This window comes from Rhipicephalus microplus, chromosome X (assembly GCF_043290135.1).
Source record: "Rhipicephalus microplus isolate Deutch F79 chromosome X, USDA_Rmic, whole genome shotgun sequence".
In the NCBI taxonomy this organism is placed as follows: Eukaryota; Metazoa; Arthropoda; class Arachnida; order Ixodida; family Ixodidae; genus Rhipicephalus; species Rhipicephalus microplus.
This window is the reverse complement of record NC_134710.1, coordinates 165,063,969-165,177,518: the sequence shown is the minus strand read 5'-3', so window position 1 is coordinate 165,177,518 and position 113,550 is coordinate 165,063,969. Positions and strand designations below refer to the sequence as shown.

At 45.3% G+C, this 113,550-nt stretch overlaps 1 protein-coding gene across 1 annotated transcript; it reads right to left on the bottom strand.

Moving 5' to 3' along the window:
• Positions 1 to 34,085: 34,085 nt before the first annotated feature.
• CngB (Cyclic nucleotide-gated ion channel subunit B) lies at positions 34,086 to 112,140 on the bottom strand. Its single transcript, XM_075878139.1, has 19 exons — positions 112,003 to 112,140; positions 82,428 to 82,551; positions 81,214 to 81,306; positions 76,923 to 77,157; positions 67,476 to 67,603; positions 66,440 to 66,613; positions 65,653 to 65,861; positions 64,683 to 64,733; positions 62,077 to 62,163; positions 61,904 to 61,968; positions 61,289 to 61,414; positions 57,579 to 57,880; positions 51,951 to 52,048; positions 51,776 to 51,859; positions 51,547 to 51,665; positions 50,849 to 50,995; positions 43,695 to 43,830; positions 39,642 to 39,927; positions 34,086 to 38,427 (listed from the first exon to the last, which is right to left on the bottom strand). The coding sequence occupies exons 1-19, from the start codon at positions 112,042 to 112,044 to the stop codon at positions 38,021 to 38,023; spliced, it is 2,913 nt and encodes a 970-aa protein (XP_075734254.1). The 5' UTR covers positions 112,045 to 112,140; the 3' UTR covers positions 34,086 to 38,020.
• Positions 112,141 to 113,550: the final 1,410 nt, after the last annotated feature.

The window sequence follows — 113,550 nt, the reverse complement described above, 5'->3', positions numbered from 1 at the left end:
CCACCATATGACTATGAGAGACGCCGTAGTGGAGGGCTCCGGAAATATCGACCACCTGGGGTTCTTTAACGTGCACCCAAATCTGAGCACACGGGCCTACAACATTTCCGCCTCCATCGGAAATGCAGCCGCCGCAGCCTGGATTTGATCCCGCGACCTGTGGGTCAGCAGCCGAGTACCTTAGCCACTAGACCACCGCGGCGGGGCGAAACTGCTTGCACGTCCTGTTGTTTTAGAATAAATACTTACAAGCTATCTGAGCTCTCTGTTATTTTAAGCTTTATTTCTAGTACTCTGGACAGTGGCGTAGCCAACGGTTGGCACACCTGGTCCGTGCCCTTCTCTCCTCCCAGTTTTTCTTCTTTTTCCCATGACATACAGCGCACAAAATGACGCTTGATCACATCTGCCTGCCCAACCTCCACTACAGAACATGGTGGTGTCACCCTCCCCCAGAAAAAAAGTTTCTGCCAACGCCTTTGACTCTGAGCCATTTTCCATGTTTTTTCCTACTTATCTGAACAATCCTTCTTATTTAGCTTCTTTGATTGCTATTTGTTCCGGGCAAAGACTTTTTAATGGTTTTCTAAGAATAGAGTTAGCCTGGCTGAAGTTCAGCTTTTGTGCGACTTTCTGCAACCATCGACAGGACATGCCAGGAGAGTTACCGTGCTGTCCGCGCGGGATCTTGACGTCAGTGAGATTTTATCAGAAATGTTTCAAGGTACGTTGCTTCACTCCACGTGACCATCGCCGCCAAAAGTAGCTGCGCGCCGACTGGATGAGGTCAGCTGACGCAATTCACTTGAAGGGTGAAACTTCGAGAACCTCAACGATGTAAGAGGAATGTTTTTTCTTCTGCTGTTTCACCGCAGGATAACTTGCAATTCCTCGGAGATGCTGTTTTAGATTATATTGTTTTAAGCAGAACGTCAAACCAATAGACGTGTTAAGTTTGCCGCTTAATATTACTAGACTAGTTCCCGAAGAACAGCGTTCGCACTGCATATCAGAGTGCGTTGCTATAGTATCAAGGAATCTATTCCTTTCATGCAGAAGCGAATCGATGCTCTGTCTGTAAACGCCTCAAATTTGCATGGAACGATTCCAAGGCACTCAATATTACATTTCGAAATGCAAAATGAAGGAATGTGCTGGTTTCTATGAGCTCGAGTAATTAATGTTCATTAGCACAAAATAAATATCTAATTGATCTGCTATAATTCACCTTCAACCCTTGCATAAAAAGAATAAAGTGTTAGGCCCGAAATGCACGCACAGTTCGTTTTTGTGTTCTATTCATTACAAAAAAAAAAAAAAACTGGTTACTGTGGTTCCGGAACGCGCCACGCTGAACGATCGTCAAACACTGTAGTGCCTCCAGCAAAGTAATCATGTGCAGCAATATTGTTATGAAAGACGGGCGACGCCAACACGGACCCGAACGCGCCACTGCTCCGATCTCCGCCGACACGGTCACCAGCCGTGTGGTAGCGTAGGTTTTTCAGCTCGCGACTGCTTCTGCACATAGCTGAGAGACAAGCGGACGAGACGACGGTGAGTTAAGCAATGTTTATGTACAGCATAGATGCAGAGGCGTTACGAATTCGGCACTGAGGCTGACAGCTTAGGGACTCGAAGAGCCGAGCTCTCTTCTCTGACACATAGGTCTACTGCTGGCGACGCGCCGCAGGGCTGTTTTTAAGGCACCGAGTGCATCCTTTGAGTAACCAAATGTACAACCAGAAGCGCCGCTGGCCGTGAGGTCAGAATCCTTCAATGGAGCTCGCTGCTGGGCCGCGTCATTCTCATCAAATCCGGAGCCGCTGCGCGTGGTTGCAGCCAAGGGACGAGTGACGTCGCCACGCATTGCGTAAGACTCGCCAGACTCGAAGGCGCCGATTGCTGCGACGGGCTCATGGGCTGAGGGGGCTCGCTGTGCGTTGCGCGACAGACCGGCGCCGCCGCGTGATGACGCTGTTGAGTTGTTCGCGTCAGGCGGGCTCGCGTGCTGGCCTTGACACGGATTGCCTTTTTCAGAGGCATGGACGTTCGGTGTGGACTAGCAGGCGTAACAATATGCAGCGCAATGAAGTTCCGTGACATCTGGTTGTCCACTCCGGAAACCTGCATGAATGGGCACATTGAGTTGTAAGCAACAAGAAAAAAAAAAAAAAAACCGGCTGGCGCGTGACTTTTTCAGAGGTATGGACGTTCGGTGAGAACTAGCAGGCGTAACAGCACCCCCACCACGAGACAATGCGCCTGAAAACGAGCTGCTTCCACGTGGCTCGGATGACAGGCGCGCTTGTTCGCCAGGTCCCTCCAGGTTCGCCTCCAGGGCCATGGGGAGAATGCAGCTCCAGACTCCGTTCCGTGAACACATCCCATTCTGGAGGACGGATCCCAGCTCCACTGGCTTGTCACCCCAACTTGCCGGCCAGCTTCGCTCGTCTCTTCTGACGATTTTTTTGGTCTCAGCACTTGTCGACGGTTCTGCAACTTGTCAAGAACGGTTCGGCAACAGACAACACACGACACAAGCAAGTGCCCTCGGTCACCAGACAGAACACCAGACAAAGTATAGTACAACATATACCTAGCTACGTGTCTATCGGAATTTCGTTCCCCCTACATCAAGAGGCACATGTGGGACACAAGACTCTTAAAATGAGAACTCAAATTTTTACACGCACAACAACGTAACGAAATAGAATACAACATAAAGTTGACCCCTTGAGATCACTGTGGACGAGAGCGTTCAGCTAAGGCCGTGATGAGGACAAAATTTTGCCCCGAATCGCCAACGAGAAACCGAAAGGTGGAGAAGGTACTAACTAAACGCTCGGCTCAATGCGTTTGCATTAGCGTTTAGCTTTCCTTTTTTGAAGCGAACGTCAAAGTTGTGCTGTTGGAGTATCATGCTCCACCTCAGTAACCAGCCGCATTTAGGCGACATATTATTTAACCAGGTTAGAGGACAGTGGTCCGTTTCGACCACACACGTCGAACCGGAGACATAACAGGCTAGCTTTTTAACGGCCCACACGTGGCAAGCGCATTCCTTTTCAGAGATACTGTATGCCTGTTCCCTGCTGCTGAGTTTTCGACTTAAATACAAAACTGGCCTTTCGTTACCAGCACTGTCTTCCTGACACAATATAGCTCTCATTCCGCGATCACTCGCGTCGCATTGAATCACAAATCTTTTAGAGAAATCGGGCGCCATGAGAACAGGGTTTTCGCTTAGGTCCTGTTTCAGCTGGCAAAACGAATTCTCCTTTTTTGAGTCCCATACTACTTTAACCGCCTCGGACTTTCGAAGGGTGTCAGTTAGATGGCTGGCTATGCTAGGGTAGTTTTGCACGTAATGCTGATAGTATCCAGCTAGGCCCAAGAATGCCCTTATCTCAGATTTTGTGATTGGTCGTGGATAGTTCACGACCGCGGCTGCCTTAATTTCTAAAGATCTACGCCGGCCACGCCCCACAACGTGTCCCAGGTAAGGCACCTCGCTGCACCTTAGGTGTCATTTAGCAGGTTTCACGGAAGACCAGCTTCTTTCAACCTGACCAGCACGACTCCTAAATGCTCGACGTGTTCTTGCAGCTGTTTGAAAAGATGGCGACATCGTCAAGATACGCAGAGCAAACTCAGAGAGGCCGTTAGGAACGCGGTCCATTAAGCGTGAAAAACAAAGGGGCGCATTTTGCAATCCAAAACTCAGCTTAAGTGGACGATACGTCCCAAATGGAGAAACGAATGCGGCATAGCGGCTAGCACGCTCCGTAAGGGGGACTTGCCAATACCCTCGCACGAGGTCTAACGTGGAAATATAGCTGGGCTGTGACACAGTTTTTACTCTCTTTTCTAGGTTTGGTATCGGGTAAGTTTGGTCTCGAGTTATGGCGTTAAGACGCCGATAATCGATGCATTGCCTCGGATCTTTTCCTGGCACTTGAACCAATATTAGAGGGGATGTATAGTCACTCTCGCCTGGTACTATTACTCCCAACTCCAGCATTTTATCAATCTCATCTTTCATGATCTGCTTTTGCGCAGGGGAACAACGATACGGCTTGCTACGGATTGGCTCCTCACAAGTTAGCTCGATATCGTGTTCAATCACCGTCGTGTTTCCGGGATGGTCCGAAAACGCGTCTTCATACTCGGAAACAGTCCTTCTAAGGTCCTCCTCTGGACTTCACTTAACTCAGGCTCTATAGGTTCAACTGCTCCAAGATTACCTCCGATCCCCTTTCGATTACATAACTATATAGAGAACTCAAAATTTCTGCTCCCTTTTCCTCTGAAGCATTCAACAGCAGATTTACGATCACTTGGCGTTGAACGTATGGTTTCATCAAGTCACTGTGGTACGTTTTGTTCGGCCGCCTTCCTAATTTCACTTCATAATTGGTACCAGAAAGCTTCGATAATACTTTGGCGGGCCCTTCCCAATGAACCTCAAGCTTGTTCTTTTTGGACGGCCGCCGCAGCATTACCTGACTACCTACTTCAAAAGCGCGCTTCTTCACCGATTTGTCGTTGTTCTCCTTCGACAACACTTGTGCAGCCTTCATGTGGCTTCCCACAAGATCTTTCGTCTTTCCAAGCCTCTGAAGGAGGTCTAGAACATACGCAACTACATTAGGGTCCTCACCGAATCCCTCCCAGGACTCGCGTAGCATTCACAATGGTGTTCTCAAACCCTTGCCATACACAAGCTCTGCAGGGCTAAAACCAGTGCTCTCATGAGGAGCTGATTTCAAAGCGAACATAGCGGGAGGAATACACGCGTCCCAATCGCATTTGTGCTCGTAGCAAAGAGCTCTCAGTATACGTTTCAGAACGGAATGCATACGCTCTACCGGATTAGATTGCGGGTGGTGGATCGAGCTGTGCACTACTTTTATTCCACATTTATCCAAAAAGCTAGAGGTAAGGTAGCTGGTGAAGACACTACCATTGTCGCATTGGACTTCAGAAGAAAATCCGACGCGTGCGAATATAGATAGCAGTGCATCCATGACACGAGTAGAATTGAGCTCCTTAAGGGGTATCGCTTCGGAAATTTTGTGGCTACACAGAGGGCCGTCAAGATGTACCGACAACCTTGCCTTGACTCTGGCAATGGCCCGACGATATCAATTACTAGGCGCTGAAAAGGTTTTGTGATAATTGGCACAAGCTTCATGGGTGCCTTCCACTTGTCCGTGGATTTCCCCGCTCTCTGACAAGTGTCGCATGAGCGTACAAAGTCTTCGATATCCTTCCAGCATTTCGGCCAATAAAACTCAACGGAAACTCTAGCCTTGGTATTTTTTATGCCAAGATGCCCTGCCAACGCGTTTTTATGCGACAGTTCCAATAGTTGGCGACGATACTTTTGTGGCACCAAGAGTTGCTCATACTGGCGACCTTGCGCATTTGTGTAGCTCCTTTACAGGAGCCCTGCTTTCTCAAAAAAGGAAACATTCTTTTTCTTTTTTCCCAAGTTTACGCTTTCCATTAGCGCTTTATTCGAGAGGTCCTCACGCTGCTCTCCAATGAGCGTTTCTCGATCAACCCTCGACAGCTCACTCCAACTTTCCACTACAGGCGAGAGCGTTGCACCCCTCTCGCTCTGACTCAATGGCGCATGTCGTCTCCTCCACCTATGGAGACCTCGACAGTCGCTTCGGCGACGGGCCGCTCGAGTGACTGATCAAATGACTCACACGGAGGATTTCCGGTCTGAGGTTGCGTCAACTCGCTGCCAAGGTCACACAGACCAGAAGCTTTCTCACTTGGTGCATCGCCAGATTAAACAAGATCAAGTTCCTGCGAAAGCTTCCGCGCCAGCGATCGCGTGAGGGCCATGTATGCTAAGTTGGAGAAGAATGATTTACCCTGCTCTTTGAGAAGCTGTTCTGAGTTATTAGAAAATAGATAAGGAAAACGATCGGGAAACGCGGCAGACACAGCCGCTTCGGTGCGAAGCTTATCGAACGGGCCTTGAATGACAACCGTAGTGATTGGTAAGCAAGCACTCTGCTCCTCGGCGACTTGTCTGATCCGCGCGCATTCTCCTGTAAAGTCACCCGGAGACACCAACGAAGGATGGACAACGTCCATGGTTGCTGCTGAGTCTCGAAGTGCTCGACACGTTTTCCCATTTACACTAATTTCTTGGAGATACGGCTCCGACAACCGCATGTTCTTTTCTGATTTTCAGATTGTTGCGAAAGCAAACTGTTACTTACAGTTTATCGCGATGTGCCCTTGCTTTTTGCAGTTGTAGCAGGTTAGTGGCTTCCGTGATTCAAACGCCTGTGCGGTATCAGTGCGTTATTTAGGAACCGCACTCGATTTCCTCGCTTCCGTTTGCCCTTCTTGTACAGTGTCCTTCGTAAGAGACGGTCCTTCTAGAAATTACGGTGCGGAGCGGGTTTCCGGTGATCAGGTTTCTTTGAAAAGCCCTCTTTACTTTCATCCGTTTCAACGCGCACTACACTGCTATGCAACTTTCGGTGAGTATAATACTCCTCAGCTAACTCTGCTGCCTTGTTTAGCTGTACTTCACCAAGTTTGTACTGCAGCCAAGGCTTGACATCCTCCTCGATGCAGCGGTAGAATTGCTCCAATGCAATGCATTCCACCACTTTATCGCAATCGTCATAAACACTTTCGCCCTTGAGCCATTCAATTAAATCGGCTTTCAGACGAAACGCGAAGTCAACGTGTGACTCATTCCCCTTTTAACAAACCGGAACCTTTGCCAGAAATCCTCGGGTGACAACTTATAACGTCTCAAGAGCACTTCCTTAACCAAGTCATAGCTCTCAAACACTTCCCTCGACAAGCACGTTATCGCGTCGGACACTTCGCCGGGAAGAAGAGCTAATAGGTTCCGTGTCCAAAGAGACCGCTCCAAAGCATTTCGCTCACAGACGTGTTCAAACTTGACGGGATACTTCGCCATAACCTGGCCTACTACGAACGGTGGCAGTTGGTCCCGAATTCTATAACCGCTGACCTGAACTGTCGGAGAAGCTACGCTAGGCGCCTGCGAACACTGTAGGATTGCCAATTTTATTCGTTTCAACTCGAGGCGCTCCTGTCTCTCGGCCTCCTCACGCTCGCGACGTTCGCGCCTTTCAGCTTCTTCACGTTCGCGAACTTCTACTTCTCGCCTTTCAGACTCCTCGCGGCGTGCTTTGATATCCGCCCAGGCCTCATCGACTTCCTCAGCCGACACTCCTTCATCCTTCATGATCTCAAGGATCGCTTGCTTTCGTTTCGCACTGCCCAAAGTAATGCCGAGTTCCTCACAAATTTCGATGAGTTCCTTCACTTTAAGGTTCTACATCGTTCACACTAGCCTCTTGCTGTTTGGCCCTGTTAAGAATAGTATTTGCCGTACCCACTATGAGTCTACTAGCAAGACGCGCAAGCAATTTTTAACATTGCCGTGTTTACACCCTCCGCATTAACTTTGGTTTCAAAGTACTCTGATTTGGCTTGAAACGATCAAAGCTCACCCACCATGTGCTTCACACAGACCTTCTCTAAACTACTATAACCTGAGCTAGAGTAGTCTGCTGAACTGAGGGGAAAACATCAGGCACTCTCCGCATCGACGTCGCTGACGCCGGCCGATCCCGCAGCTGCCAACCACAGTTACGAAAAACGAGCGACGCCAACAGGGACCCGAAGGCGCCACTGCTCCGATCTCCGCCGACACGGTCACCAGCCGTTTGGTAGCGTAGGTTTCTCAGCTCGCGACTGCTTCTGCGCCGAGCTAGTAGACGAGCGGACGAGACAACGGTGAGTTAAGCAAGGTTTATGTACAGCATAGATACACAGGCATTACACATTTGGCACTGAGGCCGACAGCTTAGAGACTCGAAGAGCCAAGCTCTCTTCTTGGACACATAGGTCTACTGCTGGCGACGCGCCGCAGGGCTGTTTTTAAGGCACCGAGTGGATCCTTTGAGTAACCAAATGTACAACCAGAAGCGCCGCTGGCCGTGAGGTCAGAATCCTTCAATGGGGCTCGCTGCTGGGCCGCGTCATTCTCATCAAATCCGGAGCCGCTGCGCGTGGTTGCAGCCAAGAGACGAGTGACGTCGCCACGCATTGCGTAAGACTCGCCAGACTCGAAGGCGCCGATTGCTGCGACGGGCTCGTGGGCTGAGGCAGCTCCAAGTGCGTTGCGCGACATACCGGCGCCGCCGCGTGATGACGCCGTTGAGTTGTTCGCGTCAGGTGGGCTCACGTGCTGGCCTTGACACGGATTGCCTTTTTCAGAGGCATGGACGTTCGGTGTGGACTAGCAGGCGTAACAATATGCAGCGCAATGAAGTTCCGTGACATCTGGTAGTGCACTCCGGAAACCTGCATGAATGTTCACACTGAGTTGTAAGCAATAAGAAAAAAAAACCGGCTGTCGCGTGACTTGTCTCCGAGTTCGATGTGTACATTTGAACACACCGCCGCTATTTGCTTCTCAACTGTCCTGACCATATCCGGGCTTTGGTGACCATATCCAGGCTATTGGGCGTGGAAAATCTTAGGCCAGTAATTTCAGATAACTAAGGGAATTTCGTAATTATGCCGGACAGTATGTTCCCACAAAAAAAGTTAACAGCCACCACACACACACACACACACAAAATTTTAGGATGGTAGCATTTAAAACATTTGGGGCAACTTGCTGTCGACCTTTTGTTAAAATGTAAGTTAAACCTTGAGAGAATAGCTTGTAATGTAAACAAGGCAAAATCACTTACTTTAGAATTGTTCTTTTTTCAGCAAAAACACATGAGAACGAGATTCCTTTTCGAGCACTTGTTTCACAAAAAAGGCACCTCAAGTCGCTGTATCTAACTATTTGTGGAACTGCCTCTTTGAGTTTTTGAGACCCTTTTCGTATGCTTAATTTCCAGGCGCTAGTTCAGTTCCCTTCCTAAGACAACCCTGCCGGCTGTAACGTTTTTAAATTGATTTGGAAGATCTTTTCGCTTTTTGCCTCGTGAGAACTTGTTGAGATGACTGACTGTATATTAACGAACAATCGCACGAGACGCTTTTCACCGATAAATTAGGCGTTGTGAAGGGGGCTTTTTTTAGAAATTCTTTCTACATATTTAAAGTCGACGCTGGTAAATTGTAAGGAGGGCATTTATGGTATAAATCAGAATGATAAGTTCTAAGGCGGCTCCGTTTCTTAATGATTTATACCTTAGCAAGAAAGACAGACTTTTGGAAGGCGCCTTAGGCAATTTTATTAAGGTATTTTGTTATGAGGACGATTACTTGATTTTCATTGCGATAGCAATTATAAGGACACTCTCAGCTGGATTTCGCCACCAGCGTCTGCGTCGATGTCATGCACCGTATAGGTATACGTACCTTTATATATATATACGAAAACGCAAGAAAGAAAGAAATCTAGAAAAAATTACTTCGGCGCGCGGAATCGAACGTGGCACCTCCGCGTCGTTAATGCGAGAGGTTAACCACTGAGCCACCGACAGGTACCTACTTCAACATTCAAAGGGCAAGCTATTTATATCTACCACTTGCCGCTGTTGGTGGGCATCTCGGGGGAGAAGGACTATTGTGTTTTCAGCATTATCAGCGAGATGGCGCAATGAGCACGTGGCGGCTCGAGTTACTGTATATGCTACCTTTAGGTAGCAGGGTAGCGCCACTGTTTTCCGAGCGCCACTAGCTCCGCCTACAGGAGTTCAGCGCCCCTATTCGCCAAGCGCCATCACGTGGTCATAGGTGGTTCATTTGCACTGCGGAGAAGCCAACGCTACGCAGATTCCGGGCAAATCAAGTGGGGTTGACAACGGCTGTTGTCATTCTCACCGTGCTTCTTCGTTAATGTTGCCATGCTGCCTGTTGGTCATGAGAAATGCAGCAGCAAATGCATTCTGTGTTGAATTCTACTACGTAGAGCTCTTGCGATTCGATGCGGGTGCAGCGGGTGTTGCTCTAAAATCATTAGTGTTCCAACGGAAGGAATAAGCGCTTGATCATTGTCGTCGGCAGGATTTTTACTTGGGGGTGAAAACCATTGTTGCATTGCAGCTCAGGGAGAGTGAGAGCACTGGTCTAACTTGGTGAAGGCAAGTGCTGTTGTGGCTTGAGGAGGCTTTCCACTTCTCTGGCGACGCCCATGCGCTCGGCTTTTTTTTTAACCTGTCCACGGCACTGCAAACCTTGCTCTGTTTGTATTAACCACAGATGCAGTTGTGAATACGTTATACATGCAGAGTTGGGCAGCGTGTGTCAGCGGCATACGTCCGAATTTGTCTCGTAGTTAAAACGATAAAAATAAAGAAAGAATTTCAACTGGAACTATTTGAATCAGCAAGGTAATGCTGCGAGTGCATGAATAGAATGCAGCTTTGAAACCTTCAGCAAAAAGAATGTTGGACAGGACAGGGTTGTTGAACGACGATTCACATGAATTGTCGTGAGCCGCGATTGTAATACGAGCGTAATATGAGACGCACGCTTAACGCGGGCGTCGTACGGCCACTCTCGATCACTATCCAGCTCTATTCAGTTGAAGACTACACAGCTTTAACTGGTTAACTTACACAGTTAACGAATCAGCCCAACGCGATAAAAATATTCCATCCCTGGCTTGATAGCGATCAAGACTAAAAAATTATTTTATACAGGTTGTCACGGGTCCCGTTAATTAGAGAGGCGATCGCCGGGCCAATTCCAAGGACCGAAATATCGGCCCCACGAACTGTACCACGAAAGCGTGGACAATTTAGAAGTGGTCCTATTTGGCGCGCCAGCAGACACCAGCTGTGGCCCAAAGAATGAGTCAGAGCCGAGAGTTGATGAACAAACAAAATTATATTCCCAATTACGGCAGATCAAATCAATACACAAGTATGCACACTAGGCAATAGTTGAATACAAGATGTCACCAATCAAACAACGTACTACACAGTACAATCAGCTACACTCGAAACAACGGACACAGACAACAATACGCACTACAATGCAGTCGCATGCATCGAACAACCAAGACACTTGAAGGCTAAAGTGTTCGAAAAGTTATTCAGTCCAAAGACCTTGGAACAAAAGTTTGAATGATACTCTTCCGAGAATCACTCACTCGAAGTCCAGCGCTGTTGTCGTTCCGCTGCCCCCGAAGTTTCCCTTCCAGGAAACCTCGCGTCTTCAGTTGGCCGCTCTCCAAGCACCAAAATTCTTCGCCGGTAACACGTTGGCTTCCCCCGTGCAGCTGTTGCCACGCGTCTTTGCTCGCTGGTGGTAGACACACACTCTTGCCTGTAGCTCGAGTCTTCACCCCTCAGGTGGAAATCCTCTTCTTCTTCTCCTTTGTCACGGAAGACAAAAGGCTTCGCCCACAAGGCGGAACACCCTACGCACTCTGGCGTGAAATTCCTTCTCCTGCTTTGTCACTGAGGACAAAACTTTCGCCGACGACACGGCGGAACACCCTACGCACTCTGGCGCATACTTTCTTTTTCTCCTGCTTTGTCACTAAGGACAAAACCTCCACCGACAGACGCGGCGGAATAACCCCACGCACACTGGCGCTAACTTCCTTCTTCTCCTGATCTCCCATCTCTGCTGCTCGGTTAAATACCTTCCGCGCGAGATTCCAGAAAATTCTCATCATTTTGTCGGCGCGATGCGCAGCGAAGGCTGGGAGAAAGCGCGAGACGGTTCGACGGCCGTCCGCTACAGGCGACGCAACCCGTCATCACCACGCCCCTTTCCATCGAGAGCTTTCCAGGGTTTGCTCGGCCGCCGATGTGAGGAGGTTCGTTGGCGTACCTACGTTTCCGATAGGGGAGGGACGGCGCGCCCGAGGAGCCTTTGGATGTTTATTTCATTCTTTATCGTTGACTTCGAGGCGTCTCTCCAGCGCGCTGTCGCGAGAATGTGGCGGCGCGCCTTTTTGAGCGCTCGTTTTGTGACACTGCCCCCAACTTTAAGAATATTATCTCATAATATTTAAAACCACACAAACGAGTGCGAACAGTCCCCACACTCTCAAAGACTGTAACATAGTCCGTCGCTCATGACACGTCACATTCACAATAAATCAATCAATACAATTGTACATTGCAATTCAATCTCACAACATATAGAATATAGCCACAGCTACATGAGTACAACACTCCATCACATATTCTAAACAATACAAATATACAAAGTTCTGTCTTTACAACAATTGTACAATACTATGCATCACATCACCGTAACAAAATTTTTGGCTCACTCGACATACAGTTGTGACACAGGATAACAACAACATTAACACAACATATGGCACTCAGCCCTGCCAAACACAATCCGATTCCACCTCAGCACCTATCCTGCGTACTTCAAGCGGCGCTTGCGCCCTTTCTTGCGGTGCTCACTCGATCTCTTCTTGTTTTTCCTCGTTGTTTTCGGGTGAGCCCTTTTGAACGATGGTATCTGAGGCGGCGTCTCAGCCATCGTTGTCACTTCCGACACTGTTAACGGGTGATAACGTTCAACCGATCCTGTTCGGTTATCCACCCGCTTGTTCATGTCACGACATTGGGCCTGGCTGGCCGACTCTGTCACCTTTACATTGTCGGTCGGTTGAGGTCGTGCCGACGTAAGTCCAGCTGTCCAGCACGTGAACTCATTCAACACGATCAGCTCCTCATTCACTGTCTCTTGCACCGCGGCTTCACCTTGGGCTCGAGTGAGATCCGTCACGGGATGCTCCTTCACTGTATCTCGCGGTCGCTGGGTTGGCGAGGGCTCTATCTTAGGGTCTTCTCCCAAACGTTCTGGATCATTCGGCCCTCGCGCCCCGTCGATGTTTCCGATGACGAGGTCGTACAGGGGGGTCGTCATGCATAGAGCAGTAACCTTCCCGCTGAAATACGGGGTTTCAACCTCAATTTCTGCTTCGGGAAGCATCCGAGCCGTACTGTCAATTAGGCAAACTGGTTTTGTTTTGCCTGTTAACTCACTTTCCCATACCAAATTTCTCCGCACGATAACCGTGGAGCTACCGGTGTCTCTTAACACCATAATCTTCTTGCCCGCAACTTTTCCAGGCAGCGTTTGCATTCCCTTCGTAACACTGATTGGCTGTTTTGTCATTACAGCACCCACAATAGGAAGTTTCTCCCCATTTTTCAACTCTACGAATCCATCGGTAACGTTGTCATCAATGGTTTTTGGTGCCACTTGCACACAGGAAACCTGGTGAGCTTGACTCACTCCGTTACGACATGCGTCTGCTTTGTGCCCAGTCTGACCACACTTGAAACATTTTACGACCATAGGGCTCGTAAAGATCGTTCGACAGCTGTTCGCGCGATGACCCACTCGGTTACACAGATAACATAGTGGAACACTCTCTGGTGCACGCTTCTTTTGTTCGGGTGCCAAATTTTTCGAATCTTCGGGACACTTCTTTATGACTTTGGCCAAATTTGTGCCATCTTGCGTTTCCAAGAATTGGTCGGCCAATTAAAGCATGCCTTCAAGTCACTCAGCCTTCCTCTCTTTCAAGTACAGCGACAGGTTTGGGAGGCAACTAGTAAGAAATTGTTCTCTAATTAGGAGCTCTTTAAGCTCATCGTACTCCTGTGCTGTCCCTAAAAGTTCAATCCATCTGTCAAAATAATGGCAAAGTCGGGCGGCATACTGCGTAGCCGTCTCACCATCAGCTGGCTTTCCTGTCCGAAATCTGTCCCGGAAACCTTCCACAGTAAATCTAAATCGCTTCAGTAAAGCAGCTTTCACCTTTGCATAGTTGGCTGCATCGGTCGGCGTCAGCCTACCGTACACACTGAGCGCTTCGCCACTCAAGCAAGTACTCAAAGCAGTTGCCCATTGATGTTCCGGCCAATTCTGGCTCCTCGCGATCGTCTCAAATCTGTGAAGGTACGCGTCAAGGTCGTCCTTCCTTTCATCAAACGCCACGAGCAGCTTGCTTGGGTTCAAGCGGAAGCCATGTTCCTCCAGTGCACTGCTTTAAACTCTAGCTTGGACCGGAGTTTCACTTCGCTGTTGCAAACGGAGCCGCTCGAGTTCCATCTGGTGCTGCCGCTGCCATTCCCTTTCAGCCATCTCCGCTTCTCTTTCTTGATTAAGCTGTCGCTCCTTTGCCTCTCTTTCTTCTTTCGCCCTTTCAGCTGCCTGCTTTTCTCTCTGCAACCTCAACTTCAATTGTTGCTCTCTTTCTTCCTTGGCCCTCTCTGCTGCCAAACTCTCTCTTTCCACCGCCTCTTTCTCCTTCTGGCTTACCCACTTCCGTAGTTCGGCGCCAGAAAGACCCATCTTCTCACCATGAGCTACTAACTTTTCGAGATCCATTGCGTCTTGCAAATGAAGTCTTGCCGCGTGCAAAAAGTATCTGCCTAAATCAGTCTATCGGAGCACTCCCCTGCACTCGTTAACGAGAACACTGAGCAACACACAAAATCGTCGTTCCGATAGCAGTATCAACAACTCGAGGCTCTTTCTCACTACTTTGGACACACTGTGCACCAAAAAGGTCCTGTTGAGGACGCCCGATTAATTGTCACGGGTTCCGTTAATTAGGGAGGCGATCGCCGGGCTAATTCCAAGGACCGAAATATCGGCCCCCCGAAATTCACCACGAAAGCGTGGACAATTTAGAAGTGGTCCTATTTGGCGCGCCAGCAGACACCAACTGTGGCCCAAAGAACAAGTCAGAGCCGAGAGTTGATGAACAAACAAAATTATATTCCCAATTACGGCAGATCAAATCGATACACAAGTATGCACACTCGACAATAGTTGAATAAATTATGTCACCAATCAAACAACGTACTACACAGTACAATCAGCCACACTCGAAACAACGGACACAGACAACAATACGCACCACAATGCAGTCGCATGCATCGAACAACCAAGACACTTGAAGACTAAAGAGTTCGAAAACTTATTCAGTCCAAAGACCTTGGAACAAAAGTTTAATGATACTCTTCCGAGAATCACTCACTCGAAGTCCAGCGCTGTTGTCGTTCCGCTGCCCCCGAAGTTTCCCTTCCAGGAAACCTCGCGTCTTCAGTTGGCCGCTCTCCAAGCACCAAAATTCTTCGCCGGTAACACGTCGGCTTCCCCCGTGCAGCTGTTGCCACGTGTCTTTGCTCGCTAGTGGTAGACACACACTCTTGCCTGTAGCTCGAGTCTTCACCCCTCAGGTGGAAATCCTCTTCTTCTCCTCCTTTGTCACGGAAGACAAAAGGCTTCGCCCACAAGGCGGAACACCCTACGCACTCTGGCGTGAAATTCCTTCTCCTGCTTTGTCACTGAGGACAAAACCTTCGCCGACGACACGGCGGAACACCCTACGCACTCTGGCGCATACTATCTTTTTCTCCTGCTTTGTCACTAAGGACAAAACCTTCACCGACAGACGCGGCGGAATAACCCCACGCACACTGGCGCTAACTTCCTTCTTCTCCTGATCTCCCATCTCTGCTGCTCGGTTAAATACCTTTCGCGCGAGATTCCAGAAAATTCTCATCATTTTGTCGGCGCGATGCGCAGCGAAGGCTGGGGGAAAGCGCGAGACGGTTCGACGGCCGTCCGCGACAGGCGACGCAACCCGTCATCACCACGCCCCTTTCCATCGAGAACTTTCCAGGGCTTGCTTGGCCGCCGATGTGAGGAGGTTCGTCGGCGAACCTACGCTTCCGAGAGGGGATGGACGGCGCGCCCAGGGAGCCTTTGGATGTTTATTTTCTTCTTTATCGTTGACCTCGAGGCGTCTCTCCAGCGCGCTGTCGCGAGAATTGGGCGGCGCGCCTTTTTGAGCGCTCGTTTTGTGACATATGTAAATAGGAAAAACAGTGCAAAAGAAGCCGAAGCTAATGTGTGGCCTACTAAAGCTATACCGATGTACCACTGGTTAAATGAGCTGACGCAGGTATTTCATTATTACTTACCAAAATGGTAAACATAAAATCAAGGCTTCCAGGCGTGACCAGAGCAACTGAGTTTTTCTCGTACTTTCATAAAAAATGAAAAAAAAAACAAAAAATTTGGTTTCAAATCTGCATGTTACACCGGAAATGACGTCGAAAGACGATAGTCTTGCGTCTGGATAGACTGAACAAAACGTTTATTTCATATTTTGCGCAAGAAAATCGGTGAATGATATTCTGGAGGCGCTGCCTTAGAGTGCCTCGAGCGTGTAGCGGAGGCGAACGAGCGCATCGAGGTACGTTTGACACAAGCACCATCTGGCAGTTATCTTCGAAAACGAGAGTGCAGCCCGCGGAGAAAGATGCGCGTCAGTCTCGGAGGTGATAAGGTGTAGAACGCAAAGCGACGGGCAGGTGCCACTACCGTGACGTCATAGCAAAGCGTTGGAAACACCTTTCTGAGCATCGCATTGCACTGTCAGTGCAGTGCGATAAACGCTAATTTCTTTGAGTTACTTGTGTTTGCCTCTTCTAGTATAAAGGCAGACATACAAAACATCAAAGCGTTGTTGTGGCACCTCAGATATGTGCAATAATTGCATTTTAATCCACCATCGCACAGCTATGAACGCTAAACCTTGAGCAATATTGGTGTGCGCTGTGGATGGGGTTGGCCGTTTAGTGCCGTTTGAGGTATCGTTAGGGCGGACAAACAGACAAATGTACTGACAGACAGACAGACAGACAGGCCAAAATTTTTTCATTGAAGGTCCCCAAGAAAGACTATCGTCTTTAATCATCCGATCCTCGAATCCTGTAGTCCGATACCTCGAATGAGTACACGCTCCTCTTAAAATCTTTTAACTTGTGTAATGTCATAAATGAGCCAACGCGTATCACTGACACGTCATTTACTCTTATTTATCACGCCCTCTGCAATGTTGGCGATGATGTGCATGCTGGTGTGCTTCCTGTTCCGATTGCCGATCACTTGCCTATTTTTGTAACCCTTATAAATGAGCCTCTCAATACGAAACCTTCTAGGGGAGAATTAACTACAAAGATTGACTATAAGTTTCTACAAGACAAAATAAGTCAAGTCGATTACTGCGCTATGTATGACGAGGATGTAAATATAGAATACAGTAATTTCATATGCTCTCTCAAAAATGCTGTGCCACTAAGCACCACCACAACTAGTAGTAAGTACGCCAAGCCACTCTGCCCTTGGATGACACCTAGTATTCTAGAAATACTGAAACAAAAAGACCATTGGTATCACAAGTGGAAGCAACAGAGAACCAATGCCTACTACTTAAATCAATTCAAATGCTATAGGAATAAGTCAGTCACCCTAATGAGGAAACGAAAAAAAGAATACTATGCTAAGCTTATCGAAGAGGCTGGAGGCAACACTAAGCGAATTAGGGAAATAGCAAAATCCGCAGTTGGTCTTGACTCAGATAAACGTGTACAGCCTGACGATATAACTCAAGACACGGTGGATCGCTTTAAAAAGTATTTTGCAGATGTCGGGCGTGCTTTGGGTGTTCAGCTTCCTGACACTAGAGACCACACACGTCCCATTAGACCAGTTTCTGATAGTTTTGCCTTATTTGAGATAGAAATGTCCCATATCATGTCAATAGTGAAAAAAAAACTAGACGTCAATAAAGCGGCTGGGCTCGATGCTATTACAGTTAAATTATTAAAAAATAACATAGACATTCTGGCAGACCATTTGCTGCACATGTTTCAACACTGGCAAGACTGTGGTATATACCCAAATGAGCTTAAGTTGGGCAAAGTCGTCCCTGTATACAAAAATGGAGACCGATCAAGTGCATCAAATTACAGACAAATATCTGTGTTAAATGTAATTAATACAATTTTTGAAAAAATTCTATCAGTGCAGATAACATCATTTGCATCCAAACATAATATACTTTGCTCAAACCAGCATGGTTTTCGAGCACACAGATCTACACCTACTGCAGTTTTGGTATTAACCCAACAAGTTAACAAAGCCTTGAACAACAATAAGATAGCCGTCGTAGTTTTTTAGACATAAGAAAAGCTTTCGATTCCGTCAACCACAACATCATGTTAAGTAAGCTTCATTACTACAGTTTTTGAGGCAAAATTCACCAGCTTCTCAAATTATACCTATCGGACCGCCAGCAATGAGTAGTGATGAATGGTTACGAGTCCTTTACTCAATCAGTAGTTTCTGGGGTACCACAAGACTCAGTTATTGGACCCACTCTTTTTTCCCTGTACGTTAAAGATTTTCCCTCCATCCTACTATATTCAGAAGCTTTAATGTACGCAGACGATACGGCACTAATCTTTGTTGGTGACAGCTTGAGGGACATCGAAGATAAAATTAACGAAGAGTTACAGAGAGTACAAGTATGGTTTAAACGAAACCACCTAAATATCAACACAGAGAAAACTAAATACATGGTCTTTCACTCTAAGAAAAAAGAACTCCACTTTCCAGGTTTCAACTTGGTTTTAGATACGGCACTGCTACAGCCAGTAGCCTCGTTTAAGTACTTAGGGGTCATGTTTGACTCGGACATGAACTGGAAATCGCATAGAGAAAAGTCATGCTCCAAGCTAGCATATGGATGTCACACGCTACTAAAAGCCCGTGAATGTTTTGGCGCATCGATTTTGCGCATCCTATATTTTGCATTCGTGCACAGTCACTTGAGCTACTGTATAGCATCAAGGGGCAGTACATATAAAACTCATTTGAAATGTATTAGCCGCCTGCAAAAAGGGCATTCCGGATTATTACATACTCAAACAGGACGGATACTGCAAAACCACTGTTTCAAATGATGCGTGTACTTCCACTGGACTCTGTTCACGTGTCTAGTGTTGCTGATATAGTGCATGGAATAATAAAACGTGATGACCCATTCCCATTAAGCACCTTTACGTTACCCGCGCACTGTACAAGAGCTGCAGTGAATCACTGTTTTAATTTACCGGTAGCCAGAAATGCCTACGGTCGAAGGCTCATAGAATTTCACGGCGCTCTCATATGGAATGCGATACCGACTGATGTGAAAGAGGCTAGAAATTTTTCATTGGCTATGAAGCATGCACTTCATGCGAACTTTCTAAGTAATACGTCTGCATAGTCATTTAGGATTATTATTATTATTATTATTATTATTATTATTATTATTATTATTATTATTATTATTATTATTATTATTATTATTATTATTACTATTATTATTATTATTATTAATATTATTATTATTATTATTATTATTAATATTATTATTCTAGTGTTATTATTATTCTGTGCTATAAGTAGCTATGTTCTGCGCTATGTTTCTTTGTATAGTTCAATCATGTGTTTTTTGCTTTTTTTCTATTTTAAACATTGTATCCAGTTTGATGTCCTTTGTCGCTGTGTAACCGCTTGCGCAAGTATGTGGGTATGTCACACAATTGGTCCTTCTACTAGCCAGTTAGGCTATGGGACCAAAAAAGTGTTTGCGAAGTTTTTTGTTACATGGATGTGAAAGTTACAATAAAAAAATAAAGCAACGCTATAAGCGTGAGCACTGCTCCGGCGCGGGTGGGGAGTGGCTTTCCCGCAAGACATTTGAACCCAAGATGGCGTACTTTGGCGCAACTGTGCTACCTAAAGGTAGCATATACAGTAACTCTAGTGGCGGCTAATAGACTAGTGGCGGCTTTCATCTCGCGCGTTCTTCAGCCCGCGGAGAGGAGAGAGTAGGCGATCTTTCGCGCGCCCTCATCTCCCGGTGAGAAGGATCATACGTCTTGGCTGGCACTCGGCTTGCACTGGAACGATTCTGTTGTAGTTACGGGGCGAACAAACGTCCCTGAAATCGTTGCACAGCCTCTGTTTGCGAAAAGGGCGCGCTTTTCAGACACAGTGAAGTAACAACCGAACGCTTATTCGTGTTCATCTGTACCGGTGAGTACGTTTCGTGCGTCATTTGTGCCAGACAAACGTGGGGCACGTTTCGATCTGCTTGCCATTCTGCGCGTGACCTTCCCATTTGTTGCTATTGTGTTTATTTTTGTAGTGGTGAGGACTTGTAAATCATGGTAACTTCTGTGACTGACCGAAAAATTTGAAATAAATGGAGGAGTGCTGGATATTACTGAGAAATTGCCTCGGACAACTTCTAGGCGTTTCATTAATGTTTCAGAAGAACCACGTTTGCTGGCAGCATTCTCCAAGATCCCCAAAACTGCTGTTAAATTTCTTTTCGAAGCACACTAAGGTTGTAAAAAAAAACGGTATATCCATGGCTTGCCTCAAGTCGGCCCTCATGAAGTCGTGTTAGCAAAAAATGAGTGATAGCTACAGTGCACAGGCTACGCACAGGTTATCTACTTGATGCAGTGACCACTGCCGCTGAGCGTTAAAAAAAAGTCCATTATGTCAAGTCCGAGCATGGGTGAGAAAGCGATAGGAAGAAACGTATCGTAGGTATAGTGCACATTCATTGCGCATCTCACAGGCTTTAAAAAAGTATATATGGATTGGATACGGCGTTAAGGTTGTTTTTATGGCTGCCAATAAGCTAGGTAAAATTTGTCCCGTATATAGTGCAGGTAAAGAATGAACTAGTAAAAGACAAGAAGCGGACCAATATTTTTTTCTTAAAACACACCAACAAATTCACTGAATGCAGTACAAGTGCAGTTTATAAGGTCCCTTTCAGCTTTTACGCTGTACAGACGAGAGGCTGAATTGATCAGATATTTTGCAACATGGGAAATCGCTTTTGGAACATGTGAAATCGTTGTCCGCATATTCAGTTGTTATAGTATATAGGCGTTTGTGGTGTCCTGACTTCCTTTTTGTACCCGTGCTTGCGCGCCCCGTCTTTTTAGAATGGATACTTATCAATGAGCTCTACTCTCTGTTATTTTAAGCACTCGAGTAGACTTGGTAATGTACTTGATTTCATTTTATTACCTTAAAAGCCCAACATGGGCATTACATAAGGGGTGCGTTTACATATGTTCATTATAGAATAGTTGTAAATAACATGTGTATAAGCATTATTAAACACGGTATGAGTAATATGTGTACATGATTCTGTAATGTATACAAGCAGTCGGAATGATGAAAATGACATCCAGTAGTTTTTATTCTGCGAAATGATTGGATATTTTTCGTATGAATGTGGGTGCGCTGGTTAGGGCGGCAATTTCGTGGGGCAGGCTGTTCCAATCTATGGCTGTGCGAAAAAAAAAAAAGAACCTGAAAAAGTTGCAGTATGAGTACGGTGGCGGCCCACTTGGCTCATGTGCCGAGTTCGATGTGACGTTCGACCAGCGGGAACAATGTACGGTGGTTGATAAAGTGAACAATGATAGAACTTATGAAAAAGAGATAGGGATGATACACAGCGACGAGTAGCAAGTGTCGGTAGTCCTAATTCATTTCGCAAAGACGACACGCTCACATGATATGAATATTGAGAATGTATGAACCTTGTAGCACGGTTTTGTACAGATTCGAGAGCGTTGAATAAATATGTTTGGTGGGGGCTCCATACTGCGCATGCGTATTCGAGCTTAGGGCGGATTATGGTTTGGTAGGCTAGTAATTTTACATGATTTGGAGCTTGTTTTATGTGGCGTTTAATGAAACCAAGTGCCTTATTAGAAGATGAGATGACGTTAGTAATATGTGCGTTCCAAGACAAATCATTAGTTATGGTAAGACCAAGATATTTGTAAGAGGACGCAGTTTCTAATGGTATGTTATTGATTGCGTGTAAATAAGCCAGAGGGTTACGTCGGCGAGAGAAGGTCACAACTTTGCATTTATTTGGGTTTAGTGTCATTAGCCAGCAATCACACCATTGTTGCAGACGGTTAATATTTTCCTGAAGAGAATTTTGGTGAGATGTATTATTGATTGTTTTGTAAATGACACAATCATCCACAAACATGCGAATATTACAGGTTACATGAACAGGCAGATCGTTAATATATATTAAGAAGAGAAGAGGCCCGAGAACAAATCCTTGTGGAACTCCGGAAGTTACTTGCAGGGAATCAGATGAGCTGTTGTTAATAAAGACAAACTGTGAGCGGTTATGAAGGAATGCTTCAATCCATCGTAAGATGTCGGGGTGTACATTAGCCAAGGACAGTTTTAGTAGCAATCGTTGATGTGGTAACTTATCGAATCCTTTCGCGAAGTCTAAAAATATGGCGTCTGTCTGTAGGTTAGTATCTAGATTAGTGTGAAGATCATGTAGAAACGTTGCCAATTGGGTTTCGCAGGAAAAAACTTTCGGAAATCCATGCTGTGAAGGATGAAAGAAGTCATTCGAGTCTAAGAATTTGACATGTTCCGTGATTTTGCAGGGTACGCTTGTTAACAAGATGGGGCGATAGTTAAGTGGGGAGGTCTTATTTCCTGATTTGTAGATTGGAACAACCTTTCCCACCGTCCAATCATGGGGTATGTTGCCAGTGGAAAGTGACTGGGAGAACAATAGACACAAATAAACAGCACTGATATCTTTAGTATTTTTTAACACTTTTGAGTTTATGTTATCGACACCGGCTGAAGATGACAGTTTAAGATTGTCAATTAGGGACAAAATACCATCGACATGGAAATTTATCGCTGGCATGGCATTAGATGTGCTCGTAGCTGTAGAAGGAAACGGTAAGTTAGCTTCTTTGGAGAAGACTGACGCAAAAGCTGCATTGAAAATGTTAGCGCACTCCACATCATTGACCGTTTCACCGCTATCGTTAACTAGTGTGTTGCTGTTTATATCTCGAGGGTTAACCACCTGCCAGAATTTTCTTGGATTGTTGACCAGCATCTTGGGTAGATCTTCGCGAAAAGATGATTCTTTCGCCTCGCGGACAGCTGATAAATATGAGCGTTCCGCTGTGTAATATCTGTTCCATGCGCATCCGTTTGTGCTGCATTTTGCTGCTCGGTATAAACTTTTTTTTGTTATCCAGCTTTTTTAAAGAATTGGTGAACCATGGCTTTTCTGGCTGCGTTTGTAATGTTATTTTGTAATGAACCTGTCCACTAGGCTGTTTATTTTTTCTTTAAACCTTTGCCAATTTGTATGGATGGTCTGTTCATTAAAAGTTGTTTCAAATAAAGCCAAGAATTCACGCACGTTATCACGGAAAGCTTCGTAGTTCGCTTTGTTAAAAAGATGTATAGTTTTTTTTTAACTGTCAAGCGTGGAACTGCCACAAATTTGAAGGATGCATGAATAACCTTATGGTCACCAATCTTCTGGAGATAGGTGATCGACGACAATCTGTCAGGTTGATTTGTTAGTATTAATTCTAATACGTTAGCTGTATCTTGTGTAATGCGCGTTGGTTGGGATACAAGTTGAGCAAGATTAAAGTCAAGACAAACATCAAGAAAATGTTTCGCTTCTGTATGATTTACTAAGTGGGGAGCTAAATTGTGCCAATCGATATCTGGAATTGAAGTTTACAAAAAGGAGAAGGTCAGCCTTGGGGTGCTTAGATGTTATATCACAGAGTGCATTGTTTAGCTCAGCGGCAAAATCTTGGCTACAGCGAGGGGGTCTGTAGCAAACGCCGACAAGTACTGATTGTGGAGCGGCGCGACAATGAATGAAAAGTAGTTCCAAGTTGGACCTGTTGCTAAGAACGGAGCATGATAATTGCTGACTGACAACTATAAGGACGCCTCCTCCCCGTGCATCCGTACGATCAGCACGAAACACATTGAAATTAGGCAAATCAGCCAGAACACCAGAGTCTGAAATGTGGTTGCCAAGCCAAGTTTTGGTGAGAACTAACATGCTGCTTTTAGATGTTAGTACAAGGTTGGACACTTGTTCGCGTTTTGAAATGAAGCTGCGTATGTTAGTGAAGATTACTGAGATAGAAAAACGTGACTCGCCTGTTACTTTCGGACAACGGTTTATTTTTGTCTTGTTAAGTTTTTTCTATGCTTCTTTTACCGTCTGAGAAGTGTCGTCGTATATGTAGTGCTTTGGGCCCATAACTAGTGCATTAAAACACAGGGTATAGGGCGCAGATTTCTGTTTAGCGAAGGCAACAAGGTGTTTACGGGCGTTCCTAACCACTGGTGAAAAATCTTCGGCCGGCAACACTAAAGTCAGTGCCTTTGAAGTTACGCCCCTTCGAAAGGACAGCTTCTTTAGTTTTATGGGACACAAATTTAACTATAATTGGGCGCTTGCGATTACAGGAATGCCGACCAATTCTATGTGCCCGCTCTATTTCCTTAGGCTCAAGTCGCACACTGAGGTAGTCGGAGCAGTGATTTAAGATAATTTTTTCGGAATCCGATGAAGACTCTGATGCAGACGGATCTGGAATGCTGTAAAAACCAAATTATTTCGCCGTGACCGGTTCTCAGCATTGTCTACACGCGCTTCCAGTTTAGAGATCAGCTGCGCCGTACGTTCGCTGTCTGTCCGTATGGATTGCATGTCGGCTTGCAAGGATAAAACACTTTGATAATTACCCTCCAGGTCCGTCAGCCTCTTACTCAAAGTGTCCAGCATTGCGGTCGTAGCCACAGATTGATTTTTGAGATCTTGCATCTCAGCGATCATATTTGCCTGACCAGCGGAAAGCTTTTTCATTTAGGCAAGCAGAGCGGCATTATCTGGACCAGGATTACTTTCAATATCTCCAGCGAGCAAAAATAGAGATCTAATCACACAAAGACACTCAGAAGCAATGTAAAAGCAGCACTGTGGTCTCGGTATCTGCACGAAACAATAATTACTTGTTTTCCTAGCGAAAAGAGGATGTGGTTGACAGACCTGCATGATGAACAGGATCGGATTAGTGGACCGTATCGTGGCAATGCCACCGAGCCCACAGCGCGCGGTCGGTAGTCACTGTTCCTTTATATGCAGCTGGCTGGCTGTTGACGATGGTGGTAAGGTGAATGGCATCTCGTCGAGGATCCATGTTTGGACTTGTGGCGCCGATGAACGGGACGATTCATGACACAGCCGGTGCACGGGTGCGACAGTGCCAAAGAAGCGCTCGTCGATACCACGAGAAGAGGCAGCGACGTTCGCATGACGAAGGACGTCATAATCTGCATGATGAACAGGATCGGATCAGTGGACCGTATCGTGGCAATGCCACCGAGCTCCCGAGTAATCTTCGCGTCTTGAGGACTACCCAGTTTTTCGTCACCCTAAATCACAACATTGATGCGCGAAGTTAGAGTGTGGTTCGTTAACGTAGAAACTAAAGGACGTCATTTTCTGCCTCTCGTGGTGAAGACGTCGCTCAGCGCCTTTTGGGATGGGGAAGGGGAGCAAAAATGAAAGAAGGAAGTAGATAGTAGCATTGAAAGAAAGTATTGTGCCGCTGATTCGAGAAGGATTCCCAGGACTGGTGTCTTACCCCCGCATTCACAAACGCTACTTCACTCAAAGGCTCTCCTCGACTTGAAAAAGTCGATGGGAGCACATTCTCTTGGCACACCAAGTCACTGCAATTCGGCAATATTCTGCAGTGATTCTTGAGAAGCGCAGCGTCAATTTCAGTCGAGCAGTGGCGCAGTGCTCAACTCAGTCAAGTGAAGGACGGAATTCGAGTCGAGGAGCGTGTCTGAATACGGTGGTAAACCCCGTATTCACAAATGCTCCTTGACTCGACTTTCACCCTTCACTTGACAGACTTGAGCGCTGCGCCACAGCTCGGCTCAAAATGACCCTGCGCTACTCAAGAGTTGCAGCAGATGATTGCTGATATGCAGTGACTTGCTGTGCCTATAGAGACGGCGCTCCCATAGGCTTCCTCAAGTGAAGGTGAAGCGTTGAGTGAAGGGACGTTCTAGAATACGGGGGTTAGACTGCACGGGAAAGCGGAAGTACACTGTTGTCGCTGGTATCCAAGCAGGTGATAGCGGCTTGCCGGTGCATCGTTCAGCGGCTAGAGCAGGGCAAGAGCAAATGAAATGCTGCCGCGCTTCTCATCGCGCATCTGCGGCGCGGATGGTGAACAGCGACTGTTCAGGTTCAAGCCTGCAGCAGGCTAAAACATTTTCGTATTGCAAAAGTTTTGGCTAAAAACATTTGCCACGCACTGTTCTAACTCGACTCAGTGTGACTTGTGCACATTTAACTCGTGTACAAATATAAAAAAAGTTCTCAACCGGGAGAGAACAATCAACTCAAATAAAGAGAAAACGGCTTTGCTTTTATTCTTCGATCAACCGACCTTTCTTTGTAGTCACATTACTAGTCCACCTTGAAGTCTGTAGCGGGAGATCGCGCTGCCAGCTGTGGTCTCCCTCCTTTTTCTTGTTTCAGCGCTGGTCAACGAATACAACACTTATCTATCACAAATTGCTTCTCTTTTCAAGCGCTACTGGGATGTGCATGTTCGCGACGGGTACACGGGAAACGAATCTATCACATTGTGCTTGACATCAGCAAAAGGGTAGCTACTTGGGCTGATTGATATTGCATTTCTGAATATATATATATATATATATATATATATTGTGAAGAACAAAACGCATCGTTGGCAAGCAACATGGCCACCGCTTGGGTACTGGGTGCTGGGTTTCTCTCGCTTGGCTCGAGCTGATCATCGCCGGCATCTGCTTGACCATTGCTCTGTCCCGATCGTGGTTTCATCGTAGGGCCACCGTCAAAACAGTCGCCAATAAAAGCCTTTTCAATTGGTGGAGGGTGCTGACATTCCCCGTCGCCTGAACCTGGGTGCTGCCATTCGCCGTCGCCTAAACCTGGAGCTGCGCAACCGAACGCTACCTCCCATCATGGCCACCAACAACGCGCAACCTGGCTCTTCTACTCCATCCCCCAGCAACCCCGGCGTTCTTCGTTTGCGAGAGCCCAAGGTCTTTAGCGGAGCGGATGAGACCGACGTGGAAGACTGGTTCGCTAACTACAAACTGGTGAGCGCAAACAACAAGCGGGATGACGCGGACAAGTTGACTAACGTCATCTTTTACCTCACTGACGTGGCCGAAAGGTGGTATAACAACCACAAAAACGACATTACGACGTGGTTCATCTTCAAAATGTCGTTTGCTGACGTTTTCGGCCGACCCGCTGTCCGCAAGTCCAGAGCCGAACAACGCTTGCGGACTCGCGCACAGAAGCCATCTGAATCGTTCACTACTTACATCGAAGACATTATTGGTCTTTGCAACCGTGTGAACACCACCATGCCCGAGTCGGAGAAGATTCAGCACATCCTCAAAGGAATAAATGACGGCGCATTTCAGATGCTCCTGGTGCGCAATCCTGCCACCGTTGCGGAACTTGTGACTTTATGTCAAAGTTTCGACGAGTTGAGGAAGCAGCGCGCCCTGACTCTGCCCTTTTCCTCACACGCCGACTCACTATCCAGTCTTACTTCTGTTCCTGATTACTCACCTACCCTGCAAGAGATTAAAGACTTTGTGCGTGAAGAAGTAGCTCGGCAGCTGTCGTTGATTCCCTTCACGCAGCAGTCGCTCATCTGCCCTCACCACTCCGTGACGTTATTGCCGAAGAGGTAGCTGAGGCTGTTCCCGTCGCTGCCCACCAGCAGCCTGTGGGCATGCTTGTTCCCCATGCGCCGGCTATGCACCCCGTGGCCGCGCCTCTTACTTATGCCCAGGTAGTACGCAGCAGACACCGCCAGCAGCATTTGCCACCCATGTCTGCACTTGCTCCCCACTCTACCCCTCATTCGACACCTTCGGCCGCACCGCGAGTCAGCAATTCCTGGCGCACTGCTGACAATCGACCGATCTGCTACGCTTGCGATACTCCAGGACACGTGGCACGATATTGTCGTCGTCGCTTCCAATCCCAACACAACGCTACTTGGCCGTTACCGTATGACCCGCAGCCCACGCACCTATCTGCTCCCTATCCCTCACCGCAGTATGGCTACACTAACCTTCCCGAGTCTCAGTCACCCCAGCCCCCATCTACGACTCACTCTCCCCGCTCGCCGTCTCCTCTCAGGCGATCTCTGTCCCCAATGCGTCCCCGACCCGCTTCTTCCAACCAAGAAAACTGAACGCCACTGTTCCAGAGGCAAGAACTGCGCCGTCGTCGAAATGCCCAAGTCCTAGCACTTCACCTGCTAACGTCGTCACCATATCTGTCGATGGTGTTTCTACCTTTGCCCTCATCGACCCAGATGTTGCCGTTTCTGTTATAGCCGCCCAGCTCTGCTGCTCCCTACGCAAAGTGACCACGCCGCTCTCTGGACTATCACTTCGTACGGCTAGCGCATAACCAGTTCGACCTCTCGGCACCTGTACAGCCCGCATTTTCATCCAAGGCTCTATGTACATTGTCGAGTTCATCGTCCTTTCGGTGTGCTCGCATGACGTTATCCTCGAATGGGACTTCCTGTCACATCATTATGCCGTCATCGACTGCGCACGCGCTGAAGTTCAATTTTCGCACCTGTCTGACGAACCTTTGCACGAAACTCTTGAGCGGTCCCCAAAACTCGTCGTGCGTGAAGACACTGAAGTTCCGCCAGCCTCTCTTGCCACTGTCCCTGTTTGCTGCGATGACCATAACGATGCTACAGTAATGTTTACACCTTCCGCCATTTTCATGAGCCGCAGAGCCGTTTCCTTGCCTTTCGCTACACTTGACGTCACTGCTGGCCGAAGCAATATTTTCATCCACAACCCCCTTTCTGCACCGCTTACGCTACTTGCTGGCGAATGTCTCGGTCGAGTGTAGTACCTCGATTCCTCTTTATTCCTCAACATGCCAGACGACTCGTGCAGTAGCGCCTCGACCGAACTTCATGCCCTTTCCCCACTGGAATGCTCGTCAAGTGACACCTTCTCGAGTTCCATCGCCGACACCTTAAGTGCCCATGAACGCGCCGAGCTTCTTAATCTCCTCCAGCACTTCGCGAATTCATTCGTCGTTTCTCAGCCGCAATTGGGTCGAACTTCCGCAGTGCACCACTACATTCACACTGGTTCGCACCAGCCATTGCGTCAAAGACCGTACCATGTCTCTGCTGCAGAACGTCGCGTCATCAACGACCAGGTCGAAGAGATGCTATATACGCCGTTGCGTTATTCAAATAACGCACAGTCCTTGCATCTCCTGTCGTTCTAGTTCGAAAGAAGGATGGATTGATTCGATTTTGCGTCGACTACCGGCGATTAAACAAGGTTACGCGGAAAATTACCGCGCATCGACGACGCCATTGACAACCTCCAAGGAGCCGAATTCTTCTCCTCCTTAGGCTTACGATCTGGATACTGGCAGGTTCCTATGGCAGCAGCTGTTCGCCAGAAAACTGTGTCATTACACCAGATGGCCCGTACGAATTTACCGTAATGCCATTTGGGCTTTGTAAAGCTCCTGCCACGTTTGAACGACTCATGGACAACACACTGCGTGGACTGAAGTGGTCTGTGTGTCTATGCTACCTAGATGACATTGTCGTTTTCTCTCCCGATTTTCCTACACATCTGCTTCGGCTCCAACTGGTTCTGACGTGTTTAACCAACGCTGGGCTCCAACTAAACCTTAAAAAGTGCCGCTTCGCCGCACGAGAGCTGTCCATCTTAGGGCACATCGTGTCCAAGCATGGTGTTCTACCCGACCCTGCAAAACTGCGAGCAGTCGCTGAGTTCCCGAAACCTACTACACTGAAAGAATTACGCAGTTTTGTCGGACCATGCTCGTACTTCCGGCGCTTCGTGCGAAATTTTGCGTCGATCATGTCACCACTTACCAACCTCCTACGCGGTGACGCAGACGTTTCATCCTGGTGTCCTGACTGCGACGTCGCGTTTGCCACGCTCCATAGTCTGCTAACATCTCCTCCAATTCTTCGGCATTTCGACCCAAGAGCTGCAACGGAAGTTCACACAGACGCTAGTGGGGTTGGTCTTGGCGCCATCCTCGCCCAACGCAAGCCGGGCTACTCCGAATACGTCGTCGCTTATGCGAGTCACAGTCTCTCTGGATCGTCGACCACTGTGGTACCACGATCTCTCCGACGTCAAGCTGCTCATTTCGCCATTCGTGATCGGCTGCTACACCGACGCAACTACGCCCCTGAAGGTCGTAAGTGGCTCTTTGTTGTCCCGCGCAGCTTGCGATCACAAATCTGCGCCTCCTTTCACGACGATCCCCAATGTGGTCATGCCAGAGTTTTCAAAACTTACGAACGCATTCGCCATCGCTTCTACTGGCGCGGAATGTATAATTTTGTTCGAAAATTCGTTATGGGCTGCCCTGACTGTCAACGCCGCAAATCACCGCCTTTCCACTCGTCCGGTGCGCTTCAACCGCTTCCGTGCCCTGCCAAACCTTTTGATCGGATCGGAATCGATCTCTATGGCCCTCTACCGACAACATCAGATGAAAATCGGTGGATCATAGTCGCTGTGAACCATTTAACACGCTACGCTGAGACCACCGCCCTTCCAAGTGCCACTGCGCGGGACGTAGCATTCTTCATCCTTCATCGCTTCATACTACGACATGGTGCACCTCGAGAACTACTAAGTGACCGAGGTCGAGCCTTCCTATCAGAAGTTGTCACGTCTCTTCTTTCTGAATGCCATGTTGTTCATCGCAAGACCACGGCATACCACCCGCAGACTAACGGGCTCACGAAGAGGTTTTACGGCACCCTCGGCGATATGCTCGCGATGTATGTGACGTATGATCATACCAACTGGGATCACATTCTTCCATTCATAACGTTCGCATACAACACCGTGGCACAGTCTACCACTGGATTTTCACCTTTCTTTCTTCTTTATGGACGCGAACCATCCCACACCATCGACACTCTCCTTCCATACCGTCCTGACGCACACGAAGGCCGGAGTTCATCCCTTCTTCTGTGTGCTGAACCACGGCCGGGTTAGACTGCACCTGCGCGATGCGAATGCCCATCGGTGTCCGAAGCTGCCCGAAAAGCGGAAGAGTGCCGTGAACTCGCACGCACCTTTACGTCGCAAGAACAACAGCGCCCAAAAGAAAACGCTGACTCTTCACGAAGCCACAGCTATTCCCCGGGATCACTTGTGTGGCTGGCTGTTCCTTACCGAACCCCCGGCCTTCCCTCAAAACTCGTCCCGAAGTACGAGGGCCCTTACCCCGTTTTGGAGCAAACTTTGCTGATGAATTTTCTCATTGAGCCACTTTCCCCATCTGACGACATATGCGCCGGCGTGGACGTGACATCGTCCACGTCGCCCGCCTTAAGCCATATCATAGCCCTCTGCCTCCAGACTCTTAGGTCGCCAAAATGGCTCTTTTTCGGCGGGGGCAAATTGTGAAGAAAACGCATCGTTGGCAAGCAACATAACCACCGCTTGAGTACTGGGTGCTGGGCTTCTCTCGCTCGGCTCGTGCTGATCATCGCCGGCATCTGCTTGACCGTTGCTCTGTTCCGATCGTGGTTTCATCGTAGGGCCACCGTCGCAACAGTCGCCGATAAACTCCTTTTCAATATATATATATATATACTTTCTTAGTGCGCAGGCAACGTTTGAGAAGGAAGAAAGAGCAGAGAGATAAGACAGAGCGCAAACTTACAACCAATTTTATTGCACAGATGGCGGGAATATATATATATAGTTAAGAAGGCGAGGAGATCACACACAGAAGAGAGGACAAACGATGGCGCATCCTCCAGACCACCTTATTCTAATCTTATAATGTCAACTTAACTGAAAAAATACTTGTATTCATTATCCAACAGATTGACGGACGGCGCCCATACACACTCAGTTCCTGCTTTGCAGATCAAAAAAGCTCCATATAATTCACGTGCACTCTTGACCTTATATCTTGTCATTACTTGGCATTCATCAAACTTCGCGGTGGATGGAGGCGGAAATGTTGTAGGCCCGTGTGCTCTGCAGATTTCGGTGCACAATATAAAAAATCCCAGGTGGTCGAAATTTCCTGTGCCCTCCACTACGCGTCGTCTCTCATAATCGTATGGTGGTTTTGGGACGTTAAACCCTACATATCAATCAATAATATCAAAACTTTGGGGTGCACCTACAGTTCGCACAGTGACTTGCTGAGTGGCTTCCCACTGATCCGCGTATCAGATTTGCGTGCTCCCTAAGTCGATCGTTCAGACAGCGCCCCGTTTGACCGATGTAGTATCAACCACATGATAAGTAAATCAGATCACAATGCCTCTAATACACTCTAAAACATCTTTGCGTGCTTCGTATTGCACCCGACACTTAAAGATCCTTCGTAGTTAACTCTTTTACATAAAAGAGCTCAGCTTTTTTTTTTTTTTTTGGCGTGAAGACAACCGTTACCCCAGTTTTTTCAATGATTCTTTTTAAGCAGTGCAAAGCTTCGTGCGCATGAGAAATGGCAGACACTTTTGGTTTTGGCTCGCGCTGAGATGCGTGCCGTGCATTCTTGTCCTGCTTCAATGCATGCAGCAGCGATTATTCTATGCCCGAGAGCAGGTGATCAGGATAGCCTCCTTTCTTAAGTCTGTTAACTTGGTTGCCAAAACTGCAAAACTGCTCTGAACCTGGTGATGACAAGACCTAGACAATGATCCCATCATACATGCATTTTTACCATTTTTTTTCCGAAAACATGACTAATTTTTAGCTTATCGGTCGACGGCAAGTTTCCTGACAATAACAAATTTTGATTTTTAGACCTAGAGCTTCTGTTTGTGCCAGAACACGTGTGCTGGCAATACGCTCCTCGCCCTAAGAAAGCCCTGTTACCCTTTAGTTCAGCACACTCCAAGCTTGCTAAGCGAGGAATCGCCAAAGCAATGAAGGCATCATTGTCAAGGTCTTATCATCACCAGGTTCAGAGCAGTTTTGACAACCAATCAACAGACTTAAGAAAGCAGGCTATCCCGATCACCGTTTCTCGTGCATAGCAGAATCACTTCTGAATGCACTGAAGCAGGGCAAGAATGTACGGCACTTATCTCAGGACGAGCCAAAGTCGAAAGTGTCTGTCATTCCTGTTCACAAAGTTTCCCACTGGTTAAAAAGAATCATTGAAAAACTGGGGTTAAGGTTGTCTTCATGGCAAAAAACAAGCTGAGCTCTTTTTCTTGTAAAAGAGTTAACTACGAAGGATCTTTAAGTGTCGGGTGCAATACGAAGCACGCAAAGATGTTTGTAGAATGTATTATAGGCCTTGTGTATCTGATTTATTTGCTATGTGGTCAATACTACATCGGTCAGACGGGGCGCTGTCTGAACGATCGCCTTAGGGAGCAAGCAAATCTAATGCACGAATCAGTGGGCAGCCACTTGGCAAGACACTGTGCGGATTGTGGGTGTACCCTGAAGTTTAATGAATGCCAAGTAATTGCAAGATTTACAGGCGAGAGGACACGTGAAATATATGAAGCTTTTTTTTTTATCCGCAAAGCAGGAGCTGAGTGTGTAAGTGCGCCGTCCGCCAATCTGTTGGATAATGAATACAAGTATCTTTTCAGTTAAGTTGTCATTTCAAGATTAGAATAAGGTGGTCTGGAGCATGCGCCATTGTTTGTCCTTTCTTTTGTGTGTGATCTCTTCGCCCTCTTGATTATATATATATAGATATATATTCCCGCCATCTGTGCAATAAAATTGGTTGTAAGTGTGCGCTTTGTCCTATCTCTCTGCTCTTTCTTCCTTCTGAAACGTTCCCTGCGCACCAAGAAAGTATATTTCTTTCAAAAAAACTTGGCGTCAGATCACAGTAGTAAATTCCTTCGCGGCGTTTAACAGAAATCTCTACAAATATGTACGAATAAGTCTCGGTAATTGTATGTCGAACGCACAGCATCTAAAATTTCCACGAGTGCGTTGTGCGAAATAGGGTAACAAGAAAATAGAAAGCTTCGCCACGGTGGTCTAGTGGCTAAGGTACTCGGCTGCTCACACTCAGGTCACGGGATCGAATCCCGGCTGCGGCGGCTGCATTTCCGATGGAGGCGGAAATGTTGTAGGCCCGTGTGCTCAGATTTGGGTGCACGTTAAAGAACCCAAGGTGATCGAAATTTCTGGAGCGCTCCACTACGGCGTCTCTCATAGTCATGTAGTGGTTTTGGGACGTTAAAACCGCACATATCAATATCAAGAAAATAGAAAGACACCAACAGTGCAAATCGTAGAAAATTTATTAGAAGAGCTCATAAGGAATGGTAATGAACAGCGCTTATAAACTCTGTTAAGAATGACTGCTAGGTGAAGGTGGATGGATGATGCGGCTACTCATCAGTGAATGGCAAGGGTATAAAGATCAGGAGGTAGCTCTGTATCACGCTATACATCAGTAACGTTGCTTGCCGGGCGAGTAGGTTAATTGTAAGCGAAAGAGGAAACCAGCGATAAGATAACAAAGACGTTGAAGGAATCTTGCCTGGCTGTTCTTCATTGCCTTCGTTTTCGAATCATTGGCTTCCTCTTCAGTTTACGCTGTACATCATTCGTGGCCAGCTGCCATGCTCAGCACAACATGACAGCTATCGGGCCCGCTTAACGCACACTAGTAAGCAGTCTTTTCACAGAGGAGACTAGCACTGTTCGGCGTACTGTGAAGCAAACAGCGGCACACAGCTCTTGAAGGCATACAAATTTCATGATGCGTTTATGTTGCAGTCAAATCTGTGGTCACCGAGTGCGCGATAATCGGCGTCGAGCAGCACATGCGAATGTGTGGTGTGCGTTCATGTATTCCGATGGCGGTCCTTGATATCACGTGGCCGACGCAGGGCGGTGGGTGCGCAGTTCTAAAGCTGCACACATTCGTATGGCCGTGTAAGAGGTACGTTGCTGAAAAGACTATAAGTTGCATGTTTTTACTTTCAGGAAGAAACGGTGAAGGAAGTTGAACTAAATAGTACGTGTTTTAAGGAGCTTTTCATTATTAAAATTTTCGGACCTTATCCGCGCAAGCAAGACGTTTAACAGCAACAAGATAAGAAAAGCAAATGGACTGATAAGGTGAGACGTAGCACTCTTGTATTTTGCGAGATATGTAGTAATATCAACTGAAATGCTAGCGTGGAAATAACATATCGCAGAAGATAATGATTTCCTGTCGACTCGGCCGATTTGTAGAAACTACTCACTTATGTCCTGCACTTTATTTGACCTGCCTGTAAGTAATCTGTCATCGCAGGGGTGCTATGCTAGCTAAAAGCGTCCCTTCGATTTGAGTTTTTTTTTTTTTTGCGTGCGACTTTTGAGGCCCACCCAAGCAAGACGTCTGTCGAACAAATTTGCTGACCGCGCCGAGGACCTTGCCTCAACAAGAGACATCATGTGGCTCGCGGCACGAGCTCCCCTTGCGTGATGAGTGCACGGTTCTTCGTTTACGCATACGATAGCTGTCAAAGCGGCTCTGCATGGTGGAAGCTTATTCGTGCTAAAAGACTGGGCGTACAATTACGGATACAAGAGAGAAGGGAAGACACCACAGGCGCCGAACGGGAACGGGACATACCCAAATGCATTTTTTTTTCTAATAGCCCTTAATATTCACAGCAGGTAACACAAATATAATGAAGGTTTCTTGTTTTCACCCAGCCAATACCTTATTGTGGAAAAGGATAAAGTTATATTAGTGTAGTCTTGCATGAAACGAATTGTATGTTTCTTTTAATTAAGAGTAAACCTCGCACTTGTCGGCGATCATAGCATCTAAAGCTATAGCGCACCGAAGACGGGATGAAGGAGATGACACACAACTGCGTAAAACACAGACAGTGATGTGTACTTGTGTTCATGTGTCTTTCCCGCTGTCCCGTTTTGGATACCTTTAAGCTACACGAATTCAGGCAGCCTAGCAACCTTAGGGTACGCATATCTTTTGTGTGTGTGGCACGTCATGTCAGACAGCATAAAAATGAAAAGAATACCTCAGTTGACGCTTCTATTGTCCAGAAATTTTGCGCATCTGCTATATTGTTGCGTGATAGTGTTTGTACTTTGACTTCAACTGTTGTTTGACTTTTATTATTTGAAGCTTAGTTTTTAAATTAGCTTGGGGCGGTTTCATCGCGAATTTGTTAGTTTTTTTAGAATAATGTGGCTATTCAAAAGTCTTCATATTTCTAGTATGTGTAAGTATTGGAAATGAATTTCCGACTTTTACAGCTTGATTATGTTGGCGCATTTTGGTAAGTAAACAGATAGCCTCGCCTCTTTGGGTGTGGCGGTGTTTCCAAGCGTATGCTGGCCAACACCGCTTACAAACACTGAGGTTAAAGGGGTCGTGAAACGCTCGCTGTAAAGCGACAATGCGAAGCCACCGGCGTCCACACGCACTAACTAGGTGACGTCATCATGAGTAATTCTTCGCCTATCAAGAACGCGGAACTTTTTGGTACTTGCGTGCGTGCAACTGGGACACTAGTCAGCGTCTTTGTCATACGCAATCAGCGCTAACTTGAACTCTGACGTCATATTAAGCAGCGTCCTTGTGGGACGCGGATCGCGTATGGCAGACGCCGATGAGCACCTTTTGCGCGTGCTCGATATGCCATAGAGTTCCGCGTTCCTGGATAGGCAAAACTTTTATGCAGGTCCACTGGGGCTGATGATACAGTTAGCGCATGCGGCTGCCGATGGTGCCGCATTGTCGTTGTAAAGCGACCGTTTCACGACCCCTTTAATACAATTCTGCTACAATAGGGTGAAAACTTCCTTCGCCAATTCACGGAATGTTGTTTCATATTTATAGAACCGGTCACTTCATTTGGAACGATGAATTTATTGTGTTACCTCCTGTGTTGCCAGCAGATCGAAACTAGTATACCAGCCTTTACACCGTCGGACTCGACTTTCTATATAGTAATTGCCTCGCCCACACACAAATCTGCCTGGACATATAACTGGCGTATTTTCGTGCAGTGTACTCCCCATAGTTGTGAGAACACATACAAAGTGTTTTGGCACATGGTAAGAACCTATAAAGAGTACATATACTGTAAAACTCTATGGTAAGTACTGTTCAGCTGCGTGCCTTCAGGCACGGAAATATATTGGAAACAGTGATGCAAGCCGCAGTGACGTACTATTAACACGCAAGTTACGTATAGAATTTTTTGTTCTCCAGTGGTGCACCCGTACTTATTAGTAACAAGGTTGAGTGAAGCTGCTGAATTTTCGGTGCAAGCACTAAATCAGTGTAAGCAACTGCGAAAGTGGGAATTGTGTCGACGTGATTCGTTAAGGTGCTTATTTTACTATTTACGCTACATACGAGGGAAAAGGCGCTGACCTTGCACTGCAAGTACTATGTGACTATTACGGGAAGCGGCCCTAAAATAATTATTTGGCTTTTGCATCGAAACGCAGCTAAAGCTGCTGTGGCGCCTCGATGAATGAACTGTACAGTGTAGAAACATGAATTTGACGTGCTCGTGAAGACCCCGCCGCATGAGTATGATGGCCCCACACGGTGTTCAAGTTGGAATATTATACATGGCTACTAATTGGTTAACTGGCTAATTTATTATCCCTCTCATTCAGTTACCTCGTGTGGAAGTACGTCTTGTCGCAAGTGTCTGCTTCAACGCTCAGGTACATCGGTCAAATACTCTGCCATTGCTTGCGTGGCTTCCTTCTCTAATGTATGCCTGGCAATAATGAACGTTCATCTTGATGTGCTCTTAAAATAGCTTTGCGATACATAAGTACCCACTTTACGAGGACGAAAGTCGGCGTGACGGCTCGAGAAGTCGCGTCACCATTGGCTCGTCGCTAAGCCTGTAGTCAGCTGCGAGTCACAGTGTATCTACCACGCATAGTGTGGGTGAAAACAAGACGGAGCATCCGACGTGATGTACCCGCTGCCCCGCCCTCCCCCCCCCCCCCCAAAAAAAAAAATCATCTGCTAGACGGGAATGCCTCTGTCTGGCAGATGATATAGTTTGACCACTGCACCTCCGTGTTATTTTTTAAAAGATAGCCCTCGGCATCGACGAAGTTCTCGACGCCACACTGCGGCTCACTTACTGAGCGAACCTTCTGATCCACGGGTCGCTCGAGTAACGCACGATAAAGTACCGAAGTTGTCGCGTGCGCCCCTCTAGCAAGGCGGTTCTTCGAACGTCCAGCTGGGTGACGAGCTGGACGGGAAGCCGGGTGATACGAGCTGAAATTCGTCTCTGTCGGAGAGCTCATTTGCCGAGAGCGACGCGGACCGGAGGCTTGCCCTTGATGATGGCGCCGAGTCACCGCTGTGGCGCTGCGGAGCCGCGGCCTCGTCGTTGCCGGCGGTTGCGGATCCTTCAGCGGCGGCGGCAAGATCGTGCGGCACCGGCGGTGTCAGCGGTGTCACTCGACTTCGCGCCGTTAGAGGTCGCCAGTGGCGGCGTACGGACTGCGGACTGTCAGTGCCCAGGCACCGACTCAGCAGCACTAGCGGCGAGGGCCGTGGCCGCCGCGTCAGTGGTGTAGGGCGTTCGGGCCGCCGTTCTTCTGGATGCCGCATGACTGCACAAACAAGCCACGAGAGAGCATGAATTACGGTGTGTCTGCGAAAGCTCGCGCGTATCTGGGAAATGTGCGGCGCCAAAACTCGCGGCGGTAGTAACAAGGAAATTACATGCGCATTCACAATGGACAAGAAATTGGTCGAGATAGAACTGCTGCTATCTCAAAACGACCAGGAGATCAAAGAGCGCAGTAAAAATAAAAAACAGTTCGTAGATAAATAAATAAATAAATAAATAAATAAATAAATAAATAAATAAATAAATAAATAAATAAATGAGCTGCAGATGTCCCCAATCTTTGCGATAACTTGTAACATCGTGCATATATACGCAATGCGCGTAGCTAATGTGGCACGGCCTCTCTCTTGTTGAAAACAGATTAAGCTTTGTTGTCTCATTACTTTATCAAAAACTACAATAGAACATCTACTGTGTTCATGTGAACGTTTTGCGAGCGAACGCAACTTGCTACGTGAAACGTTAGAGACACTATATACAGTAGACATTTTTCCGAAGAGAAGATACTTGGCTCATGGCTCTACGCGTCGCTGGCCAGCAAAGTGACGCGTGCATTGCTAAGTTTTCTAAAGACGACCGGACTACGCGACCGCTTATAAGCATGCAATGGACAAGGTCACATCTACACACACGTTGCCCTTCACTTCTCTCTCTCTTCTCCTTTAATCCCCTCACCCCTTCCGCCAGTGCAGGGTAGCAAACCGGACGTGCGTCTGGTTGACCTCCCTGCCTTTCATTTCTTGCCTTCCTCCTCCTCCTCAAGTGCAAAGTTCTTTTTTCGAAGCTGCAATGTATTTGTTCCGACGTACTACTTTCGCTAGATTTATATTTTGATTCCACGCACTGCTTGAAGAGCGAGCACGCTTACATGCAGGCTACAAGGCCCGCTCTAAACATTTGAATTTCTGGCCTTTCTTTATTAGTTCGTTCTAATCACACAACAAACGGGCGCACTTACTGGCAATAACTAGTGAGGACAACATGTGTAATATTACAACCACTAAAATACCTACGCAGATAATCACTAACCGTTGGCCACTTAACGGTAAGTGCAACGCTTGCCTTGACTGCACAAGCTCGGCATGCAATGGCACTGCGCTTGCTCAGTATTAGACAGCAACGCCACCCAGCGATTTCGCGAGGAGATGGCTACCTTGAAGAGAAGTGCAAGACGAGGCTGCCGAGGGCACTCACCTGCGGGCGAGCTCTTGCAGCGCGGTGGCACCGAGCGCGGTACGCGCAGTCCCGACGCCGAAGTGGCCCTCAGGGTGAGAGCGTTCTGCGTGACGTCGTGGTACGTGTCCACTCGCGTTTCCACGCCGTCTTCATCGCGGAAGCTCAGTGTCGTAGGCCGCCCCATGGCCTCGCTCGAGTGGCTGCTGCTGTCCGAGTCGCTGCCGCTTGTAGGCCGCCGGCTCGCGCGGCCGCCGAAAACGCGTCTTGCTAGGGCCGAGCCGGTTTTGGACTCCGGCCGCAGTACCTGCGCAACGTGCCACGCAAAATGAAGCTCGGTGTTGACACTTCTATGCACCACCCTAAAGAAAGATTCTGCAAGACAGTTATATTCGACATAAAGATAAATTGTGCAGCGCTGCACTCTTTACAGAAGACGGAACTGCAGAAATTAAGTGAACTAAGGTTACCGTCATGCGCATTCAACTCTGCAATACAACCAGGGTTCCACTTCCGATACTTTCATGTGCACTGCACGCACAAACACTAGCGTTTTTGCTGAGCAACTGTGTGTTCTGCAGACACGAGCGGAACGGCAGTACTTTTTTTTCTTCGGTAATATTTCCTATCTTCATTCATAATTGAGGTGTGACGCCTGCAAGGCTAGTGCTGGTGTTACTAATCACACCCACGTTGCGAAACGCCTAATCGCTGATGCCCAGATATTAAGCGTCTGGGGCAAGATACGTAGCGGTAGTGACACGGAATGTTGTATTCCGCCAAGATATTGCCCGTTCGATGAGCTTATTTGCAATGATAAACGTTGCGGCAAGTTTCGATGTGTCGCTCTTTCGGTGAAGCCGCACAATTTTCTAATGCCTGTTCCTCCTGATCCTTTCAACAGGATGTTATAGAAAAGTTATGTAGATTTGAAAATCATGGTTCATTGGTTTTCTAGATATTACTCGACATTGTTGCAGACAGACATGTCTTATGGCCCTGGGATAAACTGTATAATTGCCTGGTGAAGACATTCTCACTCAGGAATCGTATGACTTCTAGCTTACGATTCCATTTTTCGCTGTCGCTTGTACCGTCGATTCTCTGACGGTGTAGCGATAGCTCAAGCTCTGTAGTGTTTGTCAGTGCTAAAAGCACCCGGATATGTAAGCAACCAACAAAGAGTAAATTAGTCAGAACAGGGTCTCAAATACAGACACTTAATGCGCTACTCTGATATAAGGTGGTTGGGCAGCAGTACTTTTTTCCTTCTTCTTTAAGTTGATGTAATGTCGCCTTCTCGCCCGCACACGATGCTGCAGCCTGAATGCACCGCTATTACCGTTGCGCTATGATCTGAGCGTAAGCATGTTTGCCTAACATTTTCATACGAAATAATACAGACTCAATGGGCTCCGCCCCTGGCTTTTGCGCTTGTCCTACGGCCTTCTCCGTCTCGTATCGCGTTATTTTCGCACTCATTTGCGTAGTCATGAATTACTAGCTTGCACAACAGTCTATTATTTATTAATCTACCTGGTGCAGTGCTACTGTAGTCGGACAATGTCAGATGTGTCCCATGAACGCTTTGTGATTCCCATAATTATATAGCCAAGTTTTCTGTTAGCGTTTCTTTGCTAGTGTGGATACTATCAGTTGCTGAATGCACAAATGATGTCGAGTTGGCTTTTATTTCAGAGCACAATTTATAGATAGGATACTCAGGCAATTGAAATGATTTAATGATTGGTCTACTAAAGTTGTTGTTTTTCATTTCTTGGTTATAAATTAATAATTAGAAGACAAAATTAAAGCCAATGTTTTACTGACACGTTTAAAGACAAAAATCTAGCGCTGGTACGTCAGTGTGGCGTCAGGAAATTCATAGAAAATTTTACGGCATTAAGGCTGCATTTGTTCATTAATATTTCCCGAATCTTGCTCACTTATATCTATGGTTTTCTTTAGAATACACTGTAGTCCATGCTTACCAATAAAAATATTAAGCTTCAAAAAACACCATCAAAATTTATGACGTCAGAGTATCTTGCTCACTTATATCTATGGTTTTCTTTAGAATACACTGTAGTGCATGTTTACCAAGAAAACTATTAAGCCTCAGAAAACACCATCAAAATTTGTGACGTCAGAGTAAGCGGGTGCTCGAACGCCAAGGTGGCGTCGTCCAGGGCGTTTCATTCTTGCGTCTTTTTTGGCTGCCTAATAATAGTAATATAATATTTGACGGGATTTACCATTCCAAACCCCCGATATGGTTATGAGAGACGCCGTATAGTAGAGGTCTCCGCAAATTTCGACGACCTAGGGTTTTTTTACGCGCACATTATTCTAAGTACACGGGTTTCGACCATTTTTACCTCCATCAAAGATGAATCCAAAATGCGGCCGGCATTTGATTCCGAGACTTGCGAGTCAGAAGTAGAGAGCCATACCACTAGACCACCGTGGCGTGTAGCTTGATAGCCCCCCTCTCTCTTGTTTATACTTTTCTTACGTAGAAGAGCAATATAAATATACAACTCAAAAATGTTTTTCTTTAGTATCCTTTTGATTAAACGCGCAGTAAAGGTTGCTTAAATACCCGCCGCGGTGGTCTAGTGGCTGAGGTACTCGGCTGCTGACCCGCAGGTCGCGGGATCGAGTCCCGGCTGCGGCGGCTGCATTTCCGATGGAGGCGGAAATGTTGTAGGCCCGTGTGCTCAGATTTGGGGGTGCGTTAAAGAACCCCAGGTGGTCGAAATTTCCGGAGCCCTCCACTACGGCGTCTCTCATAGTCATATGGTGGTTTTGGGACGTTAAACCTCACATATCAATCAAGATTGCTTAGATAGGGGTAAAGTGCCCCAGATTGGCTGGCAGATAATCCAATAGGTGGGCCTATTTTTGATGTCCGCCGTGGTGGTTAAGGTGCTCGGCTGCTGAGCTGATGGTCACGGGTTCGATACCTGCCGCAGTGGTCGCATTTCGATCGAAGCAAAATGGTCAAGGACCATGAACTGTGCGATGTCGGTCCATATTGAAGAGCACTGGATGGTAGAAATTTCCAGAGCCCTCCACTGCTGCGTCTCTGATAATCATGTCGTGCTTTTAGGACGTCGAACCCAACATGTTATTTATTTTTGCAAGGTGTCTCATCATCTTTGGTGAGTCAGCTCTAAAGTACTGACGTCAAGTGGTGTCGCCTGAGATAACGATGCGCCTTTTGACAATGGCAGGCCCACATATATGAAAACGACGAGCAGCTGCAGCTTTTGATACTTTACACTTCCCCGTTGAAACAGGATTGCACACTGCGCTCTCATTTGTCTCCTCTAATCTTGATTGATTGATACGTGGGTTTGAACGTCCAAAACCATTGTAAGAGACGGCTTAGTAGAGGGCTCCGGAAATTTCGATCACCTAAGGTTCCTCAACGTGCATCCAAATCTGAGCACACGGGCCTACAGCATTTTCGCCTACATCGGAAATGCAGCCGCCGCAGCAGGGATTGGATCCCGTGACCTGCGGGTGTCTCTTCTAATCTTAACATTGGATTCCCTTTAATTAAGTTTAATTTTACGTTACTTTGCTCTTAAGTTTATTTTGCGCATATCTTCACGGACAGCACACGACACGATGCAAAGAAAAATGCTCTTTTAGAGAATTTACGTAGAATAAATTCAGTGGGTAGCCAAGGTCAGCGAAGATTAAGTTACGATTGCGAAGGTTGCACAATACTAAATTAGCGTGGATCACCCGTTCTTTTTTTCTTTTTTTTCATACGACGGCTTGAACGTACTATCAACGTCAAATGAAACCCGAGCAGCGGCAAGCCTTCGCGATGCTATAGTGCGCGCCGTCCACTATCACTACGCACAGGCACGCATATATATATGCGGAAAGCTGCCGAACAGGATGCGCGCGCCTGTCAATTGTGATAACTGGACGGCACGCACTACACTATCGCAAAAACTTGCCGCTGTCCGGATTTCATTTGACGCTGATAGTACGTTGAGCATGAAAAACCTTAGGGCATAAAGCGACGATGGCTACGCTTGATACACGGCAACCCACCTGCAACACCGTCTGCACCAACTTGGGTGTCTTGGGTCGGGCAGGAGGAGTCTTGATGATTGGTTCGACATGAATTCGCCGGGCTTTGTTCTCCAGCGTCTTCTCGTTGGATGCCTTGTTCTTCATCATCTGGCTTCTGCGAGTAGATAAATAGCAGACAGCGAAGGTGTTCGCGTTCGTTTTCTGCAACCAAAGCGTATAAGACCTCTTGTAGAAATGTTAGAACCATGCAGTTTTGACAAATTTGCTGAGCCAATTTCGCACACTTTGTTTCTTGTAAAAAGTCTTAGCGCTCCGCCGCGGTGGTCTAGTGGCTACTCGGCTGCTGACCCGCAGATCGCGGGATCGAATCCCGGCTGCGGCGGCTGCATTTCCGATGGAGGCGAAAATGCTGTAGGCCCGTGTGCTCAGATTTTGGCGCACGTTAAAGAACCCCAGGTGGTCAAAAATTTCCGGAGCCCTCCACTATATACGGCGCCTTTCATAATCATATGGTGGTTTGGGGACGTTAAACCCCACATATAAATCTATCAATCAATCAAAGGGCTTAGCGGCGAGGGCTTCTCCATCATCAATGATTGACACGTGTTATAAAAAATTAGAAAAACAAAGAATGAACCCCCCCCCCCCCCACCTTTTTTTTCCAGCGCAGCAGCCAAAGTAGTACTTTTGTGTACCACTCTCAAACTTCCTCGCCTCTTTTTTAGTGCGTGTGTTCGTGTTCGCAGCGGGTGTAGGTGTGTCACACATTCAGTATTGTATAATGCGCACTTGCACGTGCTGCGTTTTTGTCTAAATTGCTATCGGGCTATCTGCACATACATGCAAACTTTTTGAGCTATAAATAGACACATATTACGTTTAACAGCAGCTGTAGAAAAAACGCCTCTAAACACCTCTTAAATTAGCGGCAGCAAATATATATATATATATATATATATATATATATATATATATATATATATATATATATATATATATATATATATATATATATATATATATATATATATATATATATATATATTGTAGGCATTCATTAAGCACATCATCTATCTTTACACATATTCATCATCATGAGTTCTGTGCCTTGGGCGTGGTCGCTTCATCGTGTCTTCCGGGCCTAATAAAGGTTGCCTTTACTGTTACATCACAAGTGGTGGAGTGTGCTCTACGATCTTCCGTCCTCTCCCAGCCCGATCTGCCTCCTGGAGCTGCGCTCAGGTCGTCGTTTGTACCAGGTGTCCGGTAACATGCCTCAGGACGAGCCAACCGGCGCTTCTGCGTCTACCTCCACGGCCCCGGCTACCACGGCCTATCCATCGTGGATTATCACCGCGCACCAGCGTGAGCCGCCCACGTTCGCCGGACTTCGAGGTGAAGATGTGGAAGATTGGTTGGACCAGTTCAATCGAGCGAGTTCCACTAACAACTGGGATGATCCTACCAAGCTTCACCGTGTTTCTTTCTACCTCACGGGCATAGCGAAAACATGGTTTTTCAATCATGAAACGGACATTACGGACTGGACGCGTTTCAAGCAACAGCTTCGCCAAATTTTCGGCACCCCGGCGGTTCGTTCAGCTCTCGCGAAGAAGACACTGGATTCTCGCAAGCAACAATGCGGTGAGTCCTACACATCGTACATAGAGGATGTGCTTGCTCTCTGTCACCGTTTCAGCACGTCCATGTCTGAATCGGAGAGAGTTCGTCATCTACTAAAAGGGATAGGCACGGTCGCGTTCAATGCCTTGGTCATTCAGAACCCGACTACGGTCGCTGACGTTGTTGCCACGTGCCAACGCCTGGAAGAACTTGAATCCCAACGGTTACCGCCGGACAGCTCTGAAACCACTACCACGACTGATGCCTCATTGCGTGCCATGATCCGGGCGCTTATACGAGAAGAGCTACAATCTTTCGGCCTCTCAATGACACCGAGTCCACCTCCCCCCTCCAACAATGTTTTGCGGGATGTTATCAAAGAGGAGTTGGCGTCCATGACCAGGCCAGCGTTTGTAGACACTCCAGTACCTCGACTTCAACCGACGTACGCACAAGTCCTCGCTGGCTCACCACCCGTGGTACAACCGATGCCCGCACACTCGACGCCTGTCCCGCTGGCTTCGTTAACTCCGAGTGTGACTAGCCAGCCCTTTCACCCACCGATCTGTTATTACTGCGGCTATCGGGGCCACATTGCACGCGTCTGTCGGAAGCGTCAGCAGGACGAGCGTCGTGGACTCGACACCTACGGACGGGATGATGGGACAAGCTGGTACGCTTTCCAACGTCGTCCTTATGATCCGCCGCTACGCCGCTCACCGTCTCCAACTGCGACATCTGAGCCAACCAGTTCCTACCGCTCTACTAGACGCCGCTCACCCTCACCCCTCCGCCGTTCCACGTCTCCATTGCGACCTGTCTCGCAATTCACCAACCAACGCCCGGAAAACTAACCTCTGCAGCTTTTGGAGGAAAAGCTGCATCGAACGAAAAGACAGAAATTCCTCCAGTGCGTCCATATAATACGATAGCTGTTTTAATAGAAGGTGTGTACGTGGACGCTTTAATAGACACTGGTGCCTCTTTGTCTGTGATTGATCGTTCTTTGTGCTCACGTCTACGAAAAGTCACCACCCCTTATGATGGACCTACACTGCACGCTGCTCAAGGGGACGCCATTAGACCTGCCGCTATGTGCACCGCTCGTGTTTTCATCGCTGGTATTCTTCATTTTGTACAATTTGCTGTGCTGAATTCGTGTGCCCACCAAATTATATTAGGCTGGGATTTTCTGTCTACGGCGAACGCTTCCATCTGCTGTAAAGAAAATGTTGTTCATATGATGGAAACTGACTATGCCCTGTATGCGGATGACAAGCCCGTTCGCTTGCTCGCTGCTGAGGAGACCGAGCTACCACCTGGTCATCAGCGGATAGTTGCCATCACTTCTAATGTGATCGACTCTGGTGACGTGTTTGTCCAACCATCTGCACGCTGTCTCGCAAGAGGTATAGCCTTTGCTTCAGGTCTAGCGCGATTCCACAATGGCTCCGGACTTCTCTACGCTACAAACCAGACTTCTGAGAAAATTCTCATTCCTAAAGGCACCACAATGGCTTGCGTTTCTGAATCTCAACCTGTCTCTGTTGTCTCTCTCATGCCAGCGTGTTCTGACCTTCCTTCTATCGGACGTTCATCAAGCGTTTCTGTTCTTGCTGCGACTATTAGTCCAGAACTGACCTCTTCACAGACAGATGAGTTGCTTGCCTTGCTACAAAAGCATAGGAGATTGTTTGATGCCCATTCCTCATCTCTGGGACAGACGTCCATTATTAGGCATCGTATCCAGCCCGATGGCACTTCCATCGTACGCCGTTGACCATATCGCGTCTCTTCATCCGAGCGTGAAATCATTGAACAAAATGTAGCCGATATGCTGCAACGGAACATTATACGTCCCTCCGCGAGTCCTTGGTCATCCCCTGTTGTTTTAGTAAGGAAAAAAAATGGCTCCGTGCGGTTTTGCGTGGACTACAGAGCACTTAATAAGATTACCCACAAGGATGTTTACCCCATGCCGCGCATAGACGATGCTTTGGATTCACTGCAAGATGCTGAGTACTTTTCAAGCCTAGACCTGCGTTCAGGTTACTGGCAAATACCCATGCACGAGGATGACAAAGAAAAGACAGCGTTTTCAACACCAGATGGTCTGTATGAATTCAACGTCATGCCATTCGGCCTTTGCAATGCTCCAGCAACATTCGAGCGGATGATCGATACAGTTTTACGAGGCTTGAAGTGGAAGACTTGCTTGTGCTATTTAGACGATATCGTTATTTTCTCGTCAACCTTCCCTCAGCACTTGCAACGACTGGACGAAGTTCTTACGTACCTTGCAAACGCAGGCCTTCAGCTGAACACCAAGAAGTGCTGTTTTGCGAGCAAGACGATTAAAGTGTTAGGCCACATCGTAAGCAAGGACGGTATTCGTCCCGATCCTGACAAGATTTTCGCTGTCCAACACTTCCCGCGTCCTGAAAAAGCCAAAGATTTGCGCAGTTTCCTCGGCCTCGCTTCTTATTTTCGCCGATTCATTCGAGACTTCGCCTCAATAGCTTCACCATTGCACAAGTTGCTCGGATCAGGCGTCGCCTTTGTGTGGTCTCTTGAATGTGAAGCGGCGTTTGCCCAACTGAAGTGTGCACTCACATCCGAACCAGTCCTCTGCCATTTCGACGAAACCGCGCCTACGCTCCTGCATACAGACGCTAGTGGTCGAGGCATTGGTGGAATTCTTCTACAGCGAGACAAATCTTCACGTGAGAAAGTCGTCGCATACGCGAGCCGTGCACTGACCCCTGCTGAAAAGAATTATACCATCACCGAACAGGAGTGCCTAGCGGTCGTATGGTCGATACAAAAGTTTCGACCTTATCTCCACGGCCGCCACTTTACTGTGGTTACGGACCATCACGCCTTGTGCTGGCTCTCGACAATCAAGAACTTGTCCGGCCGCCTTGGTCGCTGGATTCTTCGATTACAAGAATACGACTTCACTATAACATACAAGTCGGGAAACAAGCATCAAGACGCCGACGCCCTTTCGCGTTGCCCGCTCTCTTCGGAGCCGCTTAACAAACCCGCCACTGCCGCACACGAGAAGCTTTCGGCCGTCTCTTCCCTACATGTTTCGTCATTAACAACTTTGGACCCAACTTCTCCAAGCGAGTGTGGTTTGTTCTTATCTCACCAACGTGCTGACCCTTACTGTCGCCGCATCATGGACCGTCTTGACGGGACTTGCCGGCCCCCTAACGCCCGTCTTCGCCGACAGCTGACGCAATTCAAGCTCAACAACCACGTCCTGTACCGTCATATCTACCACCCTGATGGTCAACGCTGGGTGCCCGTTCTACCTCGCTCTCTTCGGGCTCAAGTCCTCAAGACATATCACGACGACATGTCTGCTGGACACATGGGCTTCCAGAAAACGTATGACCGCATAAGATGTCACTACTACTGGCCGGGCTTGTCCACCTGTGTCGCGAAGTACGTTGCCTCATGCGCCCTTTGTCAGCTTCGCAAGCTACCTACATCAACTCGAAGTGGACAATTACAACCGCTCCCGTGTCCCCCGCAACCATTCGAGGTAGTTGGCATTGACCTGTATGGTCCGCTTCCTATAACTGTCATGGGCAATCGTTGGATAGTTACAGCTGTCGACCACCTGACCCGCTACGCCGAAACAGCTCCCGTGCCTTCTGCATCAGCTTCGGAAGTGGCCGACTTCATCCTTCGAGCAATAATCCTTCGACACGGAGCTCCTCGTGTAATCCTGAGCGACCGTGGAAGAGTATTTCTTTCAGCACTCGTCGAAGAAGTGCTCAAGGCAGCCGGCACTACACACAAAACAAGCTCCAGTTACCATCCTCAGACGAACGGCCTGACTGAGCGCTTCCATCGTACACTGTCAGACATGATTGCGATGTATATCGAACCCGACCACAGAAACTGGGACACCATTTTGCCATTTGTCACTTTTGCGTATAATACCTCTGTACAGCGCACAACCGGTTACTCGCCGTTCTACCTCGTCCATGGTCGCTTCCCCTCTTCTTTCCTCGATGTTTCGTTCTTCTCTGCGCCTGTCAAACCATGTTCATCTTCAAGTGAAGAATACGTGTCTCGTCTACTTCATTGCCGCCAGCTGGCTCGCGTCAACACTGAAGCCAAGCAACAGGATCGCAAGCTTGAATATGATGCCTCCCATCGTGCCGTGTCTTTCAGCCCTGGCGACGAAGTCCTCCTTCTTACACCCATTCGCACTCCCGGACTGTGCGAGAAGTTTCAATTACGTTTTATTGGCCCCTACACTGTCTTGGAGCAAACGTCTCCTGTGAATTATCGCGTGGCACCCGTTCTTCTTCCGACGGACCACCGCTACAGGGCAGCAGAAATAGTCCACGTATCCCGCATGAAGCCTTTCATACGGCGTTCATCTTCGCTTTAAAATGCGGCCAAGAACTGCGGTCAGGATGACCGCTTTCACGTGGGGGGGGGGGGAGTTAGTGTAGGCATTCATTAAGCACATCATCTATCTTTACACATATTCATCATCATGAGTGGTCGTTATCTTCTTCTGCTGTGGGGACTTGGCTTGTCTTAGTTCTGTGCCTTGGGCGTGGTCGCTTCATCGTGTCTTCCGGGCCTAATAAAGGTTGCCTTTACTGTTACATCACAATTTATATATATATATATATATATATATATATATGGTAAATATAAATAGCGCGAACTGACACTAGCACGTTTAAAGTCACATACAAACCAAATAAAGTGGCTGCATGGGGGGATGGCTGCCGTGGTAGCTCAGTGGTAGAGCATCGAACGCGTCATTCGAAGGTCGCAGGTTCGGTTCGTGCTCACGGCAAGTTATCTCTTCACCCACTTTTCTTTCTTCACATTTACATTACAATTCGGTCTTATAACTCCCCCTATACATTTTTGGCATTACTGTTTGTTAGATCTCAGTATTAATACTCTGCAAATGCTTAAATTGTTCATAAACTTATATATGTCAATTATACGAGTGTATACCGCGGAATTCATTGTATCCACATGCATCTTATGTCTGTTTTTGAGTTGTTTCATTGATATTGTTTAGTTGTGAATTTTGACGAGAGTGACCTCTAATTCTTAAAATGTGTTATGTAAACTTCTTATGCTATTTATGTTTGAATTTTGTGTTTACAATTTCAGGTTGCTTGAAACCAATGTATTGAATATATATATTGTTTAAGCTTGCACTGTCACGGACTGCGGAGGGACGAGGGCCTTTGTCAGGCTGTTCGCCTTTAGCCCTTTGCCCCTGCAGTGAGCTCTGTGTCTGGCTTACTGTAAATAAAATACTACTACTACTACTACTACTACTACTACTAATATTGTGTCGAAAACACGGGAAAACGAGCCATTAAGTATATACTTCTGTTTCATATATATATATATATATATATATATATATATATATATATATATATATATATATATATATATATATATATATATATATATATATATATATATATATATATATATATATATATATATATATAAGTGAAGAAACGCCCTGATTGCCTGAAACTCACTTAGCTTTGCGGCGAAGCATGGCCTCAACGTCCGGGTAGTAGTGCAGCACGTCGTTTAGGTCATCTTTGCTGAGCACGAAAAGGTTCGAGAAGCCCACCGAGAGCACATCCGCTGTGCGTCTGTTGAAACCAGGTAGCCCGAGAAGGCTGGGAACGGGAAAGAAGGCACAATTCCTGCCAAGGGCACTCGAGACCACGCAGAAAGAGCACTCACTTGCGCGTAACGTTCGACTGCGCATAATTATTTCATAAACTAGAACACGACGGGTTTGCTGCGTAGGGAAATATTACTGCTAAAATATCGAGGTTGACTGTTTTACTGAAACTCTTTTGGCACAGTAGTACTATTACTGGTGATGGTACTTCTGTGCTAAAATTGTAAAAGAACTGTCTGGTTTTTCCTAAGGTATAGGCTGCCCATTCAACCACCAGAACAGCGACCGCAACTGACCGTAGGCTATAGCGTGAAAATATAGACTGTTACATTACTCTTGCATTATTGAAGCCGGACTACAAAAAAAGAAAGATTGATGCCTATTCCACAGAATTTCACCTATTTGATGCGTCTCTCGCACTGACTTTAGGCTTTAAGCAAGAAGGCACTGTGGGATATAGCGATGCTTTCCCGACTCTTTTGTGGCGCAGCGCACACTGACACAATACCGAAGCATGCCGATTGAGCTCTGCTATTCTCGTACCTCACTTCTCCGAACACGCTGCCTTCAGTGAGCTTTGCAAGCACAACATTGTTGTTTTCTCCTCCGATGACGTGAATGACTCCTTTATTGACGATGTACATTTCCACACCGATTTCTCCCTGTTAATAATAAAAAAGAAGTAGTCGTTGAAATAAAGCTGTGCAAATAAATAAATAAAGAGGACGAGAGCATATCAGCACGAGGGGGCGGAGGGGATCCAAGGGCACACCTTTCGGCAGATGTAATCACCAGGAAGGAAGAGAACTGACTGCAATTTCAGCACTAGATCTCGCAGCATTGACCGCTCGCAATCCTGCGCAAGTTAGAAAAAAAAGAGAGACAACATATAAGGAAGTTTTCGGCTAAGGGCAACAGAAATTCTTCACTGGAACAGCCGCACAAACCTGGAAAAACTGAACCTTGGCCAGTGTGTTGTAGTGGACGCTTATGGCGATGTCGGTCTTCATTTTTCTAGGGAGCGTGGCCAAGATGGAGTTCTCGTCTGCGCTCAAAAGAGAACAGGGTGAAATGTTTTTAATTTATTGACTGCGTTTCACAACTTCAATGAGAACCCAAATTCGCAAAACCAGCGTCAAAAGTAAGACAAGAACTTGCCATGAAGAATTTAACTCTGAAAGAAGCAGTGCCTCTAACACCCGTCTTTTGTGGGCCAAGTCAGATGTCACCCTCAAAGCGTCTTTGAAACGGTTTTATTAAAATTACGCAAGCGCTCAGGCAAAAACATTACCAATATATTCGCAACGCAATATAAGTGAAACATCTAAGTGAAACAGTTTATGTGGAACAATATAAGTGAAAGCAATATAAGTGAAACAATTTATGGAGCTAAGCTTTTACTTAGCAGGTTTTTTTTTCTCTCGAACTCATTCGCCAAGCATATTGGTCTTTTGGAGGTCGTTCGTTCGCGATGGTCTACCAGCGCGTGGAGGATCACGCATGACACGCTCCCTTCTTACAAGGTTGAGCTCTACGCAATCAAGCACCGTAAAATATATGCTTGGAGATGGCATCTGACACTGACAATACCACTTTCCGATTTTATTTTGTTGCATATTTATCAAATCAAACTAGTTACGTCAATATCGTGATAAATTTGCGGCACGAAAGACGAGATTACATTAAGCTTGCGTTACATTTCAGTGCGCCCTGTAAGCTCCGAAGTTCTGCAAGGTGCACTTCTTCATTACAATTACAATTGTGGAGCCCGTGAGCACTGTTTGCCAATGTAAGTCAAGATACAGAGATGAGCTTTACATATAGCGTACTGAAAGCCTCACATTAAAAAAAGAAAAACGTGAACACGCCATATAATGATTGCTGCAGGCCCAAAAATCGGGGAATCTTAAGCTTCGCTCTTAAGAGTTGATCGCGATAGCAATCTCTTGTCCCTGCAGTGCATACTGAGTTCAAAATGGTTTGTGTCAGTGAAACTTTCGCATATGGCCGCATTCTGTGTAGGAGGTAGCATGCTTTAAACCACGAACAATTGTGCGCGTGATTTTTTTTTCGAACTTGCTATGCACCCACTACGTGGCCTTAACAGAAAAAGTGCAGTAACGTGTGTGACTATTGTAGTGGGTGGTGCGCTTTAAACTATGATGTCATGGTAATCGCATGTTTTGACGCCCGATAACAATGTACGCTTGGACCACGCATTATTACTGCGATATTACATGTTGCATTGTGAAGCATGTATACAGGACGACTGTCTTTGTAAAGCATTCAATTTACTTTACCTGCACTTCCGAGCAGAGAAAGTTATTTTCACCATATTTCCAAGCAGACGCGTGCCGATTTAGTAGAACACTTGCTTGCCACGCGCACATCTCGGGTTCGATCCTCACTGAGAGCCATAATTCTTACAGCGAAGGCTGTATATGACTAGGAGAAACGAAAAACTGCCCGGGCTGCAGTGGTGTCACGAGCAATGTCCATTGGCTGTCATATCAGTTACGTCATTCTCAGCGTCGTACCAAAACACGCGCGCCGTTGGCTGCGTTGTGAGTGACGTCGTCTGTCTTGTCGCAGTCATGGCGCCGAGCGCGCGCGCATCAGGTTCTCCCGAAACCTTCCTCATGGGTATGCCACGGACAACTCAAGGAGAGTGCTGACAGTTATAGCCCGCATTTGCCGTGCCGATGGTGCAGTCCTGGCACAAAAACAGGCCCAGGAGGCCGAGTGCCGGCAGCAACTATACGTACCGATGATCCGGCAACTTTCCAAGCTACGCTAAATCGTGAATGGGAATGCAAGCGGTGGTGGCTGATGGATTCGGCGAACCACGCCGCCGAGTTAGCTCGCGATGTCAAACGCTTGCAACAACGCCGCGCCAAACAATGAATGCGTGGTTCTTGAAAAAAGTAAAAAGGCCCCTAATTCTTTTCTGTCTATAGGCGGCACGCGGAACAAGTGGCGTTGCCGCCAAGGAGGTTTAAATATATCTTGCTGGAGTGGAGGCCGCCTATACATACCAATAGTGCGCAGTGAAGCCGTGGCGGCCATCTTGCCATAGGTAAGTTACGGTAGCTAAAGCGCGCTCACCGCTTCTTTCCACCGTGGTTTTTAACGTTTATGGAGGGTATTAACTGGTAAACTTTTAAGATTAAGAAGTCAAATGGAAACAAGAATACAGTCGACCTTATTCTGTTTCTCTAAGCGTTTTCCTTGCAAGCATGCACACCGACGAAGGGTATGTAACGCTGGTTTTTAAACAGAAGCCTACTCGTGAGAGCTGAGCTCATATTCTCGGCATTTATTTTCTCATTTATTTTCTTCTTCGTGTGACGGAATCTTATGCATAAGTAGATTTCGGCCACTTTTTTGCGTAGAATACAAAAAGTAGGTGTCCCATGCTTCACATGAGCAAAAGGTTATGCTCATCGAAAAAAAAATGATGTATGTATGAGAAAAAGCTGCAGTGAGCCTTTCCCCCCTCCCCCCCCAAACACACTCTCAGAAAATAGGCTTTTGATTCTTAATCTCTTTTATTTTAGCTTGAGGATAAAGCCTTACTCTTTTAGTGCACTACAATTTATCTGGGGTAGAATCTTCTTCCGGAGCTGTTTTAGCTCCCCTTTGGAAACACGAACCATTATTTTTTTTTGTGAGAGCTGCCATGTAGTCGATGCAACTTTCCCATCTTTAAGTTGAATACAAAGAACGGCGCGGGTAGCCCGCGGTTATGATCCCCCTCTTTGCAGATTGTTGCACGACAAACATTGCATAGTTCGAACACTGGTTTTAGATGCGGAGCATCTAATACTCGAGGCTTGTAGTGCGGCGCCGTCCGCAAGCTTCCTCCGCCTTCTTCCACCATCTGTGCATCCCTTCCTCCTCTACACACCACGCGCGCTTCACTCCTCCACCATCTGTGCACCCTTCCTCCTCTACACACCGCGTGCGCTTCTCCTCTTCACGAACATTCGCTAGCTGTATAATGTAGCGCGCATGCGCCGTCACGCTTCGAGAACATCGGCAGCTGACGCGCGCGCATGCGCCGTCGCGCTTCGAGAACATCGGCAGCTGACGCGCGCGCATGCGCCGTTGCGCTTCTCCCCCTTCTCGAACATTCGACAGCTGACAGTGCATGCGCCGTCGCGCTGTATATATACTCAAGGTCGGCGCTCGCTCGCTCAGTTGCCGCTCGTCGGTTGGTTTGTACGGCGCGTCGACGTCCAAGGTCGCGGTGAAATGAATTCCAACGAATCCACAAACACAATGATCGACGTCCCTTCGACCAGCGCCGCCCTTTCGCATACGTGCGTACGTGTTCACTCATTTAACACCCCCTCCTACAACCACGTTAACCAATTTAGCCATCGACCCAAGTAAGTCGCAATTTAACACCCCATTTCACAACCACGTTAACCAATTTAGCCATCGACCCAAGTAAGTCGCACTTTAACACCCCGTTATATGCTCCGCATCCTCCTCAGTGTTCCCCCGAGGGAAGCTGCGGGCAATTTTTTTGCTCGCTGCACTTCACATAACAAAATAAAAGGCACAATTGTAAGAAAAAGACAGGTCTCCATGTGTTGCCCAAATAATGTTAACTACCCTCGTGGTAGCGAGTTAAGTTTCTAATTAACGCAACTAAGAAGCAGGGGCCAGGGATTGGCACATGGGGCCCGTCCCCCACCTCTCCCCCATCCCTCTGTTTTCCCGAATTTTTTTCTTCGCCGTAGCATAGAGAGCGAAAAATGGTGATTTAAAGGAGGTGCCCCTCCCGAAAATAAAATCCCCCCCCCCCAAAAAAAAAAGAAATTTTTGGCTACGCAAAGTTTCTCACCGGACTAGTTGGTGAAAATGCACAATAGCTTGCAGTCCACTCACTTCTTCCGTGTCGTGCACTGTGAGCTATTCTGGCTACGCCACTGCCAGTAATCAAAAACGAAATGACGGAGACGCCTATTTAATTTCAGCGAATAGTCACCGGTGTGTTATTTTCCTACTCGCTTAGCAGTGGTATCAACAAGCACAAGGATGTGTACAATGGACATTGCAGGTGTTTTAAAAACGTATCTAGCCCAGTCGGTGAACTTAAGGGTTCCAGTCCAGTCCAGTTGTAACCATTCGACAAGTGTGTCTAACATATGTGATCACTGTATTTTTGGTACCCGTCATCCCATTATATAATTAAACAAATGTTCAACAGCACACCACGAAGTGCTTCGAACATTTTGGTCCTTAAGAAACCCGTTAGAAAAAAAAAAGAATGACCGTGAGATATGTGAATACAGCTTGAGAGCTATCGACATATGCATGTGTTCCGGCATACAGTTTTCATCAAGCTCGAAATATGATACTCACAACTGAAACATTACCCCAGAAAACCTTCTCGCTTGGCCTATATGTAAATTTAAGAAAGGCACGATGTATCCATTACAACGACCGGACGCTCTACAACACCGGCGAACATCTGGAACATCTGTGCGGCCGCAGCCGCTTGAGTTGCGGAAGGCGCGCCTTCTGCCTATGGCAAGACAACGACTGCGCCAACGGCGATGCCGACACCGGAATTTTTGCGAAACGAGCTCTTTATTGCTGTCGTGTTAAAACCAAGATATTATTATGAGAGACGCCGTAGTGGAGGGCTCTGGAACTAATCGGAAATGCGGCCGCCACGGCCAGGATTCGATCCCATGAGCTCCGGATTAGTAGTCGAGAACCATACCTACGAGACCGTTGTGGCGGGTACGTGAACAAAATAATTTCTCCGGTTCGGAAGAACACGCGCACTAGGCTGCATTACAAAAAAACAAAAAAAAAACTCTGGGCCGTAAAAGTAGAATCTCACATCGCGATATTCCCCCCACCTCCATCTACTGCTGCCAAACTGTACAACTGCTGTGTCGGTACGCCATTTCACCTATGATATTCTACATACACCCACTCCCGTACTCCCACTGCACGCTTAGGGGCGAAGCACCTGATGGCGTCACCCATTCTTCCCGTTATCGTTTTTAACCACCGGTGGCACATACCCGAGAGAGCGGTACTTAAAATGTCCGCTGGATGGCGGTACTTGTATACGATGAATACACGATAAAAATATGTGAGATGGCGGTACTTGGAGTGTTCACTAGATGGACGGACCAACGGACGCACGGTCGAACAGACAGACAGAGGGGTGGACGCATGGACGGATGGATGGATGGACGGACAGACAGACAGACAGACAGACAGACAGAGCCGCACATACAGCCGTACGCACATACAGCCGCACATACAGACGTACGGACGGGTGGATGGACAGACAGAAGAACGAACGGATAGACGGAAGAGCAGATGGACGGACAGATGGACGCACCGATGGTCACACGGATGGACGGACACAAGGACGGACGCATGGATGGACGAAAGCAAGAACGAATGGACGGACGGAAGCACGGACGGACTGACGAACGCTTCGTCTCACCGATCATCATTCACTCCGTGGATATGGTGAGATTTTTTCCTCCTCGCAAAAAGGTGGGTAGCCTATATTTCTCAGATAGGCGACTCTTTCTCACCTAGGGTCTTCTTCTGTGCCCAGGTGTGGTTTAGCCAAAGGCGAACACGTCTCTGTAGGTCGTCGGGCAGGCCAAGGCGGCGAAGGTGGCGCACGCAGGCGTCGACCGCCTGTCGACACTGGGTGCGGCCCTGCGTGGCTGTAGCCACAATGTCGCGTACCTGGCCGATCAGGAAGGCGAACAGGAAGACGCCCAGCAACCACGAGAGCGTCATGTACGCGTACTCAAGCTCGTTGCTAGGCTTCGCGTTCTTCCCGATCGACGTGGCCGTCTTGAAGGCGAAGTAAAAGCAGCGCACGTACCTGCGACAGGAACACGCACAGGGTCGGAACATTGCCACTCACGGCGGCTATGCACATCACAAACTTTCCACTTGACTTTGTCATGAGATTCACTACCGGTACGAACAATGACAGCACAAATCTAATCCGAAGGGATTCAACGTGATGTAGAGTTTGAAATTCTTTGTTTATAAAGTATCCATACGTGCAGTAACTAGTCGCTGCTTATTTAACATGCCGTGGCATAACTATTTGATAAAGTGCATGTTTTCGTTTTTTACAATAGGGGCTGGTGTTATTCGTAATATACTATTGTTTCCCTGATTTACAGCTAAGTAGTAGTAATGTCTTTTTAGTCTTTCGACTTCGACGTTATGTGTATTTAGGCATTACATACGACCATTCGTTAACCCCCCCCCCCCCCCCCGCGCAATAACAAGCACAACCATTCCCATTTTATTGAATGGTTAACTGCTAGAGAAATGCCTTTTCCTTAAAGGTCTTGCGTCAGCTGGTTTTCATCTCACGACTGAAACTCAAATGTCTTCACAAGATCTAATCATACCATCCTCTACTGCGTTCCCTTTTCTTTTGCGCTGCCAATTTTATTGTTTTCATAGATCGCCAGTTATCTGCTCCACGCATGGCGGCGAAATGCAAGAATAGTTGTGTGTGAGTTATGATAGGCGATCAAAAGCTCCAAGTGGCCAACTTTTTTATAGAGTACTCGAGCTCCTATGTTGGACCAGATATATTTTCCATCAGAAAAACCACTGGAGAAAGAGGCTAGAGATATGAACTAAACAACAAAGTGGAGAAGTAGGCAAGGCACATATATATATATATATATATATATATATATATATATATATATATATATATATATATATATATATATATATATATATATATATATATATATGCACGCTGAAGAGAAGCACACGTTAGCGTCCAACAGCGAGAGCTGCAAAAAACTATTCCGATAAAGCGCTAAAAAGAACGCTCTTATGATTGAAATTCAGCTTATGGGGGTTAATATAAGCAATTGACTAATTTTGCCTTCTGAAATCAGAATGAAATTGCACAATATGGAGTTTCATCGAAATAACTGCTACAGAGGCTGTTCACGCTTCGTGATTAAAGCACTTGTCTTGCGCTCAGTGCCCTCTCATTACACCACAAGTCTCTCAGGAAGCCCATATACGGCAAATATGTTACACCACAGTCTCAAGCCAGCCGCTACCTGAACATGACGCGCTCATTGCACACGTGTTGAGGCGTGCTCGGCATGATTTTAAAATGCCCGTCTAGCAGAAATACAATTCTGGCGTGTTACGTGGCGGGTGCAATTAACTCCAATGTGACTGCAAGCAATTCATGGCGGTGTTTTTGTCGACGATGCCGAGGATTGCATGCGATGCGACTACTATGACCATATATTCCCAGCGCCCACAACAGAACTGCTGATTTCGGTAAGCAAATTTTTGTTTTGCAGCCATTGTGCGTTTTTCCTTTTGTGTGCCCAGACAAATGTTGCCTCCCGTATACAAGATTTGGGTAATCTAGTCATTATTATGTATATTTTACGACGTTATTTTGTTAAAATTAGTGCTCAATTGCAATCGAGAAACTTATCATGCCACACATATTACTTGCTTTGCCTGCACGTGTCAGCTTAGCATCTTTTCGCAACGTTGTTAGGTAAGGAATGTTACGTACCATGTTCTGGCTGATGTGGTGATTGGCGGTGTAGTGTTTGCGCTAAAAGCGTAGTCCGTTCCAGCGCTTATCCAAGCCTCACTCAGGCACACGCGAATGAAAAGGCGGCTCTGCGTTCTCCCGGTGGTGTGGCCCCTCGCGCTCTCCTCGACCACCTTGTTCTCGTCATGTTATCGCGAGCGCAGTCAGAGAACAATGCTTAAATGTGTGGATAAGCATCAACCATATTCAAATACCATTAAAGACGCACTGATTTGTGCTCTAGTGTCAAATGGCGTGCGAAAAATAGACTTGGACGAATGCGGAATGTCTAGGAAATGGCTGAATTTAGTATATAACACTCTTTTTTTTATCTTTGATGATCCTAATTACAGCCTGCTCTACTGAGAAAAACGAAATTGCTGCACCGCATGTATACATGCACAAGGACCAAAATTGGGTACATGGAGGCAGCAAGGAAGAAATAATTCACCTGAAGAAACTGAACAGGGAGCGTTCCGTCGCCATATGCTTTCTCATATACTATCATATACCCGTCTGCTTTTTCGCAAACCCTGGATATGGTTTAACAACTTTTAAGACCTCAAGAACATAACCCACGTGGGCTTATTTTAAACCTATTGAAGTGTTTGCTTTTGAAGAAAAAAGTTTGATCACTACATATGCAATTGCTTGGTCAAACTTTATTGACAAAGATTATGTGAGCAGATGTTTGGAAATTCTCATATAAATATTTTTCCCCACAAAGCTTTTCAGTTGCGTATAGCTGAATCACTCTACATTTTTTTTGCATTTTGAATAAATTGCTTCATGTTTTTATTTCTCTCACTAATTTGTTTAGTTTGCTTTGCATCCGGACGAATGTCAGAGCCTATGCTCCTGAATGAACTGTTAAGATTTGTGTATGCCGAACAGTTTCACACATTTTCACAACAATTACCATGCGCACGCAGACTTTATAAACATTTATTGATTTAAAAGTTTGTTTACCACTAATCTAAAAAGCATGGTAAGCCGATACACTTGTCTTTCTTTCAGGACACTTCCGTTTTCCAGGTGAATGAAAGGATTGATTGATATGTAGGGTTTAACGTCCGAAAACCACCATATGATTATAAGAGACGCCGTAGTGGAGGGCTCCGGAAATTTCGACCACCTGGGATTCTTTAACGTGCACACAAATCTGAGCACACGGGCCTAGAACATATCCGCCTCCATCGAAAATGCAGCCACCGCAGCCGGGATTCGAGTCCGCGACCTGTGGGACAGCAGCTGAGTGCCTTAGCCACTAGACCAGCTATACGTGACCTAAATAATCAATCAATCAATCAATCAATCAATAAGTCAATCAATCAATCAATCAATTTAACCGATGTTAGCGTTTCGTGATTATGGCGCCTGTTTCATGCTCATAAACCACTCATAAACATTGCTGGTCGCGCCACCGGCGCAAATAATGCTGAAACAGCCACCAAACATTCAGAATATAGCCGGCGTTACACATCGGGGGTCGTATTTTGCAACAGTTCATTTCATTTTCCGTCCTTGTCGTTTTTCATCATCATCTCACCACATTATCGCCGGGCTCGGCCACTATATATAGGCTCGACGGATGATAAGTGACAAGTAAAGAAAGAATGTAAACAATATGAATTTTATGAATATTTTACATTACCTTGCACTAAGGCAAGGTGCATAAAGTTCACTCACGCGGTCTTGTTTCCGCCTTGAAAAACGAATTGATTGGAGCCGATGCCTTCATATTTGGAGATGGCATAGTAGGCGCATGTGTTGAGGTGGATCAGGTACATCATGTAAAGAAGAGTTCGCAACACCCTGAAATGATTTCAGAAAGCCTGTTACTCAATGAAAAACTTTTGTCATTAAAACAGCTCTTTTTTTTGGTTAAGATCTTGCTAACCCTATTTCAGCGGTTGTGCATGAGAAAAATATCGACGGTACTGCGGAGTTGGCCGATATTAAGATAAACGTAACAAATTATTTTTTAGATATTGCTCCCTCACTCAAATATCTATGCAATAATCGCACATGACAACATCGAAAGTTTGTGCATGTGGCAAGACCTAAAGTCACTCAATTTGTTCCGAAACTTTTTCCGGCCAAAAATATTTAAAACAAGTAGACAATCCAAACTTAAAGTGTGAAATTTAATACTATATAACTTAGCATTTTCTGTTATTGCTGACTAAAAATTACTAAGCAGTTTCACACCACCAGGATTGAGAACAAAAGTGACACGTCTGAAACAATGCCGGCACATCGCGTTATTGTGAGTATACTTTTGTGAATAAATTGAAAACTTGCCTAATGACATAAGGCGACTTGGCGAGAGCGTCGATGCGGTCGAAAAATTCCCAGAATGTCTGTATCTGCGTGAAAAAAAAAAGTGACATCTTGGTACGATCAGACTTTGCAAAATCGCCACACTACAGGTGAGCGGCGTTTTTAGCGCCTATGTAATGCTCACGGGTACTCGCCTTGAGCATACGAGGCAACCTGAGCAGCGGGTTGACACCGTAAAGGTAGTAAAGGATGTCTAAGGGTAGCAGGGCAGCTACGTCCATCTGCAAGAAGTTGCGTCGACAGAATATACTGGTGGTCCCAACTTGTTAGGCGAATGATCGAAAAAAAAAGGAGGGGGGGGGGCTACACAAAAGTTAGTCCGCAAGATGCACCTCTTTGTTTCACTTTTGTTTTACATATGCGCAAACTCTAATAGGTGCTTTGATAACTGTGCGAAATATTCGGCATATCCCACGTACCTTGGTAATCGGCATTATGCGAAGCATGCGGAGAGAAGGTGAATGTTTCTTTTTTTTATTATTGAGCGAGAGATTATGAGGTGGCGCTAAACGTATGTACACATCAACGCACACACACACGTTAAAAGCCACGTATGATATATATTAGAAGTTGTTTACAGTTGCGTAACGATGAAAACAACAACATAGATATTAGCAGCCCCTGGTGTTGCTAATATCTATATTATCTGATAATATAATATAACATAATATCTATTCATATAAGCTTACCGTTTCTGAGAAGCGGTAAGCTTATATGAAGCGCTGGTGTTTGCGCTGGTGCGCGCGAACGTGGTAGCCCTCGACACTGCTACACAAATCAACTTCAGCGGATTGTGCCTAACTACAATGTACATTAACCCGACTTAACGGCTGTACCGGAGGAGTACATATGTAATGCTTATAAAAGCGGATAGTCAGTACTGCAACCACAACTGACGTTACACTAACATTCGGGTATATTTACAAAGCATTTCCGAGACGGGGCGTGCCTCTGTGGTAGAATACTTCATTGCCACGCACAATGCTAGGGTTCGATTTCTGCTGGGACACTGACATTTATTGTTTGCATTCATCCAGTCAACGCTGCCTATGGCAGGTTTTCCTTTACGCCCAAGCGTTAAATTACCCATGTGTGTTCTCACCTTTCCTGGGTAGAAATGAAGCGTCAATCACCTGTGGCACATACCCGCATACCAGTGGCACATACCTGCTCGCGCGTATGTGCTACTATCTGGCGGAAAGTGTTTGACAACATACGCGATGGGATTGTGACATTATTCATGTCATGACCAGTGAGTTGTTTTCGACAAACCATCTCACCCCCCCCCCTCCCCATACTAATTTTCTTGTACCCCAAGTTAAGGAGGTGATCATGAGAGCACCCAAACGCTGGCGGCTAGCTAGCTAGCTAGCTAGCTAGATAGATAGATAGATAGATAGATAGATAGATAGATAGATAGATAGATAGATAGATAGATAGATAGATAGATAGATAGATAGATAGATAGATAGATAGATAGATAGATAGATAGATGTAAAAAGTGCTTGCAGTACGCAAAAAATGTTTTGCATTTAACATTGAATGATTGGTTTGCTATGCCACTAATTAGCGAGTTAGACACACAGCACAAAAGTGACAATATGCGTGAATAATATAAACGCAAAACGAACCCATGAAAGAAACCATTTCTTTTCTCATTACTACTAGGTTGAATGCCGTAGTATTGTCGATCGACAGAGGACGGCTAAAAAAAACTATTTAAAGGGGCCCTGCAACACTTTTCGAGTATGGTCAGAAAACGCTGCCGATCTGTAGTAGCGCCCAAAAACTTGCGAGCCAACTGTTATAGCGCTGCACAAGGCCTGGAATTCACAATACATTATCAAAGTCAGCTAAAAATTGCTTTTTCTCCCCTCGACAAACGACGGCAGACGCTCAAAAATCACACGTAGATTGCCCATCTGTCAGCCATTGGCTGATTTGAACATGGCGCGCTTGGTTGCTACAGAGATTGCCGTGAAAAGCCGTCACTTGTCCACGCGCGCGCGTGCGATCGCACTGAAAAGGCCGTGTATACGAAGAAAAAAAAATAAAAAAAGTGCTTAAGGTCACGAGGCGCGCATGACGTTGTTTTTTTTTTTCTCCTCCCATCCCTCCCTACTTAGCTTCCAGCGCTTTTGTCGGAACAAGAGAAGAGAGAAATCGATTGCAGCGTGTGACACATCGTTGCAACTCCGCTCGTAAAAGACGGATTCCTAAAATTTTTGCGGCGTTCAACTTGTGAAGCAGTACGCTTTTAGAGTGAATTAATTCCATGGTTACTAAAGAAGTGTTTCAGGGCCCCTTTAAATGAAGTAATGAAAAAAGAATAGAAAATTGGGCGAGTTGGTGTATATTCATATTAAAAGAAAAGCGGCGCACAAAAAGCGCTGTGCAGCGCTGTGTGTGGTTCTCTTCTTTGTCTCTGTCTTTTTGTACGCCGCTTTTCCTTTAAAATGACAAAAGACTGTTTCCACATTGTATGTTGAAACCAAGTTATTAAGTAACAATGAAACACGACGTGATGAAAAAATATATGGTTAATTCAAAGTGCACAGAGAGTGCGTCACATATGGACATGCAGCATTGAAGAAAGAAAGCATGCACACCACAAGTGGAAATGATGAGTCACATTGCTTGTACATTCAGCTCAACGGTAAACATTTCACTGCCGGCCAAGGAGATAGAAAAGTCTTAGGGGAGAGTACATATTATAGAACACTAAAATTTACGCCTTTACCTTAAATATAGGTTTGCGGAAGTAGTTCCGTCGGGTCTGTTTGGGATCTTCCTGCAAGAAAGAACAACAGGCGCATAAAGTGAATATCTGTGAGAGGTGTGATTGTCGCATGCAAAATACTTATCGATATACAAAACAATTACTTCGTTGGTTTTCCCCAAAGGATGAAATTGTCGTCTCGAAAACAGGGGCAAAAAAAAAAAAAAACTCACACGCGCCGCTATGAAAGAAAGCTTCGCCGTTGAAAGAGAAGCTGTGAATACGCACCATGCGGTAGGGTTAACTTTCGTTACCCGTTTCATTGTCTGATTGCGTTCTTTAGACCGCACCTGTGTACATATTCTCTTAGACGCATGCGCTATTTAACAAAACAGCAGTGAATATTGACAAATAAAGCTTCACTTAGCGAAAATTGTGACACTGGCTCCGTGTTGAGGATTTTGACTAAATTGATTTCCCAAAGTTTTTCTTGCTCACGATGAGGTGACACACATGTACAAACCACGGCTCAGAAAAAGAAGATAAATATAAATAGATAAGTGCTCGATTTCACTCGTGGGGAAAACACGGGCCTGCATGAATGGAACAACACTCACACACAAAATAATAATAATAATAATAATAATAATAATAATAATAATAATAATAATAATAATAATAATAATAATAATAATAATAATAATAATAATAATAATAGTAATAATAACTCACTCCTATGAGGTATTGGTACACTACATGTAGTGCGGATGGGCGTTAGCTCCTTTCTTTTCCTTTTCTTCTTTGCGAGTCACGGTGACGTCGAGAAATTTTCAAACCCCCGAAACCCTTCCCGCTTTTAACTCGAATTCAAGAATGTTGCCAGCCTCCCAACCTCTTGCCGTATAAGGACTGAAGTTGGGCGCGACATTGCGGACATCAGTAGAAAGGCAAACTATTCAGGTCAGGCAGCGAGACTTATTACTGGGCTTACCACCCACATGCCGGCAGAGTGGAACTTGATGCGCGACTTGAATAGTAATATGTCAAACAGGTACACCAGGTCGGAAAGGTAGTCACAGGCAAAGAAGCCGGCCTCGTCGACGTGCGATCCTTCCAGGAACACGGCGCGCAAGAAGATGGCCCAGCAGTTGTACAGGAAGCACACGCTCACTGCCAGTTGCCATGACACGTACAGCTTGCCTGCAACGCGAGGTTCACGGTTTTCTTCGGCCACCACTAGCTTTGACGAAACGCGTGCCTTTAAGCGCGGGTGTGATGGAATACGTTGCTCATTAAGAACTGTCACATTACGTATTCTTTATCGACGTTAGATTTCTCGTACTGGAGAATACGAATGCAGCTGAAGGTTACGTAAGAAATCATACAAAAACAAGCATTATAGCCCCGAGAAATGACTCTTCGTGAGCGGACGAGCGCAAAGATTGACAAAGTTTCCATAGATTCACATGCATACAGCGTCCCGTACTTCACAACGTCGACTGTTCTGTGAGAGGCGAGTACTCAACCAACCAGGTAATGAAAACTTTCGCTTCTCTGGCGCAGCTTCAAAGAGCCACGATGGCGAATCAACGAAAAAGTTTACAAAAGGCTGCTATATACTGCTCGAGTCAGACACTTGTTTTTGCAGAAAAGCTCTACAAAAATGCAAGAAATGTTTGTTGCGAATGTTACGAACGCATAGATTTCATCGCAAACAAGTTTCACTAATTCAAGACAGCGTCCCAAGATTGGGTCAGAAGCGTATTTAGCGTACTCACTTTGAGGGTCGATGGTTCTTGGAAAAGTAAAGGCCCTCCTGTGGAAGGAGCAGCAGCCTATCTTGATGATGCGTTCCGAATCAGCCTGACTATCGCCCGGCACGTCTTCAGCGAGTGCGAACGAATCCAACCGCAGCCGGCTCTCGTAGTCCTCCCGTTTCTCCGGCGGTGGGGCTGCGCGGCAAAGGTTAGCATTTCTTTAGGCGGCTACAGGAACGAGCGCACTTGCGAGTTGTGACTAAGCGAATGGCGCTGGCACATATCTCAACCTAAGGCAGCGTGGTACAGGAGCGCAGATGGTATATAGATGGTACATCATTAGTTAGAATGACACAGATAACGTTTTGGCTTATAGAGACGCTGTATCGCAATCGAATGCCTACGATGTGCCACTACGGGCGAGGTGACACGATAAGCCGAAGGCATCAAAATTGGTTACTCTATCTGCAGCTCTCCACGGAAGAATTGTTACAAAGTCGAAGCTGCGCGACTCGCTAAAAATGAAATTTCCTGCGTGTGATACGCGATGAGACACGCGATGAATTTTCACGCGATATTTCATGGAGGAGTGTTAAAAAAAACTGTGCTATCCTGCGTGTTACAAAAGGTAATATAGGTTGTCACAATATGTATCTTATTTTATGCTGCAAACAGCAGCTTGGCCTCATCAAGTCTTCCAAATCGTACATTCTTAAATACGCATAAGGAAACGAGGGTAGCGGGCCAAAATAATTTGAAAAAAAAAAGAACTTGTAGAAAAAAAAAAAAGACGCGTGTATACTACTAAATTTGGATATATGGTCACTGAAGAAAGAAAACAGAAAATGCGATCCCGAAAGTGCGCATCACTTATAGTTCTCTCCCGGTAAACTACGACGGGTTTACACTACACTCACTGAAATATTATAGTAAGCAGTGTTCGCCAGGGAGGTTGCACCCTTCAATTATGGCACTCAGTGATTGAGCCACGTCTATTTACTGTTCGCCACCGTTCGCGCACAGTACCAATAAAAACAACAGTGCATGGAAAGCTCACTTGGGCTGGGTGTCGGAGGCTCCGCGATGCGCTCCTTCACTCGTTGCGATCGATGAGAAAAGGCTCGCACCAGAGTCTGTATCCTCTCCGAGACGAACTCCGAGGCCGTCGTGTTTTCGGAGTCTGAGCTGTGAAGAGTCAAGAGCGTATAGGTGAAATAAATGACCCTGAACAATGACTGCTTTTACGGCCAAGCTTTTGGTGTTGCGTTTAAATGTGCTGTTAATGCGTTGTTAAAGGGTAATACATGAAAGCGTTTGCAAAAACTGCGTGCCCTGCATGCAAGCGCTCGCACGATGGCTATTCCGTGGTCTAGATTGGCTTAAGCAATAGCGGTAAAAAAAAAAAAACGCGTTCTCTTGACACTTACGACGATTACTCACTAGATTTCCATGACTTCTTTTTTATCTGCAGGATGTAAACGGTAACACATCAGGTGCTGTAAAAATGTAAATTAGAAGGTCGTCGAGAAGATTGGATAATCCGTACAACTCCAGAATACGCGGCCAGCAGACAGAATGGCACTCTCACGTAGAAAAAAAGCGAACATCATAGCGCGTGAAGAACGTTAGTTCTTAGATAGATGGATATGTGTGGTTTAACGTCCGAAAACCACCATATGATTATGAGAGACGCCACAGTGGAGGGCTCCGGAAATTTGGACCACCTGGGGCTCTTTAACGTGCACCAAATTAACGTGAGTTCTTGCAACCGTTACGTATCGGATTAAAGGGTGCCATTAAGTTTTCGGTGCACGCCCGATAAGTTGCTCTACAATTGGCACATGAGAAGTTCAAATGCTAGGGGCCATGCTTGCACACAGGTGTGGCTCCACCAAACAGGGTACTGCAACGCTGATCCAATTGCCCGAATAATTTACAGGCTACACTGCTCGTGAACTCGATTTTTTTCACCCGCTTCTTATCAGCGCCGGCATATTAGACTACGTGCAGCTGCGTAATAAAACGCCGGTTTAGCATTTTTTATTTGATTCATTTCTAAATGCAGGAAACTTTTGCTATATGAAACGTTGCTGCAGTGCTGTTACGATTTTGTAATTTATCCGAAAACATTAATTCGCGCTGCCTCCACCCCGACACATATGCAACACTTTGGTAAGTGCAGTAGTATGAGCAAAGAAAAATTTGAAAAAAATTTCACACCTGGTAAATGTGAAATGTTGTGAGAGCACTATTTGCAATTACATAACTTGACCGACACATGGCAAACAACGCTAGCATACGTTAACCACCAGTCTTCACATGAACGACATTATACAGCACTAGCCATTATTTAGCCGCCAATAACCAGCGTTACTATTTAATTAATTAGCACTTGCCGACAATGATCAGCGCTAACCACTGCTGGTATTATGCAAATATAGGCGGTAGGTAAGGTGCTCGTAGCATGTGAGTAAACACGATATGCCTTAAAACCCACCACCGTTCACTGCTCTTTCAAAATGGGAGGCAATTTATTTATCATTTATTTTCAACAGAAGGCTTGGAAACTGCTCCAGCATTTACCAGTGTTTATGAGTCTTGCAATATAAATCTGCCCGTACGTATCCTCGTGTGAGTGAGCTCTCATTATTTTCACTCCCATCATCAGTTTGTCACTTTGTATTTCAGGCAGCGCAGTAAGCTCAAATAGAACATGGCTGATTTCCATACTCTCTTGTCTTCACAGTTAATTTCTCTTTATGGTGTTTTCAATTGTGCCATGATTAGCTCCCAATAACGAGCAACAAAAAGCATCAATAAATAAAATGAAGCTGCATAGTGAAAATGAAAGAAAAAGCTTTTGTTGCTTCTCAGGTAGAGTGATTACTATATACTAATCAAATGATAGATCGGTTAAAACGCTGACTAGGGCTAATTACTTAATTTATTTTTGTCAATCTTTTTTTTTAGCAAGACTGTTTGCTTCTTCTTGATTCATCGCCCCGATTTTCGCTCTATTTTCTGCTGAACTATCCGAGCACCATTAATATTTAGGCACGCAATGCATGTTATAATTAATGATTTGATTGATCTGTAAGGTTAAACATCCCAAAACCACCATGTGATTATGAGAGACGCCGTAGTGGAGGGCTCCGGAAATTTCGACAACCTGGGGTTCTTTAACGTGCACCCAAATCTGAGCACACGGCCCTACAGCATTTTCGCCTCCATAAAAAATGCAGTCCCCGCAGTCGGGATTCCATCCCGCGACCTGCGGGTCAGCAAGCCGAGTACCTTAGCCACTAGACCATCGCGGCGGGGCTGCATCTTGTAATTAGGCGCGCAATGGGTAAACATCTGCATTTACCGTCCTTGTAAATGTGATAATGATTCTGCAGCAGGCCCTGAAGCTGTATTTTGTGCTGAAGTTTAAAAATGAAATTCTCATTTTTGTTGCTTTTGTATTCTGAACTTTCAGAATTTACATCTTAGATGATGAGGATTCAGATATACTGCACATTTGGTATTCTCCAGATGTTTGAATAAAAAAAAAACACGAAGCTGCAAGTAACGCTAACGCTATGTCGCGAAAAGCGATTGAGTGATCGTTTCGTCATAAAAAAATTCGAAACTGAATCACCCCTCACGAAGTGGTTCGGTGTCTTAACTCTTAAATTTGGTGGTTTTACGGGACAAACCGCAGTAAGCGACCCTGGATTAAGCCTTACCATGATTTCATTAAATTTAAGCTAACTCCAAGCAAACGCACGTTTTTATATTTCGCCCTCAGCGAAAACCGCGGCCGGGGGCCGGGATCAAAACCATGGTGGTCGAGCTCAGCTGGGTGATGTCATAGCCATTCGATACTCTAGGGCAACCAAGGAGGATAGTTTCTGCGTCATTTGATTGCACGTAGCGAGGTCACATATAGGTATTATAATAACACACACAGGGATGTTACATGGTCCAAAGGGCTGTACAGGGTATCACCGATCAAAACTTAGGAGAATCCGTAAATACAAATCTATACGCAAACACAAAAGCCCGCTCATTATGTGAGCGACCAAGTAGGCAATACGTTTCAACAACACGCAGTAATTATTATTGAAACGGTAACTTTCAAATGGTAACACCAATTGCAAATTTTTTTGGAGGTTTTATTGTAATTTGATTTAAATATGAAAAGAAAGAGAGTGAGAACGTCAGGATGAGACGTTAACGAGCACCACAGTAGCATGGTTGAAAATCAGGTCGCAAACGTTTTGTATTGGTTTTTGGCTTTGGAAATGCATAGCGTTGATAATTGGCTGGCTCTTCGTAATTTTAGGCAGGATTTTTTCGTCTAAATATAAAAAAACTGCACAGTACATTTAGAAAACACGGCAGAGCTGTTTACGAGAGACACTGTCCACATAACCTACTTTGCGCTAACCCACCACGTCAGTTCCTTGTGAATAGTATTCACTCGTTAATGTTTCATTTAGTTTAACTTTCAGAAATGGCAAATTTCCCCTTTTCGTTCCCGTCTTCGCGAGAAAAAAAAACTGCCCGCAGCTTCCCTCGGGGGAACACTGAGGAGGATGCGGACCATATAATTGGTTAACGGGGTGTTAAAGTGCGACTTACTTGGGTCGATGGCTAAATTGGTTAACGTGGTTGTGAAATGGGGTGTTAAATTGCGACTTACTTGGGTCGATGGCTAAATTGGTTAACGTGGTTGTAGGAGGGGGTGTTAAATGAGTGAACACGTACACACGTATGCGAAAGGGCGGCGCTGGTCGAAGGGACGTCGATCATTGTGTTTGTGGATTCGTTGGAATTCATTTCACCGCGACCTTGGACGTCGACGCGCCGTACAAACCAACCGACGAGCGGCAACTGAGCGAGCGAGCGCCGACCTTGAGTATATATACAGCACGACGGCGCATGCACTGTCAGCTGTTGAATGTTCTCGAAGCGCGACGCCACATGCGCGTCCACTGGAGAATCAGGAGAATTGTAGATGTCGAACGCGGTGTGTAGAGGAGGAAGGGTGCACAGATGGTGGAGGAGTGAAGCGCGCGCGGTGTGTAGAGGAGGAAGGGATGCACAGATGGTGGAAGAGTGGGCGACGGCGCGACGGCGCATGCGCGCGCGTCAGCTGTCGAATGTTCGAGAAGCGGTGCGGACGGCGCGGACGGCGCACTACAAGGCGCGAGTATAAGATGCTCCGCATCTAAAACGTGGACCAAGCGGCGAAATATGCAACTTTGCGATAGCAATTCTCCAGGAGCCTTTTCGTCATCGACGCCGCCATGAGGTTCTGTATAAGGTACAATGGTGGTAGCGTCAATTGTTTCATGTGCAAGTGAAAGAGTGCGAGGGCAGTGGACGATCACAGCTGAAGCGGTGACAATACGCCCTGACCGTCTTACGGTAATCGTAATTGCAGCGTAAGTGTGTCAAGACATCCTTTCAAGACCGTAGTACAATGAGCGTGTCCGCTCATCAAGGATGTGTCAGGTCTCACAATCTACGTAACGTCAAAAATCAGGATTAATAAAGCTGCCTTCGCATTCATGGCCGTTCTCTGTGCCGGCGAGCACGAAGACGGTCAGAAGACAAATGTCCTACTTGCAGACTCTAGCCATACTGAGAACATATGTGCATGCAGCGAATCGGGATGACGTGCCCTGTGCGAGTGATAATTCACTTCATAGCGATCGTATGAATCAGAACACACAATCCTCCACGTAGACCCTGGCTTCATTGTAGCCTGATTTAAATATAAGTGAAAAGCATAAAGGCTTTGTGTATTGAATGGACTCTCATCCACTTTGCATTTAACTAGCCTCATGGTCAGCTGTGATTGTAGAACGACCAAAGAATGGTCTCAAGTTAAATGTCCCGAGTTCGAATCCCACATCTGGGCGATTATTTATTTAACTTCGAAGCTTTTTGTTTGGCACACACGCCACTTGGGTTTTCTTACTATCGCTGCGCCGTAACCTTTTTTTTTTTCTGTCACAAGCTTTCCTCCCACGTGGGTCATTCCACAGAATCGGTTTTCGCAGACTCACAGTATCTGTTCTTTGCAAATTACAGCGAATGTGTAAATTTCGTATTTCTGCCCACGTGACTTTCAGTGTCTTTACCGCCGTCATATTTGGAACACAAAAAACTTCACGCGCAGCCGCAGCAAGTTTTGTACACACGGAAGTGGTGGCGGGCGAGAGAATAGAGCGAGTCTCTTGGGCCGGTGACGTTTGGCGGGGGGTCTGTCTTGGACGGCACCGGGGGCCGTCTGAGATGGGCCCACGTAGTGAGTCAGGCGTTAGCGACACCGCCTTGTTTGTCGTGTTGTGCGATATCTTGAATCTTAGTTTATTATCCTTCACCTCCTATGAGACACTTTGAAGTAAATGAGAAGGCATATTGCTGTCGCTCCTAATTTGGATCCTCCGAAGTGTCTGAGGGTAAGGACTGAACAAGTGTTTCCTTAGCGTAGCAGCTCGATACAATATGCGTACCTTTTGGCCTAAGATATACGCATCGGAGCGATATGAATACCCTAACCACTCCTCTATCGTGAAAGTAACAGCGTTTTCAAACCATTGGAGAGCTGATCATGGTGCAAAGCGACTATTTGTTTAGCACGCCAGTTTTTACATATCTTTCTTCGTAACAGTCACACCTTAGAACAAATACGTTCGCCTCCTATGAGACACTTTGAAGTAAATGAGAAGGCATATTGCTGTCGCTCCTAATTTGGATCCTCCGAAGTGTCTGAGGGTAAGGACTGAACAAGTGTCTCCTAGCGTAGCAGCTCGATACAATATGCGTACCTTTTGGCCTAAGATATACGCATCGGAGCGATATGAATACCCTAACCACTCCTCTATCGTGAAAGTAACAGCGTTTTCAAACCATTGGAGAGCTGATCATGGTGCAAAGTGACTATTTGTTTAGCACGCCAGTTTTTACATATCTTTCTTCGTAACAGTCACACCTTAGAACAAATACGTTCGCCTCCTATGAGACACTTTGAAGTAAATGAGAAGGCATATTGCTGTCGCTCCTAATTTGGATCCTCCGAAGTGTCTGAGGGTAAGGACTGAACAAGTGTCTCCTTAGCGTAGCAGCTCGATACAATATGCGTACCTTTTGGCCTAAGATATACGCATCGGAGCGATATGAATACCCTAACCACTCCTCTATCGTGAAAGTAACAGCGTTTTCAAACCATTGGAGAGCTGATCATGGTGCAAAGCGACTATTTGTTTAGCACGCCAGTTTTTACATATCTTTCTTCGTAACAGTCACACCTTAGAACAAATACGTTCGCCTCCTATGAGACACTTTGAAGTAAATGAGAAGGCATACTGCTGTCGCTCCTAATTTGGATCCTCCGAAGTGTCTGAGGGTAAGGACTGAACAAGTGTCTCCTATCGTAGCAGCTCGATACAATATGCGTACCTTTTGGCCTAAGATATACGCATCGGAGCGATATGAATACCCTAACCAACAAAGCGTTTTCAAACCATTGGAGAGCTGATCATGGTGCAAAGTGACTATTTGTTTAGCACGCCAGTTTTTACATATCTTTCTTCGTAACAGTCACACCTTAGAACAAATACGTTCGCCTCCTATGAGACACTTTGAAGTAAATGAGAAGGCATATTGCTGTCGCTCCTAATTTGGATCCTCCGAAGTGTCTGAGGGTAAGGACTGAACAAGTGTCTCCTTGCGTAGCAGCTCGATACAATATGCGTACCTTTTGGCCTAAGATATACGCATCGGAGCGATATGAATACCCTAACCAACAAAGCGTTTTCAAACCATTGGAGAGCTGATCATGGTGCAAAGTGACTATTTGTTTAGCACGCCAGTTTTTACATATCTTTCTTCGTAACAGTCACACCTTAGAACAAATACGTTCGCCTCCTATGAGACACTTTGAAGTAAATGAGAAGGCATATTGCTGTCGCTCCTAATTTGGATCCTCCGAAGTGTCTGAGGGTAAGGACTGAACAAGTGTCTCCTAGCGTAGCAGCTCGATACAATATTCGTACCTTTTGGCCTAAGATATACGCATCGGAGCGATATGAATACCCTAACCAACAAAGCGTTTTCAAACCATTGGAGAGCTGATCATGGTGCAAAGTGACTATTTGTTTAGCACGCCAGTTTTTACATATCTTTCTTCGTAACAGTCACACCTTAGAACAAATACGTTCGCCTCCTATGAGACACTTTGAAGTAAATGAGAAGGCATATTGCTGTCGCTCCTAATTTGGATCCTCCGAAGTGTCTGAGGGTAAGGACTGAACAAGTGTCTCCTAGCGTAGCAGCTCGATACAATATGCGTACCTTTTGGCCTAAGATATACGCATCGGAGCGATATGAATACCCTAACCACTCCTCTATCGTGAAAGTAACAGCGTTTTCAAACCATTGGAGAGCTGATCATGGTGCAAAGCGACTATTTGTTTAGCACGCCAGTTTTTACATATCTTTCTTCGTAACAGTCACACCTTAGAACAAATACGTTCGCCTCCTATGAGACACTTCGAAGTAAATGAGAAGGCATATTGCTGTCGCTCCTAATTTGGATCCTCCGAAGTGTCCGAGGGTAAGGACTGAACAAGTGTCTCCTAGCGTAGCAGCTCGATACAATATGCGTACATTTTGGCCTAAGATATACGCATCGGAGCGATATGAATACCCTAACCACTCCTCTATCGTGAAAGTAACAGCGTTTTCAAACCATTGGAGAGCTGATCATGGTGCAAAGCGACTATTTGTTTAGCACGCCAGTTTTTACATATCTTTCTTCGTAACAGTCACACCTTAGAACAAATACGTTCACCTCCTATGAGACACTTTGAAGTAAATGAGAAGGCATATTGCTGTCGCTTCTAATTTGGATCCTCCGAAGTGTCTGAGGGTAAGGACTGAACAAGTGTCTCCTAGCGTAGCAGCTCGATACAATATGCGTACCTTTTGGCCTAAGATATACGCATCGGAGCGATATGAATACCCTAACCACTCCTCTATCGTGAAAGTAACAGCGTTTTCAAACCATTGGAGAGCTGATCATGGTGCAAAGTGACTATTTGTTTAGCACGCCAGTTTTTACATATCTTTCTTCGTAACAGTCACACCTTAGAACAAATACGTTCGCCTCCTATGAGACACTTTGAAGTAAATGAGAAGGCATATTGCTGTCGCTCCTAATTTGGATCCTCCGAAGTGTCTGAGGGTATGGACTGAACAAGTGTCTCCTAGCGTAGCAGCTCGATACAATATGCGTACCTTTTGGCCTAAGATATACGCATCGGAGCGATATGAATACCCTAACCACTCCTCTATCGTGAAAGTAACAGCGTTTTCAAACCATTGGAGAGCTGATCATGGTGCAAAGTGACTATTTGTTTAGCACGCCAGTTTTTACATATCTTTCTTCGTAACAGTCACACCTTAGAACAAATACGTTCGCCTCCTATGAGACACTTTGAAGTAAATGAGAAGGCATATTGCTGTCGCTCCTAATTTGGATCCCCCGAAGTGTCTGAGGGTAAGGACTGAACAAGTGTCTCCTAGCGTAGCAGCTCGATACAATATGCGTACCTTTTGGCCTAAGATATACGCATCGGAGCGATATGAATACCCTAACCACTCCTCTATCGTGAAAGTAACAGCGTTTTCAAACCATTGGAGAGCTGATCATGGTGCAAAGTGACTATTTGTTTAGCACGCCAGTTTTTACATATCTTTCTTCGTAACAGTCACACCTTAGAACAAATACGTTCGCCTCCTATGAGACACTTTGAAGTAAATGAGAAGGCATATTGCTGTCGCTCCTAATTTGGATCCTCCAAACTGTCTGAGGGTATGGACTGAACAAGTGTCTCCTAGCGTAGCAGCTCGATACAATATGCGCACCTTTTGGCCTAAGATATACGCATCGGAGCGATATGAATACCCTAACCAACAAAGCGTTTTCAAACCATTGGAGAGCTGATCATGGTGCAAAGTGACTATTTGTTTAGCACGCCAGTTTTTACATATCTTTCTTCGTAACAGTTTCACCTTAGAACAAATACGTAGCGTCGTGTCATTGCACCTCTTGTGGCATTCGCTCGAGTTGTAAAAGCTGTAACATTTTCCTCGCAGGAGCACGATGCATCTGTCATCTCGCCAATGTCATCGTCAACGACAACCAGCCGCATTGAGCGTTTTGTCGCGCACACAATCGCATCATACACGCACTACTGCCCACCTTTTATAGATGTGTTTCGCAATCTGCCTTCCGGAAACGCATCAAGGAACACCAAGACAATGCTATACAGTCAGCAACATGCGCTATGACTTACATGATAATGATTCTCGCAGTTCATCAAATCCAAATCTTTTCAAATGGGAAGGGTAGGAAGGAAGACTGCAGCCCTTGCTACTGCGGTCTTTTTTCCTGCCGCCATCAAGGAGTATGAAACAACGCTTAAAAAATATGCATGCCACTCACATGATGGCCGTGTGGAAGGGCGTAAGGTCGGCGCCGATCCGCATCTGAATGCGCCCATCGGCGCCGCCGTCGCCGGCAGCCCTACGGGAGGAGGACGCAGCCACGGCCGACGACGTCGAAGGCGACGGCGTGCTGGACTTGGTTGAGGGCTTCTCCGGGGAACCTGCGGCCGTCGCTGCTGGCAAGCCACCGCGCTGGTCGGCCACGCAGCAGCAGCGTTCGTCTCGCCTGCGGGCTGCGGACACCAACCAGTTACCGAGACTTTTGTAACGCTTTACGCGATGGTGCGTTTGTTCTCAACGCAGGTAACAATTATCATATAGACTCTTTAGGTGAACTTCGAGCAGTCTTACCCAACAGAAGACGCCTACTTGCTCGACGAGTCACGCAGGTTGCAAGTGGCTCGCGTTCGCTCTCATCGTCCGCTATGTTCCCATCCATTGTGCCGAGAATATAGTCAGCGTTCAAACACAGCGCGGTGGTCAAAGAAAAGATACGGGACGCACCTGAAAGTTTTTAACCTCGAGACAGCTCACTTTCACGGCGTTTTTCAACAATATTCGCGCATTATGCACAAAATCTCGCAGCAGCCAATTGTGCCAGATTCCTCGCGAGTGTTCAAGGACGTAAGTTCAAGCTAATGCTCCATTTCATGCGGTTCCCTTTGAAGCCACGTACTGGGACACCCTTTGGACGAGGTAGCAGAAAAAACGATTCTCTGTTTTCTTTTCTCTAGCCTAGCGCTCGTTAATGGAAGCAATTCACTGAAATAAAAGCTGTTTTTCCGACCATTAGCGACAATATAACTGAAGATCACTAACCGCAGCACGTCGGCTCACATCCCAGGGCGAATTATCCGCAAGAAAGAACTTGCATGGAGTCTCAGTGAAGCATTTGAATGTTCCAGTGACAGCAAGCACAGAAAAAGGTAGTTTAGAGTGGAATTTGAATAATAGCGAAGTCGTTAGAAAGCACGAATACACGAAGCGTACTCTGGCACAGCTGGACAATGCGATATAAAGGCGACCGGGTCGTTGGTTTACGTGAACAACTAGGAAGCTCGTCGGCGGCCCAGCCGCAGTGCACGAGAGCGTGGGCGCGAGCCTCGATGCAGGTGAGGCTGCGCAGCGAACGCGAGACTACGTCGAGCAGCTGTCTGCCCGCATGCCTGCTGCAGCCGGGCGTTGCCGGGCGCGCGGCTCCTCAGGGCCCCGGCTCCACGGCCGCTGTCGCCACGCGTCCTGCAACATTGACGAGACCCGGTACAATATGAGCGCTGCCCATGGCTGATGCATGAAGTGATGAGAGCGGACACATTGCGATGCGCGCCTGTAAGGACAGCGGGACCACGCACGCCTCTCAAGCTGCCCATTATTATTTTTTCTTTCTGTTGCTCATACAGTGAGAAGACACTTTCCGATATTACGATGGCCAAGTGTCGTTTCATTACCCCGTTTCTCTAGTGGAAAAGTACGACACTGCACTCATGTTGCATATTTCTTGGTAGTCACAGTTGCATAACAATTATATTTCTCAACTGAAACTACCGGCAATTTTTTTCTTGGCATGAATATTTCCGGTTGATAGAACTCCATGAAGTTCAAGAGAACGTATTGGTCACTTTCTGGACGAGTGCTGCTGGAACACCGCCCCTTTATCACCCCGCATTCCGCAATGCAGCGAAGGCCTTGTGGACGTTTACTGCCTTGGTGAAGCCTTTTGAGAACGATGGGCTTTTGTGAACGCCTGCGACTTGTGGCGTAGTACCATACGCGTTAGCGAATTTATTGCCATACCTGACGTGCGTCGCCAAAGCGCTCTGAAATGATCGCAAGCATCCAGTCGAATGTGCTTGATGTCTATGCCAAACCGATGCTGCTACCCTATTCAACAGATCATTAAATTAAATTAGTTATACCTAACATTGCGAACATACAGATCTGCTTGCTTACTTGCGGTGATACGTCAAACAAACGAAATTCTCGATAACTAAAGTGTTCAGTCATTCCGAGAAGCAAGAGAAAAAACAGATGTGGGTACATAATATGATGTCAGATGCATAAAAATGTTAAAGAAACGCTCGCATCATGAACGATGCTTACGCTGCTCACAAGCCCACTTTGTGGCTCTGGCTTTCGACTCTTGCCGAGGTCGAGAAGCTTGTTTTAGAGTTCTTGTTTGCAGCGTGAACTCTACACAAAGAAAACAAGAATTAGGCGCGAAGAAGACACATACGCAGCGCTACTATCAGCGACAATGTTTACTTTTCCAGATCTGATACAACACCCCAAACGCAACAGTGAACAAGGATCACGTAATGCTAACAAAATACATGCGGCAGAAAGTCTCCAATAAAAACGCATCATAACAAATTATGACTGAAGAGAAACGGATTGTCAGCGTTTTCACAGAAAACTATTTTTTTAGTCGACAATTATACTAATGGCTTGCTTACACAGCTATCCCTAAGAGCATCGATACGCTCAGCTTCTACTATGAGGCGTTTGATTTCGTTCTTACGAGGACCAAAAATGATTGTCCTGGTATAGTCTGGCTTACAACCATACGACTAGGTGTGGAAGTGGCAGCTTCTTAATTTTGTTGTCGCGCTCTCTTAGCCTCACATTTACACACCTGTTAGTGTGTCCAACGAAGTATTTCCCACGGGACTGCGGGATGCGATAGATGACAAATTCCTTGCATTTTATAAATTTGTGCTGCATTCCACACTCTTTTTTTTCTCGTTAGAAGAATTAGTTTTCGAGCATAGGCTTCCTAGCTTATGGGGCATTGAAAATAACACCCTTATAATTTCTAGCAAGGCCACTCTATTGATATTATGAGACAGTTTATGTATTTAAGAGATAACGGCTGTGTTTCTGTAATCTGGGGTCACTGAAGAATTATTTTGTCCTTGTGCTAACTCGCACCGCAACCAAGTACTCTAGCCTGCCTTGGTGGCAGCATTTTGATGGAAGAAAATGCAAGGATACCAGTGTACTCCTATGAAGGAAGAAATGTTATGGGAGGTCAGACGGCAGATAGGTTAACCAGAAAAGCTTCCAATTTGCTACTCTACACTTGAGCATTGGCACAGGAAAATACATAGAAGGATATAAGAGAAACGAATCGCAGTGAATTCACTGAAGCGTGCGGAATCGCAGCCCAATCGAAATGCATTTGAACAAGCCCGTCATCCTCAAGAAGCTCAAAGTTGCCTTCGCTGTCATGTGTGCACACATGACAGCGAAGGCTGTCATGGATCTATCACCTACGACTTTCAGCTCTCCTGACCGTTTCGATAATCATGTCGATACCAAAATTACTATGCCGTAACATCACTGTATGACGAGCACAAGTGACTAGTAATAACATGAAAATCATGACATGTATGTCATGAATGTCATGATTTGCATTTCGTGCGCTTGCTCCTTATTCGGTGGTTTCGTTGACATGACTTTGCAAAATTGGTACGGTATGACATCACTGCATGGCAGACCCTCACGTGGAAATCATGACATGCATGCCATGTAAATCATGACTACACGCCACGTTCACGGTGCACTCGCGGTCATTTGGCAAGGTTCACATATACTAAATTTGGTATTATGGGACTTGAATAGATGACTAAGGTTTTTTACTGGTGCAAACATGATAACCACGACATGAGTATCATGTAAGAACATGACAACATACCACGCTCAAGAAGCGCTCGCGGCCATTTCACTAGCTCCACATATATCGAATTTAATATCACGTGACGTGAAGAGACACCAAAGGTAAATGACTCGTCCAAACATGATAATCATGACATGCGTGTCATGTAAAATTTGACCACACGCTACGCTCATAGCGCGCTCGCGGCCGTTTCACTAGCTTCACATATACCAAATTTGGTATCACGTGACGTGAACAGACGACGAAGATAAATGACACGTTGAAACATGATAATCATGACATGAATATCATGCACAGTATAATTTGTGGCCGCCTCGTAACGTTGTGCCGATTTTTTAAGTAACATGTTAACCTTCCTGATTTGTGCTTTGCATATCATCGATGCTCACTGTACGTGGGATCTGCCTTTTTTTTTTAAACCCTGATGTCAAACGATAGCCTTGTACACTTTCCTCTCAGGGTAGATTCACGGCTTTTTCATCTACTAGCTTATCTTTTCGCTTTGATTGCTACACAAGTCCAAAAAAATGCGCATGACACAGCGCCTATCCGCTCCTGCCGGCAAGTAATTTCCGGCTGTTGAACGGGTATGGCAACGGGTGGGGATGCTGACCTTTCGTTGAAGTGTTGTCGTTCACGGCTTTTACAGTGGGCAGCTCTTGCTGCGAATCTGCATTCCGTGTAATGACTGTCACCTTGCAGGGCTCTGCGCATATACACGGCGAAACATACATAATTATTGGTGAAGCGTTTAGCGTCGCGTGTCCGACTCTTTGTTACTTTTAACTACTCAGCTTTTAAGGAGCAAACATAGCCAATGTTTTCGACCAAATAAGTGGTCATGCTTACAAGCACATCTAACGTGAATCAGTTTAACGTGAACTGGCAACCCATAAATAGAGCGCATTCGGTTGTGCGCGGATATAGGTATGTAAACTGTGTTGCTAGAAATATTAGGACAGTTTGCATTTCAATCACGTGCGATTCCCTATAACTTCAAATCAGTGCACAACACACTTAGAGTAAAAAAAATACTTCTTGGTATTTCTTTAAAATTACTGCAGTTGCCGAATGCAATGCAGGCATGACTGACGAAGGCAACAGCCCTAGTCAAAATGTTGTTCCCAGCGACATTTCTTGTTCAAACATTTTGTATGACACGAACGCAACGCGATAGATGATTCTACTGCTAAATATTTTGGCGGCACCGTGACAGGCTAAACTTCTCCGACGACTCGTGCTGTTAGGAAGCAATAAGTTCAATATATTGGGCGGCCTTAGTTACATGCATTGCACGAAAATCAGCATCTTTAAAAATTTAACCACACGAACCTTATGGTAAAATGAAACGAAATGAAACTGCTTCTGACCATGACTATCTTCGAGTTCCCACTACTAATAAATGCTGGATTCTAAACTAAAAAAATGATAATTAACAAATTACAGATAATTGTATAAGTTTCTGAACGTAATTTTCTCTACAGAGCGTCTCCACGAAGGGGCATCAAGCATTCAAGCGAACCACATTTGTCCAACTATCTTAGCATAGTAGTTTTTCTTGGGAACTAGAGCATTTTTTCTCGAGCGCCTAGGTATCCCAGTTAAACTAAGTGGACGAAAACCTCTTTGCAGGATTTATGTGTGAGATGGTTTACTTCCATAGCCTTCCAATGTTGTAATTCGTAGGTCATACGGATGTCATCAAAATGTCTGTGAAAGGTGCTGCCACAACTCTTTTTTGCTCATTGTGCTGAGATGTTAACCTCTTGAAATTGTGTACCTAAAAGAATTGAAGCACAGTGATTCTGCCCCAAATATATATTTTACCTCGGACAACGTCCGTTCGGAATGCTGGGTTCTGGAAACCCGTCGTGGGGCTGCAGCTCCGGCTGTGGCATAGGGCTCCGTTCTGGGCTCCTTCCTGAACCAAAGGCTCTAAGGACATTCGAGCCTGCAAGCGAAAGTGAAACACTCCATTAACAAAGGTCAGGCATGTCGCAGCGTTTAAATTTTGTTTAGCTCGATGCAGTTGTCTACCACCCTATGCAACACTCTACGGGAAAATTTTTTGCGATGTTTACTCAGAATAAATCGGCCGCACTTTCTGTCTGTCTCAGTGTGAACAAAGAAGGTTTTTTTTCCTTTACCACAGTATGGCGAACACTGGGGAGCTAGCAGAACACGCGACCTGTAGGTTACAGAGTAGCTAGCTTTTGTGGTTATGTACTGGTTATGTAGACACTACACAAGCTGTCATGTCAACATCACGCTGAACGTTAGGATTGTAGCACATGAGATCACGGCGTAGATAGAGATAATTTTCAATAATATTCCCACTGATGTTAGCCGGCTTTATCACCTGGCTTGCTACTCCAGGTGTCAATTGATGACTTTAATATGCACAGTGATGATGACACATGGTCACAAGATAATTATACACACAGTAGATCATTCTGCAGAACTCTCAATGCGACGAAAAAACACCGGGACGTGTTGTGTTGAGCAATTTATGATGTTTGGTTCTGAAGACAGCGCAATTTTTATTTCCTATGAACGAAATTAAAATTAACTTCTGTAATGAGTTTGGAGCGCGGGAAAGATGAGAGACGAACAACCCATTTCACGCACGTGAAGCATGGTATCTACACAAGGATACACAGCACGTGCCAAAAGAGCAGCAAAACGAACAAAAGTAGCATGGCGTTAGATATGCGGGAAAGCGGTTTGGCATTCACATGTTTCTTTTTATTTTCTGCATCTCACCGTCTCTAGCGTCATTCGGTCGTATTATGCAGGCCACAGGACACATCAGTAGGTCAGTGATGTTAAGTGCAGGGAATGTGTCTTTTCGGGGAATTTTCGCCTGTCATTTTGAACCAAAGGAAAAAAAATCTTCGTGATATTGAAGGAAATTTCAGAAATGTTTAAAGTCTCCTATGACAACCGATAATTAGCGGTCACAGTGCACCATCACCTGCTGTAATCAGTTCTGGCGCTTGCACCACGCAAGCATCGCCTTTGAGATTTGTTTCTGATATTTACGCAGAGTGGTTTCTAGTTGATTATTGGTGTTAGACTTGAAGCCCACAAAGTGCAGCGTACTAACAGTATATTAATTATTGAACTCATGCTTTTGTTGTGCGGCAGTGGAGAGGCTAGTCATGATTTCAAATGTCACCAGAACGTCAGACACATGTGATTATTGTATGCGTATGCGTGGATGGGGGCGGAAATTAGTACTGTTGTGCAGAGAATTTGGCAGGGAATTTCATCAACGTTTGCAGGGAATAATCTCCAAAACAGGGAATTTTCAAGTCTGTGTATGGGAATTCTTCGGCGTAGTATGGAACATCACTGCAGCCCCGCCGTGGTGGTCTAGTGGCTAAGGTACTCGGCTGTGGACCCGCAGGTCGCGGGTTTGAATCCCGGCTGCGGCAGCTGCATTTCCAATGGAGGCGGAAATGTTGTAGGCCCGTGTGCTCGGATTTGAATGCACATTAAAGAACCCCAGGTGGTCGAAATTTCCGGAGCCCTCCACTACGGCGTCTTTCATCCTTGATGATATGGTGGTTTTGGGACGTTAAACCCCACATATCAATCAATCAACATAACTGCAGTAGGCAGGGGAATGTGGCACTAGCAGCTCGTTTATCAAGCGCTTCTCAGTAGTCGTTTATCAGATGTTACTATCTCACGAACAAAGGCACACGCAATGGGGTGTGGCTGGGAAGGGGAGGGGGGCAAAATTGTTTCATTTTCGCCTTTATTCTAAAATATCAGAGGACTAAAAGCAGGCCATTGTGAGGAGAACGTCATCGCTTCATTTTTATTTTAGTTTTACATGCACTGCGACGCTGGTTTTCTTTTGCACGCGCCCGAGGGGGGAGGGGTCTGTTTTTCTTCAAAATTTTATTGTCTATCCTGTGCACGACACGAATGCGATAACCTGGCTATTCCTACGGCGGTACAGGGAGCCCGAGCCTCCTGGCCACTATCATGGGCATACTGAACAACCAGAACTCGATTGTGATAAATTGGTGATTTGATTACCCTTCGAGATACTAGTCCCTTATAAACCGCAGTTCCAGAGAATTTGACCTAACGGGCACATACAAACTACATGCAAAGCTTGCGAAGCAAGTATTTCTTCTGCTCCGTACCACTTCCTGATATGAACCGGTGAACGATTTTGTCTGTAGTTGTCTTAGCGTTGTGACTACACTGCAGACGTAGCTAATGAGCGCAAGAAACAACGAATATAGTAAGAACGACAGACAGGGCGGATAAGGTAAAGGCTACCATATTTACCTTGTGCGTTGTTTTTTGCGCTAATTAGCTATGTCTGCAGTTAATACGCACCAACTAGCCTGACTCGCTTACTAATACTCCTAAGTTATGACGAGCTCAGTTCAGATATGTGCGTGCGGACGCGGATAAACTCTTCTCCATAAGTAGCATTGTTTAGTGAGTTAATTGCATGTGGCCAGTTTTTCTTTTTGTCGTGGCATCAATCCAGCAAAGTCTGGGCCATCTGAATAAGCGCACTGGTCAGTTAGATCGTCGCTACAATAAAACTTGCCCTCCCCCCAATTGACAACTCTGCGCACTGTTATATCTGTGAACATACTAAAATGGGCCAAACAGGGCGACGTATACTAATGCACGCCAAACATCGAAATTCATCAAATAGCAGGCCAATTTGTAATCGTGCATCGCGTTGCCACTCACGCCATAGAGAACCCGTGCTCGAAAGCACAGCTACTTTGTTACAGCACTTGCCGCAAGCGCCAACATCGGCGTTGCGGTCTTATAATGGCTCGGAGTGGCCGAACCCACGAGGTAGGTTTCCCACTAAGATGAGAGCCTAAAAAGGGCGTGCAAATACTCCCAAAATTTTGCGTCATCAAAACAACCAGCAAAATATATTTCCGCCAGAACGACTCGCGTATATCTTCCTGGGACACACGTGAACGGACGGGACGGTGTAGCTGGCTGCCGCGAAAGCGCGCGTCAAATCTTTGGCTTTGCTCGCTACTAGATTCTTCGGACAGGAACACCGAAACGCTTCAAGCCTTTCTTTTTTACGTCTTACTTCCTTTAATCTACCGCTGCGTTAACGACGTGCCCTCGGAACTCGTAGATCGTTATCGCGCCGCCATGACCGTGGTTTTGTGCGTGGCGGCTGTGGCAAACTGTAGTTCCGTTTTCAATCCGTGTGCGTTAACTGCGCACGTGCCTTCAAAACTAACTCGTTTTATGCTATCTATGATCGCATCTGCCGCGGTGTTCCCCACACAGTATGCGGAAAGAGGCGTTGCTTTGACTGATCGATCGTCGGACGCGCGCACATTTTCGGAGCACTGTCAGTAACGTCGTCGCCATACATGATCGTGTCAAGAACCACCGCGGTTTCGACCACAGTGGCTGTGGCAACGACGTTCACTATAGAAGACAATGCTGGTCACAAGCGTACTTCAGAGCTCCGAGCAGGCTGCTCTCACTCGGCATTCGTTCCGACGGTTTCAGTACTGAAGTTCAGATCACGCGCCACGTTTTGGAAAAGGGTTCGGAACATTCGAATTTCGGCCCAGTGGACACAGTGGAATTTTGCTGGGGAATTGAACTAATTCATATCTGCCGTGGTTTCACATCAAGTTTAGATGAACACCTCATAAATTTGTTTATAATAAAACGCGGTGGGTTCACAAAAAGCCCGGCGTGTACTGACCTGCATTTTTGTCAATGCTACCAGATAACGCTTATAATTTTCGATTTCCGGAAGATCTTCATGACAACCATACAAAGTGAAGAAACGGTCGAAATTCGGGAGTCTCTCTTACGATCCGAGAGACTTGGCAGATATGTTATTTTAAATTAAGTTACCACTGCTTTCCCGAACATTTTTTTTCCGGGAACGTTAGGCCGGAGCATTCCCTCACGGTCCCCGTTCGCATTATATATGTATATCCCGCAAGCTACCGAAATGGCCACGAATACTGCTCTGCACCGAATACACTCTGTCATAAGTATGAGAGCGTGGACTCAACCCAGAAATACTATATATCGCTGGACCAAACGTCGAGTGTTGGTAAGCCCAGTTGACGAGCTGAATCCTTGAAGACCAGCGGTGTCCGGTGGAGAGTGTCAAACTGTCATTTAAAACCCACGGCGTCTTTGACTTTTCCACCTTGAACGACTCTGCCGGCGGCTCGCTCCTCTGAATAATCTTTATTCCTCTTCGTTTGCAGAAAATTTCCGTCATGGGCTGACTGCATCCGCTAATATTTTATTATTGTTAATAATACGCCTTATTAATATCCAGAAATTCTGGGAGCATGCACTGACTAGCGTCTTGACGACCAACCTATACTTTATGCTGACCCGATGGTTACGGGATCGAATTCCGGCCGCTGAGGCCCCATTTCTGATGGAAGCGAAAATGCTTGAGACCCGCGCACTTGAATTTACGTGCTCCTTAAAGAACCCCAGGAGGTGAAAATTTCCGCACACCTTCAACACAGCGTCTCTCATAATCAAATCGTGGCTTTGAGATGTTGAACCCCAACAATTATTAATAACGATGTACTCTACCATTTCAAATTTTTGTATCACATATTATCTCCTAATTACTAGTCACAATAATTACATTTCTCTTCAGAGTCCACGCTTTTCGATAAATGATTAAAAAATAGTGATCTGTGATAGCAAGTATTCATTCGCATAGTGCGGCTGTGGCCACTCTACAGCAAAGTGACTAATCCGCGTGCTTTTTTATTTTTATTTTTCTATAAAAAATAATCAAACACTTAGGATAATTATTGTGATTGTGCGCAGTTATAGGCATTCAACATGAATTGACAAACTGTCTCTCCTATGCTTCACATAGTATAATATATATATTTCTTTCTTTCTTTCTTTCTTTCTTTCTTTCTTTCTTTCTTTCTTTCTTTCTTTCTTTCTTTCTTTCTTTCTTTCTTTCTTTCTTTCTTTCTTTCTTTCTTTCCTTCTTTCTTTCTTTCTTTCTTTCTTAGTGTATTAAGAACAATCACATGAATTGTCCAAGGAGACAGGGCTAAAGGAAAACATTGCCGGACTGGGCAGTGCCACCCATACAGCAGTGCCAGCAAAAAAAAAAAAAAAAAACATTTGCGAATATAAAAGCGTACATAAAACTCCAATTCTAAACTTGTTGTCATAGATGTATAATTCCTCAAAATAAATGCAATAAACGAAAAAAGACAAACACATCAATGTTATGCAGTTTGAGTGATTTTCAGCACTAAAAAGAAAAAAAAAGAAAACATAAGCACAAATATAACAAAACAAGGCACGCACAAATCACGAGCAAAAAAAAATGAATGAAAGGCAACTAGGAACAACCTGTAGGGCTCACGAGCCACATGCGAGGAGAGAGAGAAAAGAGAAAGGGAAACCAGATTGATATGTGGGATTTAACCTCCCAAAACCACCATATGATTATGAGAGACGCCGTAGTGGAGGGCTCCGGAAATTTCGACCATCTGGGATTCTTTAACGCGCACCCAAATCTGAGCACACGGGCCTACAGCATTCTCGCCTCCGTAGAAAATGCAGCCACCGCAGCCGGGATTCGAGTCCGCGACCTGCGGGACAGCAGCCTTAGCCACTAGACCACCGCGGCGGGGTAAGAAATAAACGCCAAAACAGTACATAACGTTGATTCGGAAGCATATTATTCTTTGATTAACTTTAGTCCTCTGAAAATAATAATTATTTTATTGATTTTTGATATGCTTGCTTCCCAGTTTCAGAATTGAGATCTGTGGTTAAGGCATATTCATTGAGGAGGTTAGAAAATTGAACAGCAAGTTTTTGTTCCCCTTAATTTGTTGTAGTATGTGATAAAGACACAAAACCATTTTCTAAATTATAGCCTGCAGTTTTTACATTGTATTTACTCTGGAAGGATTGTTTGTCAGACTCAAGTTGTCGCATAATTTCAAGGAATAGCTTATACGTATGGTGTTTAGACAACTTTTATATTTTAGTTTTGGAATAGTATGTTTTGGTGCTGACCATACGTTCCAAGTTTTATATTGCATGTAGCGCACGGTTTTGAAGTATTTGAAGTGATCCTAAATTATTCAGTGTAGTAGTCGACCAAACTAGAAGATTGTATGTTAATTAAACGGGAATGTATTAGTGCATTATAAATATGGTGTTTCACGCTCGTTGGTACCAAATATTCCAGCCTGTTTAACACACCCACAGCGTGGGCCACACTCCTTTTCTTCCTTTTTTTTTTCTCGAATGCGCCTAGTTGTCAGTGCGATCGCGTGCACACGCGTGGATAAGTGACGACCTCCCGTGGCGATATCTGTAACGACTGAGCGCGCTATGTTCAAATCAGCCAATGACTGATAGATGGGCTTGCTACAAATGATTTTTTAGCGTCTTCCGTAGTTTGTCGAGAGAAAGGAAAGCAATTTTTAGCTGACTGATAATTTATTGTGAATTCCAGGCCACGTGCTGCGCTATGATATTTGGCTCGCATGTTGTCGGGAGTCTCTACTACCGATCTGCAGCGTTTCATTACCAAGCTCGAAAAGTGTTGCAGGGCCCTTTGAAGGATAAAGCAACGCAATGAACACCATCGTGAGGTAGTTTTTCGAAAAGAACGACGTGTTGGAAGCAATTGAAGGCTCTTCTAAAAAGAAGAAATAAACCAAGGGTTATCATTCAGCTTTCAATGTTGTCAAGAATTTGTTCTTTTATTTCAAGTAAGGCTGCTTCTCAAGATTTATTTTTACAGAAACCATATTGCTTTTGTGCAATTATGTTTTCCGTGTTAAAAAATCCACTTAATCTTTTGTTTATAACACGTTCGGCAATTTTCGCAAAAACTGATAGTACTAATATTGGCATGTAGTTAATCATATTATTAACTAGTCCACCTTTATGAATAACTGTCACTTGGGCTAGCTTAATTTTGTCCGGGAACACGCCATTCAAAAGAATTAGATTACAGAAATGTGCTAGATTTATGCTTACATATTCGCTAACAGCTTTCAGCGGCTTCACCTTTACATCTGCAGCACCAGCCACACAACTGTCTTTAAGCGATGAGATCTTAAGGTTCGTCTTGCGCTAACAGCATATTTGGGGCAAAATAGTCACTGAACGCATGTGTGTTTGCGTTTCTGCGCTAACCCATTACGAGCTGGTATAACAGCAGGCTCAAAGCTACAAAAAAGAGTGCAAGATAGTCAGACTAATGACTTTACGTGGCTTCGAACCAAGATCATCAAGGCTTCTAAGAGGGTGTCTTAGAACTATTTCACAACCACATTGTTTTTGTTTGTTTGTTTTTATTTAACTGAATGGAAGTATTGCCATAAACACAGGGTCAAATTTTTGTACTGAGGCACTTGGGTACAAAATAATATACTATAGGCACACAATATATTGCAAGCACAGCATGATTTAGCGGCGAAAGCCATTCAAAAGCGAGTTTAAAGGTGTTAAGAAGGCTGTGCACTCGAACAAGGTCTTCTCGCAAAATAATCCTTGTCGGCCGGGGTGGCTCAGCAGGCTTCTCGTGCGTACGATGTCCCTTGACGAAAAATTGTATGAGTACACCGATTGTTCTACGGGAAAAGGGTGATACCATACGGCGTGATGGCTAGATATTTTTAAATGCTCAATACGGGTATGGAAGCGGTATCTGGTGAGGAGTTGAAATAAGCAAAAAAGGTTGATTGATTGATATGTCGTGTTTAAGCAAAAAAGGTTAACAGAACATATGTAAAAAAAAGATGGTCAGTCAAGTATAAGGTATGAAAATACCGCTTTTAATGAAGAAACATGAACAAAGGAAGATAAACGTGATATATTACACTGCAACATGTATGTCGTACACGCGCTTGGCACATTATCAATCACAAGTCTCTCTTCGGAGAAACACAACCACCCACCCTGAAACTAATTCTTTCTTACGTCACAAGAACACTAGCTCCCGCACAGACGTCTGCGTCGTATGGACCATCCTCTTCAACTTCGCCCTCCTCAACATAGACTCTTTAGATCAAAGTACTTTCCCGACTTTAACTTGGTGTCGCTTTTCTTCACATCGTTCATGCAACCTACAGAGCAAGAATGTGTGGTTTTTCTTTTCACAAAGGCTGATTCTGGCAGAAGTGAGTGCTTTGTTTTGTCCCGTATAACCTTCGTGGGCTCACGTAAAAAAACAGTGTAAAATATACACCCAGAGATGTAACGACAACTTCGTTTCTCCCGAAACTGGCTGTGGAACGTTTGCCTCTACAGTGATCCCTACTTGCTAGCTCTTGGACACTACCGATCTTTTATGCGACTGGCGGTCCAGCTTACTGAAGCAAGCGGGAATGTATTTTAAAGAATTTGTGCAAAGCTACAAGGAGAGACTGTCCCAGTGCTAAAAAAAGTAGCGTATAGGTAATAAGTAACGTTGGCCCACCTCAAAATGTTTCCAGATTGTGGTCGAAAGGGCCCAAGTTCTGTATGCCTTCCAGTATCCGCGTATAAATTGGTGGCTTTCAATAGAAGTGTGGCTTCAAAGGCACAGCAAGAAATACGTGAACGATGCCAACGTGAAGGGGTGGAGTGCCTAGATAAAACTGTATCCAAGCATGACGCAAAGCGAATCGATACCAGTGTTATACAGACGTTGTGCTTCTTAAAACAAAAGAAAATAACATGTCTTTTGTAGGCAGACAAAGAAGGGGGCTTTGTTGTGGTAGAAAGAGTTGGGCTTTTAGCGAAAAAGCGATGCAAGTGATGATAAAAAACATTGTAGCAGTTAAGAAAAGCTAGTTCTGAATAAAATCAAGTTTTGTGGAATTTTGTAACAAGATGGCTTTCACGCCGCTCGTGAAAAGTATTCAGGAAAGTAAAGCCAATTGTTTAACCACATTTTTCACAGCTAAGACGCAAAAGCAAGGTGCGACATTTAGAACCATTATTAGTGTGTCTGGGTGTTGAAAGCATAACGTAAGCCAAATTTTGCAGAAGGAACTTAAGTTGCTAGGAGTCAATGACTCGTACCGCCCTAAGAATTCTGAAAAAAAATAGTTCAATGTTGTTGGGGGAATAACAAAGTGGGCCATGTTTTTTTCGGTTGATGTACAGGATTTATTGTACTCGGCATCACAGCAAGAATTATTATTATCTGTGCGTGAATGCATTGAAGAGAATGGTGCTATCTCTTTCGAAAACAAAGTCGGGCTGACAGTGGCAAATTTTTTGAGCCTGTTGGAATTTTATCTTCAAGTGACATTTATTGTTTTTAATGAATAGCCTTCATTGCGCGTAATGGCATTTGCGTCGGGCCCTGCGTTGCTCCTACACTTGTCGACATTTTTTAAAGCCCATGTTGATAGGCAACTACAAAATGTTTTAATTATTTGAAGGTTTAAGATTCTTTAGATACGGTCATATTTTTATTGTGTTTTCAAATGTCGCCTTTGACTACCGGGAGACGGTGATTGACATTTTAAATGTTTTAAATCAGCACGTACGATGGCTTACTTTCACGCATGAGCTGCCCCAGAATAACCTTTTACAAGCTTTGGAATTGAGTCTCGAAGTATGTGACTGGCATGTATGTTGGGCTTACAGTCCCAGCGCACAAAAATAGCTGGGGCCTTTCAAGTCAGCCGACTCGAAAGTTGTCAAAAGAGTAATAGTGTCAACATGTATGGAATCGGTCCTGAAAAAGTCGTCTACGCACAAAATGCAGAAAAGTTTTGAACATCATGTACGCCGATTATTGGCTGCATGCCACCCTATGACGCTCCTCACCGCTATGGCCAAAGCCATGCTTCAGAAAAGGAAAGCTAGTAAAAAGGCAGCCTGTGAACATGATCCGTTCAGGCCTGTTGTGATGCCTTATTCACACAAGGTCCCACATCAACTCAAGGAAGTTGCTGAAGGCATGGTGTCTTTTTGGTGTTTTCCACGCCCAAAAGCTCCCGAAGATGTGCTCCCGCACTTTCAGTATAGTAGCAAACGTGGGTGTCACATAAAACACGGTGTCTACTATATCTCTTGCAGCACCTGTATGGTATATGCCACACCTCAGGTATTTGGCATGACCTACATCGGGCAAACGGGACGATGCATAAACGAGCGGCTTAAGGGACATGCACGAAAAATAGCTAACAAAGTGGACAAAGGGGCACATCTTGTTGCCCATATGAACTCCTGCATCGACTGTGCACCGCGGTTTCATGATACGCTGATTCTTAGCAGAAGCAAACATGGAGATGCGCGGCTTGCTTTGGAAGCATATCACATTAAAAAAAAGTGGAGTTGATTGTATCAGCGACACCTCTATTTGTTTGCGTGCCTGTGAATATGAATTTTTGCGTACGCATTTTCGTTAGAATATCGCGCTTTACGTGTGCAATAGGACACTACGCGTGTGCAGTCAGGGACCTGGCGCATTATGTTATATCATCTGTTGTTACGTATACAATGCAAAGCTGCGCGTGCGCATGCATTGTGTGTTTTTTTACATATATATGCGATGCTGTGAGAAGAATAAAGCAGTTGTTAGTTTGGCGCCATGGAGTCTGTGTCTTTTATCACATCTTTTCTAGTTTTTTCCGTATTACTTGCGCCATAGAAGTTCTTATGTTGTCACTTTTTTATTTATTGGCATTGCACATATATGTACACAAGGGAGCGATGCACATCTATTGGCATGCCTCCTCGATTACTGCCATGCAGTGATCCCCAGCACGAGGTAGCACGATTTACAGGTCAGCAAGGCAGAGAAAAACGCATCGCAAAGTAATAGAGTCCTTCTTATTGTTTCTTATAAAACTAAAAAAATGTTGCTGCGAAGTTGTCTCTCTTTCGTAAAACGCGCATGTTTATCACAAATCACGACACTAGGTGCCATTCAGTGACGACCGCGAAAACGCTCTCTTTTTGAGGCTCTCACTCTTAAAAAAAAAAGGTTGTAGCACTTACTAAGCTCTTGTGACATATGTTACTAACAGGTCAGTAAGTGAAGTTAGTAACGGGGAGGCTAGTAACCGTTACTACTTTACCATTACTAATGCAGTTAGTAATAGTTACTAAGGTCGTAGGTTTGGTTCCTGCCCACGGCAAGTTATCTTTTCACCCACTTTTTCTTTCTTCACATTTACCCCACTATTCTGTCTAATAACCTCCCCTTTACTTTGCCTGGCTATATTGCCTGTTAGATTTCAATAATATTGTGTCAAAATGTGTAAAAACGAGTTCTTAAGCATACACTTTTTTCCCTTGTTCATTAACGAGGGTATCGTACAGGCAGACTTGGTGCCTTAGGTTGTACACGAGGGACTATTGCTCAGCTGCCAGCTCGTAATAAGTTCACGTGCTACGTGACGCCACACAGGCTCATAAAGAGTCTGCCACACTCGCCGCCATGGCTACTGAGGGCACTGGCTGACACTCCCACGTTTAAATTCACACATATACCCAATAAAGTGGCTGGGGGGATGGCTGCCGTGGTAGCTCAGTGGTAGAGCATTGAACGCGTTATTCGAAGGTCGCAGGTTTGGTTCCTGCCCATGGCAAGTTATGTTTTCACCCACTTTTCATTCATCACATCTACATTACAATTAGGTCTAATGACCTCCCCTATACTTTCCTTGGCATTATTGTCTGTTAGATTTCATTAATATTGTGTCTAAACACGGAAAAAATGAGCCCTTGAGTATACACTTCTTTCTCTTATATATATATATATATATATATATATATATATATATATATATATATATATATATATATATATATATATATATATATATATATATATATATATATATATATATATATATATATATATATACATACATATATATATATATATATATATATATACATATATATATATATATATATATATATATATATATATATATATATATATATATATATATATATATATATATATATATATATATATATATATATATATATATATATATATATATATATATATATATATATATATATATATATATATATATATATATATATATATAATGTGTGTGTGTGTGTGTGTGTGTGTGTGTGTGTGTGTGTACTGAAGAGGTTTTTCCAATGGGCCAAACGTACTTGGGAAGAGAAGAGATCGACACATAGCGGTTGTCTTAGTTTTATTTCAAACGGTTTCGTTGGACTAATAAAGCTAAGACAACGGCTCAGTTGTGTCTCTATATGTGTTTTATTTTTCTCTGCGCTAGTTGCGTCCGCTGTTATCTGCCATAAAAATGACGTCGCAACTCAATAATGATACCTTTTTTGTTTTCATTGACTGATGTGCAATGACATTGATTAACTTGAATATGACGACATCAAATGAGGAAACCACAATGTGTAAATGAAGGGGTTCACGTTCACCGGGAGTTGCGATCGCTTCAAGCAGCTAACACACGGAGAACCGTAGAGCCGGAGAGTCAAAGGTCGGAATGCAGGGGGTGGTGAAGAAAAAGAAGAGGTGCATTGACCGCACTTCTGACGACGGAGTAATGGCTTGGTCAATGTTCACCATGCGATAACCTTGTCGCAGCCGAATGCGCAATGAAAAGCCTTCTGTACACGACTGTGCGCGTGTGTGTATACATGTACGCAAGGCTGCGCGCGCGTGTGTAATAATTTGTATTATTGGCGTAAGCGCAAACAAGAGGTTACACGTGAACACTTGAGAGTTCACACTGAACTTCCCGCTGCGATGTTCGAATATCATTAAGCACTAAAGAAACGTTATACAGAGAGGCACAACACATGTCACGCTTTTCTCAAGCTCACATGTGCCAATATTCTAACAAAATCAGTTGTATTTTGTAGTATAGCGCAGGCGCTTTTAGAGGAGAACGAAAAAAAGTTAAAGAGAACTGAACATTTACTGGAACAATATTTTAAACTTCAACGAGAAGCAACGACGTTGAAACAGCGGAGTATACCCACGAAGTTGAGACTGGTCTTACATCGAAAATATTTTTGCCAATCGACTGCGCGGTACTACTTTATCCGAAATTCATTTTATCGAATCAGTTAACCTCTTTCCTACCGTAAGCAGCTGTGCTAAAACTGGAACGATATGACTTCATTTGGTCGTTGCGGGGCAACAAAATAATTTCATCCGGTTTAATAAGCACAAAACATAGTTGACTGGGTCTTGACACTCGCCGAACGCAGTAGCAAGAGTATAGTAACAAGTGGCACAAGTCAAGATCAACACCGTCGCACAAGAAACGTTAGCCAAGTAATGAATACAACAAGCGTTATGCAAACACTCTGAATACAAACGCAATAAGCACACTGTCGTAACTGATGCTACGCAATACAGAGAAAATAACGTGGCACAACGTCGCTCGCAATGCTGTTCAGGTGAGTGGGCGCTCCGAAAGTGCAGCATGTATTGGCGTGACTCGTACCAGAACCACGACATACACAAAGAGACGGGTAGGTGCTCAACGTTAGCTCCTATACCTGTCTCTTTCTGTGTGTCACGGCTCTTTGCTATTATGCGTGTCGCACTACAATGCATGGCGGAGTTTCTAACAAAAACATAATGAAATGTGGGGATTATTTTGCTTAAGAGATATTATCAAAAGACACTAGATCACTGCGATTTCTAGTGGGAACGGGGACAGATTTAAATGCGCAGCATTTCTTTGCGTATGCAGGCACTTTGAGCATCTATCTATCTATCTATCTATCTATCTATCTATCTATCTATCTATCTATCTATCTATCTATCTATCTATCTATCTATCTATCTATCTATCTATCTATCTATCTATCTATCTATCTATCTATCTATCTATCTATCCATCTATCCATCTATCTATCTATCTATCTATCTATCTATCTATCTATCTATCTATCTATCTATCTATCTATCTATCTATCTATCTATCTATCTATCTATCTATCTATCTATCTATCTATCTATCTATCTATCTATCTATCCACCTATCCATCTATCCACCTATCTATCTATCTATCTATCTATCTATCTATCTATCTATCTATCTATCTATCTATCTATCTATCTATCTATCTATCTATCTATCTATTATTTGATTGATTGATATGTGGGGTTTAACATTCCAAAACCACTTATTATGAGAGACACCGTAGTGGAGAGCTCCAAAATTTCGACCACCTGGGGTAACATGTTCGCCTCCATCGAAAATGGAGCCGCCGCAGCCGGGATTCAATTCTACTACCTACGAGTCAGTAGCCGAGTATCTTAGCTACTAGACCATCGCGGCGGGGCTGTCTATCTATTTATCTATCTATCTAGCTGCCTAAATCTCGGTGCTCTCATGATCACTTCCTTAACATGGGGTAAACCAAAATTAGTATGAGAGGGTAATATTGGTTTGACAAATGCGACTCGCTGGTCATGGCATGAATAATGTCACAATCTCGTCGCGCACGCCGTCACTTTTCAAAACACAGTGGCACATACCCGGGGTTAGGTATGTGCCACTGGGATGTGGGTATACGCGCCACAGGTGTCTGACAGTGTATAATTCTAACGCTACAGCGATAAGGCAGCGTTGACCAAACGAATGCAAAGAAGAAATGTCATTGTCCCAGTAAGCGAACCCTAGCATTCTGCATGGCAGTCAAGTATTCTACCACAGCGCCACGCCAGGTCTCGGAGCTACCTTTGAAATAGACCCTAATGTTAATGAAACGCCAGTTGTGGGTCTGGGCTGGCCATGGTCAAATTACATGGGTCGCGAAACTTGGAACGAAAAGTGTAGAGAATCTATTGCCACAGGCATCAACTTCCGCCGACCATTGAAGCGCGACTAGGTGAGGAGGGGACAAACAACCAAAACTAAAAACTCAATATGATTTGTTCTTCAAATAGTCGTAATTTTATATTTGTCAAAGTTAACTATAAACTTACTTTGCTGTGTATCTCACACAGGGCTAACTGGTTGGTTGCCTCAAGTTTTCATCTAGTGCCATAAATGGGGAGAGGGGCGACGTCTTCAAACACTCTGCTATCAGAGAGAGAGAGAGAGAGATAAATAGAGAGGAAAGGCAGAGAGGTTAACCAAGCTTGGCTCGGTTGGCTACCCTACACTTGTGGGGGGGGGGGGAAATGGAGAATAATAGAAAGGAAAGAGATAGAAAAAAAGAGGAGTAAGAATTAGAAGGATGAATAGTCAGCTCTAGACTATGCAGCATAGTGTCACACTGTTCTTTCATAAGTGGTCGTGAAGTCTGGTGGTCCTTAAGAAGTGCAAGAGGGCTTTCGTGGCTTTGCGTGTATGGGAGACTGTCGGCCAAGGTCCCAGGATCTTCTCTTCTGTAAGCGGCCGTGTATCCAGCTGACGGAACTTGGTTTCCATAATACGTCATTCAGGCTGGTATGCTGGGCAATGACATAGAATGTGCTCGAGCGTTTCCTCGCAGGCGCAGATGTTGCATGCCCAAGTGCTCGCCATTCCAAGGAGACGAGAGTAGCATTCGTAAATGCCACGCCCAACCTCATGCGATACAGTAAAGTTTCAGCGCATCGTGGGAGCCCGTATGGCAAACGAAGTTGCAAGTTTGGGTCGATCGAATACAGATGCGTGTTGGAGAAACCCGGTGTATTCCATTGTAGGACATTTATACGGCGAGCAAGTGATTGTAGTCGCCTTGCAGCGTCCGTTCTCAAGAGTGGTATGGGTGTACGCAGGTCTTGGTCATGAGCCGATCGAGCAGCTTCATCCGCGCTGTCATTGCCGACAATTCCGCAAAGAATCGGCAACCACTGAAATACAATATCGTGACCTTCGTCGAGCGCTTCGTGGTAGTCGTGTCTTATCTGATATACGAATTGTTCGTGTAACCCATGCTGCATAGCGAACCGTAGTGTCTGTAAGGCCGACCTCGAGTTGCAAAAGATGGCCCATTGGTTAGGTTGCTGCCGAAGAATGTACTTTACTGCACCTTGAAGCGCTGCAAGCTCTGCTGCTGTCGACGTCGTGGTGTGAGAGAACTTGTATCGAAGCGACACATTATCAGATGGAACAACCACTGCTCCTGTAGAGCTGTTGAAATTAGTGGAGCCATTGGTGTAAACGTGTATGTGGTCGAAGTACCTTTAGTCCAACAGTCGCAAAGTCGATTTCTTCAGGGCTAGCGGTGACATGCGTGCTTTCTTAACGATTCCAGGAACTGATAAGCGCACGTCAGGTTGACTCTGCTATGAGAGTTTGTGTTTAGTTCGGCGTGTTTTTTTATTCGGCGCATTGCCAGGTCAACGAGGCATCGCTCACTTTTCCGTGGTGGTTTTGTGTGTACCTTCAAAAGTTTACTAATTTTTTACGTGCATTTCATGGCTCAACTAGCTCAAAGAATGTGTAGATGGCCGCTCCTGTTACTGCCGACTGCTTTCGCTGGCGCGCGGCCCTCACCTTTGGTGACGGTGAACAAGACACGCTTAGCAATAATACGCTGCACTCTACGGCTGTCAAAGCTGCTGTCTCGCTGCAGTGATTTTTAATGATTGGGAAACGTGAGTTTTTGAACTATTATGCTATTCTGCTCGTGAAAAGTTGTCACAATTGCCTCTGCAAAGTTTCTTGTGCATATTGCAAGTACGTCATTTGGCTAATAAAACAACTTTGCGTCCCCAATCTTTGTTATTTCTGTTTCTTTTCTCTCTTGCATGCAATTAGCGAGACACAATTAAGGCGCAATAAAATTATGGAATAATGAAGGCACGTAGCAGGTCAAAAATAAGGAAAAAATTCAATTTCGCGCCATATAGGGCAAATGAGTGACGTCGCCACCGCTTTTGGTTGTGACGTCATGTTTTATTTTTAATTATTTTTCTGTTCCTAACGTAGCGGGCGACCGTGGCAACGAGCCGCCGACTACTGAATTTACGGTCTTCTATGGAAGTTGCGCTACCAGTTTACATATACCTTGGTGCTGGCTCCCCAATTATATAAACGGTTTATGTACTCCTACGATACAGCCATCGAGTCGGGTTAACATTAATTGTAGTCAGGTGTAATCCGCTTAGTTTATTTATGCAGCAGTGTCTAGGGCTAGATCTTCGTGAGTAGCAGCGCTTTATATCACCTCACCGCTTCTGGTATTACTAATATCCATGTTGCTGTTGAGCTCATTACGCATCTGTAAACAACTGGTGATATAAAACTTATCCGGCTGTTTAACGTATGTCTGCGCGTGCATTTGTACATATCTTTAGGGCAACTTCGTAATGTTTTGCTCAATAAAATAATTACAACACAGACACCTTACATGCACATGCTTTGCATAACAGCGATTCCCAAGGTGCCTGTGAACTGCCGAATTTTCTTTTAGTTCAAAGTGACAGAAGGTAGGTATTGCACAACCGATAATCGTATAAAAATAGCAAGGAATAATAATCAGGCTAAAGGCAAAATAGCAATAAAAATATGTATTTGAGAACACTGGACCCACAGTGGACATTCGCGGAAAACTAAATTCCAGATATTTGTAAATCCGTCGCGCGAGTTCCCCTCATTATAGAAGCGCTAAATCACGGGACAAATGAGCAGTGGCATCAGGGACATACAGCACCGGATTTGCCTATCGCGCAAACGTCACATCCAAGCGAAAGCTGCCACGTATGTGTAAATAAGCACTGCTACACGTTTGTTTCCGTGTTCTCTGACGAAGACAGAGCCAGCTGCTTCTCACCTCAATGAGCAATCCCGATGGCTATGGAATATTTCAACGCAAGTCTATGTCCTTTTCCAGGCGACGTGACAAAGGCCTTAGCCACTGAAGCTACTTTGCCTCGACCATGCCGCACTCGATTCTGCGAGTTTCTCTTTGCCGGTGAGGGCTCATTAGTTCGGCGGACGGAGATGACCTGGTGGTACCTGCAGCCTCTCGTCTCAAGGGCGGTGCTTCAGACGAGCGAGTAGTTGTGAACCTTCGGTTTTTTTCTTTTGTTTTTGCTACTTCGTCGGGTGTGCTGCTAAGATTGGGACATGACAGACCCGTATTGATCGGTAGCCACTGTGTTCGCTCTGTGTTGCTAAGCGCCACTTCCCCTTACAACACTCCTGACGCGTCGCGTAGAAGGAATCACGCGAAGCGAAGCACGGCTTCTCTTTCTGACACCACTTACCCGTGTGTCAAATGTGGTGCCAGAGACTTTTTGGAAAGCTGAGCATGTCCCATGCATGCAGGCCCAGTCATCTAGAGTAACTGAGCTACGTCGCGAATAGAAATGATAGTAAGACTACCCAGCCGAAGCAAGCCGTAACGCCTTCAAGAGGTGGTTTGATCACGAACGAGTTTCTGACTTGTGTTACTTTCGACTAATTTTGAGGTTGTCGCTCTAAGTTAGCCGTAATGTAAGAATTGAAGAAGAGAGCTATAATTTCTCCGTACCAGTACCACGGCGCAATTTGAGCCACATTATAATGGGGGTATCCAGAATAAGTGAGCTTTTAAATTAAATTACACGAGCATTTCTTTTTTTTTCCATATCGCGTCAATCAAATGAAAATTCGACTCGCGACCTCAGCAGAGCAACGCCATATCCACTAGGCCACTATAGCGGAACTTCAAAGATTCTTGATATTGGAATATTACGCAATCAGCTACCCAACTATCTTGAGTACGTATAAGGTGTGAGCATAGCTACAGTGCACGCTGAAAAGCGAATAAATAGACCATAAGCAATATATATAGTCCTAGAAATGAGTATTAACCAATTTGGTAAGTTTTTTTTTTCCAAGGAGCGTATTTTTCTATGACTGTATTCTATAAAAATTATTTGCATTAGATTCACTTATCATTTGGACCAACGCGTGTCCGACGTGGATTTTGTTAGAGGATTAACAGGTGAATACAAAGATAGAGCCACTAAAATTTGTGACACTATGGGTATCTTGTGTCTGCAAGAACGACGACTTCACACCATCGTAATGGCTCAACCACAACTCTGCGCATCTGCTGACCAAGGCGATGCAGTGAAGCAAAAGGGCACACCTACGAACACTCGCTTAATTTTACCGTTTCATCATCAATAAACCAAACTTTAACGCTGCGTTATGACAATCATTGCACACCACGCTGTCATGACGTCATTCACATCAGTGCCAACGGATTGGTGTACGTGAGGTCGCTGATCAGTTCGCTGACAGGGTGACATCATGCGCTTAGTATTTCACCGTGGATGATAGCGCAGGATAATTAAGAGAATTCTACATAAGTTGCTACTGGTCTGTACTTTCGCCAACATTCCAGATGATTAAAAGCCGTAAGAAGGTACAATATACCATAGAGTTTCCCAAAATTAACTAGAGGGGACCCTGGCGCAGCGATCGTTCTGCTACCATGGGAATGATGGGTAGTACACGGACTTGCCTTGTCTTCGTGCTTGCGGTCCACGAACGCACTAGTGGATTCGTTTATTGCTGTGTTTTGGTTTTGTTTCGAACGAAAAAACGAACGGTTATAAACTCAGTGAGCCGATTTGAAATGGTGAGCCTAAGCGATTAACGCAGGGAAGTGCAACTGCTGAACATTCCCTGATTGTCGTTTCAAGACGAAGCAACTTCACGCCACGCGAAGCCAACCGGAGCAGAAAGTACAAAAATCACGCAAATGCATGTATTACTGATCATTGCATGCTCGCTGAAGCACAGTGCATTGCAATTCCCATAGACACTAGCGCCAGAGTTCTGTCTATAGTATTTATAAAAAAAAACTCACCGCAGAGTTGTTTCAGGAGACGGAAAATTTCATTAAGAGACAAACAACCATGAAAGTCTTAAATGCAACCGACAAAATTGAGATAGCGGACCTTTCGCAGTTAATTAATAGTCGCAAGGCAGCTGACATCAGAAGGTGTAAGACGGGGAAAATTAAAAAGACTGTGAGGGTGAGGTGGCGTCGAGGCAAGCCCTTGACGTCCCCTCATGGGAGGCCTAGGCGCGGCCACCTAAACCTGCTGGATTCTTATTATAAAGTTTATTCCTCCTCCTAAAAATCTGCAGAAGCCTAAAGCTGCGAAAGCAAACATAATTGTGGAAAGGCCAAAATCAGATGCACGCATCGAGGGTCAAAGAAGACAATGTCATAAACAATATGGATAGAATAGTTGAGGTCACGGAGGAGTTCTACAAAGAGCTGTACAGATACCGAAACAACTAAGATGATATTGCAAGAAGCAGTAATAGCCCAGAGGAATTCGACATCGTACCAGTAACGACCGGGAAAGTAAGGAAAGCTCTAGAACGAATGCATAGAAGCAAAGCCTCTGGTGAGGATAAAGTAACGACGGACCTGTTGAAAGATGGCGGAGAAATTGGCTAGAAAAACTGGCCACCTTATTTACGAACTGTCTCTTGACAAAAAGAGTACTAGAATCTTGGATGAACGGCAACATCAAATTAATTCATAAAAAGGAGATGCCAAAGACTTGAAAAATCATAGGCTGATGAGCTTACTTTTCGTTCTCTAGAAACTATTTACAAAAATAATAGCTAATAGAATTAAGGCGAAATTAGAGTTCAATCAACCAACGGACCAAGTGGGATTTTGTACAGGCTACTCTACAATGTACCATATTCATACTATCAATCAGGTAAAAGAGAAATGCGCGCAAAAGCTCAGTAACGTATGCTGTCGGGCTAGTTGGTTTGTAGCTGGGTAAACCATCGTTGGCGCAAACTTGAAAGAAGACCAGAGAAGAGACTCGGAAAAGCGCGAGTCTCTTCTCTCGTCTTCTTTGCAGTTTGCGCCAACGATGTTTTACACAGCGCGCAATATAACCCACCCCTATACATAGCCTTCATAAATCACGAGAAAGCGTTTACTCGGTCGAGACATCATCAGTAATGGAGGCACTACGGTATCAGGGCATCGACGAACTTTACATAAACATACTGGAAGAAATCTGCAGCTGATCTACAGCCACCATAGTTCTCCATAAAGAAATAGACAGAATCCTAATAAAGAAGAGTGTAAGGCAGGGAGACACGATCTCTACAATGCTATTCACCACCTGTTTACTGGAGGTTTTCAGGGCCCTTGATTGGGAATAGTTAGTGATATTAGTTAGTGGAGATTATCTTAGTAACCTGCTTTTCACCGATGACATTGCCTTGATGAGTGACTCAGACGACGAATTACAGCTCATGATTGCTGAACTAGACACGGAAAGCAGCAGGGTAGGTCTGAAGAATAATATGCACATAACTAAAGTAATGTGAAGCAGTCTCGGCAGAAAACAGCACTTTGCGATAGGCGGAGAGACGCTGGCAGTTGTAAAGAAATATGTCTACTTAAGACAGGTAGTAACGGCGGAGCAGAACCATGAAAGTGAAATAACTAGAATAATAAGGATAGGGTCGATCAAATTCTGCCAGCATTCTCAAGTTGTGAATGAAAATCTACCACTAACCCTCAAGAGGAAGGCATATAACAGCTGCATCTTGCCTCTACTTACCTACGGAGCAGAAACCTGGAGGCTTACAAAGAGGGTTCAGCTTAAATTAAGGACAACGCAGCGAGATATGGAAAGAAAAATAATAGAATAAAGCTTAAGAGACAAGAAAAGAGCAGAGTAGGTCAGAGAACAAACCGGTGTTGAGGATATTACAGTTGAACTCAAGAAGGTATGAACATGGGCCGGGCACGTGCGCAGGATAACCACTGGTCCTTAAGGGTAACACACACGAAGGGGAGCCAGAAAGTTAGGTGGGCCGATGAGGTTAAACCTTTGCAGGTATAACGTGGCAGCAGAAAGCACAAATGCGGGTTGATTGGTGGATTACGAGAAAGGCCTTAGCCCTGCCATGGACGTAGTCAGGCTGCTGCTGCTGCTGCTGCTGCTGCTGCTGCTGCTGCTGCTGCTGCTGCTGCTGCTGCTGATGATGATGATGAAATATACTACTACAGGACGTAGCAGATTATAGTCAGATGAACGTAGACGTGGCTTGAGAGCTCTAAAAAGATAACGCATGCGATCTGCTGCCTCGAACAAGCTAAGCACGGTGCGAACTTATCTGAACGGCGACACGGTGCCACTGTACTACAGGCACTGTTAAGAAAGTAGTGTTATCGGAAACTTCACAGCGACACTATTGCAGCGCGAGAAAACACAGCGCAGATAGACAGAGGGAGAAACAACCTCAATACTAATAACGACAATATAAAGGCTTTTCATTTATTATGGGTGGAGCCCCTGCTCCAAGGCCCACTAGACACTGCGATTTGCCGGGCCTGGTCACCGATCGCCAAGGCTTCCATTTAGGACAGTGGTGCCTCACACGACCAGTTGGTAAGCTTGTCCTTGATCAGTGGTGAGACAACCTAGGCCGCGCGCGATATGAAGGCTTGCGGTATAAAATCAGGGCTGTATCAACTCTGATATCAGCCCGGCACGCTTCCTGCTCCCTAAGTTCAAGAGAAGCTACAAAGGTCACAAAAGTGTTTTCGTTGTGTTCCTACCATCCAACACGCTGTCACAGAGTCCATGAAAGAGTTCACAGAGCCTTTTCAGCATCGTAATTGCGTTGTGATAATTGAATTGACACTCAAAAATTTTATTATAACATTCACCGATGGGATCAAAAAATTCATTTAAATCAAGTCCTTATATATATATATATATATATATATATATATATATATATATATATAATATATATATATATATATATATATATATATATATATATATATATATATATATATATATATATATATATATATATATATATATTGTTTTCACCCACTTTTCTTTTTTTACATTTACATTACAATTCGGTCTATTAACTTCCCCTCCTATACTTTACTTGACATTATTGTCTGTTAGATCTCATTATTATTGTGTCAAAATAGAGAAAAACGAGCCCTTAAGTATACACTTCTTTCTCTTATTTCATTGAACGAGAGTCTCGTACTGGCAGACTTGGGGCCGTTAGGTTGTATACGAGGAACTATTGGTCAGCTGCCAGCTCGTAATAAATTCACGTGCTACGTGACGCCACGCAGGCTCATAAAGAGTGTGCCACACTCGCCGCCATGGCTATTGAGGGCGCTGGCTGACACTCCAACGTCTAAATTCGCATATATATCCAATTAAGTGGCTGGGGGGATAGCTGCCGTGGTATCTCAGTGGTAGAGCATCGAACGCGTTATTTGAAGGTCGCAGGTTTGGTTCCTGCCCACGGCAAGTTATCTTTTCACCCACTTTTCATTCTTCACATTTACATACGATTTGGTCTTATAACTCCCCCTATACATTCTTTGGCACTATTGTCTGTTAGATCTCATCAATATTATGTCAGCCACAGAAAAGCTAAAGCCAGCTCATAATGATACACTTCTTTCACATATATATGTATATATATATATATCATCCCGTTTTTTAATGGTCCTGGCTGGTGTTGAAAATGCTACAAGTCCGTCCCCATTACCGAACAGACTTTAACATTTTCAGTTTTTTAGCCTATTAAGAAAGAGGGACATGGTAATGCTAAATACCCTTTGGAAATGGCGAATTGAGTGTCTTTTATGGGCAGGATATCGAATCATGTCCAACATGTACACCTAGGAGACATATTTTCATCACGCGAACTAGTGGTAAGCGATCGCGCATTTGCCTATACCTTAAACATCGTGAAACGAACTTCAGCAAACCATACTTTAGTTTTGTTGTTAATTATTACTTAGGACCATTTGTGTGAATTATCACAAGCGAAACACAACGTCCTAAACTGGACTGCAGACCATTGACTACATTTTGTTTCCGCCCCTTGGGACGATGAAGCGTTTGAATATAACCTACCCTTTGATGGTGTAAGGGTTCCGGAAAATACCATTTCCTAATTTTCAGCACCATTGCCCTTTTTGACGTTATATACAGAAGTGTTACAAATACAATTGACAAGAACTTGTATAAGTAGCATTGTTTGTTGCCGAAAAGCCCCTGCTGATTGTGGTTGTTCAGTTGAAAAACGTTTTTCTTTTTGTTTAAAACAAAAACTACCCCTTTGATGATTTCTGCATGTCTTGTGAACAGTGCAAACTACACAACTATATATAAGCCATGTTTTTACTTGGACGACTACATTGTCAAAATGACGCCGGAATTTGGGTCAAATTGCCATTTCCCCAAATTTGTCACAATATTGTGGCAACGTGTATGGTTCATTCGATCCAGATGTATTTTAATAATTTATTGCATAAACCTCTAAAACACATTACGTGAATATATTACTTGGGAAAAAATTTGTGCTTTTTTTAAATATAAAAAGAACGCTAAACATGCAGCATATTGCAATTTTTTCATTGCCAAAAATAATGAAAGCTAAAAAATGAATAAATTATCGTAGTCATCAAATGTCAGCACCTCAAGATGAAAAAAAAAGTTGTTTCGCAGTAATTACTTGAACCAGTAATTTTATACAGATTATTTAGCATGACAGTTTCATTTTGGTGCCCAAAGTTCAAACCATCTTCTAAGCTACCGCGTATTTTTTTTTCATGAAATATAATGCCTCAATAACTATTTGTCACATTCAGACATACTAGCACGAGTTTTTTCAGCATAATCAGAGATGGTCGAAAATTTACCTGTTACACTTGATTTGACCCCCCCCCCCCCCCCCACCCACACACACAAACACGCAAGCGCCATTCTTCATGGGAGGCTGCGTATCTTGTGAGGAGGTGAGGCTGAGGGAATGCCATTGACGTGTCTCACCTCGACCAGGCCAGGATTAACCAGCAGGGTGCGTCGCCAACGAGATTGTTGCTAACGAAAGGCCGTGAACCTCGTCGATGCCCCAAGAACGAGTGTCCCGAGAGAACGTTTCCCGCCGCACAGCGCGACCCGTCGTTCTTTTCTTGTTGCCGGGTGGGCGGATTCAGCGTAGCCTTGCACCCGTACAGTGTACAGCAAATCAGCCAATTGCGCGAGTCGCTGGCTTAAGGAGTCCGCAATTTACGACGTGCGACGATGCGCCGAGTGCGACCACTATAAGCACTATACTGCAGGACATCCACTCTGATCCTGTTCTTCCTGTGAGTGCGCGCAGGCACAGTGAAGGTCACGTCCGCGTGGAGCAGCTAATCTGACAATTTCGTTGACGAAGTTTTTGCGATAATGCTGAGTATACCAAACGAACAAGATCTCTCACAACAAAAAGTGCATCGGTTACGTCTTTACTGCACTCAATTTAGCGTCATTGCAGGAAACTAGACGAACAACTTCTGAATCAATTATCTGCTGAAACTTCGCTATTTGTTCTCTTTTTTTCGGCTTTGTGAGGTACTGCTTGCCATTGTTCATAACCATGCTCAACTTTCGCTACATACACTCAAAAATTTTTGAGCAAAAGCAAAAAAAAAAAACATGCCTGATGCGCATCGTAACAACCAACGGTGAGGTGGCGCGTGTTTGAATAAGTGATCATGCGTCATGTAAACCTCATAGCGTCTGCTTATACGGATGCTCATCCAACACTCTCACCAGTGCTTATCACCACTTCCCAAAGGCAATCCCGAGTTAAGCTCCTCATCAAGTTTATGCGAGTCTCCACAGACTGAATCATATATTTATGCTTTTCCCGTGCCGAAATACGTGGTAAACATTAATTAATTTTGCCACATACATGTATATCGTACGGCTGCACTGTTCGCAAGTGTGCTGAAAACACAGCTGTACATATACACATCTGCATTGTCCATGCCACATATGGTTCCCCTCCGTCGGTCAGAAGGCAGAATCTTAGGACACTGGCGTAAGCCAACTTCTGCGCATGGAGCCATGGACGTGTTGCTCAGCCTCCCGAGGACATGCGGAATTCGTGACAGGCGTGAAATGATAGCTTTATGCAGCGCGTGTGTATAATTTCTCCCTTCTTGTTTTCAATATCTCATTTAACCTCATTAGGCTTTTATTGTTATTTTCAAACTCCCAGATCTTTTATTTTAGTACCGAGCAGTAGGGTGGATTTTTTACAGCCTGAATTCCTTGAATATACTTCTCTTTTACAACACTTATTGTTTGAATACTGACAACCAGTTACATCACCAGCTGCATCGTAGCTTTCTTCATCCCACTGCTACTCGAAATTTCAAGATGAGCTGTAGGCCTACGATTGCTGCTTCTTAAGTCGCTACTATCCTGGAAGCTGTCGAAGTCGTTCGGAACCAAGCACCTCGTGGATGCCTTCCGTTCTTGCTCAGTTAGTACAACATCAGACACGTAATTTGAACGTTGGTGATTCGGATCCTACCAACGGAAAAGGGTGATCTGTCGTCCACTTCAATAAATTTCAAATTATGCCGTAATTACTTTAAAAACAACAAATATGTCCCTTCTGATTATTTGGCTTATTTACCTGTTCGGTTCATTTGGCTGTGCTTGGACAGTCCTACACGACTCCAAACACCCGTTGCAAATCATTGTATGTGTTTTGACCAAGGCATGTTACAATCTAGCCCTCTAAACTTCAGAATTTGCGGGTATTTACTACAGGCAATAATTCGGTTATTTTGTTAAAGTCAGTACCTGCTTTAGCAATCGGTGGGGAGGGCCACATACATGTGGACTCTTGAGTAAACAGCAGCGTTGCATGATTGAACCGCAGTGCTCAGTGCTGTTTGCAAACGAGATACAGTCTGCTTGACCGCAGAGCACGGAGCCTCATGTCTTATCATCAGAAGCAATGAAACTGTTACCATAGAGTGGTCACATGAATTTGAGGCCGAAATTACATTTCTTAGCATTAAATCTAACATCAAACAATGAGACACAGAAGACTACTTCTGTACACAGACTACTTCTGTGCTGTACAGAAGACTACTTCTCACAACATTCACGCGGATCTATGCTCACCTTAATTCCCGAGAAGCAGGTTATAGCGCTTACAACGCAGGTTATAGCGCACCAGCCCAAGTCGGCGTCTATAACTTTGTATAAGTCATCTACGTTTTTATAGACTCTTCAGTCTATAGCTTGCATAGATTGGCTGTCATAAGTAAAATGTCAACTTATTTGTTCCGTTGCTTTAGGACCTAGCGTATTAGTGTTTACCAATGAAATCTAGGTATTTGACTCTTCTGCACGGAGAGATTGTGACGGCACTAGAGCTTATGGTTTCTTTTTATCTTACTTTAAAGTCGCATCTTACTATGCAAAATTCTTATTCAGTTCAACAGTTGAACAGAGGGACCTAGGACAAAATACTGATATGCTTGTACAAGTCTTGTGGCAAGTTAGAGCACTGCATGTATTCACCAATAGCTGCTAATAGTCAAAATCAAAACGCCAAAATAACTTTTTGAGACTGTTTTGACAACCATGCAAGGACATCGCTTGAGTATTGCATAGGTATTCCTCGTTTACCGTGATTATATGTCCTGCATATCCTTATTATTACGTTCGACGAAGCAGCTAGCTGGTAACTGGAATGGTAGCCCCATATTGAGAAAGGAGCAGCTCGAAAAGCCAGAACAAATGGTTTGATAAATTCTGCAAATAGGGGCCAAAGCTGGTGCAAAAAAATAAAATGTTGCCACATTACTTTATCCGAAACTTTGTGTGCATCCAATACAGCCATTGTATACAGTTTCGTGTATATTCAATACTCACTGAACGTGCAGCTTACAGCAATCGCTAGCTTTGGCGGAGCTGAAGCACCAGGTATCAAGGCATGTCACAATGCATATTTAAACTACCTAGCCCACCACATCTGCTTCAACAGAGAGGAGGGTGTTATATCAATGATTTTAAGGGATTCAGTAGACAGCGCTCAGTATCAACAGATTCACCTAAAACCATGTTGTTAATTCTTTTGTCTCTCTCTATGTGTTTGGGGGGGGGGGGGGTTGCTCTAAAAATTTACATTTCAAGCTTGTGTTTTAGCAGCCCCGCCGCGGGTACTCGGCTGCTGACCCGCAGGGCGCGGGTTCGAATCCCGGCTGCGGCGGCTGCATTTCCAATGGAGGCGGAAATGTTGTAGGCCCGTGTGCTCAGATTTGGGTGCACGTTAAAGAACCCCAGGTGGTCAAAATTTCCGGAGCCCTCCACTACGGCGTCTCTCATAATCATATCGTGGTTTTGGGACGTTAAACCCCACAAATCAAAGCTTGTGTTTTAGCAAGTTTGCTTATATACATTGTGACAAGAAGTACTGCGCCAGACTTCTCGAAATGTTTTTGCAGGTGCAGTGCTTCTTATAAAGATATTACAGTTGATAAATACGTATTTTCATCTTTTGCGGACAGCGAAAGCAGAACTGAAGAACGAGTATGTCAGAAGCGTTATGAGTAACACTGCTTGTAACCTGGAGAGAGACAGTGCCTTCAAGGAATAACGACTATACAAATGCTAACAGGAAATCTGCATAACACACACGCACGCACGCATACATGCATGTAGACATGTAGGCAAATACACATCACACCGTATTTGAATGGTCACTCAGTAATGAGAAGAATGCATGTAGACATGTAGACAAATACACATCACACCGTATTTGAATGGTCACTCAGTAATGAGAAGAACGCTGCACGTGGCTAATTGTATACACCCGAATCAATTGGTAGAGGTTTATCACGCGCTAACAAAGCCTTTAGTTGGCAAAACTCAAATTGTGTACTCTAAGGTTCCTCCCGGCACTGACATAAACAAGAGCAGAGAAATCGCAACGTTTCAGTTCACGCATCAATTTTCAACCGGGGATAAAATTAACACGCTCACCGGGAGGCAGTGAGCCATTATAATGTGTGTTCAATAACAACCTACGAACCGCGTACAAATACTAAAAGCACAGACACGATTACGTCTCGATAAACCCCGTTCAGTGCCCGCTGTACGCCACGAGTTATTGAGAAGCACGTCAGACTCACGCACTTCTCTGCCTGTAAAGCGTACTTTACCATTCGCACCAAACGCTGCAAAAAAGCTAGACCACCGTTGAGAGGGACGCTTCCTTAGTCGTCAGCAGTCGCCGCCCAGAAAAGTGCCGCGCCAGCGCTTTCAAAACGAGCTGTGCTCGTGGATCACAATTTGCACGTCCGCCTCCGCGAATCATTCGCTTATTAGGCCTAGCCGCATAATGCGCCCCACGACTATTTGTGCACTGCTTTGGCGACGAAAGCAGACGCCTTTTCGAGGCGCCAAGTCACAGCGAAGCTGTGCGACTCTTCACGTTTGCCAGTAAAAAACTTCGCGCGGAAGGCGAGCACTGCCGCAGATATTTGAAGCACTGATATCTTGCAGCAGAGATTACGCAGAGGAAAAAGGCGAGCAGAGTGCCGAGAACTAAGCTCGGAAAGTCACTCTGCCGCCGCGGCATGCTTCCTCGGTCGGTTTACGCGAAGCATGCGTACGCACCTTTTCGTCGACGAAGAATTCCGGCAGTATGTAGTCCAGCATGGCTGGACTGAGCGGTAGCCGGCCGTTATCACGTAATCATGGTCGAATTTCATAAGTACTCCCCCAGTCACAGCTGACCCGTCCCCGACGACTGCGCGCTAGACAATAGGTGCGTTCTCGGCGCGTGACCGGTGGAGCCATCTCCCAGGAGCCGTTGCAGCGTAGCTGGCGCGGCGCCAGGATTTAAAGGGGAAGCAGGTTATATGCTGGCGCTGCGTCTAGCAAGAAGCGTACTTGGTAGCTGCATAGGCCTACATTCATGCGCTATTTCCAAGAGTGAAATACAGGGCATCTACAAACTGTATACAGTTTTTCTTTGTAGATAGATATATGTTAAATGCTTGATTTGAAAACCCATGCATACATAAAAAATGGCAATAGACAAATCAGACAAATGCCAGCTTGTTTACTTTTATAGAGAGATAGATGGATAGAAAGAGAGAGAGACAAACAGTGATGCACCTAGATAAGACGAACTACAAAATCAATTCAACGCTTATTTATTAACTGTTTCACAAATTTTTGCTCTAGGTAGAGAGTATAATACTTGATGAATTTTTATTGTCACGCACGTGACTGCAGCAAAAGGTCCACTATGTTGGGTAAGTCTGTATACCATATCAGTATTAATCCCTTTCCTGACATTGTGAGAGTCTGTTTCCATGTTTATCTTATCACTTGTATCGATTTTGTTTCGCCGCGTACAGGGCGGTGTAGATTTTCTTTTAGAGCGCAGCCCTCAGACGCCCGTTGTTGGTTTGAGCGTCGTCCGCAAGAGGAGGATGGGATTACGGTGCTCTGCTGCTGACCCGAAAGTAGCGGGTTCGATTCTGTTCGCGGCGGCCACGTTTCGATGAAGGCAAAATCCTGGAGGCCCGTGTACTGGGCTGTGTCGGTGCACTTCTTCCGTAGCCCTCCACTACGGCGTGCCTCATGATTGCGTCATGGTCATCATCATCATCATCATCCTGACAACGTACACTGCAGGACAAAGGCTTCTCCCATGTTCCACGAGTCAACTAGGTCCTGTGCTTGCTGCTGCCAATTTATACCCGCAAACTTATTATTCTCATCTGCCCACCTAACCTTCTGTCTCCCCCTAACCCGCTTGCCTTCTCTGGCAATCCAGTTAGTTACTCTTAATGACCAGCGGTTATCCTGTCTACGCGCTACATGCCCGGCTAATGTTCATTTCCTCTTCTTGATTTCAACTATGATATCCCTAACCCCGGTTTGTTCACTGATCCACTCTGCTCTCTTCTTGTCTCTTAAGGTTACACCTACCATTTTTCTTTCCATTGCTCGCTGCGTAGTCCCCAATTTAGGCTGAACCCTCTTTGTAAGTCTCTAGGTCTCTGCTACGTAGCTAAGTACCGGCAAGATGCCCATGTTATATACCTTCCTCTTGAAGAATAGTGGCAATCTACCTGTCATGATTTGAGAGTACTTGCCAAATGTGCTCCACCCCATTCTTATTCTTCTAGTTACTTCAATATCGCCAGTTGC

Excerpts from the sequence above, each read along its gene's own strand:
- CngB (XM_075878139.1), bottom strand. The coding sequence starts at position 112,044 with ATGCTGGACTACATACTGCCGGAATTCTTCGTCGACGAAAAG. Across the intron at positions 57,881-61,288 it reads CAAGGCGGAAACAAGACCGC|GTACGTGCGCTGCTTTTACT; the intron begins GTGAGTGAACTT and ends TTCCTGTCGCAG. Across the intron at positions 39,928-43,694 it reads TGGTGCAGACGGTGTTGCAG|GTACTGCGGCCGGAGTCCAA; the intron begins GTGGGTTGCCGT and ends CACGTTGCGCAG.